We start from the raw sequence: 140,801 nt of genomic DNA, 5'->3' as shown, positions 1-140,801 counted from the left end.
CAACATGTCTTTCAATGCGGAACGTATCTATATGTTCTGGTCATGTTCATCCATTCATCTGTTTGGGAATTCTTTGGATCTTTGGGAATTTATTGGAATTTTCTATAATGTTCTAGAACTTTCCTAAAACGGAAGTGTACTATTGTAAAGTGATCAATAAAGTTCGTCTAGAAAGTTCCGAGACGAATTTTATTCCTGGTGCATAACCGACGTCACGTCGTCAGCTGAGCAACCACAGTAGCAGTTTGAACAACAACTGTAAACAAGGGATGAGAATTCCACCAGTCAGTCGAGAGCATGATATGTTAAGCACAGATAATGCAAAATATAAAATATATAAACATTCCTGGCACAGTAACACTGAACTCATTCGATATAGAAAATATGAATTCCAATACAACACTTTTCCATTATCTGCGAAGACAGTTAACTGCCTGGTGAATAGATTAATGAAAAGCCAAACGCTCAAAGACAAAGAACACCTCGAGACACGCTCCATAGACTCAATACAGTGTAATATAGCAAAGTGAACTAGCAAAAAGAATTAGACGTGATAGTGTGGATAGTAACAATAAATGAATACAATAGCAACATAATCGCATGACTAAATAATATGATTAAAAGAGGAACACTAACATTAAACGCAAATCCGGAATCAATAACATAACAAAATAAAAACACACTCACCCACACCATAACAATAGTAAAAACACAGAGTAAACAGCTACAAGAGAAGAAGCAAGATGGTATACGGTGGCATACAATCGCAAGAGACAAAGCATAGTGCGTAACAGTGCTATCAAAATCAACACTTCAAATGTGATAAGCCATATATATATATATATATATATATATATATATATATATATATATATATATATATATATATATATACTGTCTGTTAAAACACTGCGAGACATGCAGAAAGAGAGTCAATAGATTTCCGGAAGGTACAGGCAGGGATTTGGAGCCATGCCGACTCCAGTGTGGCGCTTGGTATCTCGGTTGAATATTTGTTTCGCGAACAGCCCGATCGAGGTAGGCCAATAGATTCTCGGTTGGGTTTTAATCCTATGACTTCGGTGGCAGGAGAGTACAGTTAACTCCTCCTGTGCTCTTCGAACCCCGCTCGTTCCCTACGATCTGAGTGATATTTTGGATTTTCCTGGTGGTGGACACCATCTGCCAAACAAGTAGCGTGTAAGGGAGCACATAGTCTCCAAAAAATAATGCATGCTTATGCTGATACGTTGTGTCTTGCCGTATAAAGAGATCACCCAGGGAATGCGACGATATTCCCCAGACCATAACGCTCCCTCCTCCAGGCTGTATACTCCCAACGGTTGTTGAAGGGTGCTTGCATTCAGACGTTTCCTGCGCTTCTTCTGAAAAGATTACCTATAGCTAGTCCAAAGATGTTCAGTTTCGGTATTGACGTGCAAATTCCAGCCTTCGGTGCCAATGAAAGGAAGTCAGCATAAGTGCATGAACTAGGCGCCAACTACACAGGCCCATATGCAGCAACTTTTCGTTGAAAGTTCGGTGAGGGGGCACCTTTGATAGCTCCTTTAGTTCATTTGGGTGGCCAGAAGCTCGCTAATTGCCCATCAGTTCACCCACAGACATATTCCTTGCCGTAGACTATCCATGTCATCTACGGACTATGGCGCACCACATCTGCTTTGGCGCAAGCTTTGGGTAACGCCATTTTGCCAGTCACGGTCTATTTTAGTTGAATCTTGTACGTTTGTAATAAGTGAAACATGTATTTTTGAAATATGATTAAAATTTCGTAACTGGTAGTAGTCTGAAACACAACTGTTAGAATTGGAATGGCATATAATCGTGTATTTTACCTCGTGACTTATGCGCTTTCCCCTGTACTGAACTTTTCTGACTGCGAGAATGTAAACTGTCAATAACTTTAACCCAAACCAAAACTACATGAATTTACGTTACACAAAAACTGAATCTGATGCAACACTATTGATTTGAAACTGGCCCTGGTAATGAAACAAGACTTTATCAGTTTGTAAATAACGGTCCTTGTACATAATGAATGGTATCACTGAAATAATAAAATTTCTTATTTTTATCTGTGCAATGATAACGCTCTTTGCACTGCTCTCTGTTAGCGCTTTCAATTGTGTAACTAGCAAACAACTATTGTGCAAGGCTGTTGCTTAGCATACATTTTAATTAAATCCAAAATGACTGCGTCAATAACTTCTTGAGAAAAAGAGATAATCAAAAATGACACGGATGTGGGAACTCATATTGACTTGGGGGAGTAACGATATGGCACTACTTTAAATCTTCTATTTTGCCTCTTTGAAAATTAATAATGCTCACAATTAACACACTCAATAAATTGATTATACTTTAACAATTAGTTTTACAAAATCATTGGGTGCGTGTGCTATACATTGTCTCAATCACCACTTACGAAAAGGCGCACTGCATTAGCAAGAAACACTTTCCTTACCTTAATTACTTCCAACTACTGTTGAGAATCCTTTCACAGTCAGTAAACATCATAGTATCTTGGAAATAAAATCATTACTGCCTGTAGCGAGTAAGTATTTATTGCAGCACACATCAGATACAACACATCTTTACACTTGATCATCCTCCGTACAGTTCTCGATCTAAAGTTATTCTAACACATTACCCATAACACACAGAATCAGCGACTGCTGCTGAGTAGTGACGCTATCATCTCTGGTTGAAAATAATATTTTCTTACAAAACTAGAAATAATTTACCGTGTGTATATACCGTTCATAACCCTCCTGCCTCCTTCTGAAGTATTTGGAAGGGTTGATATGGCAGATGGTACTAATAAGACAAGAAATTCATGTCGTTAGATAAGTATAGGCTGATAAAAGTGCAGGAATGTAGCATAAAAGAGATAAGTACTAAGTAAATAGGAACCTTTGTCAGCAGCTGGCTCTTCGAATAGCACAAAAGTATCATGGTTACGTTGTGATGCTTGTTCCTTAACCATCTAACATCTGTGGTTAGGAATCCTGAATGTATAAATAGTAAGTCAAGTGGTCATGTAACCTAATATCTAAGAAAAACACAATAGCATGAGCAACTCACTCTTTACAAAGTACATGGGAATTATAACAACAAGAGCTATACAACACAGAGCTATAGAAAATATAACTAAGTATTTAAAAACTTGTTAATAAATCTAGTGGTTATGTGCTCTAGTATGTGAGACCAAGTGTCCATTCAAAATGCTCATTTCCATGATTAATCATAGGCGTTGTTACCAAAAGCATAGTTAAACTATATCACAAGTAGAAATTACAAAGCAAACAGTGATAAAGTCAAGGATAAAGTCATGGTTGAGCTAAAGGTACATTGTGGACAGTCTGTAAATGGAGGATCCATAGACATTCCTTCATATTTCTTCAGCAGATGATTATGTTTTCAAGTCATGTTTTCTTGAATATTTTTTTGAACATCACTAGGTATGTCAAAGTATTGAGATTTGGCACTGAACAGACTCATTGATGGCAGCAGTAGATATGGTACCCAAGGTCAACTCAACCAATTATATATTAAGTGCTGTCTACTACAGATGCGAGCCCAATGAATGGTGTATTACAGCTCTCTCTTTTGTAGTGCATTATTTATGACGTCAGTAAGCTTGCATATATTAATATTGTTGGAGTCAAGTAAATAACTGTATGTTTCATGAGTATCTCAGTGGATAACGTAGAGAAGGACAATAGCATAAATAGGAAATGAAACTTAAAGAGGCATTAAATGCTCTTACGATTGAAAAATGTGACAGTAGAAGATATTAATGCCAAATCCTAAACTTATCCACGTGCAACTGTATTATTTCTGGCAGCACCATCAATATATAAGAGAGAAATTGTGTTCATACTTCATTATCTAACAATATTGTACGCAATGTATGTTTTACATTCATAGTCGAGGTATCCTAGTAGTAAACAAGTGAAAAATATATTTACTGGTAGTGACTGTCTGCAGAATAGGAGTACTTACATTTAGAATATTTGTGGCTGTGCAAATAGGTAGACTTGAAAAGTTAGTGTGTACAGGCAATAATTCTAGAAAATATTACATGAAGATTGACAGTAAGAAATAACAAAATACATAGTTCATAATTTATGAGTCTATATGCTGTCAGAGCTCTTAAGAAAGATCAGTATAGTTGAATGTCTCTATAGTACATGATATCTGAAAACGGTATTTGTTGCAAATATTGACTGTATATAAGTAATATACCTTGTGCAAAGAAGTGAAAATAAAATAATAAGAGCAGATGTAAAGAATGCACATGATTACTGGGAAAAGTAGGAGTAAGGCAAAGGAAAGTGCATTTTTGCTACAAAAGAAAATCATTTTGTCTGTAGTTGTCAAACTGGTCAGTCAAAATAAAGCAAGATAAAAATGTATTACCGTAAGACTATTCTAAGTAGAGACATAAAATGTTAAAGAAATCAGAATGACTTAACAAGTAGAAGCAGATGGTACAAGTATAGATTGGAAACAATGTCATTCTTTGTATTGCTGTAACACCCATGTCGAACACTGGAAAAGAATTGATTAGTGACAGCACATAAGTGACTTTGTAGTATATGTATGTTACCCTTAAGTTAATACTCCGTTGTTTCTTGTAAAACCTGCAAGAAAATAGAAATTAGCTGTTATATGGCTATGGATGACATTTGTTGCAATTGTTTCATTGATTTTCATTAATGTGTTACATATCCTCGATGCTTCAAAATGTATATATGTTTACCTCTTTTTATTGTACTTTACATGGTAACAACTCGTTCTCAAACAGTGAAAGAGCATGATAAGTAAATATTAATGATAATACACAGTAACAATTTGAAATTTTGTCTCCATCTAAAGAGCAGCTATCTGTAAAAACATAGTAGTGCATAAAATGATACTATGTTACAAGAAAAATAACAAATACATAGTACATAGTGGAAATAAAGTGTTAAAACTAGAGAAAAATGCAGAAGGAATTATTACTTCACACTGAGACAGTGTAGAATCAAATATCAACTCAACCAAGAAAAAATGGGTTTCATTCAGTAAAATGTTTTACATTACTGATATGATGGTTCCCTCTTGACTTTCCGCATACAATGCTTCTACATGAATAACATGTGGATGCTGAATGCACCTTGTGCTGTAAACTCCCTCCACAGCACCTCGATTTTGTATCACCTACTTTTGGCGTTGTTGGATAGATGATGAGTACGCACTAATAATTATTGATAATTGTTAAATTTGCGGAGATGACTTACCTGTTTCTTTTCTTTCTGTCTTTGTTCATCTGCACCCTTAATATTGTTGACTGCAATGTCGATAACTTCATGGTGACGTAGTCGTCGTGAAGCAGGAAATGATTCTAATTCTTTAATTGTATTCGGTGGTTCAACATTCTTTAATACCATGTACAGAGACAACAATGTAGAAACATTTGGAATGGAGTTATAATTTCTTGAAATGTGTAGATATATTTATCCCAGGCGGTGTGTTTCTTATGACAGTACAGATGACAAAGCTTACCAGTTTCTTTCACAATGCGTTCAGATGGAATAATGTTTAGAATTGAAACAATCGTGAGATTTAAACTGAAATTCGTAGCACCTGTAATTTTTTCAAATATTCGTGAATGCTGTAGAAAAGTGTCATGTAGTTAGTCCCGTTCGTCATCAGTTGTTGCTTGGCTTTCAGTTACCTTGTATTCCATATCATCTGGTACATTATTGCAAGGAAAATGTGTGTTAGTGTAAAAAGATGTATACAAATGCGTATTTTTGGTAACAGAAATAAGTTCAATTCTCTTGCCATTTTCTTCCTCAAATGATGAACTTTCGTGAAATTCCAATGCAACCTGGTTGTCGTTTTAATTTAATATGAGGTAGGAGTTTTTGAAATCCTAAATAGCTTTAAGTTTGACTAGAAAGTACGTACCTAACATTACATCGGTGGTGAGTAAACGAACGATCCAAAAATTAGAATAAAATGTGTGTCCATGTACAGAGAAAGGTAAATGTGAGGTTGTACGTCGACGCCTTTACTAGAAACTGCACCACATTCAATTTTGTTCCGCTCAGTGGAAAAGTCAGACAGAATTTATCGTGGTAACATTTATTAAATGCAGCATAACTTATCACAGTAACAAGAGAACCTGAATCTACCACAGCAGTAAATTTATGTGTACCTGTTTGTATTTCAATGATGGGGTGTGAGGCTGTCTTCTTAGTCTAATTCTTTTCTTATAAAAGCGTTTCTCTAATATCGTCGTTGATTACGTTTTCAGTTAGTGTTTAGTGAGGTTCTAATTTCTGACTGTCGTTGCAGGCTAAAATAACGGGGTTGTTCTCTGCTCATATAGTGTTCGGAATTTCTTACTTGTTGAAGCTTGTTGAGGCATCTCGATAATTTGTTCAGTTCTGCTATTGTGGTCATTAGGGTTTTCAGGTGGGTGTAAACGTACGTGAATTTCTTTCAGAATAAGTGGATATTGTTGTTGAAATTGGCCTTGATTCTGAAAAATAAGTTGTTGTTACCGTAATTACACTGAAAATTCTGAATATGATCTCTTTGTTTGTTGCTGTAATTAGTCTGATACGGAACATTTCGGTTGAAATGCAATGTCTGGTTTCTGTACACGAAATTATTGCCTTGTGGTGTAGTATAATTGCTATGATTTTGCATGTTCATGAAAGTTTACGGCTAACCATTAAAGTTTCGTTGATCTTGCAGAGAATATTGTTATCCGGAATTTCCAACTTCCTGGTTGTTGAGAGTTCTGGATGTTGCTACCAAACTGTTGGTACTGCTGTTGGTATTGTGAATACTGAATATTAAAATTTCTGAAAGTTGTTGCCATTGCTAATCCTCTTATTACGTCTGTCATTAACATTTACTGACGAGTTTTGATACCCATACATGTTAATACTGTTGCTGTTTTTGGAGAAATTCGTATTGATAAAGGAATGGTCAGAATGTTATAATTCCCAGAATTGTAAAATATCGGTAAATGCATTAATGCTTTCTTTGTGTTGCTCCGTTAACAGGGAGATTAGTAATGAACACGGTAATTTTGAGATGCATAGGGGTATTAATGTTGATTGACTATATGGCTCGGCAAGGTGCTGATTTTCTTGAACTATGTGCTCAAAGAATTGCGTAATGGTTAGGAAGTTATAATTTTCAAAGGAAAGTAAATTGATGAACTGCTGTTTAGTTCCTTGTTTTATAGTTTCCGAGCAATAAGGTGACAAAAAGCTGTTGATTGCCGTCGTGTGGCCATAATATCGTCGGAAACGTTTCCACATGATCACCCGAGTACAAATCAAAGCTCCGCTAATGTACTGCCCTTTTATTTCTTTTGTACGCGATATTACCGCCGTCTGTACATGTGCATATCACTACCTCATTGACTTTTATCGCCTCAGTGTAGGTTTTCACGTGCTCTTCACTGCAAGTCTGGACGCTACTCTACACGGGCCCTTAAGTAGACAATTTACGTTGTTCAATGCCGCAAGCGCAAACGATTCGCAGCGCGACCGAGGTTGCCCAACACTACTCCCGCAGTAAACTCAATTGATAAGTGCTTCATAGAGCACAGCCGTTAGCATTGATTTTTCCGCGAAGCATAATGCTGACATTTTCATAGATTAGAAGAAACACATCACGTACAAGAAGTACCGCAAAGTGAATTCCTTCCATGTAGATCTCAACAGCAGAACTTGGAAATAGACATGATTTCACAATAAAAATCTAATGGGGTACCTCATAGCAGAATCCAGTTCAGACGAAAGAGAAATCACACGAAGCGGAGCGTTAGAAGAGTAAAGCGACACTTCATATTTGACGTGGCATCAACTGTCCCCAAACAGACTACAACCACATCGTGCGCTTAGGCCAACTTCAAAGGATATCCTTCTCGTAGAAGTACGTTCGGACACTCAGAATCACAGGCGTAACCGCGAATTGTTTATGATTTACAAATTCTCAACGAAAAGGTCAAATTTCATTCAGACACTAGTGCTTCTGTTACTCCACTTACCAGGCAACATACGAATAATTAGGATGCTCAAAAGTTTCAGCAATGGAACCTGCATTTAACGAATCATAACGACAAAAGAATTTCTACTGTTAAGACGTTTACACTACGAGAGAACCACAAAAATACTAACCAATGATCTACATTATACACTCCTGGAAATGGAAAAAAGAACACATTGACACTGGTGTGTCAGACCCACCATACTTGCTCCGGACACTGCGAGAGGGCTGTACAAGCAATGATCACACGCACGGCACAGCGGACACACCAGGAACCGCGGTGTTGGCCGTCGAATGGCGCTAGCTGCGCAACATTTGTGCACCGCCGCCGTCAGTGTCAGCCAGTTTGCCGTGGCATACGGAGCTCCATCGCAGTCTTTAACACTGGTAGCATGCCGCGACAGCGTGGACGTGAACCGTATGTGCAGTTGACGGACTTTGAGCGAGGGCGTATAGTGGGCATGCGGGAGGCCGGGTGGACGTACCGCCGAATTGCTCAACACGTGGGGCGTGAGGTCTCCACAGTACATCGATGTTGTCGCCAGTCGTCGGCGGAAGGTGCACGTGCCCGTCGACCCGGGACCGGACCGCAGCGACGCACGGATGCACGCCAAGACCGTAGGATCCTACGCAGTGCCGTAGGGGACCGCACCGCCACTTCCCAGCAAATTAGGGACACTGTTGCTCCTGGGGTATCGGCGAGGACCATTCGCAACCGTCTCCATGAAGCTGGGCTACGGTCCCGCGCACCGTTAGGCCGTCTTCCGCTCACGCCCCAACATCGTGCAGCCCGCCTCCAGTGGTGTCGCGACAGGCGTGAATGGAGGGACGAATGGAGACGTGTCGTCTTCAGCGATGAGAGTCGCTTCTGCCTTGGTGCCAATGATGGTCGTACGCGTGTTTGGCGCCGTGCAGGTGAGCGCCACAGTCAGGACTGCATACGACCGAGGCACACAGGGCCAACACCCGGCATCATGGTATGGGGAGCGATCTCCTACACTGGCCATACACCACTGGTGATCGTCGAGGGGACACTGAATAGTGCACGGTACATCCAAACCGTCATCGAACCCATCGTTCTACCATTCCTAGACCGGCAAGGGAACTTGCTGTTCCAACAGGACAATGCACGTCCGCATGTATCCCGTGCCACCCAACGTGCTCTAGAAGGTGTAAGTCAACTACCCTGGCCAGCAAGATCTCCGGATCTGTCCCCCATTGAGCATGTTTGGGACTGGATGAAGCGTCGTCTCACGCGGTCTGCACGTCCAGCACGAACGCTGGTCCAACTGAGGCGCCAGGTGGAAATGGCATGGCAAGCCGTTCCACAGGACTACATCCAGCATCTCTACGACCGTCTCCATGGGAGAATAGCAGCCTGCATTGCTGCGAAGGGTGGATATACACTGTACTAGTGCCAACATTGTGCATGCTCTGTTGCCTGTGTCTATGTGCCTGTGGTTCTGTCAGTGTGATCATGTGATGTATCTGACCCCAGGAATGTGTCAATAAAGTTTCCCCTTCCTGGGACAATGAATTCACGGTGTTCTTATTTCAATTTCCAGGAGTGTAGTTTAATCCAACACCAGTCGAAACATATTTGAGACTGTCCGTCCAGCTTGGGAATTGAAGATAATGTACGTGCAATCAGTACTCAGGTTTCACAGGAGTGCATTATAAAGAACATGATATATATAAACATATGTTTGATGCCAAGCTAGTTTACGTGTGGGACTTCGCAATACAAATTACGCTTAAATATAATGCCATAATTAAATTTTACAGAGCACATTCAGTACCATAAGCTATTGGAAAGTAAGTAACAAATTGGCGTCCGCCAAACCATTTCAGATGTACTGCGATCCATTTCAGAACGCAAATGGGCGTCTTATATGGTAATCGCTGTCAAAGAAGACAGAAAATTTAGCATTTGTGTTCATTTCAAGGCCACTGTAAATGCTCAAACGGTGACCGAATCATTTCCACTACCACTCACCGAGGAAGCAATAAACAGATTAGCAAGAGGAAGAATTTTCTCGGTAATAGGTTCAGCAGATACTTACCTGCAACTTGCTCTTGACAATGAAATTTAGAAAAATCATGATGAATAAAATACAGGAATCCTCCTGCATTGTATCAGGCTCAGTGCCTTCGCCTCGGATGAATCCCAGCTTCTACGGTGCACCAACGTTTCTTAGAACAACGTGTCATCTTCTGATTATTTAGACAGCATATTTCTGTAAGGAAAGATGCCAGGTGAATATCTCAGTAATTTGGAAAGCCATTTCCAAGTCTTAACTAACGAAGAACAAAATTGGACCTGCCAATATACTTTTTCCTTAATACAGAAATTGAATGTTTGGAAAATCTCATTGATGCACAGAATGCGCATCCCACTATCAAATATTTACACTGGCGTGACGAGAATCATGGGACAGCAATATGCACATATGAAAATTGCAGTAGGATTGCGTACACAAGGTATAAAAGGGCAACGCATTGGCGGAGCAGTCATTTACACTCAGGGAATTCAAGGGAAAGGCTCCAGATGTGATCGTGGCCGCACAATGTGAATTAACTGGCCTTAAGCGCGGAATGGTAGTTGGATCTAGAAACATGTGGGATATCCATAATGAGATTTTCACTCTGCAGCGGATTGTGCGCTGATATGAAACTTCCTGGCAGATTAAAACTGTGAACCGGACCGAGACTCGAACTCGGGACCTTTGCCTTTCGCGGGCAAGTGTTCTACCAACAGAGCTACCCAAGCACGACTCACACCCCGTCCTCACAGCTTTACTTCTGCCAGTAGCTCGTCTCCCACCTTCCAAACTTAACAGAAGCTCTCCTGCGAACCATGCAGAACTAGCACTCCTGAAAGAAAGAGTTGGTAGAGCACTAGCCCGCAAAAGGCAAAGGTCCCGAGTTCGAGTCTCGGTCCGGCACACAGTTTTAATCTGCCAGGAAGTTTCATGTGGGATATCATTTCGGAAATCATTAATGAGTTCAGTGTTTCGAGATCTACAACGACAAGAGTGTGACGAGAATAGCAAAATTCATCCATTACTTCTCACCACGGATAATGCAGTGGTCGACGGCCTTCACTTAACTACAGAGAGCAGCGACCTTTGCCTAGAGTTGTCAGTGCTAACAGACAAGCAACACCGCGTGAAATAACGCGGAAATCAATGTGGGACAACGACAAATGTATCCGTTCGGACAGAGCGACTTAGCCCTCAGCTCTCCTGTGCTCGTGATCAAATCGTATGAACCCTAGATGACTGGAAAACCGTGACCTGGTCAGATGAGCCCCTAGATTCAGTTGGAAAGAGCTGATGGTAGTGTTCAAGGGTGGCGTAGACGCCACGAAACCACGGACCCAAGCTGTTAACAACAAGGCACTGTGAAAGCGAATGTTGGCTCCATAATGGTGTGGACTATCTTTACATGGCAAGGAATGGGTCCTCAGTTCAAGCTGGACCGATCCTCGACCAGAAATAGTTATGTTCAGTCACTTGGGTACCATTTGCAGTCATTCATGGCCTTCATGTTCCCAAACAACGATGCGATTTTATTGATGTCAATGCTGCATGTGATCGGGCAACAATTGTTCGCAGTTGATTTGAAGACCATTCTGGACAAAAAGAATGAATAATTTGGCCACCCAGATCTTCCGATATAAATCCTATCTAACATTCATGGGACATAATCTAGAGGTCAGGTAGTGCAGAAAATCATGCACGGGCAATAATTTCGTACTTATGGACGGTTGCAGGAACAACATAGCTCAGTATTTCTGCAGGGGACTATCAACGATTTGTTGAGTGCATTCCAGTCGAGTTGCTGCACTACACTGGGCAAAAGTACGTCCAACACGATATTAAGAGGTGCGCATGATATTTGTCACCTCAGTGTAGAAACCATTCGCGAATTACATTTTCTAGATGTTAACAATAACAATCAAATTGAGCCGTGCGTGCGTTAGAGCCGATATCTGCCCTTCATTAACGTCTCTGCTCTTCGTATCTCGACGACGGGTTTGCAGGCGTCACACGATGGGACACGCCGAGCTGGTCGCACTGCATGTACGGTCCTCCCTGGGCAGAACCTTTGCTCACTGTTCGGCCTAGTAACTAGGGATGCTCAATGATGACGTGGAATAGTGCGTGTACGATATTTTATGAAGTACTGCTTCCCCCAGCGTTTGTGATTCGCATTTTCAGAGTCGAAACGTTCCTGTTTCTACTGCTCTGGTTTGTGAATGTCAGTATTTCCTATACACCTAAGTACTGGTGTAGATAGGAAAATGTTAGCACCTCTTCGTATGTGTCATTGAACTGTTGGTTGCCTTTATCAAAAACTGTCATTCTTTGAGTGAGACTTTCCTTCAGAGAGTAAATTTGGGTTCTTACATGTAACGCTGTCTGACTTTAAGTAATGACCGACATTTTGGCCTTAATCCCACAGCGAGGATCAGCATTCTGCATTACCATTACAGAACCGAATTATTTTAAGCCTACTAAAAAAGGCAAAGCCTACTAAAAAAAGGCAAACTTCCCCCATGAACTATGGACCTTGCCGTTGGTGGGGAGGCTTGCGTGCCTCAGCGATACAGATGGCCGTACCGTAGGTGCAACCACAACGGAGGGTTATCTGTTGAGAGGCCAGACAAACATGTGGTTCCTGAAGAGGGGCAGCAGCCTTTTCAGTAGTTGCAGGGGCAACAGTCTGGATGATTGACTGATCTGGCCTTGTAACATTAACCAAAACGGCCTTGCTGTGCTGATACTGCGAACGGCTGAAAGCAAGGGGAAACTACAGCCGTAATTTTTCCCGAGGACATGCAGCTTTACTGTATCATTAAATGATGATGGCGTCCTCTTCGATAAAATATTCCGGAGGTAAAATAGTCCCCCATTCGGATCTCCGGGCGGGGACTACTCAAGAGGACGTCGTTGTCAGGAGAAAGAAAACTGGCATTCTACGGATCGGAGCGTGGAATGTCAGATCCCTTAATCGAGTTGGTAGGTTAGAAAATTTGAAAAGGGAAATGGATAGGTTTAATTTAGATATAGCAGGAATTAGTGAATTTCGGTGGCAGGAGGAACAAGACTTTTGGTCAGGTGATTACAGGGTTATAAATACAAAATGAAATAGGGGTAATGCAGGAGTAGGTTTAATAATGAATAAAAAAATAGGAGTGCGGGTTAGCTACTACAAACAGCATAGTGAACGCATTATTGTGGCCAAGATAGACACGAAGCCCATGCCTACTACAGTAGTACAAGTTTATATGGCAACTAGCTCTGCAGATGATGAAGAAATTGATGAAATGTATGACGAGATAAAAGAAATTATTCAGGTAGTGAAGGGAGACGAAAATTTAATAGTCATGGCTGACTGAAATTCGTCAGTAGGAAAAGGGAGAGAAGGAAACAGAGTAGGTGAATATGGATTGGGGGGAAGAAATGAAAGAGGAAGCCGCCTTGTAGAATTTTGCACAGAGCATAACTTAATCATAGCTAACACTTGGTTCAAGAATCATAAAAGAAGGTTGCATACCTGGAAGAATCCTGGGGATACTAAAAGGTATCAGATAGATTATACACTCCTGGAAATGGAAAAAAGAACACATTGACACCGGTGTGTCAGACCCACCATACTTGCTCCGGACACTGCGAGAGGGCTGTACAAGCAATGATCACGCGCACGGCACAGCGGACACACCAGGAACCGCGGTGTTGGCCGTCGAATGGCGCTAGCTGCGCAGCATTTGTGCTCCGCCGCCGTCAGTGTCAGCCAGTTTGCCGTGGCATACGGAGCTCCATCGCAGTCTTTAACACTGGTAGCATGCCGCGACAGCGTGGACGTGAACCGTATGTGCAGTTGACGGACTTTGAGCGAGGGCGTATAGTGGGCATGCGGGAGGCCGGGTGGACGTACCGCCGAATTGCTCAACACGTGGGGCGTGAGGTCTCCACAGTACATCGATGTTGTCGCCAGTGGTCGGCGGAAGGTGCACGTGCCCGTCGACCTGGGACCGGACCGCAGCGACGCACGGATGCACGCCAAGACCGTAGGATCCTACGCAGTGCCGTAGGGGACCGCACCGCCACTTCCCAGCAAATTAGGGACACTGTTGCTCCTGGGGTATCGGCGAGGACCATTCGCAACCTTCTCCATGAAGCTGGGCAACGGTCCCGCACACCGTTAGGCCGTCTTCCGCTCACGCCCCAACATAGTGCAGCCCGCCTCCAGTGGTGTCGCGACAGGCGTGAATGGAGGGACGAATGGAGACGTGTCGTCTTCAGCGATGAGAGTCGCTTCTGCCTTGGTGCCAATGATGCTCGTATGCGTGTTTGGCGCCGTGCAGGTGAGCGCCACAATCAGGACTGCATACGACCGAGGCACACAGGGCCAACACCCGGCATCATGGTGTGGGGAGCGATATCCTACACTGGCCGTACACCACTGGTGATCGTCGAGGGGACACTGAATAGTGCACGGTACATCCAAACCGTCATCGAACCCATCGTTCTACCATTCCTAGACCGGCAAGGGAACTTGCTGTTCCAACAGGACAATGCACGTCCGCATGTATCCCGTGCCACCCAATGTGCTCTAGAAGGTGTAAGTCAACTACCCCGGCCTGCAAGATCTCCGGATCGGTCCCCCATTGAGCATGTTTGGGACTGGATGAAGCGTCGTCTCACGTGGTCTGCACGTCCAGCACGAACGCTGGTCCAACTGAGGCGCCAGGTGGAAATGGCATGGCAAGCTGTTCCACAGGACTACATCCAGCATCTCTACGATCGTCTCCATGGGAGAATAGCAGCCTGCATTGCTGCGAAAGGTGGATATACACTGTACTAGTGCCGACATTGTGCATGCTCTGTTGCCTGTGTCTATGTGCCTGTGGTTCTGTCAGTGTGATCATGTGATGTATCTGACCCCAGGAATGTGTCAATAAAGTTTCCCCTTCCTGGGACAATGAATTCACGGTGTTCTTATTTCAATTTCCAGGAGTGTATAATGGTAAGACAGAGATTTAGGAACCAGGTTTTAAATTGTAAGACATTTCCAGGGGCAGATGTGGATTCTGACCACAATCTATTGGTTATCAACTGCAGATTGAAACTGAAGAAACTGCAAAAAGGTGGGACTTTAAGGAGATGAGACCTGGATAATCTGACTAAACCAGATGTTGTAGAGAGTTTCAGGGAGAGCATAAGGGAACAATTGACAAGAATGGGGGAAAGAAATACAGTAGAAGAAGAATGGGTAGCTCTGAGGGATGAAGTAGTGAAGGCAGCAGAGGATCAAGTAGGTAAAAAGACGAGGGCTAATAGAAATCCTTGGGTAACAGAAGAAATATTGAATTTAATTGATGAAAGGAGAAAATATAAAAATGCAGTAAATGAAGCACCCAAAAAGGAATACAAACGTCTCAAAAATGAGATCGACAGGAAGTGCAAAATGGCTAAGCAGGGATGGCTAGAGGACAAATGTAAGGATGTAGAGGCTCGTCTCACTAGGGGTAAGATAGATACTGCCTACAGGAAAATTAAAGAGACCTTTGGAGAGAAGAGATCCACTTGTATGAATATCAAGAGCTCAGAGGGCAACCCAGTTCTAAGCAAAGAAGTGAAGGCAGAAAGGTGGAAGGAGTATATAGAGGGTTTATACAAGGGCGATGTACTTGAGGACAATATTATGGAAATGGAAGAGGATGTAGATGAAGATGAAATGGGAGATAAGATACTGCGTGAAGAGTTTGACAGAGCACTGAAAGACCTGAGTCGCAACAAGGCCCCGGGAGTAGACAACATTCCATTAGAACTACTGATGGCCTTGGGAGAGCCAGTCATGACAAAACTCTACCATCTGGTGAGCAAGATGTATGAGACAGGCGAAATACCCACAGACTTCAAGAAGAATATAATAATTCCAATCCCAAAGAAAGCAGGTGTTGACAGATGTGAAAATTACCGAACTATCAGTTTAATAATTCACAGCTGCAAAAATACTAACGCGAATTCTTTACAGACGAATGGAAAAACTGGTAGAAGCGGACCTCGGGGAAGATCAGTTTGGATTCCGTAGAAATGTTGGAACACGTGAGGCAATACTAACCTTACGACTTATCTTAGAAGAAAGATTAAGAAAAGGCAAACCTACGTTTCTAGCATTTGTAGACTTAGAGAAAGCTTTTGACAACGTTAACTGGAATACTCTCTTTCACATTCTGAAGGTGGCAGGGGTAAAATACAAGGAGCGAAAGGCTATTTACAATTTGTACAGAAACCAGATGGCAGTTATAAGAGTCGAGGGGCATGAAAGGGAAGCAGTGGTTGGGAAAGGAGTGAGACAGGTTTGTAGCCTCTCCCCGATGTTATTCAATCTGTATATTGAGCAAGCAGTAAAGGAAACAAAAGAAAAATTCGGAGTCGGTATTAAAATTCATGGAGAAGAAGTAAAAACTTTGAGGTTCGCCGATGACATTGTAATTCTGTCAGAGACAGCAAAGGACTTGGAAGAGCAGTTGAACGGAATGGACAGTGTCTTGAAAGGAGGATATAAGATGAACATCAACAAAATCAAAACGAGGGTAACGGAATGTAGTCAAATTAAATCGGGTGATGCTGAGGGGATTAGATTAGGAAATGAGACATTTAAAGTAGTAAAGGAGTTTTGCTATTTAGGTAGTAAAATAACTGATGATGGTCGAAGTAGAGAGGATATAAAATGTAGACTGGCAATGGCAAGGAAATCGTTTCTGAGGATGAGAAGTTTGTTAACATCGAGTATAGATTTAAGTGTCAGGAAGTCGTTTCTGAAAGTATTTGTATGGAGTGTAGCCATATATGGAAGTGAAACATGGACGATAAATAGTTTGGACAAGAAGAGAATAGAAGCTTTCGAAACGTGGTGCTACAGAAAAGTGCTGAAGATAAGGTGGGTAGATCACGTAACTAATGAGGAAGTATTGAATAGGATTGGGGAGAAGAGAAGTTTGTGGCACAACTTCACTAGAAGAAGGGATCGGTTGGTAGGACATGTTTTGAGGCATCAAGGAATCACAAATTTAGCATTGGAGGGCAGCGTGGAGGGTAAAAATCGTAGAGGGAGACCAGAGATCAATACACTAAGCAGATTCAGAAGGATGTAGGTTGCAGTAGGTACTGGGAGATGAAGAAGCTTGCACAGGATAGAGTAGCATGGAGAGCTGCATCAAACCAGTCTCAGGACTGAAGACCACAACAACAACAAAAAAGGCAAACAGAATTTAGAATATAATGTTGATTGCTTTATGGAAATCTTATTTCTGTATTTGTTTCCTAACAACAAATTCATTTCGTAAATTGTGTGATTCTTTCAAAGGTTCGTAGGATAAAATTTGAAAAAAGAGTTGTTCTCCTTCAAACATCCATACTGAGTCAAAGTTAAAACATAAAAGGACCTTTCAATTATTTCGGTTGTTGTCATGTGGTTAAATTTTCCTCTGTGTGTCTTTCAGAGTACCCATTGTCAGAGAGAGAGAGAGTGAAAGAGAGAGAGCGATGTCTGGGTCATATTATGACGATGCCTCATTAAATATAAAAATATTTTTTCCACATGTTTGAACTGAAATTAATATTATCGATGTTTTCATTGTTGAAAGTTGGCTACAATTAATTTTCTTACGTTTATCGTGTTTAACTACACAATTTTGCTAAATATTTTAAAAAATTCCTTAAATGCGGCACTTAATAACTTTTGTTTTCGTGAGCCCCATTAGGTATTCTATTATTGGTCATTGGTGAGGTGAAGGATTGGTAAGCAGGGCACATGAACTGCTGGAGTGGAATGCTGATCCCATTTTAGAAGACAAAAATTTATTTTCAGCACGTTAATTAAAACAGCGCAATGGTAACAACACAACGGTTAATTAGCATTTGCAAATTGCGGTGATCTACACCGATTATTCAGTTGTATAAAAGTAATAAAAATAATTCAAAAAATTTTAAAAGAAAAGCAGCCCTATGGCTCCAACTTTAAATTAATAAAAAATTTCCTTATACAAATATAACATTAACATAACTGCAGATCTGAGCTCACTAGTTGTGAAGATAAATCAATTATCAGGACTTGTGAATATGAAAAATAAAAATGTGTATAAATTTTAAAAAATACTCAAATAGCAAGATCTCATAAATAGGTGAATTAACTATTATGGAAAATATTCGGCAGTATGATGTTATGATAGCCTGAAAGATCTATACAGCAATCAGCACATTATCAACCTTTAGAGTTCGCATCGGTCGCGCGGCTTAATTCCGTGCTCGAGAGCTCAAGTGACAACAACAGGCACGAGGGCCTGCTCACACCATTAACGGCTTCTAGAACACACAAACCCAGTATTAATACACAGTTCACTAAAATAATAAAACCAACAGCTAAGCCCTGGGTAGCGCCAAATGCAGGAAGAGATGTAAACGTTATAGTGTGACAACCGCTGTTATCCAAAATTTATAAAGCACAACTGACTCAAGGTGATAATGACCACACAATCCGCACACAATCTTAAATACCAAAGTACGATTTGACGGCGCAAAATTGTTACTACTATAGTTGACAAAAAGGAAGAAGTTTGCAATTCCAATTTGAATTAGCGGCTGAAGTTTCGTACAGAAACTAAACTTTGATTCACAAAATTGGCCACTTAACATATTAACAATAATAGTATGAAAAGGAATCGCCGAATATCGGCCACACTTGTAATTCAAAATAACTGCAACGGAACCAGCGCACCGCGCAGTTACATAGACTTACAGTACGAAGTATCCCGGACCCACGTCCAAGCGGTTTAAGGAATGACTAGCTAAAATCAAAGTGGCTACACTGAGCAATCACATTCAAAAGTTCCACCACAAAATGGCTCACCATCTAAAGTTACTCCAGGAGCTCGCTTTCAAACTGCACGCCAGGATAAACGCCTGCGCTCTCCTCAGGATTCGGGATAGACACGACTCTCAAACAGAGCCAATGGTGACCGAGCCACTGCTGAGCCGTGACTGCTTCCTTACTCCATTTCCGCTCGCCGCCAGACCCAGGCGCCGGAATGTCAATACCGTGCGTCCTCGCAGAACACCAAGCGCCGACTGACTGACTCGCGATGCTCCGTGCGCTGTCTTCCCTCTGTCATAGTCGCTGACCGAGTCTCCGTCACTGCCCCGACCGAGTCTCATCTCGCGAGCCGCGGCCGTCCAACCAGGACGCCGCAAAGCGCGTAACTTCAACAGAGAAACTATCCTGCCAAGAGCATCGCAGGAAGTAACAGCTCAGCCATATTTCACATTTTGTCTATGTTATAACTGAGGCAAATAAATGTTGCTAGAAGCTTTTTTATGCATGATTTAACAACTACTATTAGCTTCATGTTCCCAACCATTTCATTTGTAGAACGTAACAGATCATTAGAATCCAGGCCCGTTTAAATGATTTGCGTAAAAGTGTTCATTATTTATGGGAAGTCGGGGGACCCAATTAAGCCCCCATTATTGAACTATTGTGAGATAAAGCTAGTCAGTGTCAACTTACCGCTAGTACACTAATTTGGGAAGATATCAACAGTCAGAATAGAGTGTACCGTTTTCCTCATGAGTCTAGAATCACGGATAGAGATCGTGGGGGCAGGTGGAAACACTTTAAGAGAGAAACTAATCTGGCCGGAAACGGTGGCCGAGCGGTTCTAGGCAATTCAGTCTGGAACCGCGCGACCGCTACGGTCGCAGCTTCGGAACCTGCCTCGGGCATAGATGTGTGTGATGTCCTTAGTTTAGTTATGTTTAAGTATTTCTAAATTCTAGGGGACTGATGACTTTCGATGTCAAGTCCCATAGTGCTCAGAGCCAATTGAACCATTTAACTAATCTGCTTTTCCTGATATTACAAAACATGAATAAATTGTCGACTGAAACAAGTTGTGATATTATATACCATTTGCGCTTACATTTCGGTTTCTAAATGAGGCTAAGGTTCTTAAAATTGATCATTCAGCAATATTTTAACGTACCTACCCTTTAACCTGTGACAGATTAAGCAGAATTATATCTGAAACCCGAGTGAGACATCGGTTAAATTGCGTGAAAGGTTGCTTTATGAAAATGTATCAAGAAGAGCTAACAAGGAGTTGGCCAGTCGATATTTCTTTGTATTAAAAAACGTGAAGAGTTGCCCATCCTTTGTACTGATGATATTCGGATGGCCATATTAGAACTATGCCTTAAGGTTGCTAACTAGGAAGTTATTAATAGTACCCTAGAAGTTGTGCACTTGAAAGACTGTTCCCATATTCTATTCTCTAACAAACTTGATACTTTTGCCGAGTTACTAGCGCGTCCTGAAAATTAATGCACGCGAAGTATTTACTGTGCTCTCACAATCGATTGTGACATTACATGTCACGCATGATACAACTCTCTGCCACTAGAGTGCTCCACATGGTAGCGTGTAACATGGCCGTGTGTAACGTAAATATGTAGGTGTGTGAGAAACAGATGCTGTAATCGACCCTTCTAACAGCAGAAGATGAAGAGATGGAGAAAGCATAAGAGAATATTGAAGAAATGATTCAGTACATAAAGGGACACGAAAATCTGATAGTCATGGAGAATTCGAATGCATTTGTGGGGGCAAAAGGGGAGGAAAGGTTTACAGGATAATATCGGATTGGTACTACGAATGAGGAATAAGAAAGGCTAAACGAGTCCTACAGTAAATTTCAGCTAGTAGTAGCAAATACTCTGCCCATAAATCACAGACTTATGACCACAGCAGTTGAGTCCCATAGTGCTCAGAGCCATAAATCACAGGAGGAAGAGGTATACTTGGAAAAGCAGGGGGATACGAAAAGATTTCAGTTAGATTAAATCACGGGCAGGCAGAGATCATGAAATCATATACTGGATGCAGTGATGAGTAGGCTGAAGTTTAAGAGTGATCAGGAAGAATCTTTGCGCAAAGAAGTGTTATAAGAAAGTACTATGAAAGGAAGAGATACTCTTGAAGTTCTCTGAGACTAAAGATACGGCGAGAAACAATAGCTCAGTAGATAGTTCGGTTGAAGACAAATGGACATCTCCAAAAGAGCAATCACGGAAGTTAGAAAAGAATCACAGGTACAAAGAGGGTAACTGCAAATAAAGCATTGGTAACAGAAGGAATGGTAATTCAGTTGAAAGAAGGAAATACGAAAATGTTCAGGGAAATTCAGGAACACAGATATAAGTCACTTGAGAACAAAATAAATAGGGGTATAGGGAAGTTATGGTGAAAAGGCTGCATGAGAAGTGTAAAGAAACTGGAGAAGAAGTAATTGCTGGAAGGATTGACTCGGCGTACAGAAAATTTAAAACAGCGATCGCTGAAACTGGAAGCAAAGGTAGTAATAAGACTGCGATGGGAATTTCACTGTTAGATGCAGAGGAGAGAGTGGATAGGTGGAAAGAGTAGGCCTCTATAAGGGGGAAAAGACTTGTCTGACGACCCGATATAAGAAGAAACAGGAGTCGGTATAAAAGAGATTGGGGGATGCAGTATTACAGATTTTTCAGAGTTTTCGATGTCTTGAGATCGAATAAGGTAGAAGGGTTGGATAGTATTCCATCAGAAATTCTAGAATAACTGGGGGAAGTGGCAACAAAACTGACGTTCACGTTGGTGGGTAGGGTGTGCAAGTAGAACTACATACCATCTGACTTCCGTAGAAATATCATCTTCACAATTCCGAACTCTCAAGAGCTGACAAGTGCGAGAATTATCGTACAATCAGCTTTACAGCTCTTGCATCCAAGTTGTATACAAGAATAATGTACAGACGAATGAAGAAGGGTATGGAAGATCTGTTAGATGACGATCATATTGTCTTTAGCAAAAGGTAAAGGGACCAGAGAGGCAGCTCTGACATTGCGGTTGGTAATGGAAGCAAGAATAAAGAAATATAAAGACACGTTCATAGGATTTGTCGACCTGGAGGAAGCGTTCGACGACATCAAATGGTGCAAGATGTTCGAATTGCAGAGAAAAGTAGGGGTAAGCTATAGGGAAAGATGGGTAATACACAATAATTACAAGAACCAAAAGGGAACAATAAGACTGGAAGACCAAGAACGAAGGGCTATTATTAAAAAGGGTGTAATACAGGGATGTAGTCTTCCGCCCCTACTGTTCAATCTATACATCAATGAAAAAAACGGAAACAAAAGAAAAATTCAAGAGTGAGATTATAATTCAGTGTGAAAGAATGCCAATGAAAAGATTCGCTGATGGCATTGCTACCCTCACTGAACGTCAGGAAGAATTACAAAATCTGCTGAGTGGAATGAACGGCCTAACGAGTACAGATTACAGACTGAGAGTAAATCGAAGTAAGACTAAAGTAAAGAGAAGTAACAATAATGAGAACAGTGAGAAACTTAATCAGTATTGTTGATCACAAATAGATGAAGTTAATTATTTCTGCCACCTGAGCAGCAAAACAGCCCATTACTGACAGAGCAAGGTGAACACAAAAAGCAGGCTAACACTCGCAAAAAGGACATTCCTGGCCAAGGGAGGTCTACTTATATCAAACATCGGCATTAATTTGAGGAAGAAATTTCTCAGATCATACGTTTGCAGTACAACATTTTATGGTAATGAAAGATGGACTGTGGGAAGACCGGAACAGAAGAGAAGTGAAGCATTTGACATGTCGTGCTACAGAAGAATGTGAAAATTGGGTGGATGAAGGGATTCTCCGCGGAACGGCAAGGAATGGAGTACATGGAAAAAAGAAGGGACACGATGGTATGACATGTGTTAAAGACACGACGGAATATCTTCCATGGTAACAGGAAGGGATGTAGAGGAAGAGAGGAAATGGGAATACATCCAGCAAATAATTGAGGACGTAGATGAAGAGTTTGGCCCAGAAGACAAATCCGTGGCGGGCCGCATCTAACCAGTTAGAATACTGATACAAAAAATTAGAAATCGTGCTTCCTGTTGAAGTACGGTGATAACTACCGATATTAGTAATGTGCGACGATGGATGTTTCGTGCTCATAATGAAGGAAAAGGTGGTGCTAACCTCAACGAGCAAGACAGGGCTCGTAGTGGACGATCGCGTACGGCAACCAAAGAGACCCATCGGAATCGAGTTGATGACCTCATCAGAGAAAATCGTCGAATATCACAAACACAGCTCTCAGATAAGTGTGGCCTATCGCGAGAGCATATATGGGTCATTACTGGAGAAATGCGGTACAGAAGACTGTGTGATTGGTGGGTGCCTTGAACACTGACTCCTGACTGACACAGACGAGAGTGGACATCTGTCAACAATTACTTTTCCGTTTTGAGCGTGAGGGTGATGGGTTCTTTAAGATTATTGTGAAAGGTGATGAAAGATGAGTTCACCATTTTTACCCCAAAAACAAGAGAGCATCAATGGAGTACCACCATAAAGGATCGCTGATGCCAAAAATATTGGAGAACATTCCATCAGCAGGTAGAGTTACAGTCAGTGTTCTGGAGTCTTGAAGGTGTGATGCAGCAATTGGAATTCATGCCTATGGGCACCACAAGAAACTCTGCAAAGTACTGTGAGACCCTTGGAAAACCGATAACATGAATCTGAAGAGGTTATCCACACATGGAGCGCCCTCTCCTTCAGAACGACAACGACAGACTGCACACAAGTGCTGCGACTTCGGCAACAGTCCGACGCCTTGGGTTCATTGTCTTCGAACATACTCCCTTACAGATTTTCACCTGTTTCCAAAACTTAAAGAACACCTTCGAGAACTACACGTTGATAGCGATGAAGCGGTGCAAACAGAGGTGAAGGTGTGTCTCCGTCGTCAAACGCTCTACAGTGGCGGTATCAACAAACTCGTCGCTCGTTGGGAGAAATGTGTTCGTCGTACGGGTGACTATGTTAAGAAGTAAATATGTATACATTAGGAATAAAGATGTGCAATGTTAATAAAATTTATTTTAGTTTAAAATTTTTAACAATGTTCACATAAATATTTGGAGGTATTACTTTTCATTACGCCCTAGAGAATAATGTGGAGGCAGGTATAGAGAACAACAGGTTTAGCTACGAAAAGCGCGGCGTCCGTGAATGCAAATCTGAGCCTTGTCGGCTAAAAACACATTATCAGATAACAATGGGAAAAATTTTTCATCACAAAGCAGAGAATGTTTGCATGAATTAGGTAACGTAGTGCATGACTGTCCGGTACCGCAAGAGAAGTTAAAAGTTTTGATGCCATCGGTCGCTGGCTCGCCGTTAAGACCGCACTGGGCTACCAAAAGGCTATAATATGGGAAAGGCTAATTCGAGAGAGAATTTACACTTTCTTTGTGCAGCGGTAAACCACGAACAAACGTGAGCCTAGCTGGCCTCAGGGAGCAATACTTGTCTGCTTGTTTATCAGTGTTACCGTAAAGCCGGCCGCGGTGGTCTAGCGGTTCTAGGCGCTCAGTCAGGAACCGCGCGACTGCTACGGTCGCAGGTTCGAATCCTGCCTCGGGCATGGATGTGTGTGATGTCCTTAGGTTAGTTAGGTTTAAGTAGTTCTAGGTTCTAGGGGACTTATGACCACAGATGTTGAGTCCCATAGTGCTCAGAGCCATTTGAACCATTTTGTTACCGTAAAACGTGCGCTTGCTGGCCTCAGGCAGATATAGTTGTCTGCTTGTTTATCAGTGTTACTGTAAGCACGCTCGCATTTGTAAATTTCCTCTCTTACAATTACTTTTCAAACAGTGCCATACTGTCAGTGGCGACTTCTGTCTACAGAATTGCAAGTCTGTGTCAACACAGGTTTTCGACGGTTGTCACGGCCATCAAGTTTTACAGTTGTCAGGAACTCGTTCATTGATGTGTTTCTTGGCTGCAGCTCCATAAAGAAGAAAGGGTGGGTAAACAGTTTTCTTTTTCAATTTCCAACCCGAAAAAACATACTGTTATGTAATCACAATTGTATCCAGCGGGTTTGTAAAGTTCAAGACGAGTCGTTCATTTTAATGACTCTCAACTGAACGAATTAGGAACACACACAAATTGTTTATATTACTTCATCTATTTCTCGGTAACCTCACTGACCAATAGGTGCCGATGAACAAAAATGAGTATCAGATTCAGCTAACATATCAAATTTCTATCACTCAATCTCCTACCATCTGTCTCCCCCTAAAATGAAGGAACTACGTTAAGTCATAAGTCAACTTTTAGCTGACTGGGGGAATAGGTCTACAGTTTCACTGTACCCGTCACTTGTTTTTCTCGTGCTGAAACCGAATGGTGAGAGTTATCGGCCTCCGGGCGCTGTGGTCGAGCGGTTCTAGGCGCTTCAGTTCGGAACGATGTGGCTGCTAGGTTCGCAGGTTGGAATCCTGCCTCGGGCATGGATGTGTGTGATGTCCTTAAGTTAGTTAGGTTCACGTAGTTCTACGTCTAGGGTACTGATGACTTCAGATGTCAAGTCCCATAGTGCTTAGAGCCATTTTTGTGTTATCGGCCAGTGGTGGATTATAGGTCCGTGAAACAAAAGATGATGACAGAATCGGTTCCTCTCGCTGAGCTCCATAACTGTTTCATATTGTTCGCTGGAGCTTTGTATTTTTCCAGTCTTGGTGATAATCAGGGTTATCTTCAGTTGGCAAAAAAAAAAAAAAAATAAATAAATAAATAAAAAAAAAGTTCAAATGTGTGCGAAATCGTATGGGACTTAACTGCTAAGGTCATCAGTCCCTAAGATTACACACTACTTAACACAAATTATCCTATGGACAAACACACACACACCCATGCCCGAGGGGTCCTCTGCCGGGACCAGCCGCACAGTCCATGACTGCAGCCCCCAAGACCGCTCAGCTAATTCCGCGCGGCCATGAGTTGCCATTTCTGCCGGGGCCAGCCGCACAGTCCATGACTGCAGCGCCCAAGACCGCTCAGTTAATTCCGCGCGGCCATCAGTTGCCATTTATTGAAGAGTCCATGCCACTTACCGCATGTCGTTTGCACTGGGATTCATAGAATGGAATTAATACGAATGAATCTTGTCCCCTTCGCTTTGTCCACCTAGGTGGCTGTGATGTCGCTTTTACTACATTCTGTATCAGGAGAACTTAAGTTTAGATGTGTTTACAAGTATCTAGATTTTCTGCAGAATATAGCCTTTCTGAATACCTTGATCGTGTTGGAAAAGTTTTCACAGTTTACGGAAAGCCAGGTTAACTATAAAATCTTAGCCCGTTGGGAAATCTCCCTTTTGGAACACGTTGTCTCAGCTGATGGCACCAGGATTGGTCAGGATCGCACTAAGGCCATCGATTTCCTCTATCTAATAACAACAAAATTGTGGTTACATTAATAGAAACGATGAATTCCTTTAAGAAATTCTCATTTTGCCCAAATGGTGACAATGAAATCAATTACGTTAGAAATGGGATAAGTTCCAGTAGACTGACGCCCAACAAGCTGGCACTGATGCCTTGAAAATTAGTTTTGGTAGTGATCTTGTCATGGCTATCACGAATTTTTTAAGATTCAGATTGTCCTTCAAACTGACGCATCTAATTCTGGGATAACCGAAGAGTTGCTTCAAGAGTACAGTAGTGAACGAAAGATGGTTGCCTATCGGTCAAATGGCTTATCATCTGCAGAAATGTAATATTCGACGTTTGAGTTCGAAGCCGTCGATGTCCTGTTCGGTCTTGAGAAATTTAAATTCCATCTCAGCATAAGCAGTTCCAGATGGAAATGGGTAACAAGTCATTGAGTGGGTCTGTCTAGCTCCTGTAAAAATGGTAGGATAGCCTGCTGGACTGTCAGTTTTCAAGTAAGGCCTGTTAGAGGTATCGATAACTAAGCCTCTGATGCTTTTAGTTATATGTTTCAGTGTGAGCTGGAAATAATAGAACAGCTGCATGTGAGCCTCTATCTGCAGTGTGTTTCTACAGTCCTGAGTGAAATACCAGCGTCATTTGGTGACTTGAATAAAAGACAGAAACAAGATGCCCAGTGAAGTAACATCAAAAAGAAACTTGATGATGGTTAGCAGATTTCACAGTATTCTATGAACAATGGATCTTTTTGTTACTACACCAGCTATAATGGACACTTAAACATTTGCCTACCCATGGAACTGTCTTTAAGTACTTTCAACCAACGCTATTTGGGGGTCATTAGGGTACATACAAAAGAAATCATAAAAATTAAGGAGCATCTAACCTGGGGGAGTTTGAACTCCGATGTAAAGAAATTAATTCGTCAATATGTGGACTGTAAGAGTATAGGAACAATAGGGGTATGTACCAGTACCCTTATCCAAGATGGCGCCGATGATGTCATCCAAGTTGACGGAGATTACTTCATCCAAGATGGCGGATTTTGGCGGGAAGCTTGAATTTTGGTGGGAAAGTCCCATGCCCCCATCAACCCAGAAAAAATGGAAGTTCAATTTCTAACAGGATAATGCACCACAGCCCGGTTATCTCTACTAAGCAAAGTAAATCGTGGGAATATAGCTCACTTGGCCTACCTACACTAACCTAAGTAACCCGACCGCCACCTCTTCCTACGAACTGGTGCCAAGTTAGAATTTTGGCGGTAAACAAAGGTCACTTGGGATTTCACTGATACGGTAAGAAAATGGCGCGAAAGAAACGATACTTGTACTATCCTCAGTCGCCCGACCGCCACCTCCTCCTAAGGATTTGTGGTAAAAAAGGTCATCGAGATAAGTCTTTACTGTTTAACCAATTTCATGCAGATTTGCTCGCCACGAGGTCCAGAGCCCAACTGCCTTAGTACACATCGCCACCTGCAGAGGGTGCTCTCATCTGTGACGTACTCCAAGATGTCGGCACCCAATGTGGTCACCACGAGGTCCAGAGCCCAACTGACTTAGTAGATTTCGTCACTGCCAGAGGATGCTACCATGTTTTCAGGTGCTGATGCAAGTACCCTTCTTCAAGATGGCAGTAAACAGTGTATTCACCACATGGTGTGGGCCTAGTACCCAGTACCTGCACCACAGGCCGATGTGGTCAGTTTCATGACGTAATCCAAGATGGTGGGAAGGAAATGCCAGGAACCAATAGGAACCCTTAATAGAGTCACGTATTCGACTTCGTCCAGTAGGATGGGAATATCTGTTGACGTCATTGCAGAAGATATAGGTGAAGCTCAGCAGCTCCATGGCCTCACTCTTGTTCAGTCAGTCAGCAGAAGAAAAAGAAGAAGAACCATGAAGCATGAACAGCAGTCGCACTCCAGCACAGTCATGCAGAACAAAATTAAATGGAAAAGTAAGTATCAAATATCACATTATTCTCTCTCGTTAGCCTTATTACTATTATTATTATGCAAAGTTTTCACCTATTGGCCCTTATCTAGTGCTTTCTAGTCTGTGTTCAACAGGGTCGTGCGCCAACATGCCTAGCTCTGCTGACACGTCCGGACCTGTAGAAACGTCGCCTGCCATCTCGTCGAGTCCTACACCAACAGCCTCAAGCCCGTCTGAACCAGTAGCGGCCACGTGGGATCCTGTAGCGCACATAGCACACTTGTTGGATCAGTATAAGGAGTTGCTGCCCTCCATCCCACTCATCGATTTATGTGATGAGGAAACGTGATCTGCCCCCGATGCATCGAATGCTGTCGCCCGCATCTCGTGGTCGTGCGGTAGCGTTCTCGCTTCCCACGCCCGGGTTCCCGGGTTCGATTCCCGGCGGGGTCGGGGATTTTCTCTGCCTCGTGATGGCTGGGTGTTGTGTGCTGTCCTTAGGTTAGTTAGGTTTAAGTAGTTCTAAGTTCTAGGGGACTTATGACCACAGCAGTTGAGTCCCATAGTGCTCAGAGCCATTTTGAATGCTGTCGCTGGTGGTGTTAAACAACAGGTCAGTACTGGGCGCCAACATATGACCAATCTCAGCAGAACATCCCTATGATAGTGAACCCACAGAGTGCAGATACTGTAGATAAGAAGAAGACATCGAGTGCACCTATGCTTTTCACCTCCACATACAATTTAAGTCCCAGTGGATCGAACCATGTGAACATTGCTACAGAAGCACATCATGTCTGTGGGTAGCATGCTAGAATGGTGATTGAAAATGTATCCAAATGTGTTAAAGTGCCAATCTCCCAGTCCGACTGGGATGAAATATGTGGTGCAGAGCGCTACATCAATCAGCATATGACTACAGATATTATCCAACTCATTCTCCCCTGACATTCGCCTTACTGGTGTGACGCTTTCTATTACAACAGTGTATGATGACTGCGCATTATGTGTGAAATCGGGTGACAACTGTGTTTATCTGAGACACCCCTCAGTTATGAATTTATACGATCTGGACTCTGCCATGCGTCTTGCACTGGACAGACTGAATCGCTGGTTGCCTAGCATAGACTCTGCATAACATGATGTTGTAAACTCCCTACGTGTGCATAGTATACATGTTGACAATCTTAAGCAACACCTTTGTTCACATATGAAGCACAAACCTAAAGACAAACAGATCAAATGTGTATGTGAAAAACCTGAGTACTGTGATCCATCTATTTGCTTGAGTGAGATACCCACTGAATTTATTGCTTGCCAAAAAGCTATATTTGGTAAATACTTTACAGGTGCGAAGAAGAAGAATATACATGCAAATTGTAATGATAGTCCTGAAATACTACACCCCATGTTTGATTTTTAAATAAATAATTTATTTACACTCTGAAACCGTGTTTGTGTTTTATTTCAAACCCCCCTCTCATTATAATCAAAGTACTACAATTAGTTCTTTTTTCAATGCTATATGAGTTACTGAGATGATCATATTACTCTTAATGCGTAAAATATATAGCTATTTTCTCTGTGTATTCAATATAGCTAGTCGGTTAAGTGATCGAACTATAGTGGCTACACATACTAATCCTTTCAAGTGTATTTTTCTATATATATAGGTCATCTACAAATATGTACCAGGCGAATTTAGTATCACGGCTGGCTGGGTGAAGCACCCTCGCCAAAAGGATTTTGCTGTCGGTGATTGGTCCTGCGAAGATTCAAATGAAGAGCTGAAGAACAACAAGAACAGAATTCTCCTTCCTGATAATATATGAGCAATTATTGTAGGCCCACCAAATTGCAGGAAGAATAATGTCCTCATGACTCTGCTAAAACACGTAGAAGGGGTCCGATTTGAATATGTTTCTATATTCTCAAAAGCACTGTTTCAACCCAAGTATCAGTCACTGCAACAGATATTGCACTGTGTAGATGGTATTACGTACACGACATTCAGTGAAAGTGGTGATATCCCTCCATGTGAAAAGGCAAAGCCAAACACAGTCTTCACATTTGACGATGTTGTAGAAGAAAACCTAGACCAAATTCGAAAGTACTTCTGTTTCGGTCGCCATATGTGTGCTGATGTAAGTCAAACATATTCCAGAATCCCTAAACAGCTTGTTCGAGATAACGCAAATCTCATTACAGCTTTCAAACAAGACAATATGAATTTAAAACACATTTATCAAGCACATGTCGGAACGGACATGTCGTTCAATGATTTTGTAAAGATTTGTGCAGATCGATGGAATCATTCACATTATGGGTTTCTCGTTATTGATAAAACAAGAAACTGAGTGATGGTAGGTAAAGGCGAAACTTTCAGAATTTTTGCATATATAGCACGGTTAGGGAGGTTAGCACATCAGTCTACGCTACACAATAGACAAATTCACGTGTATGTCCAACCCTCAACCCGAGAGGATTGGTGTACACAGACAGAACATTGGCCTGTACTTGGATGCGAAAATTCAGGCTATGGCGTATAATGTTGCAGGTATGCGCAGAGAACTAAGGAGATATTACCAGACCCTACTGAGAATGGTGAATGCGTTAAATGAGCGAGTTCAAAAATGGTTCAAATGGCTCTGAGCACTATGGGACTTAACAGCTGAGTTCATCAGTCCCCTAGAACTGAGAACTATTTAAACTGAACTAACCTAAGGATATCACACACATCCATGCCCGAGGCAGGATTCGAACCTGCGACCGTAGCGGTTGCGCGGTTCCACACTGAAGCGCCTAGAACCGCTCTGCCACACCGGCCGGCAATGAGCTAGTTAATGAAGTCAGTAGGAAAGTAACAGACTTAACTGAAAAGGTCGATGTTATTCTGGGGAAAATAGATGTCGACTTCCTTGTTGTTGAGAAAGATGATCAGGATCATAGTAAGAGGAGGAACAAAATGACCAGACATTTAAAACCTCACGCCGCGGAGATGTCTGATTAGTATACAGCGAGATGTCGACGAAGTAGAAAGTGATTCAAGCGCTTATAGCAGTTCGTGAGAAATAACAGGCTGCTGAGGTTAGGGCATATGGATCGACACCAAGCGCTAAGAGAGACCTTTAAGCTGGTTACTGAATCTCTCCGATAGCTCTAAGCAAAAACAAAAACACACGATAACGAGGGTGCTGCGAGATAAATTTATTATTCGCCACACCCCAGGTCAGATAGATAGAATATTAGGCGTTAGCAGAGGAAGATCTTACATGCTGGGTGCTCATCCTATAACTGTAACTGAAGGCAAAATACAGATCGATTACAGACGGTTTGGCAGAACACCGGGCTTAATGAATCTTATTTTCCTAAGACCTACCAAAAAACCCATAAATTATTCAGTTAATGATAGGGAAACGTACCGTAAATACTGCACATGATTGGTGTACACACGATCACGAAAAGCCTGAGCAACAAGAAATATAAAAACATTATAAAGCCAATACTTGAAGGCGAAAACAACAACGGTGGCAGCAGCGGTGATGGTATTGACATTGAGCATAAAGCAGTGAACTATCGAATCTATCAGTATATATATATATATATATATATATATATATATATATATATATATATATATATATATATATATATATATATATTATGACGACCCCAACGAACTAATAGATCGACTACGGCTATTCATGGCATCAGCTGTTGCAGTTAACACACCTCATTTGAATGAGGTTGTTTCGATCATCTCGGAGCTTAGAGAGAGAGGTATCAACGAGAACAGCACAAGCCAGTACGCATAACATACCCTCGCAGGCATGTTATGATTAAAGGGTTGGATGACCTGTGGCAAGCTGATCTTGTAGAAATGAGGAAATATTCACATGAGAATAATGGATTCAAATACATTTTAATGGTTATTGATACATACTCAGCCGGCCGAAGTGGCCGTGCGGTTAAAGGCGCTGCAGTCTGGAACCGCAAGACCGCTACGGTATCAGGTTCGAATCCTGCCTCGGGCATGGATGTGTGTGATGTCCTTAGGTTAGTTAGGTTTAACTAGTTCTAAGTTCTAGGGGACTAATGACCTCAGCAGTTGAGTCCCATAGTGTTCAGAGCCATTTGAACCATTTGATACATACTCCAAATTTGCCTGGGCGTTACCTGTCAAAACAAAAACCGGTTGAAATGTCGGTGCTGTTTTTGAGCGTTTGCTACAGACAGGCACGAATCGATGCCCAGATAACCTCCAAGCCCATCATGGTGGGGAATTCTACAATATGTATTTCAAGACATTGGTACATCACTACTCAACATTCACTCACCTGCAGGCAAGTATTGTGGAGGGCCTGAACAGAACAATAAAAGGTCGAATGTGGATGAGTTTTAACCTTCTCGGCTCATGTAAATGGACAGATAGCCTCCCAGAAATAATTGATCAGTATAATCGAACCATACATAGCACAATAAAAATGAGACCAATCGATGTACGCGATAATGGACTCATGGATACCGTGCACCATCGCATTCAGATGCTGGACCAATGCAAACAGAAATTTAATGTAGGTGATTTGGTGCGTATCTCAAAACACAATACAGCATTTGAGAAATCATACCTACCGAACTGGTCAACTGATATATTTACAGTTTCAAAGGTGCAACGAACGAATCCTAGAACTTATGTATTGCAGGACAGTAAGAATGAAGAAATTGCAGGCTGCTTCTACACTGAGGAGATGCAGAAAAGCTCAGAACCGGATGTTATTCTCGTGGAGAGAGTCATAAGACGTCGGGGAAATACAGCACTAGTCAAATAGCTTGGTTTCCCTGCTACACATAACAGTTGGATTGATGGCGACCATTTGCTATATAATGGGCGTGCATTGTCCACAACCACCACAGTAGCATAACATGCGCGCTAGAAGACACATTAGAGGAGGTGGTGGTATTCTAGACAAACTACCTGCGTAATTACACATCCCTGGATATAACTACTGTGGGCCTGGGACAAAGCGTCAGAAACGCTTGGCGCGAGGTGATAATGCGTTAATCTGCTCGACGAAGCATATATGGAACACGACATTGCATACGCTGCAAATAAAGATCCATCAAGTCATCACATTGCAGACAGAATTTTAGCTGATAAATCTAAGGCGATACGGAGAAGAAAGGATATTGATGTAGGTCAACACATCGCAGCATTTGCAGTTGATAAAAACATGCGTGGAAAAATCAAGTTTGGTTTAGGAGTGACGAATTCCAAGCAAGCTATGAACGCTGCACGTTGTGCACTAAACATGAAGAACAAGAACAAGGAGGGCTGTTTGAAGTGACCGCGATGTATGCAGCTATAAACGCAATGAGCCAGAAAGATGTGGGAAGGAGAAGATCGGTTAAAGCACCTTAAGTTCTACCAATACCCTAAACATCAGGCAGTTTTATTCTTTTTCTCATCCCGTCCTTCTCCGCGCTCTCGGAGGTAAATTCCCTCACCGATGGTGCTGCAGCTATTGCTCGAACGGTCAAGAACGAGCAAAACTCCTAAGCACAGTTAGAAGAGGCGAGAAGACATAACTGCATAATGGAAGCTACAGCCCTTGGAAAAGGACTATACTTGAAACCATACAGGAAAGAGCTTGGTTCATTCATAAATAAGAAAAAAGCCCATTAGCGGTCCTACCAGATCGACCACTCACAAATACAGATCTCCTTAAGCTTGTTAGCGATAAATTCAAGATACCAAGATTCCGTGGTGTGTATAAGCGGGATACATTACGGAAGACTATGCGGAAAACGGGTGAATGCGCTATTGTGACTTTAGATGTTGCTGGAGGCCCCGGCACCCACTGGGTGTCATATGTTATGAAAGACGCAGATACCGTCGACCATTTTGACTGATCTGGTGACCTGCAGCCGCCAGAAGAATTACAACAATACTTCACTCACAGCAGACAAGTACTCTACAATTATCGACGCTCTCAGGACTTTAATACTCACCTCTGTGGACAGCTTTGCATAATGATTCCTTGACATTCACAAAGAAGAAGCAGGCTATATAAGGAGCAGGCTTAAAGGTTCATTCATCAGTTGAGGTTCACATGCAATGTCGTACACTTTGACGTTAAAAGGACGATCATCTGTATTACGTGCAAATTACTTCCCGCCAATTGGTTTGAGCGTTGGTCAATGGAGTATTGCATTGATTGGACTGGAGACGTACACCATCCCGAATATCACCGGACTAAAAATAAACTGCATCTGGATATTAATGGTGAAAGAGATATTGTGGAAACAGAACTGCGTGCATACGATATCGACGATTCAAACGAAGTCTTAAATCAGTCTGGAGAAGGTATTGAACTAAGTGCAAACATCAATAAAGTTAAATCTGAAAGAAGGATTGTAAATGCAACGACTGACTTTAACCAGAAAGGTTCAATAGGGCGCCGGCTGGGTTTCACAAAAGGACAGATTTCGAAGAAGGATCCAAGTAAATTTTACAAGTCGGATCCGACATTGGACATACCTGTAGTCCCAGTCAGCACATTCCATGCCGAGTGTAACATTGCAACAAAATCCTATCTGAACGATAGTCTGATTCATACTATTTACAGATAAGATTGTTGAGACCCCTGCCAATTCAATATACCTTCCAGTGACAGACATTGGACTATTTGGAGCTGCGTATTGTTGACCAGAATAATTATATTGTTGACTTTCGTGGCGAGGAAATCATTGTACGATTACATCTAAGTCATGATGGGCGTATGTAAAACAAGTGCACACAATCCACAGTGTGCCACTTCACCACCGAACAGCAAAGTGATAACACCTGCGAGCTACAAGTTTATAAAATCAGTTGGTCTTAAGCCGTGCAATGACGTCATCAGTCCATATAACTAGTTCAGTAGAGTATGATGAGAGAATTATACGTCAGGAATACTTCTCTCACAAACCTTATGCTTCAACCACGTTAACAAGAACGATGAAATCAGGATTGTCATCCAACACCAAGACGCACTCTCACTTCCGTGCAAGAGTTTCATATATCTAGAGGGAACATTCAAGAACACTGATGGCAGCGATACAGTGGGATCCAAGCTGACACGTAACGCCTTAGCATTCCTGCTCCATGAGATACGCAATGAACTCAATGGGGCTGAGATCGTCCGTACACGCAATGTTGGCATAACATCAGCCCTTAAAACATACATCTTGGCATCACCAGCAGATTTGTATGTTTTAGAAAATGCAGGGGGATTCATAGACGATCCAAAGGATAGAGCAGTGGAAGATTACAAACGATTTACTGCAAGCATACCTCTAAAATGCTTATGGGATACTTTGAGGACATGAGACCGATTATTGTGAAAGCTAAACAAGAAATCATTCTGGTACGGAATGCGACGGAACATAACTCATACATTCAAGGACCTGAAGAGGAGAATATGATCACAATCAGCAAGATAATATGGAAAATACCTCACAACAGCGTATCCAATGAGGAGCGTTTGAAACTTTTAAAAGTCTTGAATTCAGGTACATTTATTCACTGACATTTCGATCATGGGAGATTTTCGAGTACCCACTGTTACCAACGGCGAGCAGACAAACATGGGTTATTAAAACCTCGAGCCAACTAGAGACACCTAGATTCATCATACTTGCTTTTCAGACTGATAGAAGAGCCAATATAGCAAATGATTCCACCATGTTCAATACAAGTTAACTAATGCCATAGTCTACCTGAATTCAGAATTCTATCCACATGACAATCTAAATTTGCAGTGGAATGAAAATGTATACAGTCTAGCGTATGACATGTATGCAAGGTTTTTCCCTTCTTACTATGAAATTGCTTAAGGACAGGGAGGGGGGGTGTCTACTCGGTCAAGAGCTTTCAGCGATCATCGTAATAGACTGCTCGAAACAGTCAGGACCTATAGATGTGCAAATTGAATTTGAATCATTGACAAATTTCCCAGAACACACTGCCGTGTATGCTTTAGATCTACATAACCATGTAATCAACTACCGTCCGCTGACAGGTGTTGTGCAGTGAGCTGTATAAATGAATAGGTACTGCTCTGCACCTATAGCACTTCACGATGACGTGTCACGAAGTCAACATAATTGCGGATGCTCAGGGGTTCTATGATGATGATCGTAGACAGTTCATGTTGAAAAATGACGCATTTGTAGCGTAAACAGACGATTATGGAATAATAGAGACATTCACTGCAAACATTGCATCACCAAGACCCTTCAGCAAGTGAGGCGCTCTAAGACAAGAAAGAGTGCAAAGTGGTTAACGCATTTCTACCATGGAATTCACTGGGATGATCCTGGCATACCCTATAAAGATATGGTGACTGCGCTTAAATTATTCGAACACATGGAAACCATCGTTTACGTGAAGGGAAATGACAAGATCTCATGGATGGGTCGAATGTTTAAATTTGCTTCTATTCAAGACCTGGAATTCTACGGCTGTCCATCTATCCATCGACTCAAGAACATGTATCAAAAAAGTGCTGTTGTATCTGCCTATGAGAATGTAAAATTATTTTTAAGTTGCCTGAGAAATAAATAATTTTTTGTTCCCTGAATATGCTTGTATACTTTTTTTTTCTTTTTGACACCTACGTCCTTAGCAAGTAAGTTTATCCCATATTATGCCATAGTGAAGTTCCACCTGAAACAGAAAAGACTTTTGGGTAAAGGCGAACGTATTTCTTTTAAGCTGGCGGTTCTAAACATTTTCCACTACCGCAAGCAAGTGACCATATATTTCTGAAGTGGGTGGCTCTAAACTACCACAAACAAGTGAACATAATATATAAACAATTTAATTGTGTGGAACTCACATACTTAAAACTAGTTCTGATTGGATGGCTAGCAGCAGGTGAAACTTACACACTAAAATCTAATCTATAACCACTCACACACATACACGCACATATGAAGTGCGAAAACTTGGTTTTTCTTGACACATTAACTACTAACGACGCTGAAAAATATTTACATAGAGACTTTTTGTTGAGAGTTTTTGACTTTTTGTATTTCTTATGTTCCCCCCCCCCCTTTGGCAAATTAATTTGTACTAATGAATATATATACTTACACAGACATACACGTAACACGGGCTCCCACACTCCTTCGCACACGCAGATATACACGGAAACACGCAGACTGATACACACTACACAACACACTCATTCGTTATTTACACTACAATAAAAGAGCCGTACTATTCGCTGCATAGACCCTCCATCACCCCACTGACACGCTCACTCCCTCTCTATCTATCAACCAGAGTCCCCAACACCGACTTTTGTTTCAAGTAAATAGTGTGAGTATGGGAGGGTTTCCACCCCATCCTCACAAATGAGTCTTTTATCGTCGTGAGGAGACAATCCGACTTTAGACTGCAGCACAGTGTACACCTCTTGACATTGCGATCGAATGCTAGTTGCTGAACCATGTGTGGATGAGCGCCTTGAATGCTGCGACCATACAGGCACCGCAAATAGTCTTCAACCGTAAGAGCTCGAGATACCGCACATCTAACACCCTTTGCCCGCCCCTGTGTGCCCCTGTCTATTGTACGATATGCATACATTTTGGACCTCAATCCAACAAACTCTACAATCGGTAAACCATTCACCTCATCTTTCATGAGACCGATAACCTTCTTGTTTCGAGGAACAACACCATAAGGATTATCGGCCTCATAAGAAGACGTTTCGAATTCTTCACAGTTGCACCTAATTACTTCATATGGATCGCAGTTCTTGATCCGATAGATAAAGCTGTCTGTATGCATACAAAGCAACTTTGCTTCTACGAAACGAGGTTTCGCAAACTCATGGGGAAGTGGTACATGTAGAATTTGGAGATATCCAGTATGCACATCCCCAAATAAATAGGCTTCATAAACTCTGCTGCTGTCTTTGACATCTCCAAAGCAACAAAGTTTACATTGAAGATGGTGCACACTTAAAATTTGGCCTGGCATTACAATTTCGCACGTCATAACGCCCTTCTCATGCGGTTCTAGTCAAATTATCGCGTTCATTTCATACATTCTGCGTAGTATTCCCAAAAATGAAAATATTTATTAATTTATAAAAATCTTTTTCAAAATCATTACTCGCGATCGCCCTCTTTTCGGTATTTAGTTCAGTATAGTCCTTCAACCAGGGGGATTGCTTGAAGAAGATTGCCCAGGTGATTCTAACAAGCCTCATGCCTAACCTGAGACACTGCTGGAGGTTACGATAATGAATAATATACCTCTGCTTATCTCCAACAGTGGCCAACAGTTTAGAGATGGGGGTTTCTTGCAGTATTTGTTGCTTTTGACACAATGGCAAGTCGCTTCTTTCTCCATGCAAATTATTAGGATATGAAATGTCTGCCTCCAGCATATACCCTACATCACTATCGGTCGCAAGACCCATTATTTGGTCATATAATTCCTTCGATTCGTTTTCGGGCACCCATTGAATCCCACCAACCGGCAGTGGCTACATCATAGCGTGCCCGTTTAACTTGGTCACATCTAAATACATAGTGTAACTCGAATCAAGGGATGCCTTAAACTTGACACCCATCCATGGGTTTTTGCCTTTGCATGCCTGTGAACATATTGACAAAGACCCCCACGGATACCTCGCTCAGAAAATAGAGGCATTGCAGCATCAGTCAAAAGTTCGATGCTGCGCCCCATTATTTTGAGCATCCCTACGAGGAATTTCCGCTTATCTATCTAAGGCTAGCCCACAAACAAGACAATTAAACGCTTTTTCATACATTTCATCATCTTCCTTTGATTTGGTCATGGGATTGTTGGTACCGTAGAGCTTATCAACTTCCCATGGAAGTTTTTCAAGCTCAGTGAGGAGCCAAACGGTAGGATCGTTCCCTACATAAGACAGATAGAGGTCATATCCACGTAAGGTACGTGTTTTTATGTGAAGGTTGTATGTGAGTGTAAGGGTTTCCCTTCACAACGAGTCATAGGAGCCAACAGACATTCAAATTCGGCATACAATACAAAAGGACATCGCTGGTGGTGGTGACCATTTTGAAATTTAATGAAGTTATTTTCCTCAGTGGGCATAATCACGCGTACTGGGTCCATGGAAGCACAATGTAATAGATGTATCCCTAATAACTCTTCTGATGGAAAATAATTCAGACACCTTAAACAAATATGTTTTTTACAATTACAGCTATTCAATTGGCTGTAAACGAGTGGGGACATGCTTTTGATCCAGACATACTGATAATTATCACCTCAAGAGAAGAGCAGCATGTTTACTTGCAGCTCATGCTCGCCGGAAAATTTTGAGAAATGGAGGGAGCAGACTAATGTGTGCTTGTCATGCTCATCTGACTTGTTATTCTTCTACTTCTTCTCCAGGCCATAAACGTGAACCGGAATTCAGGTATTCTGCGCCTCAAACTTATGTATGTCCTGGAACTTTATAGGGAACTCTATACCATCAGAGTTATAATATGTTCTAATACGACGGACTTCGTAACTGCTCGGAGGCTCAGGATGATGCCTTCGATCATACTTTCTCTCACAAGACAGGACTGACCATGCAAAACAAGCTTGATCGTTTCTGTTTTCGATATTAATGCATGCACGCTTCTTCTTAACATCCTCCGGGAGTTTAATATAAGTGGATCCTCCATTTATTGGATCATAGACGTGTATAAGGATGTCGGGGTGTGGTATAGAGCTGAGCACCTTAGCAGACCCGCGCACTTTCATTGGTTCAAATGGCTGTGGGCACTATGGGACTTAACATCTGAGGTCATCAATCCCCTAGAACTTAGAACTACTTAAACCAAACTAACCTAAGGACATCACACACACCCATGCCCGAGGCAGGATTCGAACCTGCGACCGTAGCGGTCGCGCGGTTCCAGGCTGAAGCCCCTAGAACCGCTCGACCACAGCGGCCGGCCGTTCTTTCCTCTCGGAAGATCACCGCAACTTAATATTATGGGGCTTTTGTGGTCGGCTTTGGAGAGAAGGGAGCGTGATGGCTATCCAACTTCATCATCATTACCTGCTCTGCTCACTATTTTACAGGGACAATGGTATAAGATTCCTTGAAAAGCTCACAGTATCTGTATTTATCCATTCCCCGACGACTTAAAGTTGTTTTGAGTGCCATCTGTTTCTCTACATCGTATTAGGCATGTAAATGTGCTGTGTTTTTTTGATGTTTCCGTTTTTGTCCCACTCTGTACTTTTTTGTGGTTGATACATACACCTCTCTTTTTTTTTACTGGTTCCGAATAAAGCACTGACAACTGGAGTTACCGTTCATCACCCACCAAAAAATTTTCTGTATTTGGGTCACTCAAGGTTCTAGTAAACGACAATGTTCAAGAAATTTTACTTTAATAATGCAGTTTTTCTTATCACCACCACATCTTATTACCCGCAGAAATCTTTTACTGAATGAGGTAATCGTAATGTGGACTGACCGTTATTATTAATCGCGCTCTGTCTCAAGCAAAGTGAGAGTATACTGTCAAATGGATTAATATTGCCTTTATTTATTTCGCGAAACCCATTGGAGATCACGTTCATGTTTACGTTTGTTATTAATTCACCTGTATGTGATTCGTTGTAGATCAGGATCTTGACCCTTACTTTATTAAAGAAAATTGAAGAGTTAACAGATATTCGCCTTACACAACAGAAGGAGGCTGCAAAAGATATTACAGGTGAAGGCATCGAATCTCGTTAAAAGTTGGTGACATACTCTTTTTCAAAAACTTTGGGCACATGATAAGGGTAGCCAATATGCTGTCCTGCCTCCTGCTAGTTATAATGTCCACGACCGAGCCACCAAGAAAACTGTTCGGACATACACTGACAAAAATATCGCATCAGCAAAAAATAATTAATGTTGAGTAATGAATTTCCGGATATTAAGCGATTAACATTGCAAGGTCACAGGTTAATATAAGTGCGAGTTAAGCCATAGCAATTGTGAAATGTCCGTTCTGGTGTAACCGCCGGAACGTTGAACACAAGCATGCAAATATGTATGCATTGTGTTGTACACGTGCTGGATGTCAGTTTGTGGGACAGAGTTCCATGTCTGTCGCACTTTGTCGGTCAATACAGGGACGTTTAATGCTGTTTGTGGATAATACCAGAGTTGTCGTCTGATGATTCCCTTATGTGCTCCACTGGAGATACATCTAGTGTTCGAGCACGCCAAGGCAACATGCCGATGCTCTATAGAACATGTTGGGTTACTACAGTGGTAAGTGGGCGAGCATTATCAAGTTGGAAAACACTCCCTCGAATGCTGTTTATGACTGGCAGCACAACAAGCCGAATCACCAGACTGACGTACAGTTTGAAAGTCACGGTGCATGGGATAACCACGAGAGTACACCCCAGAACATAACTCCAGGTGTAGCTCCAGTGTGCCTAAACCGCAAAAAGTTGCTTGCACGTGCTCTTCTGGCCTCTTTCTAACCAATACACGACCATCACTGGCACAGAGGCAGAACCACCTTTCATCAAAAAACAGATCTCCACCTTGCCTTCCAATGAGCTCTCGCTTGACACCACTGAAGTCCCACATGGCGCTGGTTTTGGGTCAGTGCAATGCACGCTACAGAGCGTCTGACTCGGAGCTGTGATTGAAGTAACCGATTTGTAGCAGATTATTGTGTCACTGTGGTGCTAACTGCTGCTCAGATTGCTGCTGCAGATGCAGTACAACGCAACCGAGTCCAAAGATGGTCCTCCGTCTCGATAATGCCCCGCGACTGTCCAGACCCCAGTCTTCTTTCGACTGTACATTCTCACGACTAACGCTTCCAGCCGCCATGTACAGTGGCCACATTCCTGCCAAGTCTTTCTGCAGTACCGCAGAAAGAACATCAAGCTTCTAATTGTCCTACTACATGACCTCGTTCAAACTCAGTCAGGTCACGACAATGGTGTCTTGGTCGCCTTAAAGGTAGTGCGCCACTGCAGACTCCTAACTAAGGTACGAGCAAATGGGATTGGTTCCCAAGTATGTGAGTTGCTCGAAGACTTCTTAAGTAATAGAACCCAGTACGTTGTCCTCGATGGTGAGTGTTCATCGGAGGTGAGGGTATCATCTGGAGTGCCCCAAGAAAGTGTGGTAGGTCCGCTGTTGTTTTCTATCTACATAAATGATCTTTTGAATAGGGTAGATAGCAATGTGTGGCTGTTTGCTGATGATGCTGTGGTGTACGTGAAGGTGTCGACGTTGAGTGACTGTAGGAGGATACAAGATGACTTGGATAGGATTTGTGATTGGTGTAAAGAATGGCAGCTAACTCTAAATACAGATAAATGTAAATTAATGCAGATGAATAGGAAAAAGAATCCTGTAACGTTTGGATACTCCATTAGTAGTGTAGCGTTTGACACAGTCACGTCGATTAAATATTTGGGCGTAACATCGCAGAGCGATATGAAGTGGGACAAGCATGTGATGGCAGTTGTGGGGAAGGCGGATAGTCGTCTTCGGTTCATTGGTAGAATTTTGGGAAGATGTGGTTCATGTTATAAAACACTAATACGACCTGTTCTTGAATACTGCTCGAGAATTTGGGATCCCTATCAGGTCGGATTGAGGGAGGACATAGAAGCAATTCAGAGGCGGGCTGCTAGATTGGTTACTGGTAGGTCATCACGCGAGTGTTACGGAAATGTTTCAGGAACTCGGGTGGGAGTCTCTAGAGGAAAGGAGGCGTTCTTTTCGTGACTCGCTACTGAGGAAATTTAGAGAAGCAGCATTTGAGGCTGACTGCAGTACAATTTTACTGCCGCCAACTTACATTTCGTGGAAAGACCACAAAGATAAGATAAGAGAGATGGGCTCGTACAGAGGTATGTAGGCAGTCATTTTTTCCCTCGTTATGCTTGGGAGTGGAACAGGGAGAGAAGATGCTAGTTGTGGTACGAGGTACCCTCCGCCACGCACCGTATGGTGGATTGCGGAGTAGATGTAGATGTAGATGAAGAAGGCATTCTTGAATAACTTCAACTCACCGCGTCCAATCTCAAAGGCAACCAATCCTCACGACCGTTGCAGGGAGTGTTGAAAGCAAACCGTATTTGCATCGTCATAGTGGCGTAACCAGTGCCACTCCTACGCGACTTGCGTGATATCTGAGTAAACATCATCTTTGAGATGTAGCACCAAGCCTACCAACATTCGTAAATGTCTAAAAACTCCCTCCTTGTGATTTTCATTTTTCGCCACTGCATATAAGTCAGCCAAAGGTTGATAACCGAGGTGCTGAACCACGTACTAGACCTTAATTAAAGTTGTCGCCAGTTCCCACTATCGTAATGTTGATATGTTCCTTACGTGCGATTTAAGTGTTGGTTGTCACCTGCAAAACTCGTGTTCTCTTAGCGAGGCTTTGGTGTTGTTGTCGTGGTCTTCAGTTCAGAGTCTGGTTTGTTGCAGCTCTCCATGCTACTCTATCCTGTGCACGCTTTTCAACCTCCCAGTATCTACTGCAACCTACATCCTTCTGAATCTACTTAGTGGTCTCCCTCTACGATTCTTACCCTCCACACTGGCCTCCAGTACTAAATTAATGATTCCTTGATGCCTCAGAACATGTCCTACCAACCGTTCCCTTCTCCAGTCAAGGTGTGCCACAAATTTCTCTTCTCTCCAATTCCATTCAATACCTAATCATTAGTTACGTGATCTACCCATCTAATCTTCAGCTTTCTTCTGTAGCACCACATTTCGAAAGCCTCAATTCTCTTCTTGTCTAAACTGTTTATCGTCCATTTTTCACTTCCATACATGGCTACACTCCATACAAATACTTTCAGAAACGACTTCCTGACACATAAATCTATACTCGATGTTAACAAATTTCTCTTCATCAGAAAAGCTTTCCTTGCCATTGCCGGTCTACATTTTATATCCTCTCTACTTCGACCAACACCAGTTATTTTGCTCCCCAAATAGCAAAACTCATTTACAAAGTTATGTGTCTCATTTCCTAATCTAGTTCCCTCAGCGTCACCCGATTTAATTGTACTATATTCCATTATCCTTGTATTGATTTTGTTGATGTTCATCTTATATCCTCCTTTCAAGACACTATCTATTCCGTTCAACTGCTCTTCCAGGTCCTTTGCTCTCTTTGGCAGAATTACAATATCATAGGCGAAGCTAAAAAATTTTATTTTTTCTCCATAGATTTTCATTACTACTCCGAAATTTTCTTTTGTTTCCTTTACTGCTTGCTCAGTATACAGATGGGTTACAACCCTGTCTCACATCCTTCCCAACCACTGCTTCCCTTTCATGTCCTCGACTCTTAAAACTGCCATCTCGTCTTATACAAATTGTATATAGTCATTGGCTCCATGTATTTGATCCCTGCCACCTTCAGAATTTGAAAGAGAGTATTCCAATCAACATTGTCAAAAGCCTTCTTTATGTATACAAATGCTAGAAACATATGTCTGACTTCCCTTAATCTAAGATAAGGTGTAGGGTCAGTATTGCCACAAGTGTTCCAGCATTTCAATGTAATCCAAACTGATCCTCCCCGGGGTCGACTTCTACCAGCTTTTTAATTCGTCTTTAAAGAATTCGTATTAGCTTTTTGCAGCCATGGCTTTTTAAACTGATAGTTCGGTAATTTTCACACCTGTCAACACCTGCTTTCTTTCGGATTGGAATTATTATATTCTTCATGAAGTCTGGGGGTATTTCGGCTGTCTCATACATCTTGCTCACCAGATGATAGAGTTTTGTCAGGGCTGGCTCTCATCAGTAGTTCTAATGGAATGTAGTCTACTCCTGGGATCTTGTTTGGACTTTGGTCCTTCAGTGCTCTGTCAAACGCTTCACGCAGTATCATATCACCCATTTCATCTTCATCTACATTCTCTTACATTTCCATAATATTGACCTCAGGTGCATCACACTTGTATAGACCCTTTATATACTCCTTCCACCTTTCTGCTTTCCCTTCTTTGCTGAGATCTGGGTTTCCATCTGAGCTCTTGATATTCATACAAGTATATATGACGGTAGTATCTGTTCCCGAAAGAACAGTTACCGTCGATGACCATGCAGCTTTGCTAGAAATGAAATGATAATTAAATAGACACCCTAGCTGCAAGCAGGCGTTGATACACTTCATTGGGGACATGTTGAAAATGTGTGCCGGGTTCGAGTCCCGGTCGGGGCACACATTTTCAACATGTCCCCAATGAAGTGTATCAACGGCTGCTTGCAGCTAGGGTGTCTATTTAATTATCATTTCATTCATACAAGTGGTTGTATTTTCTCCAAAGGTCTCCTTAATTTTCCTGTAGGCAGCATCTATCTTACCCCTAGTGATATATGTCTCTAGATCCTTACATTTGTCCTCTAGCCATCCCTACTTAACCATTTTGCACTTACTGTCCACCTCATTTTTTCAGAAGTTTGTATGCCTTTTTGGCTGCTTCAGTTAATGCATTTTTATATTTTCTCCTTTCATCAATTCAGTTCAATTTTTCTTCTGTTACCCAAGGATTTCTACTAGCCCTCGTCTTTTTACCTACTTGATCCTCTGCTGCCTTCACTACTTCATATCTCAAAGCTACCCATTCTTCCTCTGCTGTGTTTCTTTCCCCCATTCTTGTCAATTGTTCCCTAATACTCTCCCTGAAACTCTCTACATCCTCTCGTTCGATCAGTTTATCCAGGTCCCATCTCCTTAAATTCCCACCTTTTAGCAGTTTCTTCAGTTTTAATCTATAGTTCATAACCAATTGATTGTGATCAGAGTCCACATTTGCCCCTGGAAATGTCTTACAATTTAAAACCTGGTTCCTAAATCTCTGTCTTACTATTATATAATCTATCTGAAACCTTGCAGTATATCCGTGACTCTTGCATGTAAACAACTTTATTTTATGATTCTTGAACCAAGTGTTGCTATGATTGCGTTATGCTCTGTGCAAAATTCTACCAGGTGGCTCCGTCTTTCAGTCCTTATCCCCATTCCATATTCAGCCACTAATTTTCCATCTCTTCCTTTTCCTACATACATTTCATCAATCTCTTCATCATCTGCGGAGCTATTTGCCATATAAACTTGTACTACTGTCGTAGGCGAGTGCTTCGTTTTATCTTGGCTACAATAATGCTAAACCTACTCCTGCATTATCCCTATTTGATTTTGTAATTATAACCCTGTATTGACCTGACCAGAAGTCTTCTTCCTCCTGCCACCGAAATTCACTAATTCCCACTATATGTAATTTTAATCTATCCATTTCCCTTTTTAAATTTTCTAACCTACCTGCCTGATTAAGGGATCTGACATTCCACGCTCCGATGCGCTGAACGCCAGTTTTCTTTCTCCCGATAACGGCGTCCTCCTGAGTAATCCCCGCCCGGAGATCCGAATGGGGGACTATTTTACCTCCGGAATATTCTACCCAAGAGGACGACCTCATCATTTAACCATGAATGCCCTCGGGAAAAATTACAGCTTTAGTGTCCCTTGCTTTCAGCCATTCGCAGTACCAGCACAGTAAGGCCGTTTTCGTTAATGTTACGAGGCCAGACCAGTCACTCATCCAGACTGTTGCCCCTGCAACTACTGAAAAGACTGCTGCCCCTCTTCAGGAACCACACGTTTGTCTGGCCTCTTAACAGATACTCCGTTGTGGTTACACCTATTGTATGGCTATCTGTGTCGCTGGTGTCCGCAAGCCGCCCACCAACGGCAAGGTCCATGCTTAATGGGGTGGTGGGTAGTGGGCAGGGGGGGGGGGGGAGGCTTCGGTAATGATATTAAATTAGGTTTCTCGAGTGGGACGCTGTGTGGCTTTGGGCAACGACTGTTATTCTAATTCAAGTTCAGCAATGTGCATCATGATTCCATAATACAGCTACAACACCGAAATATTTTAAGCCTATTTGCGAAAGGAAAACAAAATTAAGATTTTAATGTTGATTGCTTCTTGGAAGTCTTATTTCTGTATTTGCTTACTAACAAGAAATTCATTTGTTAAATAGTGCCCTTTTAAAGGCACTTCTGCTGAAATTGGTTAGAGGTTAACTACTGAAAAATTTGTCCTTACAAGTGGTCAATTTTAAATCTGTGTGTGTTTTAGTGTAATCTTATGTATCTGGTGATGTCTGGGGTAAGTTCAGCTGGTCGCCATATTTCAATATCTCATTAAATATCAAAGTATTTGTTCCATGTCCTTGAATTGAAATTTAATATTGTGAGTGATTTCACTGTTTAAATTTTGTTACAGTTAATTCTCTTATCGTTTATGATATTCAAAACTTATTGCGCGAAATATTAAAATTTCTTTAAATACTTAATAGCTTGCAGCATCTTCCTTATGATGGCTCATACACTGGGGTGACAAAACTCATGAGACGTCTCCTAATATCCTGTCGGAGCTACTTTCCCCAGCCTAGTGCAGCAGGCTGCATCTGCTGCCGTCCGTAAATGCAAAAGTGTTATAAATGTTTGATGGCATTCATGTCGGGCGATGTGAGTGGCCAAATCATTCACTCGAACTGTCCAGGATGTCCTTCAAACCAGTCGCGAGCAACTGTGGCCCGGTGGCACGGTGCGTAGTCATCCATAAAAGTCCCGTCCTCGTTGGGGAACATGAATTCCATGAAGTAGCCGAACGTAGCTGTTAACAGTAGTGATCGGCTAAGTTGGACCAGAGCACCCAGTCCATTGTACGAGGGCCGTTCAGAAAGTAACCTCCGGTTGATTTAAAAAAATACACCAAGTTAAATAAAAATATTTTAATATATACATCTTACAACTACATCTTTGCACTATTTTTCTACATAATCTCCATAGCGATTGAGGCACTTATCGTATCTCTTCACAAGCTTTGAAATTCCTTCTGCATAAAAATCACCCGCTTGTGCCTGGAGCCAGCCTGTGACCGCATCTTTGACCTCTTCGTCGTCATCAAACCGCTGTGACCCGAGCCATTTCTTCAAATGCATGAAGAGGTGATAATCACTTGGCGCCAGGTCTGGGCTGTAAGGTGGATGGTTGATAACGTCCCACTTGAAGGACTCAAGAAGGGCCGTTGTTCTGCGAGCAGAGTGAGGATGGGCGTTATCGTGCAAAAAAACGATACCGGAAGTCAGCATACCATGGCGTTTGTTCTGTATAGCCCGTCGTAACTTTTTTATTGTTTCACAGTACACGTCTTGATTAATGGTCGTACCACGTTCCATGAATTCAACCAACAACACCCCTTTGGCTTCCCAAAACACCGTTGCCATCAGTTTTCTGGTAGAAAAATCTTGCGAGGCTTTTCTTGGTTTGGTAGGCGAATTTGAATGTGCCCACATCTTTGATTGTTCTTTTGTCTCAGGGTTCACGTACTTAATCCAGGTTTCGTCACCGGTCACGATTCTGTTTAACAATGGTTCTCCTTCGTCCTCATAACGTGACAGAAAGTCTAATGCAGAGGCCATTCTTTGAGTTTTGTGGTGGTCGGTAAGAATTTTGGGCACCCATCGTGCACAGAACTTACGGTAACCCAATCTTGCTGTCACTATCTCGTACAAGAGAGTCTTAGAAATCTGTGGAAAACCAGTAGACAACTCTGACATTGAGAAACGTCGATTTTCATGAACTTTTGCATCAACTGTCTGAACGAGTTCGTCAGTCACCAATGATGGTCTACCACTCCTCTCTTCATCATGAACGTTTTCTCGTCCACTTTTAAATAAACGTACCCATTCACGGACAACTCCTTCACTCATAACTCTTGGTCCGTACACGGCACAAAGCTCACGATGAATAGCTGCTGCAGAATATCCTTTGGCTGTAAAAAACCTTATGACAGCACGCACTTCACATTTGGCGGGGTTTTCTATTGCAGCACACATTTCAAACTGCCACAAAAACTAAACTAGCGCAGGTACGACGTTCACTCGACCACGGCTTGATGCCGACTGACCTGTTGAGTGCGTGAACGCACAGATGGCGTCGCTACTCCCCCCACAACCCGCACTGTGACCAATCGGAGGTTACTTTCTGAACCGCCCTCGTATGTAAACACAGCTCACACCGCTATGGAGCCATCACAACCTTGCACAGCGCCTTGTTAAAAACTTTGGTCTGCGCCGCACTCGAACTGTACCAGTAGCGCTTACCAACTGAATTTGGTCCCATCTTACGAGGTGACGGTTTTCCTGTCGCCTAGGATCCAACAAATGTGGTCACGAAGCCAGGAGAGACGCTAAAGGCGATGTCGTGCTATTGGCAAAGGTGTTCACGTCGGTCGTCTACTAATATTACCCATGAACGCGAAATCTCGCTGCAATGTCCTAACAGATACTTAGATCATACGTCCCACATTGATTTCCGCGGTTATTTCACGCAATGTTGATTGTCTGTTAGCAGAAACAGCTCTACGGAAACGCCACTGCTCTCGGTCGTTAAGGTTGTCGGCAGCTGCGCTGTCCATGGTAAGCGGTATTGCCTGAAACTTGCTATTCTCGGCAAACTCTTGACGCTGTGGGTATCGGAATACAGAATTCCTTAATGATATGCGAAAGGGAATGTGTCAAGCGTCTAGCTCAAAAGTCTGTTAATTCCGCTCGTGTGGCCACACTGAAGTCGGGAATCATTTCACATGAATCATCTGAGTACAGTCCGCCCCAATAGCTACTGAGCGCATACTACTATAATCCGTTCATCGTAAGAATAAACTGGCCGTAGCACAAATTTCGGTAGCTCAGCGTGTTCGGCCGGTGGGTTAGCTGCTTTCTGTAACACACACAAAAAAAAAAAAAAGAAAAAAAAAACTGACCAACGACGAACTTAAAAGGGTGTCTTACGGCGTCCGCCACGAGCAGTTGCAACGAACGAAAGAAAAAGCCGGCACGGTAGCTCAGCGTGTTCGGCCAGGGAGCTGATTGGCCTCTGTAATAAACAAACCGAGTGGAAGGATCAACAAACGAACTTGAATGTCACGTCCGCAACGACCAAATACAACAACAACAACAAAATTCTCCCCTCAGGGATTTGGTGTTGTGCTGTCCTCATTATCCTTCCGTCCACAGTGTCGACGCGCAAGTCGCCCAATGTGGCGCCGCACTCAATAAGACCTGCACTTGGCGGCCGAACTTCCCGTCTGGGAACTCCCGGCCACTGACGGCATACGATCATTTCCATTTCCATCTTTGTACAGATGACTGCTACGTCAATGCACTGCCCTTTTATACCTCGTGTTCGCTTTTTTATCGCCATATCTATATGCCAATATCACTGTCCCGTAACTTTTCCCACCTCAGCGTATTGTTCAGTTCGTCTATTTTATAATGACGGTACGGCCAAACGTTTGGCTTTTGTTTCAGCACCTTACCGCAGCCAGTTTCATGCTTGCTACCGGTTCACAGGTCTTGTCAAAATTTGTTATTATGTATGAAGCACTCTAAAAACAGCTAAAATCACGGCACCATTGCATGGTTTCCGTCGTAGAAACATTCATTTCAGATGAACTCGGGAATGTAAACAATCTTAATTGAGGGATTTCTTGCTTGGTCAAACTTATCTTATACATTACTGTCAGAGCAAACCAGTAATACTAAGTACCAGCAATCAACGCGTCTCCATATGTTATTGCCGCATTTTTGTAATGGAAGGTTGGCACACGGAACCCTGTATTGATACCAATGGTCATCACTTCGAATACCTTCTATACATGGACGTTCATGACACCTTTGTGACCTTTTTTGACCCTCAAAGAGCTTACTGTTACACATCACTGGATTTTTCTCGATAGCCGCTATCAGAATATAAGTACCAAACTATAGCATCCCATTTAGAAAAACAAAGTTGACCTTCATATCTCTGAAGCGACCCCACCTGGCAACAAAAAACCAACGTCATAAAATGGCCCCCGTTGTCGCATGCAACTTTTGTCCCAGAGACGTTTCAGTTCCTATCATATTTTCGGAGTTCTTCTTGGTGGCAATAGTTAGTGACTCACCCTGTACATCCTAATCTCCTCTGTTCCTGCCTGTAGTCCTTTCCTCCTCCCCCCTCGCTTTGTCCATCTCCTCCTCTCCCGCTGTCGCTGTGCATCACTTTCTCCCGCTCCCTGTAGATATCTTATCCCACACTCTCTGAATAACACTCCTTGTCCATCATCTCTGTATCCATATCCTCATTCCCCTTCTTTATAACTTGTGAAACATTGGTGTTTGTTTTTGTGATGCAGTCTAAAAAGAATTTACCTTAAAAGTTGGGTTAAAACCTCGTTCTTCGATAATATTCGCCCCAAATTATGTAATCTGGAAAGAACTGTTGTACTTTTGTGTATTCAGATTGCGCAAGAAATGCTTGGATCGAAGTTCTTGAGCAGAAAGCAATGGTGCCAGTAGCTGAAATGGCGGTGTCGGTCGTAATTTGAGCGTTCAGGTCTCACAACAGAATCCTTGTGGTTCATGTTCAAACCTCAAAGTATTGCAGTGTTGACAAACATTGTTTATTGTTCCGAAGTCGACCAATGCATCCACGGCGTAACTGACTATGGAATCGTATCTGAACGCTAAACTTTCAGTTCGTACTATCACGTTTGGTCCTCTGTTTTGTCGACGTTCCTAATTATTTTTTCTATAAGCTTCATTGAGCGAGTCGAACCCGAGTGTATTTGCTGTTCCCAAGTCATATTGGATAGCGTCTGAAAAATTCTTATTCAATTCGCCTCCAAACGCTCAGTCTCATTGTTACGACGATCATGTCATTGGCTTGCGTTTCACGTTAGCCGAATAATATTGCGACGCCTCACTGGTGCATTTTTTCCAGAGAAATGAACCAGGAAATGAAATCAACTGAATTCTTGCAACACACCGAATCAACACGAAATGGGATCAATTCTATCCTCGAACACGCCAAAGACATAAGCACTAACGACAGCACACCAAAATAACGTCTTTCAGTTATACTCTTTTTCGCAAAATATTAATACTCGGTGAGGATATTGTTGTTCTTGTAAAAACACAACTGTCAAACTGAACATCAGATTTTGTCATGAAAACATGAGATAGCAGAACTATCAAACCGACCGTCACATTTCTTTCACTGAGATTTTCATATGCAAGTACCACCCAAAATCCCGACTTTTCCGGCAGACTTTCTAAAAATCTTCTTTCGTTCAAACCTCGTCCTGATATTCACACACACAGTTTAAAAAAAATCATCCAAATCTATTGACCCGTTCTCAGGTGATAAGCTTTTTACATGCGGCAATTGACTTTCATTTTGTATAAAATGCATGTTTAATCATTAGTTGCTTTTGTTTTAAACCCAAATATCAACCGGTTTCTGTCATGGACCATCTTCATGGATAAGGGTTGAAATGGTTAAAGCCACCACATTACATTTCTGATATCTGTATTTAAAATAAATGCAGCTGGTGAAGAAACATGCATTTTATACATTCCTTGATGGTTGTTGATAGTCACCTTCCAAATATGATTTTTATTTACATAGATGATATAATGTTGTTACAGACGATGAATGAATTAACTAGAGTCCTAAGGCATTACAGCATACTATTTGCGTAGATGACACAGGGGTATGGTCAAAACAAAACAACTAGCGCCCCAACATAAAACACGTAACAAGGAAGAGACAAGCATGTTGAAACGCTGACTTCGCACTGTCACGCTTGCTCGGAAAACAGACAACGCCGAGACCATAATTTTTCATTTGGACGCGACTAGGAGGCCTTTAGCAACAGAGTCGTAAAGATTTTGCTGAACCTTGTTGGAACGTACAATGGTTAACTATCGTCGACGGCTTCAGTAGACATCCTTTTGTAAGCCGAATTAATTCAACAAGCAGCGTCAGCTCTGACAGAGGATTTACGCCTGCTTTCTGTCCCGAAGGATTACCTCAAACCGTCAATGTTCCCCAGCTATCGGCAGAGAAATTTCCCAGAATCTGTCAACAAAACGGCATTTGCCTTATCAGAACTGCTCCGTTTCCTCTTCAGTCGAACGGCGAAGTCGAACAGTCTGTACGCACTTTCAGGGCTCAGATGTCCAAACGTCGTGACTTGTATGCAAGAGAAGATACTAAATTATTATTCCTTACTACTTATCTTACAATGCCTATCGGTGACAAACCGACGGCCGAACTGCTGCGTGATCATCCTTATTGTGCTTTAATGCATGTACTACATGTTCAGAATGCTACTTCAGAGACAAATTTTTCTTTTGTATTGCAAACTGTTCAATTCCGGATGGTTCCGAAAATCGAGATCAAGCTGATCACCAACGAACGGAAGGTGTTCGTCCTGAGAAAAGTGGGAGCAAGTGAGGAAAATTTCGACAACCAGTGCCGAGCCTACGAAGCTGGTTATGGACATAGCCTCATCAGCATACCAGGTGGGGCGATGACCAGGGCCGCTGTATTAACCGCATCCTCGGTAAAACTCGTTCCCGTGAGCGAGGTCACTAACTCGCAGTTACGTCCACGATGCAGTGATGTACTAGTGGTAGAACCTGTTTTCTCGTCAGAAACCCAACAGCAGTGGATATCCTGACTGCGAGACAGTGTACTGCCCCGCAAACAGCGGGCAAAAAATATCACCTGAACAATACAAATCCTCAGCCGTTGAGCAAAAATATCACTTGATCAATAGTCTTATAGTGCAGGGAAACCTTCTTTCACTACATTCAATCCGCAGGTTCAGAGTATAACGAGATAAATACACAGGTGTTTGACAATTCAAGTTACAAGTTTCTAGAGGTTGTAGAGGGCTTAGTAGATCAGGTTTTACAGAGGAACCCATATCCGGAAACGTCATCTAACGACGCTATAATGCATCAGAGGTATAGGCGCTTTCGCCTTTGAACGTATGTATATACAGGGTGAATCTCTGATGATGTTAGCCGGCCGCGGTGGTCTCGCGGTTCTAGGCGCGCAGCCCGGAACAGTGGGACTGCTACGGTCGCAGGTTCGAATCCTGCCTCGGGCATGGACGTGTGTGATGTCCTTAGGTTAGTTAGGTTTAAGTAGTTCTAAGTTCTAGGGGACTGATAACCACAGCAGTTGAGTCCCATAGTGCTCAGAGCCATTTGAACCATTTGAATCTGATGATTTACAACTTTCTAGGATGATGGAGAATGATAAATGTATCAGTTTGCAGTAAGGGTCCACGTTCCGGACACGAAGGAGTCGAAAGTTATAAACAAAAACCGTTCTGATACCTCTGATAGTGGAATACATGTACTGGAGCTGTTATTGCCAAGATTGTAGGGTAGACAACTTTCAGAGGTGGTAGTATGGACCAAACCAAGGAACAAATGTCCGGTAAAAATGGGCTCTAACATGCATACCTTAAGAGCTATGGGCACTTGTTCAACACAAGACATGTGTTTCACAGTACGAAGATGAATAACTGCTCATAGCTCCTAAGGTATGCTTTTTGGGTCCCACGTCTACGGAACATTATATCCTTACTTTGGTCCTTATTACCACTTCTGAAACTCGTGTACCACACAGTCTTATCAACTATAGTACCAGTACATTTATTCCACTGTTAGAGGTATCACAACGGTTTTCGCTTATAACTTCCGACTGTTTCGTATCAGCCGCAGGGACCCTTATCTCAAATTGATAAATTTACGGTTGTCCGTCATCTTAGAAAGTTTGTAACATCATCACTGAATGGTCCTGGATATACTACATTTACAGGCGCCGGCATCTATACCTTTGACGGTCTGTAGCATCCTTGGATTACGTCTCCGGACAAGGGTTCCTATGTAAAACTTGATCTACTAAGTCCCCTCTACAAACTCTATAAGTGTGTAACAAGAACTGTGAAACATCCTGTAGAACTGGATTGCTGATATTAGTATAGCTTTGATACGAAAGGCTTTTGATGTACGGATATTTGTTTCCATTGTAATTTTCACACCCGTTTCAAGCCATCTAGATAAAACCTTTAGCTTTTTCGTTTTCACATTTTTCGCTTCCTACAATATTCTGACTTTTGGCATTTCACGCTCCGCTCTGTAGTATGTAGTAGTGTATCACAAATGCAGAACCTGAAAAGTTCTAGAATGTTTCTTACACTTAGGATGGGAAACTGCCTTCAACATGCGGAAGATCTGATGAAAGCAACTGACGACACTACTGCATACTACGGGGCAGATGGGGAAATGCCAGAAGTCAGAATACGATAAGAAGCGAAAATATCTGAAAAGGAAAAAGAAAAAGTTCTTATTTAGTTGGAGTGAAATGGAAATAAAATTGTATGTTCGGAGTAATACAGGATAATTTCAACAACATTAAAAAATTGTAGAAAGAAAATATAATTACTAGGTACAGAATTAGTTACTGTGAACAGTTCACGGTTTTAATTAGAAATGGTTTTCTATGTGGAAGAAATAGACAGTGCAGAGTCACTTTGACAAAACGTCAGAAAATTTGCAATCAGACGAGGAAAAATGGATAAATAATATCCCTGCAGATATTAATCGGATCAGAGGTGATTACACAGGCCGCAGATGATGGCTTATTTAATGAAAATGGTTTGATCTTATGGTTGTTAGTGTGATGAGTTACAAATAAATAAATAATAAAAGCTTTTCCATCTACCATTTTTTCAGTTATTACCAAAATGCTAAAAATCTGTTTCAGTATTTTAAAATCAGACACGTGATCAAGGGATATCGCCTTTGACGAGTAATGGAAACATCCTTGGTCACTGTTTCAATCCAGGCCACTGATTAAATTTTATACAATTCATCAGAGATGACGGCCGAAGAATTCCCAGCACTGCCAACGTTCTTGTCAAAGACATAGAAGGAATAGACACAGTTTCAGGGCAGCCTCTTCTCCGTTATAATGGCGCTTGCCAGACACTATTATAAAGTCTCGTCTGCCATAAGAGGACCTGTGCCTCATTTCGAAGTGATAGTACCCAGTATGTCATGGTTAGTCCAGATATTACTACCGATGTCTGGGAAATACGGAGCCTACCAATACCAACTGAGTCCTTTGACCATTAATGTGATCAAAATGGTGCACGAAAGTCACTCTTAGAAATCTACCGTAACAAAAGTCGTGACACGAGATTGTGCTTCTTTGTATTGTTTACGAATGAAAGCTAAGTAATTATAATTTTTAGAAAATGAGATGTTATATTTTTATTAAAATAAATAGACCTACTGAAAGCAGTTTAAAAACTTCACTTCTTTATATGCTTGTGCAGGAACAAAGCAAGCTTGTCATTTGTTCTATTCCGAGAAATCAAACAAAGAATGTGTATCATTATTGCTTTATCATCATCTTGGTCTCGCGGTTACGTTCTCGCTTCCCGAGCACGGGGTCCCGGATTCGATTCCCGGCGGGGTCAGGGATTTTCATCTGAATCGATATGACTGGGTGTTGTTGTGTCTTCTTCATCATCATCATTCATCCCCATTACGGTCGGAGGAAGGCAACGGCAAACCATTTCCATTAGGACCTTGCCTAGTACGGCGATGCGGGTCTCCCGCATCGTTCCCCTACGCTCTGTAAAGGAGTATGGAACTTCATCATCATCATCAGTATCCAGTACGATAATGACACTCACCTGGCGGGAACTGGCAGCGAAAAAGATTTTAATCTGTACGTCGAACAGGCAGTATAGGAAACCAACGACAAATCTGGAGTAGGAATTAAAGTTCAGGGAGAAGAAATAAAAACTTTGAGGTTTGCCGACGACATTGTAATTCTCTCATAAACAGGAGAATACTTGAAAGAGGAACTGAATGGAATGGACAAGGTCTTGAATGGAGGATATAAGGTGACTATCTACATCTACATCTACATCTACTTGATTACTCTGCTATTCACAGTAAAGTTCCCGGCAGAGAATTCAAGGAACCACCTTCAAGCTGTCTCTCTACCGTTCCACTCTCGAACGGCGCGCGGGACAAACGAGCACAAAATTTTTTTGAGCGAGCCTTTATTTTTCTTATTTTATTGTGATTATCATTTTTTCTATGTAGGTGGGTGCCAACAGAATGTTTTCGCAATCGCAGGAGAAATTTGGTGATTGAAATTTCATGAGAATATTCCGTCGCAACGAGAAACTGCTTTGCTTTAATGACTGGCACTCCAATTCACGTACCATGTCTGTAGCACTATTTCTCCTATTTCGTGATAATACAAAACGAGCTGTGACTCTTTAAACGTTTTCGATATCATCCGTCGGTATGACCTAATGCGGATCCCACATCGTACAGCAATACTCCGGAATATGGTGGACAAACTTAATGTAACCAGTCTATTTAGTAGACCTGTTGCCCCGTAAAGTGTTCTGCCAATGGATCGCAGTCTTTGGTTTGCTCCACCCACATTATCTACGTGATCGTTCCAATTTAGGTTATTTGTAATTGTTATCCTTAAGTATTCAGTTGAATTTACAGCCTTCAGATTTGTGTGGCTTATCACGTAATCGAAATTTAGCAGATTTTTTTTAGGACTCATGTGAATAACTCCACACTTTTCTTTATTCAGGGTCAATTGTCACTATTCGCACCATACAGATACCATATATAAATCATTTTGCAATTCGTTTCCGTCATCTGATGACTTTACAAGACGGTAAATGACAGCATCATCTGAAAACAAGCCGGCCGCGGTGTTCTAGCGGTTCTAGGCGCTCAGTCCGGAACCGCGCGACTGCTACGGTCGCAGGTTCGAATCCTGCCTCGGGCATGGATATGTGTGATGTCCTTAGGTTAGTTAGGTTTAAGTAGATCTAAGTTCTAGGGGACTGATGACCATAGATGTTAAGTCCCATAGTGCTCAGAGCCAGCCATCTGAAAACAAACTAAGACGTGTACTCAGATTGTCTCGTATGTCGTTAATATAGATCAGGAACAATAGAGGACCGCTAACATTTCCTTGAGGAACAGTGGCTATTACTTCTGTTTTACTCCACGACTTTCCGTGTATCACTATGAACTGTGACCTTCTCACAGTAAATCACGAATCCAGTCGCAGAACTGAGGCGATATTCCGTAGGCACGCAGTTTGGTTAGAAGATGCTTGTGAGTAACGGTGTGGAAAGCTTTCTGGAAATCCAAAAACACGGAATCAATTTGACATTCCCTGTCGACAACACTCATTACTTCATGAGTATAAAGAGCTAGTTGTGTTTCACAAGAATGATGTTTTCTCAAGCAGTGCTCTGTGTCAATAAAAAGTTTTCTTCGCGGTAATTCATAATTTTCGGACACAGTATATGTTCCAAACCCCTACTACAAATCGACGTTATTGATATGGGCCTGTAATTTAGCGGATTACTCCTATTTCCCAATTTGGGAGTTGGTGTGACTTGAGCAACTTTTTTGTCGTTAGGTACGTATCTTTCTGTGAGTGAGTGGCTGTATGTAATTGCTAAATATGGAGCTATTGTATCAGCATACTATGAAAGGAACCTGACTGGAATACTCTCTGGACCGGAGGTCTTGCCTTTATTAAGTGATTTAAAGTCCTTTGCTGTACCGAGGATATCTACTATGTTTCTCATCTTGACAGTAGTTCTTGATTGGAATTCAGAAATATTTACTTCGTCTTCTTTGGTGAAGGAGTTTCGGAAAACCGTGTTTAATAACTGTGCTTTAGTGGCACTGTCATTAGTGACTTCATCGTTGTTATCACGCGGTGAAGGTATTGATTACGTCTTGCCACTGGTGTGCTTTATGTTTGACCAGAATATCTTTGGGTTTTCTGCCAAATTCCGAGACGGAGTTTTATTAATAGCATCTTACACTGAAGCAAACGCTATATCTCGAACTTCTGCTAAAATTTGTCAATCTTGGGACTTTAGCGTTCTTTTAAATTTGACATGCTTTGGTCGCTGTCTCTGCATAAGCGATCTGACCCGTTTTGTGTAACATGGGGAATCATTATCATAACTTATTAATTAATGTGGTGTGTATATATATCTCCAAACTGCCGTCGATGCTATCTCTCTGAATTCATTCCACACTTTTCCTATCCTTACATGATCATATCGGAAGGTGTGGAGACTGTATCTTAAAAAGGAGTTAAGGACATTTTTATCAGCTTTTTTAAGTAGATGTACTTTGCGTTTCTTATTGATCGCTGTGGGTGTTACGGTATTCAGGCTAGCAGCAACTACCTTCTTGTCAGTAATCCCTGTATTCGTCATGCTACTCCCTATTTGTCCACGATTATTTGTTGTTAAGATGTCAAGTACGATTTCGCCACCATTTACGCTCAGACTGGGCTCATGAACTAATTGTTCAATACAATTTTCTGAGAAAGAATTCAGTACAATTTCGGGTGACGTTTTATACCTGTCGCCGGCTTTAAACGTATAATTTTTCCAGCATATCGAGGGTAGATTGAAGTCACTACCGACAGTAATTGTATGAGTGGGGTTTCTGTTTGAAATGAGACCCAAGTTTTCTTTGAACTGTTCAGCAACTATATCTTCTGAGTCTGGGTCTCGGTAAAACGATCCAATTAATGGTTTAGTCCGATTGTCAGCTATTACGTCTACTCATACTATTTCGCAGCAAATATCTACTTCAATTTCACTATTTCTGACAGCAATAAATACTCCACCACCAACTGAATTTAATGTATCCTTTCTGAACACTGTTAGGTCGTTTGAAAAAATTTCGGCTGGTCTTATTTCCGGCTTTAGGCAGCTTTCTGTACCTATAAATATTTGAGCTTCAGTGCTTTCAATTAGGGCTTGGAACTCTGCTTCTTTCCCAACACAGCTACGACAATTTACACTAAAATACGGATTGTTGCTACAACTACCTTATTGTGCCAAAATGAGATTTTCACTCTGCAGTGGAGTGTGTGCTGATACGAAACTTCCTGGCAGATTAAAACTGTGTGCCGGACCGAGACTCGAAAATCTCATTCTGGAAACATTCCCCAACTACATGCAACTCATATCTACTGTGAGAGGCCCCTGAGGGGGGGCCAGGGAGCAGGATACTGAGTGAGGTGTGGTGCTACAAAAGAATAAAATCGCTTCTCGGCTTTTGGCAAGATCAGTGTGTAGCTTTTATTAATGATAATACAACATACAATCACCAACAAATTTACAATCTTCCATATTAGATGTACCACTTATTTTAGACCAAATATAAATTTTTTCATCGGAATTAACCTTACGTCTGGTCCTACAATTAAGTGACAATGGACCATAAGGTACTAAATAAGAACCTTCACCTAATACAAGAATTTCAGCCAAATGTACAGTACGAAATGCCAAAACTTCACGAGATGTAAAACTTTCCAAACCAGTCCTAGAAGCGTCATGACAAACAACAACAGCAAATGTAATCCATCTCACAGTAGATATGAGTTGCATGTAGTTACGCAATCGAACGACGCCGCTCGCCCTTAAAAAGACTAAGGTCGAGTGGCTGAGTTCTCAAGCAGCCGTTAACATTAGAGGCCTGCAGACTCCGCCACAGCGTGCTAACGAGTCTGTACAGTGCCAGCGTGCGCTTGTATCTTGAGCTATAAATAGCTGCTGATGCAACTTCGCGCATTCATCATATGAATAGCATTATTCAAGAATGGGTCGCCGTTTTGGATATCGCCGTCGCAGACGAATGCTGGTGTACAAGCAATTGGTGAATATTAATGGCACTTATGGTACTGTTCCAGCGCCAGGTACCAGTAAGAAGGTATCAAATCTCAAGAAAATTGCCAGTCTACCTATATTGTCAGGTCCTAATTACTTTTTAGGACTTAAATTGAATTTCTCTATTGCAAAAAAGTGAAGGTTCTTATTTAGTACCTTATGGTCCATTGTCACTTAATTGTAGGACCAGACGTAAGGTTAATTCCGATGAAAAAATTTATATTTGGTCTAAAATAAGTGGTACATCTAATATGGAAGATTGTAAATTTGTTGGTGATTGTATGTTGTATTATCATTAATAAAAGCTACACATTGATCTTGCCAAAAGCCGAGAAGCGATTTTATTCTTTTGTAGCACCACACCTCACTCAGTATCCTGCTCCCTGGCCCCCCCTCAGGGGCCTCTCACAGTAGATATCAGTTGCATGTAGTTACGCAATCGAACGACGCCGCTCGCCCTTAAAAAGACTAAGGTCGAGTGGCTGAGTTCTCAAGCAGCCGTTAACATTTAGTACATGTCTCCGCAATATCCTTCCTTTCAGGAGTGCTAGTTCTGCAGGTTCGCAGGAGAGCTTCTGTAAAGTTTGGAAGGTAGGAGACAAGGTACTGGTAGAAGTAAACTGTGAGGACGAGGCGTGAGTCGTGCTTAGGTAGCTCAGTTGATAGAGCACTTGGCCCCGAATGGCAAAGGTCCCGAGTTCGAGTCTCGGTCTGGCACACAGTTTTAATCTGCCAGGAAGTTTCTTACCTTATTGTGTTTTACCTGCCCCCTTTTAGACGGACGATGTTTTGTGGTTTCTGAGAACCTCTAACCTAAAAAACCACCCAGTCTCTTCCATACAGCTCACACTTCCCTTGTAGACGCTTACTGTGTGTAGCGGATTTCAGACCTATTAAGCGGAACCCGGAAACCCACCAGCCGATGGTGCAAGTCAAGGAATCTGCAACCTACGTAGTCACAGAACCGTCTGAGCCTCTGATTCAGACCCTCCACTCCGCTCTGCACCAAAGGACCACAGTCGGTTCTACCGACCATGCTGCAGATCGTGAGCTTCACCTTAATCTCGCAAGCAAGACTGGCAGTCTTTACCGTTTACGATAGGCGCCTGAAACCAGGAAGAATCTCCTATCAACAAAAAAAAATAGATAATGGACTTTTGTAAAATTAAATCAGGTAATGCTAAGGGAATTAATTAGGAAACAAGACATATAAAGCAGTAGATCAGTTTTGGTATTTGGGCAGCGAAATAACTGATGATGGCCGAAGTAGAGATGGTATGAAATGTATGGTAGCAACGGCAAGGAAGTCATGTCTGAAAAACAGAAATCTGTCAGCATCGAATATAGACCTAAGTATTAGGAAGTCATTTCTGAAGCTATTTCTCTGAATGTAGCCATGTATGGAAGTGAAACAGGGACGATAAACAGTTTAGACAAAGAATAGAAGCTTTAGAAATGTGGAGCAACAGAAGAATGCTGAAAACTGGATGTGTGGATCACGTAATTAATGTAGAGATACTGAATAGAATTAGGGAGACGAGAAATTTGTGGCACAACTTGACTAAAGGAAGGGATCTTTTGATACGACGCATTCTGAAAAATCGATGGATCATCAATTAAGTTCAGGAGGAACAGTGGGGAATTAAAATCGTTGAGGGAGACAAAGAGATGAATACAGCAAGCTGGTTCAGAAGGATGTAGATTGCAGTAGTTATTCGGAGTTGAAGAGTCTCGCACATGAAGAGTAGCATGGAGAGCTTCATCAAACGAGTTTTATGATTTCAGACCACAACAACAACGGGTTGTAATATTCTACACGTGCCGCATGTTCCTGTATCATCAAAATTAAATTTGAGCTGATTAGCGACTATGAAATTCTGTCTACCAAAGACGATCACGAAACTGCACATGGAATTTGCTTGTATACGATTTTTCAGTTATCCCTTTCTTATCTGAAATATTTCAGTGCGGAGGATAAGTAAATAATTCACACGAATATTTAATAACAGTTATGTTTCGTTTTATTCACAGCAGTTCTTACTTCAGCTTAGACTGTGTTCGTAATATCTACATCGGAAAGATAAATTAACGTTTTGTCTTGAAATAATTATCCGTATACGCATTATATAATGAATTCAGTAAACTCTGAAACACAAGTAAAGACTAAGCGAAATCTTTGCAAAAGTGAGGTTTCTAAAATGGCGGTTGTGCCTTTTGGTTTCTAATAGTCAACGAAAAAAGTTATAGCAATGCTTGAGTTACGAGTGGGAAATTCTGTGGAATCTATCTCACCTACCGTCAATGATGTGGAGAACGCTTAAAATGACTCGAAATAAGATACTATATTATACAGGCACTAATAGTAATAGACGTTATTTGCTGAATTAGCAAGTATGTTGCCATTTTTGTTCTATTCACCTTTCACCTCACTTTTCGGCAATTTTGTTAATTTCATTTCTTATACGCTCTTGATAATGCCAAATACATTGTGAATTCTTATTTTTCATTATCATTTTGGGTAGCAACTTTGTTTTTCTTTCTTTGGACGTGAATACTAATTTTGGCTAACATACGTTTACATGCTTCTCTGAACATAAACATGAAGGCAGTTTGGAGTAGGAGTAAAATCTTTACGATATTGCGTTAAAATGTGTTGTTACAAAACATCAAATAGTAGTATTTGATATTAATTTTTGTTTTTAAGTTTACAGAATACAGCATGTGAATACAGTATACGCAGTTTGGTTTTGATAATACATACACCAACGTGATCGATGATATTTTTCAGTTCTTACGTGATTGGGTTTTAATTACACCTGGGATCGAATTTACTAATTTACTAATTCCCCCCCACCCCCGTTCACCACCATTTAGACATGGTCCGAGGAAAACCCAACGAGGAGGGGGCCGTTAACCTCAAACAACATTTGTTAACCATCCAAGTTCTTGCTTCTTGACAGTTAACAGCATAGATTTCACGAAGTATGAGTTTTGCAATACAGTTGATTTTGTTATGGTCCACTGAACATCAGATATTTTCTGTATTTGTCGATGTAAAGGTTTAGCGAAGGTTTAGAGTAGACGAGTCTTCTGATTTACTTGTTTCATGAAAACCAGCTATACTTGTAGTTGTTGCAGAACAGCGTTGATTTGTTTTACGTAGACAGATTTCTTGATTTAGAAGTATGGCGAGCAGCTGTAATTGCAATAGTAGAATAATATTGATACAAAGGTTTTACGTAGATAAGTTTCTTGCTTTACAATTATAACGAGTAGCTATGCCAGTTGGTTAGTCAGTAGAACAGGTATTCACTGCCGCAGTCAGGGAGGTAGCTCTCCCCCAGAAATTGACCCTCAGTACGATCGGATAGGCTGAGTTAGACTCGCCATCCAGATGACAGGGTTGACATATGTACTTGAAACTACAAAAGTCTCAGAAATACAAATAACCCTAATAGCTTACTGAAGGAAAACGCATAAATAATCATTTAGAAAGCTGGAAACGAGATATGCCAATAATAAATGAAATATCTAATCGCAGCTGTAATCGTATGGGTTGGGGAGGAGCTGCCATGGTTAGACGTTTCTTTGTTAGCATCAACACAACTTTTCTGCTGTATGGGTTCGTCGATTACTTGTTTATCGTTAAATCCAACACATGTTCATCACAGCAGCTTTTACTGTTCATATTATCACTATCCTTGTTTATTTTCAACAAAGTCAGTGAATCATCAATTATTCATAATTTAAAGTGTCATAATTTAAAATAATGTCTTCAGATGCTTCTAGCATACAGTTCGTCGTCAGCAACACAAGTCCACAGGTTTAATAGTTGCTTACTCGGTGATTACGCAGTTTCCATAGTCACGGCTTGTGCATGGAATACAGTGTTCATGAATAGGAACACCCTTGGTCCAAGCACATAGACACACAGAGATGTTCGCGACTTGGAAATCTGGACTGCTGTGTGAAAGTAAGTGATTCAAACAGTTTGTTAATCAGCTACTCAAAGTTGTCTTGCTTTCACTTGATCACATTGTAATTTCACTTCACACACACACTCACACACATGATTCTCTTTTTTAATGTTTTGAATGTTGGTATTGTCAGTCTGCGAATGCAAATCTGTCTGACTTACATTAGATCTTTACAGTACAACACTCTTCAAGATTAGAATACCTTTGCAAATTAAGACTAATTACTTTAAAACAAAGAACTCAAATAAATCTGAAGTACAGAACTTCCAAAACCTTTATGGCAGCGCTGTTCCATTGCTACTTCTCTTCTTCCTTTTTTCCCTGTTATTTCAAGCTCAAGTGGTTGCTAAATAGCAGTTGCCCAGACAGAGTGCTGGAAGTGTCATAATTCCTTGTTCCTTACAAAAATAAAGTCACAGCAAGGCTAGACAGAAAGTACTGTCTCTACTTAGGATACCTCAAACCCAACTAGCATAACCCTAAAATTCACTATGTGAAGTACAATATGTTTCACTTGAGGCTGTTTAAGAAGTGCAATAATTCCATGGTCCCTTTTAGAGATGAATGTTAGTTATGCTGTTGTTCCTTCTGGATAGAAATCACATAATAATTTATAGTCTGTTTCACTTATGTTACTGTTTTTGACTGTCATGTGGGCTTGTATTTTCACAAGTAGGTTTTGGAAGAAGTTGTCGAAGCTACAAAAGCTATTTTTTTCTTGTTTCCCTTAGATTTTCACCTTTCTTAGGCTTATCATTACCTTTATAACTATGAGAGGTACTCTCTTCACCTTCAATCTGAATACGTAATAGACAATGCCCTTGGTGGAAAAAATATACACGGAACTTAGTACACACATCTACACTCGAATATTATATTGTGCTTTGCTTTCACTGTGTAGCACATACAGTACTGTTGTTTTTTACACCTGTGTTTTATGTGTGGTTTTGTTCACAAGTGATTTAAAGTCTTTTATATACCTTTCCTCTTCCAACATACATGCATACAACTAGTGTTTGTACTGCATTAATATCACTGGCAATAGTTCATTCAATAGACAGTTTTTCCTATCCAGTTCAGTCGACTTTTAAAGGAAGACAGTTATATACACATATATACTACTGTGTTTTCATCATGTTAACAGCATTTTTTGAGATCCTTGTAAGGACACAGTCCTCTCACGTTGTCTGATACAGCATAACCCAATAAAAATACGTTGCATTGGGCACGCTGCTTATTAAGCAAACGATAAGAAGAGGGGATTTGGGTGGTTTCTTAGTAGTTGTAAGTAGGCTGTTTATGTTTTCTTATTGGTAACGCCACGTAGCGCTCTGTATGAAAATCACTGGCTGTGCTGTGTGCAGTCTGTGGCTAGTTTGCATTGTTGTCTGCCATTGCAGTGTTGGGCAGCTGGATGTTAACAGTGCGTAGCATAGCGCAGTCGGAGGTGAGCCGCCAGCAGTGGTGGATGTGGCGAGAGAAATGGCGGAGTTTTGAAATTTGTAAGACTGGATGTCATGAACTGCTATATTTATTATGACTATTAAGGTAAATACATTGTTTGTTCTCTATTAAAATCTTTCATTTGCTAACTACGCCTATCAGTAGTTAGTGCCTTCGGTAGTTTGAATCTTTTATTTAGCTGACAGTATTGGCGCTCGCTGTATTGCTGTAGCTTGAGTAACGAAGATTTTTGTGAGGTAAGTGATTTGTGAAAGGTATAGGTTAATATTAGTCAGGGCCATTCTTTTGTAGGGATTTTTGAAAGTCAGATTGCGTTGCGCTAAAATATACTGTGTGTCAGTTTAAGCACACTCTTGTATAATTGTTCAAAGGGGACGTTTCATATGTCGACACTTAGCCGAGGATACCTCACTGGAATCTTCTGTTTTTTCTTGTAGTTCGTGTAATTAGTGTAGATTTTGTTTATTGCTAGCGCGTAATTGTAGAGAGAATCTCCATTGTAGTAGCAGTCTTTCATTGTTGTACAGTAAAACAGGTGCGGCACGCATGTAGATTTGTACCAAGTATTTCGCAGCTGCAATTAACTAGATATTATTTTCATGCTATGTTATTGTGTTCTCTTATTTTTGCTCTTCAAATTGTATTTTTCTGTGTTGTCGTGTGAAATATTGTGACAATAATGGCGTGTGAAAAACGTAATACTAGGCTCCAAAGTAAACTGAGAAATGACAGTGAAGACGAAAGCAGTGTGTTAGCGCCACCATGTAATGAATTAACTAATATTCAAAGTAGTAATTTGGTAACTGTGCATAGGGAAATGGAGCGGGCGTCAATAATGGTGTAGACAGTGAAACAAGTAGTGAACAGGGAAGCATTATCGATCGATCGGTCGGCAATAGCTCGCCTCAGGAATCCGAAATGACAGGACACAATCTCGCAAATACTGTAGATTCAGGTTTTGGGTCCTCACAGTTTTCTCAAATAAGTCAAGACACATTTTCCGCTTGTCAAAATGTGAATGTTGCAGGTGCAAATTCACTGCCGAAAAGCACTGAGGAACATGTTTCAGACACCAGTGCATTGTTATTACAATTAATGCAACAAATGCGACAAAAGCTTCAAAAATTAGACACAATGGAACAAAATCAGAGACAAACACTGCAGAAGCTTCAAAAGTTAGACACAATGGAACAAAATCTTCAAAAGTTAGACACAATGGAATAATACCAGAGACAAACACAGTAACAGTTAGACACAATGGAACAAAATCTTCGGAAGTTAGACACCACACTTGAACAAACACGTGAAGATTCAACTACTGAGTTACATAACATTGAATCGAATTGTCAAAAGTGTAATGACGTAAAAACACGAATTTGTGAGCATTTACAACCTATTTTTTCGCGTCATGAAAATGCATTACAGAATCACGAAGCAGCCATAAAAGAACTGCAAACTATTGTTCATGAAAATCACGACACCTTGCAAGCTAAAATTGACTCAGTTGCATCTACCGATTCGGTTACGCAACTTGCAAAAACTCAGGAAAACTTAAAGGACACAGTAGATATGATTTCAACACAAATGGACACTCTGAAACTTGGTTCAGAAAAACACACAGAGGAAATAATTTCACTAACGGATAAAGTAGCCGAACTTTCAGATCAGTTCACTAACTTATCTACAAAGGTATATGATGATCTGAATGACACAAGACCTGTAGCCTTCACGGACATTGAAGAGAATGAACAAATTAGAAAATTCAAACAAAATCAAAATCAAATCAATACACAGTACAAAAGAGAAATCCGGGAAGTACAAGATCAGTTGGCACAAGTAATACAAGAATTACATATTTCAGAGGACACTCGCGCTCCAGTACTGGAAGAGGGACATAGAAATACACAGGACACTTCGGAAATTATGAAATAAATTAGCAAGGCGCATTGCATTTTGAGATGTAACCGCCGAAACGAAGTAACAATGAGCGATGTGCGACTCGCCGACACGATGATTTTGACTATAAGCTGTTCATTACTACACGTAAATTCAAAACATTTAAGAATTGTGACAACGACATTCATCCACAAGCATGGCTTCATCAATTCTCTCATTACATCTTGGGTTGTCGGGTGTTCTGCCGGATATCAGCGTCGTACTTGCACGATATTTCGGTCACGTAGCTCGTAACCTTCATCAGGTGCGACCTGAGACTGCTCCTCGTGTGGACCTGGTCCAGTATTTATGCCTATGGCCTTCCCCCTCCACCAACGGCTGCAGGCGCTTCCTCTGTGGTCCGCGCCCATTCCCTGCGACCTGCTGGAGCGCGGCTGCTCCGTTTTCGGTACGCTGCGGTTCTACGTGTTCCCTCTGCGGTCCGCGCCCACCAAACCCGCTCCTGGGGGTTTCATCTACGGTCTGGGGTACCAAGCGTTCCCCCTGCGGTCCGCGCCCGCTCACCACGACCTGTTGGAGCGTTGCCGCTCCGTTTTTCGTCCGCTGCGGCTCTAGATGTCCCCTCTGCGGTCCGCGCCCACCAGTCCCACTTCTGGGCGTTCCATCTTCGGTCTGGTGCGCCTGGCAGTCCGTCAGGGGCTCGTTTTCCATCTCCATGTCTCTGGTTCTTCTGTTTGTGTAGTGTTGCAGCTGGCCCCGTTGCTCCTTTAACAATTCCAGAGCCGGATCCTATGCTCTGCTTAGTTGGTACCCTGTGTCACGGTTCATAAGATCGTCAGCCATTTTAATTTCTATCGATTCTCTTATAACACTGTCCCAAAATCTGGGTGTTTGTGCTAGAATCTTGGTATCCTCATACTTCATGGCATGATCTAGTTCTAGACAGTGTTCAGCAATGGCTGACTTAGTCACCTGTCTTAATCTAGTGTGCCTCTGATGTTCTTTGCACCTGATCCCCACAGTTCTGGTCGTCTGGCCAATGTAGGACATGCCACATTGACAAGGTATATTGTAAATCCCTGGTTTTCGTAATCCCAGGTCGTCTTTGACACTCCCCAGCAGTCCCCCGATCTTGTTGGATGGACAGAAAACACACTTGATATTGTGTTTACGGAGGATCCTACTGATTCTGGCAGAAATAGAGCCAGCATAGGGCAGATATGCCACCTTCTTTGCTTCATCTTGGTCTTCTTCAGGAACATGTGGTGTAGTGGCTGGTTGGAGTGCCCTCTCAATTTGTCTGTCCGTGTATCCATTCTTGGAGAAAACTGTTTTGAGATGTTCTATCTCTATAGGTAGATTCTCTTGGTCTGACAGGGCCCGTGCTCTGTGGACCAAAGTCTTCAGAACCCCATTCTTCTGTGCAGGGTGGTGACAGCTGCTGGCCTGCAGATATAAATCAGTGTGGCCAATTGATCCATCTGCTTTCCTCTGGACTAGTACATCCAGAAATGGCAGCTGGCCATTCTTCTCCAGTTCCATGGTGAACTCGATATTAGGGTGGCATGAGTTAAGATGTTCGAGAAACTCATGGAGCCTGTCCATCCCATGTGGCCAGATCACGAAGGTGTCATCCACATACCTAAAGAAGCATGTGGGTTTAAATGTGGCTGTCTCCAATGCCCTCTCCTCAAAACTCTCCATAAACATGTTGGCAACCACAGGGGACAGTGGGCTGCCCATGGCTACACCTTCAGTTTGCTCGTAATATTGGTTTCTGTACAGGCAATACGTGGATGTCAGTGTATGACTTAACAGGTCCAACAGAGCACCGTCAAATTTCTCTGCAATCAGTTCTAGTGAGTCCTTCAGTGGGACCCTGGTGAACAGCGATACCACATCAAAACTAACCATGATGTCCGAATCTGTGATGTGCAGTTGCTTGAGGCGTTGCAGGAAATCTTCTGAGTTGCGGATGTGGTGAATACATTTCCCCACATATGGAGACAGGAGACCTTTCAAGTACTTGGCTGTTGTGTACGTAGGTGCCCCAATATTACTGACAATTGGACGTAGGGGCACGCCCTCCTTGTGTAATTTAGGCAGACCATACAGTCTAGGTGGCACTGGCGCTTTTTCCCGTAGTTGTCTGATGATCTTATCGGGCATCCCTGTTTCCTTCAAGAGAGCACTAGTCTTCTTGGCCAACTTGTCTGTGGGGTCACACTCCAGAATTCTGAATGCAGGGTCCTCCAGAAGTTGGCGTACTTTCTCATCATAATCCACCTGCTGCAAGATGACAGTGGAGTTCCCTTTGTCTGCTGGCAGTACCACAATGCTGTTGTCTTCCCGGAGTTTCTTGAGTGCAAGCCTCTCCTCGGTTGTGATGTTCGATTTCGGCGGCCTGGCCTTGGTGAGGGCCCTGCAGGTCTCTCGGCGGACTTCCTCTGCCACATTAGGTGGAAGTGTGGCTGCAACTTGCTCTACTGCACTGACGAAACCTGAAATGAGTACGTTTCTAGGGGTCGTAGCAAAGTTGAGACCCTTGCTGAGTACCTTTAAGGTTATATCATCAAACTGTATGCCACTCAGATTCGTCACAGTGCGTGTCTCTTCCATCTGCTGTGCTTTCTTACTCATGCGGTCAAACTTTGCAGATTGGCAAGATGAGGCATTCCTTCTAGCACACTCAGCTAAAGACCAGGAGGCACGGTCTACCCAATCCCAATCTTCTCTTGTTAAGGAGGCTGCCATGTACAGATGAATGTGTAACAGCTCCCTGGCCATAACATCTAACCTGAGGCGCAAATCTCGAATCCTCTCTCTCACCAGTGCCATGCTGGCTCTGCGTTTTATCTTGTTCGCCGCTCTGGAGTTGATGTGATGTCTAATTCTGGCAAATACTGGTACCACATCTGCATCTCGACACCTCAGCAAAAAACTGAGAGAAGAAAGGGAAGATGCTGAGTTCTGTATGGTCTGCCTAAATTACACAAGGAGGGCGTGCCCCTACGTCCAATTGTCAGTAATATTGGGGCACCTACGTACACAACAGCCAAGTACTTGAAAGGTCTCCTGTCTCCATATGTGGGGAAATGTATTCACCACATCCGCAACTCAGAAGATTTCCTGCAACGCCTCAAGCAACTGCACATCACAGATTCGGACATCATGGTTAGTTTTGATGTGGTATCGCTGTTCACCAGGGTCCCACTGAAGGACTCACTAGAACTGATTGCAGAGAAATTTGACGGTGCTCTGTTGGACCTGTTAAGTCATACACTGACATCCACGTATTGCCTGTACAGAAACCAATATTACGAGCAAACTGAAGGTGTAGCCATGGGCAGCCCACTGTCCCCTGTGGTTGCCAACATGTTTATGGAGAGTTTTGAGGAGAGGGCATTGGAGACAGCCACATTTAAACCCACATGCTTCTTTAGGTATGTGGATGACACCTTCGTGATCTGGCCACATGGGATGGACAGGCTCCATGAGTTTCTCGAACATCTTAACTCATGCCACCCTAATATCGAGTTCACCATGGAACTGGAGAAGAATGGCCAGCTGCCATTTCTGGATGTACTAGTCCAGAGGAAAGCAGATGGATCAATTGGCCACACTGATTTATATCTGCAGGCCAGCAGCTGTCACCACCCTGCACAGAAGAATGGGGTTCTGAAGACTTTGGTCCACAGAGCACGGGCCCTGTCAGACCAAGAGAATCTACCTATAGAGATAGAACATCTCAAAACAGTTTTCTCCAAGAATGGATACACGGACAGACAAATTGAGAGGGCACTCCAACCAGCCACTACACCACATGTTCCTGAAGAAGACCAAGATGAAGCAAAGAAGGTGGCATATCTGCCCTATGCTGGCTCTATTTCTGCCAGAATCAGTAGGATCCTCCGTAAACACAATATCAAGTGTGTTTTCTGTCCATCCAACAAGATCGGGGGACTGCTGGGGAGTGTCAAAGACGACCTGGGATTACGAAAACCAGGGATTTACAATATACCTTGTCAATGTGGCATGTCCTACATTGGCCAGACGACCAGAACTGTGGGGATCAGGTGCAAAGAACATCAGAGGCACACTAGATTAAGACAGGTGACTAAGTCAGCCATTGCTGAACACTGTCTAGAACTAGATCATGCCATGAAGTATGAGGATACCAAGATTCTAGCACAAACACCCAGATTTTGGGACAGTGTTATAAGAGAATCGATAGAAATTAAAATGGCTGACGATCTTATGAACCGTGACACAGGGTACCAACTAAGCAGAGCATAGGATCCGGCTCTGGAATTGTTAAAGGAGCAACGGGGCCAGCTGCAACACTACACAAACAGAAGAACCAGAGACATGGAGATGGAAAACGAGCCCCTGACGGACTGCCAGGCGCACCAGACCGAAGATGGAACGCCCAGAAGTGGGACTGGTGGGCGCGGACCGCAGAGGGGACATCTAGAGCCGCAGCGGACGAAAAACGGAGCGGCAACGCTCCAACAGGTCGTGGTGAGCGGGCGCGGACCGCAGGGGGAACGCTTGGTACCCCAGACCGTAGATGAAACCCCCAGGAGCGGGTTTGGTGGGCGCGGACCGCAGAGGGAACACGTAGAACCGCAGCGTACCGAAAACGGAGCAGCCGCGCTCCAGCAGGTCGCAGGGAATGGGCGCGAACCACAGAGGAAGCGCCTGCAGCCGTTGGTGGAGGGGGAAGGCCATAGGCATAAATACTGGACCAGGTCCACACGAGGAGAGAAATGGCGGAATTTTGAAATTTGTAAGACTGGATGTCATGAACTGCTATATATATTATGACTTTTGATGACTATTAAGGTAAATACATTGTTTGTTCTCTATTAAAATCTTTCATTTGCTAACTATGCCTATCAGTAGTTAGTGCCTTCCGTAGTTTGAATCTTTTATTTAGCTGGCAGTAGTGGCGCTCGCTGTATTGCAGTAGTTCGAGTAACCAAGATTTTTGTGAGGTAAGTGATTTGTGAAACGTATAGGTTAATGTTGGTCAGGGCCATTCTTTTGTAGGGATTTTTGAAAGTCAGATTGCGTTGCGCTAAAAAAATATTGTGTGTCAGTTTAAGCACAGTCATGTATAATTGTTCAAAGGGGACGTTTCATAGTACCTTCTCTCCTACCCCGTTGCTTTGTGGCTTTCCTGGTCTCCTTTCAAAGCATATCTTCATTTCAGCAACTTTGCCCACCTTTTCTTCCCATGGAATGCTAAGTTTGGGTATTGTGGGTAAAGAGCCGATCTATTCCTTTCCTCTAACTCTATAAACATTAATTCACTGGTTGTACACCCTATAGATTTTTGTGGTAAATTATTGACAAGAACTGCTACTTTTGGATAAAGGCTTTCACTCACAAAACTTTGCAAGAAGCTAATAGCTTTATTTACTTCTTTATCCTCTACATCTTTAGCGTAAGTATAAAACTCTGTGTCAGTGATGTACAGCTAATGAATGTCGAAACTGTAAAACTATAAATGACGCTTGCTGATATTTGGCTAGGATAGGTTCTTTGAAAGTCCACTTATATTGCTTCATTTTCTGCTATCTATTCACTTTCTTGCCTCGGTTTTAGCTTTCGTGAATAAAATCTAACAGCCCCTACTTTGTGAACCTGGTCTTCCGTACTAAGTACTTTAATTTTGTTTGTAATTACTAATCCTTCTTTTTCATAGATTTTTTCCGAAAACTTTGCATTCAGACATTTTAATTCAGCTCGAAGTATACCATTTGTTGAGCAGGTATCAGTACGTGGGTATCCTCTTGATAAACTGAATTTGCTATTAAATATTTTCAGGTAGGTCTCATATGCAACAGGTAGTTCAGGATGTTTTTCTTTATACAACTCATGGCACGTTTTTTACTGATAGGTCGTCTGGAAGATAATTTCTATCTGTATTTACCTTGCCACAATAGCTGTTTCTTCCCTTAACTGCACCTATGTGGTTTATAACTGCTGACTTCTTTTCTTTGGATAGTTTCCAAGGTCGGTTAGCATGCATGCCTATTTCTTTGGAGGATAATCCTGTATCCTTCATATAGGACTGTATAGTCTGCAGTGTGCCCTTTGTTATTCCATGCAATGCAATGAAGGTCTTTTGGCAAACAGGAATTTCACTCCTGATACCATTTCGTTTGATTCTGACAATGAATCAGAAAGAGTAATTTCTGACATTGGCATCGTAGTACCTATGCCGTCTTCGAGCAAATAATGCTACAGAAATTAACCTGGTTAAATAGGAATTTTGATCATTCCAGCTACCTAACATATTAAAATTTTTTAACAGCTGTTACCTTTCGAGCGGTTTGATTTGTTTGAAACTCTCAAACAATGAACATTCGTCGTCACTACCTAATTCATGAAACATCGCCCTGAGTTCTTTACAAACAGTACTTGTTCTGCCACAATTTTTTTCTCTTTTTAGCTGATCGATTAACTGATGGCTTCTTACCTTCATCTTGTGTTGATCCACAAATTTTAAAGATCGTATGACGACCGGACTACTATCACAAAGCTAAACATTATGACTATAAGAAAGCGACACAGAAGAAGATACTCAACCGATCACGTCTGCAGTCGGAACTCAACTAACCTAATTCTGTGATGTAAACTGAAGAAGCAGAGCCTGAACTTGCCCCATTCTTTCCGTGGGAAAATCGACTTAGAACTTTATTTGCGTCACCACTAAAAGTAAGACTCTTTGTATCTCGGTAATTCACGATGTTACTTGTAAGTCATTTTAATTGCGTTGTAGTACCGACGGCTGACAGTGAGAATTTGCGATAAATTTACTTTTATGTTAAAATGACTTTCCTGTTTCTTTTCCCTATGGTCTTCAAATAATACTTGAGGAGTAGAAGCCGTTTTAAATTAACAATGACCTCTAAGTCTTTGGTAACAATCGTTTGTGTGAAAATATCTCATCAGCTCCGGCAATTATCATGGGAACCCACGGAAAGAATAGAATTAAGCAAACGTGTTCAGGTCTGTATGATAAGCATCTTGCCTCGACACGCAAGCACAGGAGGTCGTTTGATTGGGGAGATAACGATAGCTACGTTATGCCCTAAGAATCCTATCATTAGCGTGTAACTTGCAGTGTCTTTTAGTTATATACTATTCATATATACACTCAAATCTTAGGTATGGCATTCTTTTTTGGGGAAGAAATGCACAAAATACGAACACAGTTTTTAAACTCCAGGAATGAGCCATAAGAATCAAAACCAAAAATGGTAGTCCAGCTCATTGGAAAGATCTGTTCAAAACACTGGGGATTTTAACTGTTCCTTGTGAATACATTTGCCAGTCACTTGTACACATCAAAAATAACATTGGCAATTTCTGCACAAACAGATCTGTCCACGTCCCTGGAACAGGAGCTAGACTCAACTTACATTTCCCAAGAAAAAATAAACATAAAACTCAAAACAGCGTTTTCTACCAAGGAATAAAACTGTACAATAAATTACCAAAAGAGATAAGAAATGGCAAAAATACACTTATTCATAAAGGTAGCTGAAAAGCACAAGTTACGCAATACATTTTACGCATTGAAGGATTACTTAGACAAAACAGGATAGGGGTTTGGTTAAAACAATGTTATACAAATACATAATAATAATGATTAAAAAATATCCAACGTTCCACATAACACCTTCACACTATATTTTTTCCTTCCTTTTCTTTTTCTAGATAAACTTACCCCCAAGCTATGCATTGCACGATACTGACACCTCTTCCTCTTTCTGAGCTGAACATCTCACTCACTATAGAGGGATGGTGACTCAGTTTCTCAGGATAGCAAGTGGGGAACTGTGGTGCAGAAAATGGCCCAGAGATCACCAGTGTGTGTGTGTTGGTGTGTGTAGAGAGTGAAGTGATATGAAACGATGTGTGTATAATGTGTGCAGTGACTGATAGGAGCTATGAGTGGACAGTGTGGCATTACATTATTGGTAAGTTATTTGTAAAAAAATATTGTATAACAGGAATAAATCTATCGCTTGTCTCTAACTAGGAATCTGTAAATCTATGTGTATACGAATTAGCTTATTTTAAATTGGTCTGAACTTGTAAATACTTTGACATGTCCTATTTCCTTGTAAAAAGCGATCTGCTGGTGAATAAAGCTGCTGCTGCTACTGGAGCAACGGTGCAGCAGGTACTGTGGACGTCCTTGACTGCTCCCAGGCTTAGGACCAGTCAGCCGTCTCTTGGGCTGTCAGTAGCAGTGCATTTGCCCCAGAATCAAGACGCGCGGAGGAAGGAGCTCTCGTTGCACAGGTACTACCGATAAGCAGTTATTCACTGTTTCAGATGTCTATACGCTATTTTGTCCGGCAGAAATATAACGTAGAATATTTCCCTGATAACATGAATCCATTTCCGGAGTTCCGCTGGATTCCGTAGCACTCCGTAGGTGACATGTTAAAAGCCGATAGCATTACGAAATATGCTTCTGTGGAGTTTCGGGATTTTCTGTGTAGAACAGATATTTATGCTCTGAGCCGCAATCAGTACTTCCTAAGCTACGCATTCATATAATTTACCCGGCCAGAGTGGCCGAGCGGTTCTAGGCGCTTCAGTCTGGAATCGCGCGACCGCTACTGTCGCAGGTTCGAATGCTGCCTCGGGCATAGATGTGTGTGATGTTCTTAGGTTAGTTAGGTTTAAGTAGTTCTAAGTTTTAGGGGACTGACGGCCTCTGATGTTAAGTCCAATAGTGCTCAGAGATATTTGAACCATTTTGAACCATGTAATTTAGTCTTTTGGATGAATGCTACGTATAGAAATATCGTAATTACCTTCCCTCTACCATTTAATTTCGATATGAGTGTTAAATGGATTCATGAGAAACGACGATTGAACGGAGATGACTTAAGTGCCTGGAACTATTCAGAATTTTATGAGCTCGTGATTATCTTGCACAGTAGGAGCATTCAGTTTGTTACTTCAAGGATGTAAAACAGTAGGGGGTGTTAATACGTAGATTTTCTTTAACAGAGATCATAATTGCCGGCGTCGCAGTTACAATTCATGAGAGCGTCCTGTTATTAAGTAAGTGCAGTTTCACTTCGAGCGGGAAGGTTACTGTTATTCTCACTTGCCGCAGCGTCACTTGAGTGAAATATTCCTCATTAGTGTTGTTCTGTCTGCCGAGTGAGTCGTAGCACCTCCGCTCCGCCTTACTCTCTGTTTGTGTCCGTCTACTTGCAGCGGCGTCGAGGTCTCCGCTACGTCTACCATGGTTTCCACGTGTATTCCACGAAAAGGTACTGTCAGCTTTACTTTCGATAAAACAACGCCACACTTGTAGCCAGGGTCTCAAATCCACGACTGGCTTGTCGATACAATTCATGTGAACTCCGATAAGGTCCGCACCGCTTATTTTGAAGCAGACGAGTACGCATTTTACATGAAATTTATGGATCCCCGTCACGTTGAAATATTTGTTTCGCGACATGGTCCTCAAGTCCCGTTCAAGCATCATGATAATTCCGTTAGTATGGTGTCAGTCGCACATGCTGAAATTGATGATAACAATGCACGAGTGTTCAACTTCTCCGCCGTTGGTAGATGGCAACTTTCTAAAGGACATATTGATTCTTTATAGCAAGGTGAAAAATGTCTTTCTTAACCGCTGATCTACTTGACATAGATTACAGTGCTATAGTGTATTTCGTTGCGTAGAAAAGCATGTCAAACGCCATATTCCATCACATTTACAAATGTGATGTTACCGCGTTCGTGTCATGTATACTGGTCAAGAAGGAACCTGCTTCCTATGTAATGAAAGTGGACACGTTCGGTCTAATTACCCACCAGGTATTGTCCACCATGTGCTTGAGACGAATGTGCCTAGCAAAAGTATGGGGGAGGGAAAGGATCCATCTTGGTACAACAAATATATTAGGAAGTTGTTGAGAAAGCAGAGAATTTTGCACAGTCGTTTTAAACGTAGTCACTGCCCCGCTGACAAACAGAAATTATGCGAAATGAAAGCAGCTGTCAAAACTACGAGTACAATGAAAGATTTTTTAATGAATTTGAAAGCAATATTTTATCTGCAGATTCTAAAAATAACACCAAAAAATTTTGGTTGTACGTAAAATCTATGAACGCTACAAATAGTTCAACACCTTCTCTTGTAGACAGTACGGGTAATGTAACTGATGATAAACAGAAGGAAGAAATACTAAACCTAGCTTTCAAAAACTCGTTTACGGTAGAGGACTGCAGCACCATTCCCCCTTTCAATTACTGAACAAACGAAAGGATGGCTGACATAGTGTTTAGTGTATCTGGGATTGTAAAACAGTTAAGATCGTTAGACGCCAGGAAGGCATCTGGCCCAGACAGTAACCCCATAACATTTTATGTTGACTATGTTACTAATATAGCACCACTCTTATCCATCAGAGATCATTGGAACACAGGAAAGTTCCACTGGACTGGAAGAAGCTCCAGGTTATAGCAATCTATAAAAAAGATAGAAAATTGAATGCACATAATTACCGGCCAATTTCACTGACATCGATTTGTTTTAGAATCATGGAACATATTTTGTGTTCAGACATAGTGACCTTTCTAGACTCTGAGAAGCTCATCTGCAGAAACAGCGGTCATGCGAGACACAGCTGGCCCTCTTTGTGCATGATATACAACAGGATCTAGATACCGGGTCCCGGGTTGATGGCATATTTCTCGACTTTCACAAGGCGTTCGACTCAGTTCCGCACTGTCGCTTGCTACAAAAAGTGCGCGCTTACGGTCTATCCAATGACATTTGCGGTTGGATAGAAAGTTTTCTAACAGACAGGGAGCAGTATGTCGCCCTGAACGGGATGAGTTCAACAGAGACAAGAGTAACTTCAGGTGTGCCCCAGGGAAGCGTAATAGGCCCTCTGCTTTTTACGATTTGCATAAACGATCTGGTTGATGGTATTGACAGCGGCCTGAGGCTGTTTGCCGATGATGCTGTGGTCTGCTGGAAAGTATTATCATACAAAAGTTGTGAACAAATCAATGAGGATTTGCAGAAAATAAATGCGTGGTGTAATGACTGGCAGTTATCTCACAATATTAGTAAGTGTAACCTACTGCGTATAACTAGGTGAAAATCCCCATTGTACGAGTACAAAATAAATGCCCAGTCTTTGGAAGGACTAACGTCCGTCCAGTATCTGGGTGTGACTTTTCGAAATGATCTCAAATGGAATGATCAGATTACACAAGTAACGGGTAAGGCGAACTCTAGATTGCGGTTTATTGGTAGAATTCTAAGCGATTCAGTCCTTCGACAAAGGAAATAGCTTGCAATACGTAAGTTCGTCCACTCTTGGAGTATTGTTCGTCGGTATGGGACCGTTACCAGTTGGGCCTGATTCAAGAGATAGAGAAGGTCCAAAGAAGAGCGGCAAGATTTGTGACTGGTTCATTTAGCCATCGCGAGAGCGTTACAAATGTCATTGAAAGTTGGAAGTGGGACACACTTTCAGATAGACGGCACGCTAAACAGAAGGGGCTGCTCACTAAATTCCGAAATCCGATCTTCACCGAGGATGTAGAGCATATATTATTACCACCAACTTTTTTAATCGAGCAATGATCATCATTCAAAGACCAGGGAAATAAGAGCTCGTGCTCAGGCGTTCAGACAGTCGTTTTTCCCTCGAGCGATCCGCGAGTGGAACAGTGGGGGGGATATGACTTTGGCGCGAATTGTGTCCTCCACCACACACCGATTGGTAACTAGCGGAATATATATGTAGATGTAGAGGGTGATCGTATTAAGGCCGTCATTAGTGTAGTGTGGCAAATTAAGGTTTGCGATCTTTTTCGATCCACTCCCAAAGTCGTACTTACTTCTGTTTCGGATCACAGGAAAGAAAACACAGATCTGATAATTGGGTAAATTTAACTAACGTTGGGTATTTACTTATCCAGACGGTTAGGTTAGGTAACTCCGCAATATGATCAGAATCCCATTGCCCCCAATATAGAGCCTGCAACAATGACAAACAATGGACGTCCTACTCACAATGGTAAGGGTGAAGATTTGGCTCTGCCTTCTTCTACCCCAACCTCCTCCGCACCGATTTTGTCCACTACTCCTCTCGGTGATACGAGATCTCCCGTCCGTGGTACGATGAATGGCGAAAAATTTATCTCTGCATCCCTCCTGCTCGCAAAGTGGCTCCTTCTGAGTTGCATGTGTTTGGAGAGGGAGCTGGGTTCCACCCTTCCTCTTTGTGTCTGAGAGACGTGACAGTGTTTTCCTGCTACTTCGTCTTCAAACGTTTTCCTGAATTTGACACCTACAGAAACTCCAGAGGAGAATAAAATTAGTGACAAAGCATTACCTGTTACAGTGGTGGTTCCACAGACTGCTTCCACCTTGGTGACTGGACCTGCATTACATGACACTTCTTCTGAGGGGCAGGAGGCTGCGACTCCCTCACCTCCGGATGCAGTTGCCGCCGTACTACGTAGCCGACAGAAACAGTGTGTAGAACCTGACCGTGCGGTGGCACATAAGAAATTTAAGAAGAAAGGTTGCGATGGCTGGGGTTTTGGCTCCCGATGTCTGATTCATCTGTGGATTCCTCAATGGACCTTGACGCTCAGCTGTCTACCTAACTCTGCGGTTCGTTCCGTACGCCCCTGTACAGCTGTGGTCAATGACCCAAGCCCACATGTTCCTTTCCTTAAATGTTAATCGTGTGGATTCATAACTGCGACTGGCTTCGCTGCGTCAGTTCATTTGTGATTCATGTGCAGACATTGTATTCTTACAGGAGGTGTTATTTAGCCATTTCTCCTTACCTGGTTTTCGTATGATCTTTAATGTAGCACCCTAATATTCTGCGAGGACTGCCTTATTGTTTTGCGAAGGCATTCCTATTGCTGAAGAGGTAATGTTGGCTTCTGGCAAGGGCATAGGTTGTCAGCTTTTTAATCTTACCTTGGTTCTTTTATATGCGCCATCTGGCACTATTCGCGTTTTTATAAAGTGGAAATTGTTTATCTGTTCCCAGGGTATTCTGTTGGATGGTGATTTTAACTGTGCGTTGCGTCCTGCAGGTCAATCTCCTAATTTTACTTTCTCTCGTGAATTACATGAATTGGTCCGCAACTTACGTCTGGAAGAGGTCTGGACATGTACATACCCGGCGTTAGTTAAATTTACCCACTTTAATGCAACTTATAGAAGCAGATTAGACGGGTTTTACTTATCAGACTGCCTGCTCGATAGTATTCTTCATGTTGAAGTCATCCCTTTACGGATCACTACCCCGTTACTACAGCTTTCAACCTTGAAAGGCAACCAGTCAAATGGTTCCGCCCTCCATGGATGATAAGCGCCGCTCACCTAGCTGACTCCTCTCTCGATGACGTGATGCGAACCGTGTGGAAATTTACTCTACGGTCCATTGGGAACTACTCTTGCTTCGTTGCCTGTTGGACACAGCTGGCAAAATCGGGCTCAGGAAAGATTTGACACGAAACCTCCTGGCAGATAAAAACTGTGTGCCTGACCGCGACGCGAACTCAGGACCCTTGCCTTTCGTGGGCAATTGCACTTAGACTGAGCTACCCTAGCATGACTCACCCCCCGTCCTCACAGCTTTACTTCTGCCAGTACCTCGTCTCCTACCTTCCAAACTTTACAAAAGCTCTCCTGCGAACCTTGCAGAGCTAGCACTCCTGAAAGAAGGGATACTGTGGAGACATGGCTTAGTCACAGCCTGGGGCATGTTTCCAGAATGAGATATTCACTCTGCAGCGGAGTGTGCGCTCGACCTCCGGGCAGATTAAAATTGCAAAGTTCGCAGGAGAGCTTCAGTAAGGTTTGGAAGGTAGGAGACGAGGTACTGGCAGAAGTAAAGCTGTAAGGAGGGGGCGTGAATTGTGCTTGGGTAGCTCAGTCGATAGAGCACTTGCCCGCGAAAGGCAAATGTCCTGAGTTCGAGTCTCGGTCCGGCACACAGTTTTAATCTGCCAGTAAGTATCATACCAGCGCACACTCCGCTGCAGAGTGAATATCTCATTCTGGAATCTTTGATACTTTTCTGTGCTACAAAGTGCGAGACTTCCGGCGAACTTACGAATGTTACTATTCCATTCTGAGTGAACTTTATGATGCTGCGGATCACGCCGCTCTGCGAATTGCGGATGTTACGCGTGTACAGCAGAATTGTTGACCTTGTAGAGAATACAAATGGAAGGTTTAAAAATGCGATTCAAGCCACGTTCATTAGTGCCGGATGAACTTATTTCCTTATACCATTTGCTTCGGCATCAGACCCGTCGCCGGTGCCCTCGTATTTATTCTCCCACGTTTCGTAATGACACAACCTGATACAGTGCGTGTCTTACACCAATACTATGTAGACATCTACGAAATCGGTGAGTCTAGTGAAACCTTTTACGACCCACTAGTAATCACATTGGATGTGACAATTACACCTAAACATAATAAAACGCTCTTAGCTGCCTTTCAGCCTGAGGAAGTTTACAAACTCATCATGGGATCGCCTTCTCAAAAGTCCCCGGGCCTGGATGGAGTTCCGTAGCAGCCGCGTGGTTCCGGACTGACGTGCCTAGAACCGCTCGGCTACCGCGGCCGGCCGAATACTTGTATCGTTTGCTATCTTTGTCACTAATAAATGTGAAAAGTCAAACCAAGTCGCATCTAGTGTGACTTTATTGCCATTTAAATGCGGCGCGTTCGCTGTTTTCCGGTCTTCTCCCTCCTCGCGTTCAGACAGCGTGGCATGGCGCTAGGGGAAATGTGAAGCGAACCTGAGGGCTTGAGCACTGGTGCCTGGGCAGGGCCAGCGAGCCGAAATCTTAGCCACCCCCGGCTTCTGTAATATTAGTTTTTTGGTGTTCTAGTTCTCATTACTTATTTGCCGCTAGTTTATACTACACAATGGTAAGAGACGCATCACACAATAAATATTTACACCAGATGGTTCACATCGAAAAATATTTGTCTCTAAAATCACATAGATATACAATGAGAGGACAAAAGTCATCCCATAGCGATATGCATACCGTTTTCGTTCTACGGTGGTTTCACTTCACTTAAGGGGCTCCGGAACGCCCTATACCTGCAATGTTAAAATAACGCTTATAAATTACATCTTTTCTCACAAAGTATTTGAGGTAGGAAGTTGAACTTTTTACAGATTATTTATTGGAATATGGGCTACAACTTAACACAGGGATTTTACAAAATTTTAGTTCAGTTATTAAAGATGATTTTTTTTCAATTGTAATGAAAATTCACAACATTTTTTTTGCAATTTTTTATTTATATATTCAAAAATATACAGTTTTTTGGAAAAAGGCTGTGTTAAATTATGCAGAAGGTACTGTGTAACATTTACTGAAAGTTTGAAACAAATATGTTTGGAAGATCCTTAGAAAACATGTAATTAGTATGAGAAAATAAAAGTTTTGGGAATCGAGCGACAAAGATTGAATTAACTTTTTAGTGCATTCCAGGTCCATAGGATGGATTATCTTCATCCTCTGCAAACTCCTCCTCCAGCTTCCTCTTGTTCCTCCTCCTGTTTACTCTTGCTTGTATTTCTAGACTCTTTACAGCCCTGTCTGCAGCCCGAAGGCGTTCCTTGTCTAAAGCAAGCATCGCTCGTACCATGTTAGTACCTATCTTCATTCCCATATTTCTAAATACCTTTGGCTTTCCAACATTTCTCCTTCTCTTAAAAGCCTTCAGAGGATTTCTAATAACTTTACTTTTACTCATTATTATACTTCAACAAAACAGAGACTCAAGAAACAGAATTAATTACGAATATTTTCGAGATAACGACAGAGTAAATAAACATGAAACAATCGACAATCACACCAGCGATATATATTGGACCATCACAGGTTAGCCACAACACATACTTTATCTCACATCACTAAAATGTACCTGATGAACACGGACGTTAATAATAACACCATTTGACAGCAGTTTAACAGCGCCACAGTGGGTCACGCCCATGTAGAACACATTTCAAAAAAAAATTTAAAAATAGTTGTAGTCTTCGGAATTGAATAAATTATATATCTATTAAAAGGTAATAGTCTGCACATTCAGAAAACGCAAAAAAGTAAAAATTGAACTTTTCATGATTTTCAGCCTTTCCGGAGCCCCCTAACGCATCCACTTCCGCTTGAGGAAATGAATTAGGAGTGAAGCAGTACAATTATCAGGTCACAATTCGAAAGGAAACACATTTGTTTAGTACAAACACTTAAACATAACATGTTTACATTATCCAACACAAAAAAGTACAGAGTATATTGCAGGTAGAGAACAGTACTCATGCAATATAACATCAGGTGTCTCACGTAGTACACATTATCCTGTCTGTGCTATTGCATACCAGGACAAGCAACTCTGACACTTTTCTCTTTCGCTCAGCAGACGTGGGCGCATTATACATCTGACTTGAAACCGTCGTAGAACGGAAACGGTACGTTTCCGGACATGAGTTCCTGTTCACAATATTATATACTCACTTCACTCTAAAATTCCTAGAAGTCCGTAATGGGAATTTGCGAACACGCTGTATGCAGTATCGCGTCCACAGAGTATAAAAGGGCAATGCATTGGTAAAGCTATCATTTGTATTCACTTGATTCATGTGAAAACGGTTGCCGATATGATAACGGCCGTATGTCGGGTGTTAAGACTTCAAACGCGGAATGGTAATTGGAGCTACATGCATGATACGTTCTGTTTCGGAAATCGTTAGAGAATTCAGAATTCCAAGTTACGCAGTGTCAAGAGTGTGCCGAAAATACTACATTTCAGGCATTACGCACTGGCAGAGGGCATTCGCTTACCGACTGAGAACAGTAGCGTTTGTTTACAGTTGTCAGTGCTAAAATACACGCAACTCTGGGTGAAATAACCGTAGAAGTCAATGTGGGACGTAATATGAACGTATATATTAGGAAACTGCGACGAATTTTGGCGTTGATAGGCTATGGAATCAGACGACCAAAATGAGTGCCTTCGCTAATAGTACAACATCGCATGCAGCACCCTTCCTGGGCTCGTTACCATGTCGGTTCTACCGTAGACGCCCGGAAAACCGTGAACAGATCAGATGAGCCCTGTTTAAGTTGGTAAGTGTTGATAGCAGTGTTCGGATATGACCCAGACACCACGGAGCCCTGGACGTAAGTTGTCATTAAGGGGCTATGCAGGCTGGAAGTGAAACCTCCCCACATCCACCACTGCTGGCGGCTCACCTCCAACTAAGCAACGCTGCGTGATGTTCACATCCAACAGCCCGACACCACAATAGCAAATATTCCAACAATGCAAACCAGCCACAGACTTCACACAGCACAGTCAGTGATTTTCATACAGAGCGCCACGTGACGTTACCAACATATAAAACCTAAACAGCCTACTTACAGTAGTGGCTCCGTAATGGAGTGGGCTGCGATACAAGAAAACTGACTAGGTCTTCTGGATCAACTGAACTGATCATTATCTTTAAGTAGTAATGTTCGGCTAATATGAGATTATTTGCAGCCATTTGTAGACTTGACGTTCGCAAACAATGATGAGATTGAATCTTCCTTGCAGATTAAAGCTGTATGCCGGACCGAGACTAAACTCGGGACCTTTGCCTGTCGCGGGCAAGTGCTTTACCGACTGAGCTACCTAAGCACGACTCACGACCCGTCCTCACGGCTTCAAATCTGCCATACCTCGTCTCCTGCCTTCCAAACTTCACAGAAGCTCTTCTGCGAACCTTGCAGAACTAGCACTTCTGGAAGAAAGGATATTGTATGGCTTAGACACATCCTGGGGGATGTTTCCAGAATGAGATCTTCACTGTACAGCGGAGTGTGCGCTGATATGAAACTTACTGGCAGATTAAAGCTGTGTGCCGGACTGAGACTCGAACTCGAGACCTTTGCCTTTAATGTGACTAGAACTGCTTGTCTTCTTTCCACTTCACGTCACTGACCCCTACTATATCTAGATTGAGCCTTTGCATTTCCCATTTCAGATGTTCCTACCACGTTCAAGCTTCTGACATTCCACGCCCCGACTCCTAGAACGTTATCCTTTCGTTGATTATTCAATCTTTTTCTCATGGTAACCCCCTCCCTCAGATTCGAATGGGAGACTATTCCGGAATCTTCTTCCAATGGAGGGATCATCATGACACTTCTTCAATTACAGGGTACACGTTCTATGGATACACATTACGTGAATGTAATGCAGTGGTTTCCATTGCCTTCTGACTTCTAATGGCTATAATTATAAGACTTAACGTGAAGACTGATGTAATATTGTGCAGTACAACTCCTTAATCGCCAAAAGAAATATTTGCACTTATGCGCATTACACTCCGCATATTTAAAAACTTGTTCCTAGGAGATACCTTCATGCAGTATATACTATATGACGTTATTAATCAAATGTATCTATGATCTTGAGGCTCATATTACGTTGATAGTATCGATCAAAAAGTATTAAAATTATCGGAACTCCTTATCCAAATATTCATTTTATACGGAATACATTTACATAAATCCATATGAACTATCAACATAAAGATAATGTTATGGTTCTCCTCTCTGTGGCAGGTATGGCGTTCGAGTTCCCAACAGAAGAGCAGAAGGCGCTTGTGCGACAGCAGCTGGGGACGAGCGAGGAAGATATCCGGCAGGCACTCGCCAACATTCGTAACTGGCTGCAAGTACAGCCACATCTGCCTGATGTCATAGGTCAGCATGTCACCACCATCTCGCTGTATTCTTCCGTTCTGCTACTGATTAGCTCTCCACGAAGCTACAGACATGTGCTACTGAAGAGTTAACTTATCACACCAATTCTACCATTACATACAAAAAATTCTCTTTACCTTGCTGATATTTACTAGAGGCTGGAATTTGAAAAAGGAAATAATGTTTTATATCCCCAAAAGACTGTTTTCTAACCAGCATGGGGACTGTTGTGCGCCGGCTGGGGTGGCCGAGCGGTTCTAGGCACTACAGCCTGGAACCGCGCGACGGCTACGGTCGCAGGTTCGAATCCTGCCTCGGGCATGGATGTGTGTGATGTCCTTGGGTTAGTTAGGTTTAAGTAGTTCTAAGTTCTAGGGGACTGAAGGCCTCAGAAGTTAAGTCCATAGTGCTCAGAGCCATTTGAACCATTTCTTTGACTGTTGTGCACCATTTGTCGAAATTTTCGGGACTACATTATCCCATTATCAAGTTTTAGTGCAGAAATGTAACAAACCACATGTTTTCTGTAAACTAGAGCGTACCAATCTCCCTACTGACTCTTGATAGCTTTGTACTCGTAGGATGGCTTCAGAAATATAAAGCTCGATAACTAATGAATGGAGACTAGAAAGCGATAGGCAGTCGTAGTTTTGTTTCGTTGTCATTTGACCTTTGTAAATAAGTGAAAATATGGCTCGGTTAGAAATCCCAAACTATTTGTGACTAACCACCCTTACACCAGCTATAACTGAAATTGTGGCGCGTTTTGAATATCCCTTCGGCCATTATTGGAATTTGTACCTCATGTCTGTTTCGAATCTTTCTCTTCATTTTTGTGAGATTGTGAGTTGAAACTTCACGTTTGTTGCACGTTAAATATTAGAAACTTTGCTAAATATTAGAAATTTTGCTAAGGAAAGCAAAGAAAACTGCAGTTTTTCGCAGTATTTACATAGCAAATGCAATGTAACACGGAAATGCAGAAAGATCCTCTGCTAATCAATGTTTTCCGCTAATCACAGAAAAAACATTTTTCATTTTGTTGATCAGTTTTTGACTTAAGGAATGATAAGTTAGAAATTATCTACAAAACGGGAAAAATTTAAACTTTTTCCGTAACCGCGAAACGAAACCCAACTGGTTTAAAGAAACTGAGAAAGACCTAGGAGAATTAAAGGTTTCTGAAAATTCACTTATCGATCGAACAGCTTAATTAATTATTAAAGATGAAAACATAAGGTTCCAAGACAAATCTGCCCAAAATTCCAAACCCTTCAACTCGGAAGAAGAGAGGAAAAACAGATCAGAAAGAATAAAGAAACCCTGCGCCCTAAGAAAAGAACAATGCACAAAGAAATGACTGATCCAGAATATCCCAAAGAGGGTGAAACGAAAGAAGAACAATCAGAAAATTAAGAATAGATCTTTCAGCTGATTTGGGGAATTGTAGTGGCCTAAACCGTTGAATTTTGTAGGAAATTAATTTAAACCTACACTCCTGGAAATTGAAATAAGAACACCGTGAATTCATTGTCCCAGGAAGGGGAAACTTTATTGACACATTTCTGGGGTCAGATACATCACATGATCACACTGACAGAACCACAGGCACATAGACACAGGCAACAGAGCATGCACAATGTCGGCACTAGTACAGTGTATATCCACCTTTCGCAGCAATGCAGGCTGCTATTCTCCCATGGAGACGATCGTAGAGATGCTGGATGTAGTCCTGTGGAACGGCTTGCCATGCCATTTCCACCTGGCGCCTCAGTTGGACCAGCGTTCGTGCTGGACGTGCATACCGCGTGAGACGACGCTTCATCCAGTCCCAAACATGCTCAATGGGGGACAGATCCGGAGATCTTGCTGGCCAGGGTAGTTGACTTACACCTTCTAGAGCACGTTGGGTGGCACGGGATACATGCGGACGTGCATTGTCCTGTTGGAACAGCAAGTTCCCTTGCCGGTCTAGGAATGGTAGAACGATGGGTTCGATGACGGTTTGGATGTACCGTGCACTATTCAGTGTCCCCTCGACGATCACCAGTGGTGTACGGCCAGTGTAGGAGATCGCTCCCCACACCATGATGCCGGGTGTTGGCCCTGTGTGCCTCGGTCGTATGCAGTCCTGATTGTGGCGCTCACCTGCACGGCGCCAAACACGCATACGACCATCATTGGCACCAAGGCAGAAGCGACTCTCATCGCTGAAGACGACACGTCTCCATTCGTCCCTCCATTCACGCCTGTCGCGACACCACTGGAAGCGGGCTGCACGATGTTGGGGCGTGAGCGGAAGACGGCCTAACGGTGTGCGGGACCGTAGCCCAGCTTCATGGAGACGGTTGCGAATGGTCCTCGCCGATACCCCAGGAGCAACAGTGTCCCTAATTTGCTGGGAAGTGGCGGTGCGGTCCCCTACGGCACTGCGTAGGATCCTACGGTCTTGGCGTGCATCCGTGCGTCGCTGCGGTCCGGTCCCAGGTCGACGGGCACGTGCACCTTCCGCCGACCACTGGCGACAACATCGATGTACTGTGGAGACCTCACGCCCCACGTGTTGAGCAATTCGGCGGTACGTCCACCCGGCCTCCCGCATGCCCACTATACGCCCTCGCTCAAAGTCCGTCAACTGCACATACGGTTCACGTCCACGCTGTTGCGGCATGCTACCAGTGTTAAAGACTGCGATGGAGCTCCGTATGCCACGGCAAACTGGCTGACACTGACGGCGGCGGTGCACAAATGCTGCGCAGCTAGCGCCATTCGACGGCCAACACCGCGGTTCCTGGTGTGTCCGCTGTGCCGTGCGTGTGATCATTGCTTGTACAGCCCTCTCGCAGTGTCTGGAGCAAATATGGTGGGTCTGACACACCGGTGTCAATGTGTTCTTTTTTCCATTTCCAGGAGTGTATTTTATAACGCAATGGGAAGCTAGCTCTGCAGGTAGGACTTGCAGCAATCGCGTTGTAACTCCTGATTTTCGACGCTCCATGTCATTTTCAATAAATTATGCTATAGACTTGACTGGAATACTCTCAAATCGTGAAGGTGGCAGGGGTGAAATACAGGGAGAGAAAGGCTATTTACAATTTGTACAGAAGGCAGATGGCAGTTATAAGAGTCGAGGGTAGCAGTGGTTGGGAAGGGAGTGAGACAGGGTTGTAGCCTCTCCCCGATGCTATTCAATCTGTATATTGAGCAAGCAGTAAAGGAAACAAAAGAAAAGTTCGGAGTAGGTATCAAAATCCATGGGGAAGAAATAAAAACTCTGAGTTTCGCCGATGACATTGTAATTCTGTCAGAGACAGCAAAGGATTTGGAAGAGAAGTTGAACGGAATGGACAGTGTCTTGAAAGGAGGGTATAAGATGAACATCAACAAAATCAAAACAAGGATAATGGAATGTAGTCGAATTAAGTCGGGTGATGCTGAGGGAATTAAATTAGGAAATGAGACACTTAAAACAGTAAAGGAATTTTGCTATTTGGGGAGCAAGATAACTGATGATGGTCGAAGTAGAGAGGGTATAAAATGTAGATTGGCAACGGCAAGGAAAGCGTTTCTGAAGAAGAGAAATTTGTTTACATCGAGTATTGATTTAAGTGTCAGGAAGTCGTTTCTGAAAGTATTTGCATGACCAAGAGATGAATACACTGAGCAGATTCAGAAGGATTTAGGCTGCAGTAGGTACTGGGAGATGAAGATGCTTTCACAGGATAGAGTAGCATGGAGAACTGCATCAAAAGAGTCTCAGGACTGAAGACCACAACAACAACAACATGCTATAGACAACATTATTTTTCACTGTTTTCTGTGTAAACAAAATTCAGGTACCATCTCAGTTATGTGATTGGTCCTTAGCTTTCAGTAGTAATTCTGACAGCAAATATAATCAAACGCTCGATAACATACCAACTGTGTTGCCAATATTTACGGTTGCGCTGTGGCTTCCCTTCAAGAAGATGCACTATTAATAATTTGGAATACTTTTTCTCAAGTTTCCCACCTCTCGTTGTTACTCCTTGCCCACTTCAATGAACCACTGCCTGGGGTGCAGCTTTACATCACGTCTGATATTTTTCCACAGTTAATTTGTTCATTCATAACGTGGGGTAACAGTAGATGTGTCGGAACTGTTGTAGTGATCCATTCTCTGTGGAACCGCATTACTGCTTGAGTCTCACCATATTTTTCTCGTTTCGCAACAGATGACGAGCGGCTGGAACGCCTGTACATCAGCTGTAACTGCAGGACAGAGAGAGTCAAGCAGATACTGGACGCCACCTACACGCTGAAGAACAAGTTCCCCGAATTCATGCTGAACAGAGATCCGCTAGGGGAAGACATTATCACAGCTCTGAAATGCGGGTAAGTAGAACTCACGAGTCGTATCATCCACGCTTTTATTGTTAAAACTTCTGAATGCCAAATGTTTTCGCAGAGATCTACCTTCACTGTATGGTTTATTGAGAAAATTATTAGCTTCACACAGAAATCTCACGTTCACACAAGTAAATTTTATTGTTGATAATCATGTTGTTTGCCACACCTAGAAAGGTCTTTATGTGTGATAGAACGAATGGTCGAGTCCGCAGACCACACAGTTTTATTTTACGTCATGCATAGTTGGTTACTGACGGTGGAAATCTAAAACTGGGTTAAATGCCTTTCTACACTTCAGAATTAAGGGCCATGTTTTCCTTACGTCTGTGGTAATTGCAAAGTTATAGTATGTATTTCATCCAGACTTTGAGGGCATTAACACGGTAACGCTTTCTCGTTTTCAAAGATTCATTAGTATATATTTCAAGCGTTTTTCAAATTACACTGTATTTTTTAACTGTACAACCATCACAAAAGGGTACAGAGGAGGTCTGAAGAATAGAACTTACCATGTGTGTACAAAAGTACTATCAAAAATAGTTTCCACTCTGCTAGACTGCTAGTGCCTTCAGCTACCGATGGTTGGCACATGAGAATCTTAGTTGGTCAGCCTTAGATTCTAATATAGATAGGAAAACCTGTGGTTGAACAGGGTACTTGCTTGACCTTCACCTGGGATTTTGAGGTGCAACAAAATTTTACTAAGCCGTTATATTGGTTCAGATCATTATATTATAATATCAGCTTTCAAAACATTACACCATATCTATATTTAATCACCTAACTTCGTATTTTTATTGAAAAATTTGAGAAATGTTTGTTTTTTCCGATTAGCCACATTGGTGGGGCTAAATTGGGAGTAGTATTTCACATACAAAAAATGGACGGTAATGAAAATCCTAGTAAATTATACATATTTCACATTCATAAATTAGTTACAAATGGAATATAAATTACAAACGTTTACGCTTCAAATAAAGTGCATTCGTGGATAGCCCCTTCGACACTGTCGACCCCCACAAACAAACATACGGACTGACAGGTATTGAACTATATGACAAAAAGTAAATTAGTTACAAACTACGTCGTGCACACAGTATTCAACATGTGAACGTCACTACAGAGATATGGATTTAGGTTATGACATTTTCGATATATCTGTCAGCAATGTCGTTGATATGGCGCAGACGAATGACGAAACTCTACATGACCCGTTAAAGTGTCGGAGCTTCGATGCCGTCGATGACCCGTGAATGGCTGTTTTTAGCTCAGCAATGGTTTTTGGGGTTATTGCTGTACGCCTTGTCTTTAATGCAGACCCATAAAAAGGAGTCGCATGTGTTCAGATCCGGAGAATATGGCGGCCAATCGAGGCCCATGCCAGTGGCCTCTGGGTGCCCCAGAGCCAGATTGCTGTCTCCAGAGTGATCCTCCAGGACATAAATACTTCCTGGGATCGAGCTCCGTCTTGCATGAACTTCATCGTGCCGAAGTCAGGGTCACTTTGGATAATAGGGATGAAATCATCTTCCAAAACATTCAGGTACCGTTCGGCAGTCACCGTGAAATCAAAGGAACATCGCACCGATTATTCTGTCACTGCATACTGCACACCACACAGTCACCCGTTGAGAGTGACGAGATTTCTGGACCGCAAACTGCGGGTTCTAAGTCCCCGAAATTTTTCTTATTCACGGGCTTCGTCCGCTAAAGCAAACCGTACAGCGCATAGTAATTCCAATCATGTTTGAACGCTCTTACGCAAACTGTAGTAGTAGTAGTAGTAGAAGTTTTATTCATCCGTAGATTTCCTCTTACAAGGATATAGGGTATGTGAAAGTATTTGCAAGTTTAGACCAATTTAAAATAAGTTAATTCGTATACACATATATTTACAAACTTCTAGTTACAGACAATCATTAGATTTACTCCTGATACACAATATTTTTTTACAAATAACTTATTAATTAATGTAATGCCACACTGTTAACTCGTATCTCACTATTAGTCACTGCACACACTATACACACATTGTTTCATAACACTTCACTCTCTACACACACACACACACACACACACACACACACACACACACACACACACACACACTGGTTATCTCTGGGCCATTTTCTGTACCACAACTTCCCATTTGCTATCCTGAAAAACTGAGTCTTCATTCCTCTACAATGAGTAAGATGTTGAGCTCAGAAAGTGGTATAAGTACTGTTCAATGGATAGCTTGGGGTAAGTCTTTCTAGAAAAGGAAAAAAAAGAAGGAAAAAACATATTCTAAATGATGGATGTTTTATAATCATTATTTATTTGTATAACATTTTTTTTTTTTGCGAAACACCTACTCCATTTTGTCTAAGTAACCATTCAATGTGTAAAATGTATTGCACTACAGGCACATTTTTTTAAATAAGTGTAGTTTTGGAATATCTTTAATCTCTTTTCATAATTTAGTGTACAGTTTTATTCCTTGGTAGAAAATGCTGTTTCGAGTTTTATATTTATTTTTTCTTGGCAAATGTAAGTTGAGTCTACTTCTTCTGTCCATAGTCATGGCCAGAATTGTTTGTACAGTAATTATCAATGTTATTTTTGATGTGTACAGTTGACCAGTAAATGTATTCACGTGGCGCAGTTAAAATCCCCAGTGTTTTGAACAGATCTTTACAATGAGCTTGACTACAAGTTTTGATTATGATTCTTATGGCTTTTTTCTGGAGTTTGAAAACTGAGTTCATATTTTGTGCGTTTGTTCCCCCAAAAAGAATGCCATAGCTAAGAAGTGAGTGTACATATGAATAGTATGTAACTAACAGACACTGCATGTTACATACTCATGATAGGATTCGAAGGGCACAACATACTGATGACATGACTGACAGTGGTAGAAACCTGTTTTTGGTGTTGATGATAAAACTGTCAGATCGCGCTCTCTTTCTCCCTATCGTACTACCAACTGCCATTTCCCAACCACCCTCCTTCCTCTTATCTCCTGTGATCCTTATCAGTTCCTTCCTTGCTTCCTCCAACTGTGCCTGGAGGGCACAGATTTCCTTCCCCAGTCAAAATGTTCCAACTGCATACTCTGCAGTTCCAGGAGAGAGCCTCTTCTGTTCTCCCAACATTCTCCCCACTGCATCCCCCCAGTGAAAATAAATCCTACAAGATTGGCAACAAATCCCTCCGCTCACTACCCTATAACAGCTCCCACATTTCTCTCTCATGGTCAGTTTCGGTAGAATAATTAAGTTTAAAGAATGTTCTAAATTTGTCAAGGAAGTAAGTAAACAAAAAACGGCACAAGGGTTTTATGTGCGGTTGTTGTTTTTGTACTGATCTGGAGATACAATGACAGAAGAACGAATTAATAATTGCTTTCAGAGAATTTACGTATCAAGCGTGTTTGGTCACTTAAATAAGTTCTTTTAGCGGACGAAGAGAATACCTGCGATTTTACTCGACGACCATCTGTTCGGAAGTTATGACGATTTTATTTCATACAGTTCAATAACTGTCAGCCTGTATGTTTGCTTACTTGTGAGAGACATGACTATTGCAGAAACATTGCAGAAACGTGTAGGAAAAAATCAGTGCCTGAACAAGAAATAACTCAGCACGTTATGACGTTGATGCGTTTTTAAATACTGCGCCTCTACCTCTTGTAATAGTTACGATAATATCCGAGAGATGGAGGCACAGAAAAGGCAAAGAACACAGTTACGCCGTTATGCCTTAGTACCTTGTTCTTCTACATGTTTCCCTGTCAAAGACATAATACGCCAGGGCAAATTGTACGTAGCTCAATGGGTTTCGATCATTTAAAGGATTTACACTTGTTCTTTTTTATATATTATTGTAATATCTAGTTTTAGACTTCGTTGGCCACCATCTGAAAGAAAAAATTAACATTTTAATTAATTGATTTCAGCGTATAACGTATATAATTAAAAGCAAGTCTTGTCCAGACGAAGACACTACGATAGAATGTAGAAAAATGGAATTGTTTTCGGACGTCAAACATTTCGAAAGATGAACTTTGAAACAGAATTTTACTTTATTTAAAAAAGTCTAATATGTTGATGATCATGTGCATGCAATCGTAAATTTCACCATTGTTCATCACATCACATGAAGGTGGTATTTTGTTGCCTCAAAAAGACAAAACACTTTATCGCCTATAAATTTTGGACGAGTTAGCTTTTCTTCGGTGTCGGTATGTTACATCTAAAATATTTATCGCTGATCCTTACTGACATGTATAGCCACTATGCTATATTTTCAGCGTTTTTGGGAAAATTTTTAATGTCAGTATCTTTCCATCTGACTCACAAGAAGTGCAGAACTCAGATAATAACGTTTTTATGTAATTCAGCGGACATAAAAAGTAGCAAATCTACTGCATCATCAGAGTAGATACGACGTAGAAGTGGGTTTTTGTTGCCCATTATTGAACTTAAGAAATTTTATTCCTTTGTCGAGATCATCGTCATGATCGGTGCATTCGTGTAAATTTGTTCCAGAGTGGCATTCCTTCCTGCTGCGGTACTCTGACTGCAAGAATCCACAATGCTTTGATGTTGCTGAACTTTCGCAGATTGCACAACACCTTGGTGTTGCTGAACTCTTGAAAATGATATGCGGAAGTCTTATATGTACTGCCGTGAGGTCACCTCACACAAACTCTTCTGCAGCATAGCCGTGATCCGCGTCGCTGATTCCCATCTCTGACTATTATAGTATATTTCTTGTTGAGATTTTGGTTCCAGATTTAGGTTCTGCCAACTGACACGAAGCTATTGGTGTAGGTCACAAACAGGAAACTAAGACATTTCAGCATAAATATATTAGATTGTGAATATTGAAAAACACAGTTTTAATTAATCGTTTCAGCTGCCTTCACTAGTCGTACGATTGATATGAGGCAGCATCCGGTCAACATGTTAGCTGTTCTATACCATTTTATGCATGCATGAACAGTTTCTTACGTGTGATTTCCTTCCACTTCCAGTAAAGTTCCGACGATGCCTCGTCTCACACCGCAATTTCACCGCGTTGGAGTCCTCGGTGGCATCGATCCTGACCCTTCGAATTTGAATCCTGTGCACGTAGCAAAGGCGTGTCTCATGATCATTAACTTCATTCTGTCATTTGACTATTCCATTGGTTACATCCTCTTAATCGATCTGCAGAACATGACTGCTGGACACTTGAGCAAGCTGACGATTCGCGACCTTCGGGCTCTGGAATTGATTACCAGGGTAGGTATTTAATTAGCAACATTTTAGGATGTTTTAAATGCCAAAAAACAGTAAGAAAATTTATATTTTAATATTTTTTTTTGTTACATCTTGTCCGTACCGTATACATCGATCACTGTTTTCTTTTGCAGACAGCTTACGCTAAGAGGATCAAAGCCTTACATTTTCTAAACGCGCCGAAGATACTGAACACAGTGTTGTCCATAGTGAAACTAGCTCTTCCCGAGAAACTGCAGAAGAGGGTGAGCTGATCGGCCACTTGATAGTTCGCAGTTAAGAGTCCGCAGCAGATTTAAGTCATAGTGTCTACATAAAACATCCACTAACATCTTCCATTTTCATTTCATAAATTACATTCCATAAAAATTTTGTATATTTTGCTTGATAGAGCCACTGCTATTACGAACTACCCTCATTACTGTTACAATTTTCGACTTTTCATCCTACATTAACTGTCGTAGACACAGTAAGTGATGAAATTATCCAATCCTTTACACGCTCACACTTACTATTTCAAAGGAGGTCAGGTTGTACATCGCTTCAAACTTCAATGTATCACACATGTTGCATTCCTCATCCGTCTCTGATACTCAGTAAGAATTTTCGAACTGTGGTTGTTGTATTCAAGAGCCTTAACCCATTTAGTGTTAGCCGGCCGGAGTGGCCGAGCGGTTCTAGGCGCTACATTTTGGAACCGCGCGACCGGTACGGTCGCAGGTCCGAATCCTGCCTCGGGCATGGATGCGTGTGATGTCGTTAGGTTAGTTAGGTTCAAGTAGTTCTAAGTTCTAGGGGACTGATGACCTCAGAAGTTAAGTCTCATAGTGCTCAGAGCCATTTTTGCCATTTAGCGTTACTGAGGTGTTCCGAACGGCATCTACGGAACGATATGTAGTGTAAATGGGTGAAAATTATGCAAAGTTTGAGGGAATGCACCTGAGCCATGTAACGGACTATTAGGAATTCAAGTGATGTTTTACACATAAGATATTATAAAGATAGCCTCCAGTTAAAACCAAATGGAGTCTTGCTGCCAGCATCCATCATTTGTTAGTCGATGTTTAAACTATTCCTTTAGACATTTTTAAGACAGCTACAGTTTTTAAACAAACTGTAACACGTGTTATAACGAAAACGATGTAGTCTGCAGTCTATCCTCCGCAGGGATATATCCTGCTGAGCAATCGCCCATGCACCACTACTCTGACATCGTGTCGTGCGCCTATTCTAATATTAGTAGACCACAATCGAGCAAAGGCCTCTGCTGTTTGTGTTGCGGTCGGTAGACTCACGCTGAAACTACCCTTTGCTAAAATGATGAATTTTCCATGTCCTTAGCGTGGTTGAGCAGAAGTTAACAACTACTTTAAAATAACTAAAAACCATAAACTGCACAGACGTATGAGTGGATATAACATGCGAACAGGTTCTTCACAAAAGCACTCTTCGAATTACGTTTAAAGCCTTTTCCCATGACATTTGTAGTAACACAAATGAGATTAATCCTATACTCGAGATCTTTTACGCAGTAGGTGTAATCGAGTCACTAGGGAGTAGTTCGCAGATCATGGTCTGGTGGCTACCGTTGCTGCCTCTGGACCACCGGATGTCGGGTTCGATTACTGTTCGGGTCGGGGATTTTCTCCGCCCGGGGACTGGACGTTGCCCTAACCATTTCATTCGGGAAACGTCGCGAGACTAGACAGTACAAATGTCGGAAATTTGCACGGGGGCTGATATCCACGCAGTTGAGCGCCAGAAAATCAATTATCGTCATCATTATCACTAGGAGTAAGAAACTATTACGATGGCTATATCGCTGTTACAAGCAACTATTGCGATGCATGTATCACTGTTACAAGCAACTATTACGATGCATATTTCGCTGTTACTTTTGCAAATATTTTTCTTTTGTTAGAGAAGAACAGAAATGAATGTCCAGTGTGCTACTTTTGATCTTGTCAGTCCACTCGCATGGCGTGTCAGGTGTAACACAATTATATTCCTAATATAAAGATGCAAGTGCAGAATATCTTTACTATAGCATTGTGATCCCATCAAGCGAAAAAAAGAAATTAGGGCTAAATATTGTGGACGTCAATTTTGTCTTTTTAAATTATTACACTAAATAGCCCGCCCCCGGTAGCTGAGTGGTAAGTCTGCTTTCGGCTACGGGGGGGGGGCGAGGACGTCCGCTGCGCCCCGCCGTGCGCGACCGTGAGCGCTTGCTTGTGTTTACCTTCTCGCGGCGCGAGTTGTATTTGTTCCAAGTTCAGTGCGACTATGGCACACACATGGCGTCACGATACGATCAAAATTACTTTCCAACCAGATCACGCGCGTCCACGAGCCTATGAAATAGAACAGTTCATAAGCGACTATCTACGTTTAGATCCGGCGACAGTCGCCAGAATACATTTTTCTATAACGGGGAGTGTGGTTTACGTTAAAATGACCAGTGCAGAGGTCTGCGCGACAGTGGTGTCTAAATACGCGAACTCACTCAGATTCAAACATTCTGACGGGCATATCGGTGCAGTGACAGTGGATCATGCAGGCATGGGCCTTAGGACTAAAAGGGTTTTTCAGCTCCCCTTCGAGGTCCCAGAGGAAGTTGTCAAGGACGCCTTCCGACCATATGGCAATGTCATCAGCCACGTCGCAGAAAAGTGGCAAACTTTTTCGACATATAAGGTCTACAATGGTGTGCGCCAAATTAAACTTGAGCTCTAGAAACATGTGCCGTCCTATTTGAACATCGGTGGCTGTCGTACAATCATAATGGCCGCGTACATGTTCCGGATGTGGGCAGGAAGGCCATGTTCGATCGAGCTGCTTACAACGTAGAATTACGCAGACACCAGTGGGAGACTCCGTTTCCCCGGCGGGGACGACGTTGCGCACCATAGATGAGGACGAAACGGGCTATCGGGCACATCCATCGATGTCAGAAGGACCAAGGGAGGTCGAGGAAGGACCCCCGATGCCAACCCATATGTCGCCCCCTCCACAGTAACAACAGCAGCAACAGTGCCACTGAATCCAGACGCAACGTAACATTCAGTACGAGATGGACGTGGACGCGAACATTGTCCCGACCTCGGTTTTCCTAGCGGAAGGTGATACGACGGTGGATTGCCTCCCACATTCGGATACGGATGTCCACGTTCAAAAGCAACGTTCGTGACGTCGGCGGACCCCTTCTGACGATTGCCTCCTACACACGGCTGGTCAAGAAGGTGACATCTCGTCAGACGGCATGGATGCTGCGCCTGCTGAGGATCTAAGTGGTGTAGACGGTTCACTTGCCATACTACGAGTGCCCAGTTACTTCATGCACCACAGATGCAGCAGCTCGCGTTGATGGATGGCGCTCTGTCTACCTCTACCGAAGACGACGTGCGTGAGAGAGATTTAGGTGCCGATCAGCTACACAGCATCGTGTTGCACCCACTGTGGTCGGACGATGTTGAAGAACTTCCTGGAGAGGGCACACGTGACAGGGGAGGGGGTGGCTTTGGGGATGCCACTCCTAGCGTGAAAGACTCATGATGTGTAACGGGTCCGGTGGGTCCAGCTTCTCGTGTGGTTATCTTCGGTTGCCATGGCGTCTACCCTAGGTGCAGAGGCTAAGCAGCACACCTTTCGCCTTGCCACAATCAATATCAACGCGATAAGGGCACCACACAAACTGACAATGCTACAACGCATGCTCGATGCGGCGGATATCGACGTGGCCCTCTTACAGGAAGTATGTGTCGCTAGTTTCCCTGACTTCTATGGATATACCGCCCACACTTCCCACGCCTCTTGTACCGATTGTGGTGTGGCTGTCCTGCTACGGTAAGGCTTGGCGACTACGGACGTACTGTACTTACCGAGTGCAAGAGCCATGGCCGTAACTGTCAACGGTGTACGACTCATCAGGATCAGGGAGACGGAGAGATTTTTTCGGAAGATATTACACGTTTATTTGTGGGCCGCATAGGCGATATGGTGATCGGAGGAGATTTTAACTGTACATTATCTCCGTCGGATCAGCAGCCACATCACGTCCCGTGTGCGGAATTGGAAATGCTAGTGCGTGACCTCCACCTGATCGACACGTGGCGCCACATCCATGGCCCAGCTCCTGGTTACACCCATCGGGTTGGATAGGATTTGCGTCACAAACACCCTTTCGACGGCGACGAGTGGAGCAGATCTCTGGCCCATTGCATTCACCGACCACACAGCCTACATTTGCACCGTTGCCCTCCAACCTGCACGTGTGTGACGCAGTAGGCCTCTCTGGAAACTGAACGTCGCCCATGTGGACAAGCCGGCATGTAAAAGTGCTATCGAAGAGTCGTGGAACGAGTCCTTACAGCATCGTGGTCGTTACCGATCTACCCTCAGTTGGTGGATTGAATGTGCGAAGCCTGCTCTTAGGCGCACCTTCATGGCTTACGGCCGGGAAGCGGCGGCATAGAGGAGGAGCACGGAAAAGTTTTATTACACCGTCCTACGGGAATGTCTTGCGATGGAGCCTTCACCTGCCCGACAGATAATGGTCAATCGCGCGAAAGCGCAGCTCCTCTCCTTAGCACGCCATCATTTACAGGGCGCTGTTATATGGTCGCGTGCTCCAGACATGATAAAATCAGAAAGGCCATCTATGCACCATGTGCTCCTAGAGCGCAGGAGGCGCCGTAGGGCACTGGTAACCGACATAATAACGGACGACGGTCGACACGTGGTAGAACAAGCAGATATAGCGGAAGCCTTCTATGGGTATTACGCTCACCTTTATTCAGCAGTGCTCCTTGATATGGCGACGGTAGACACCGTTTCAGCATGTGTCCACGGTACAGTTCCACCAGACATGGTACCAACTTTACTGGGAGAAGTGACAGAAGAGGAAGTGCTCCACGCCATTGGTAAAGATGCTCCCCATAAATCACCAGGAATCGACGGATTACCATTAGAGTTCTATCGAGCCTTTAAACAACTGTTGGTACCGTGCTGGGTTGAAATTTGTCAGGAATTGATGTCCCCAGGGATACCGTTGCCTGCTCCATTCTTGGAAGGACTGATTGTCCCTATCCATAAGCCGAAGGGGCGTAATCATGTCCGCGATTATCGTCCCTTAACGTTATTGAACAGCGACTTCAAGGTCTTTTCGAGGCTGCTATCAGAACGTATTCGCGGCACACTATTGCACGTCCTGTCCAGCGATCAGATATCCTTGGGGGAACCCAACAACATCAGAACTGCGTTATGTCGTTACAGAGATCTCATCTCCCTTGCACGGGTGAGACGTTTGCCGGCAGCCCTGGCGTCTATCGACTTTAGCCAGGCTTTTGACCGTGTGGACCACACTTTCCCCATGGCCGTGCTACAGCGCATGGAATACCCTGACCCCTTTATCACAGTGTTGACACGCCTTCTGCATGGTGCTGCTTCTCGAGTTCCTGTTTAATGGAAGACTGACGGCACCCATGCCGATCCGCCGATCAGTACGACAGGGATGTCCATTATCAACATTGTTATTTGCATTGGCCTTAGAACCTTTGCTGTGTAGTCTCAGAGACAGGCTCACTGGGATACAGTTCGGCGGCTCCGTGTATCGCTGCTCCGCATATGCGGATGATTTGATGATCGTCATACGTGGAGCTGACGATATGGCGGCGGCTTTGGACTGGATTGCAATTTATGGTACAGCTTCTGGTAGTCAAATCAACGTTGACAAGTCCGGCGCCATGAGCATCGGGACTGGGCTACCGCAGGAACACAATGCCCCCTAACGCTTCAGTGATAGTGTCCGCTGCTTGGGCTTAGATTTCATGAACGACATGCGACGCGCAACGACGCTCAATTATCGACGCCTTCTTAACAAAATTCGGGCCGGAATTGCAAATCAGCGCTTGCGATCCCTCAACATCGTTCAGCGGGCGTATTATACCAATGTATACCTTGCGTCCCGCATACCGCATGTCGCTCAAACGCTACCCATTCCGAACCCCTTGGCGCGTAGCATTATGGCAGCGCTGGGATACTTCGTCACCGTTGATATGTTACTGAAGATCAGATACGTATCTCTTACCCTCCCGAAGGAAAAAGGCGGTCTCGGCCTAGTTAACGTCCATGATAGGGCCATTGCCCTCTATGTTAGCTCACATTTATGTCTGCTGCGCCGTTGTCCTACAAGCCTCACGAGTTTGCTTCTCACGGCGCTACGACCTGCTTCACTAAGAGCGCCGGTACCACTACAGGACATCCCAGGGCCCCTCTTTTATATAGGACGTTTCTATTTAGAATAAAGTTATTCCAGTGTAGCGCTCACGACACCACGAATGGCCACAACTCGACGTCTATATCACGACATGCTGCAACGCCGCCCCCTAAATGTGGTCGAACTGAAATATCCTGACGTACGGTGGCGCGTGGTATGGAAGACTGTACACCATGCCACGCTTGATTCCGATGTTGTTTCCCAATGGTACGTAGTCGCTAATGGGAAGCTGGTGACACAAGAACGTCTCTACCATATCCACATGGCAGAATCTCCGAATTGTGTGGGTTGTAATACAGTAGATTCTGACGAGCACCGCCTCAGCTGTGGAGAGGCGGAACCGGTTTGGCACCTAGTGCGGCAGATGCTGGCTTATCTCTTGCGAGTTAGGCCGGAGCACATATCTGCACGCAAGTTATTGTTTCCAGATGAGACATTTTACCCCAAGACTCGAACCAACTCCGTCACTTGGATACGTGGACATGCGGTCCATTACCTCTATCGTGACGGACACAAGAATTTATTTGACTTCTGGCTCTATTTGCAAGAAAGACATCATGCTATTTCCGGACATACCAGATATCGACAATGCTTCGCAAACTACCTATGGAGTGCCTTTCACAGCCCGCCGTGTAGCTGGAATGTTCCAGGCAGTGGTAAATGAGGTCAGAACGAACTGCAAACATTTATATATTGAACTATCTTTATCAGTGGGTGCAGTCGCTGGGAAGCCTAACTACGAAGTGGTTGCTTTATTTTCATGTTATTTATGTTTACTATGTTCGATGGTGTCTTAGTCTGTTTCAGTTTTCCAGGCTTGATTAACTATGACTGTCCTCACATTGATATCTATAAAAAAAAATAAAAAAATAAAAAAAAATAAAAAAAGCTTCCTTCAGCACCCTACTAGAAATACCCTTCCCCCTTTCCTCTCATCGTATTTTGTGGGTTGACGCACACACGTTAGTCCCGTGTAGTGTAGTTTCTTCACATTTTAGATGGTGGGTGGTTACGTATAGTTAGGAAGGCAAAAAAGAAAAAAAAAGTGGCCAGCGCGACATACTGTCAATCCTAAGGGCCCGGGTTCGATTCCCGGCTGGGTCGGAGATTTTCTCCTCTCATGGATTGGGTGTTGTGTTGCCCTAGTCATCATCATTTCATCCCCATAGACGCGCAAGTCGCCGAAGTGGTGTCAAATCGAAAGACTTGCACCAGGCGATCGGTCTACCCGACGGGAGGCCCTAGTCACGACATTTTTATTAGACTAAATTGTGGTTTGATTCTGATCTCTATCTTTCCTTACCGTGTACCCATTTTTCATCTCCGCTAGACACAAGTTTCTTGTATTTTCTTCTGTCATCCATGATTTCTAGTACATCTTGAGTCAGCAATGAATTTGCTGCAGCTACCGTTATCTATCTTATCTGAATAACTTCCTTTTTAAATATGTTTCACTCGTCTTCTAATGAACTATTTTCGATGCTTTTGCTTATGCAATTCGTAACTGTCTCAGAGAATATCCACTTCATCCTTCTTCCATTAATGTCTTCAGTTGTAGGCATTCCACTTTGTCATAAATTCCTTTGTCTTTGTATTTTGAATTTCAACCTACTGGTAATCACTACAATGCCATGGGGTGATCCTTTACTTCTAAATGTATTTGTCTTGCGGTTGAGGGGTTTCTCCACCTTCCTCGTCGTCTGTTTACTTTCCATAGGGATGAGGACTCTCCTTCTGGCACCAGATCTGTAAAGTTTATTCTTTACGAGACTACTTAAGAGCTCAAGTATACATAAACAAACTACGTGCGTTTGAAGCTATTGCGTATAACGCACGAAGTTCCGTGGGTTACACGTGCATTGTTTCAAAAGAGTAGGGACTACTTCGCCTATCGTTTACATATAAAGGGCGGCAAAAACTTATTCGTTCGAGAGCTGTACAGTTCAGAATCGGTATGCAATAAGGTAAAATCTCCGTGAGTACTGATGCAAACGTTCCTCAGCTACCCAGGTTAAAGATAGCCGTCTGGTAAAACGCTTTGTCCTGCTGCGTGAAGAATTCCGTAACTTTCTGCTTCACATCCTCTTCCGATAGGAATCGTCGACTCTTCAATGTCTTTTTTAAGCGACCGGAGGTGTGATAATTGCATGAAGAGAGATCACGGCAATAGGGCGGATACTCTTGTGCCTCTCACAAGAGTTGGCGTAACTTCTGAGCTAGGACATTTGCGTTATGGGGTCGTGCGTTATAATGAAGCAGCACGGAAATTGGTGCACCATTCCACAGAGGTGGCTTTAAAAATACGTTTCGCTTCATACATATTCTTCATTTTCCAGTGGATATATACTCGTATTTGTTCTATGGCAGCCAAGAGAAAAGTATAAGCACGTTGGTTCTGCTTGTTACATTTGTTCATAACGTGGCCAGATTTCACGTTTCCGCATCTACCGCACTCACGTCGGAAAGGCACGAATGCCACACTAATCCCTTGTTTGTATGTCGGTGCTTATGTACCCGCATAGGAATCGCACTACGTTGTATATATGCTGCAGCCACTGCCTCAAGCTGATCGCCCTCTCAAAAGAATGCGTCGACGAACTCTTTTCTTTTCTTCGTTGAACAGTTCAGTATATACTTTCAAATAGCAGTGTAACTTTAATGCATAAAAATGTGATGAAACATATTTGCAGTCTCACACAGCGCCTCCTTGTCGGTCCGTGTATATATGTATACACCAGTCACAAGAGTGCGAAGTGAAAGAACAAAATCCAAATCTTTACTTTCTGTTTACTTTAAGATCATGACCAACGAAAGACAAGCCTGGAATAGAGAGGATGAGCAGTAAATCTGTCGAGACCTCACGTGATTAACCAAACAATAACCTCATTAATTTAGTGGAAGCTACACTTGGACGAATGGATACATAATTGACCCCGTCTCCTTACAAATACGAGTCGCTCGTCGGTTAGCTGCGCAACCACGCCCGAAAGTTCAGTAAATCATACGTATCTCATCCGGTTACCTTCCATTCGGAAAGTGGATCCACTCAGCGACTGAATGTCACTTATAAATTATAGATTGCAGCAATCAGTCGTCCTTTTTACATTTTTTTTATGCAAATCCAGATTTCGGTTAGTAGCTAGCCATTCTCAATGCGCTATTTTCAATGCATGTAAGTCCCTGTTGCTCGGGCGTGTCACAGTTGAATATTCAAAGAACTGTGGCACACCCGAACAACAGGAACTTACATGCATTGAAAATAGCGCCACTAGCCGGAATCTGGATTTGCATAATAACATCTAAAAAGAACGACTCATTGCTGCAATCTATAATTTATGAGTAATATGTATCTGTTAATCGGGATCATCAGCTCCTAGAACAATAGTTCACAGTAATTATCTCTTCTTCTTAGCGTTTATCCCACAATAGCAAGTTCCACTTGTTCACACATCTGCCTCCATTTGATTCTGTCAAGGGTATCTTCGTATGTCGCACTGATGAATTTCGAATCCTTGACACGGTCCATACATCGTGTCTTCGATCTGCCACGAGGTGGTGGCCTATTTACGTCCAGGTGCATAACTGTTCTTGCTACCGAGTCTGCTTTACTGCACTTGACGTGTCAGTAACATCTTAACCTGCTTTCCCGTGGTTTCTCTGAGATGGATGCAGCTCAAAGTCACCGTCGGACGTTGACGTTTATTGCATAGTCAAATCAGGTAAGCCCAAACCAGCATCGCATTTTCATCACGTGGAGAGTCTGCTCATGCTTCATTGTCGTTGACCAACATTTCGACCCATAAAGTGCGACTGGGAGAACTACAGTCCTACCCTTTGACGTAAGACGTGAAGGCATACGGTGATAACACAGGATTCTGGTCACCTGGCAGTGTTAACGTGGGCATGGACATCCGTTAGACTTTCACCATTACTGTGTATGACTGAGCCAAGATACTTGAATTGTTCCACTTTCTTCAGATTTTCTCCACCGATTTTTATGGTCCCGTCAGTTTGAATATCACACACCACACTTTCTGTCTACTTGGTATTCAGTCGGGGGCCAAATCTGCTAAGTCGTTGATTCTATGGCTGCGTCTGTTCCTGGAGATCTCCACTATGTTCGCTTGCCAGTAAAACACCGTCAGCATATAGGAATGATCAAGGATGTGGTGACTGTAGGTCGTATGTCACAGTGTTCATACAGAGGATAAAAAAACAGAGGTGACAATGCTGAACCTTGATGTACTCCACATTGATAGTAAAAGTGGATGGTGTTCCCATTGCGCATCATACGTTGCTGGATACATTTCGATATAGCAGTTACGCCAATCGACCTAGGCTTCAGGGACATTGTGAGATGGTAATGCGTGCCAAATAAACTGATGTCGACACGGTCGAAGGCCTTTCCAGATCTAGGAATGACATTAAAATACCCTTGTTCTTCTCAAGAAGTTTCTCAATACGTAATCGAGCGTCATTGAAACGTCCCCTTAGAACAATTGTACAAGACTGAGCTTAAACTGACACACTATATTTTTAGCGCAACGCAATCTGACTTTCAAAAATCCCTACAAAAGAATGGCCCTGACTAACATTAACCTATACCTTTCACAAATCACTTACCTCACCAAAAATCTTCGTTACTCGAACTACTGCAATACAGCAAGTGCCACTACTGCCAGCTAAATAAAAGATTCAAACTACGGAAGGCACTAACTACTGATAGGCATAATTAGCAAATGAAAGATTTTAATAGAGAACAAACAATGTATTTACCTTAATAGTCATCATAATGTATATTGCAGTTCATGACATCCAGTCTTACAAATTTCAGGTGAGCCGCCAGCAGTGGTGGATGTGGGGAGAGAAATGGCGGAGTTTTGAAATTTGTAAGACTGGATGTCATGAACTGCTATATATATTATAACCTTTGATCACTATTAAGGTAAATACATTGTTTGTTCTCTATCAAAATCTTTCATTTGCTAACTATGCCTATCAGTAGTTAGTGCCTTCCGTAGTTTGAATCTTTTATTTAGCTGGCAGTAGTGGCGCTCGCTGTTTTGCAGTAGTTCGAGTAACGAAGATTTTTGTGAGGTAAGTGATTTGTGAAACGTATAGGTTAATGTTAGTCAGGGCCATTCTTTTGTAGGGATTACTGAAAGTCAGATTGCGTTGCGCCAAAAATATTGTGTGTCAGTTTAAGCACAGTCCTGTATAATTTTTCTAAGGGGACGTTTCATCATGAATGGCACCTGTGATTCCACCTTCTTTGATAACCCCGTACTCATTTCTGGTGACAGAAACAATTACACGGAACTTGGAATGTATAACACTGTCACATGACTTTTCTCATGCAGATTGGCAGATGCCACTAGCTGTTCAGACTGCTGGGGCTATATCTACATTAATGATTCTGTTGAAGAGGGTAGTAAAAATTTTAGCACTTTCGTGGCCAATGATCATTCACACTTCAGCTGGGATATCGTCACGGCCGCTAGCCTTCCCATTCTCCATCTTCCTGACCGCTTCCTTGACCTCCTGGATGGTAATCGGTAGTACAGGTTCACCAATCGGATAAGCGCTCAGTATCGGGGGATGCTCAAATTCCTCATTGCTAATTTTGGAGAAGTAATCTCTTCATCTGTGGAGAATGTTGAGAGGGTCTCGAAGGAGTCGTTGGTCCTCGTCCTATATGGGCTAGACATGACCAATTTTACTTACTTCTTCAGGTGTGTCTAGTTCATCATATACACGGTCGTAGTACGAAGATGTCACTTTTGTCACTCTTAATTTCACACAGGATTCGCTGAACCCTTTACGTGAAGATTGACTGGCCCAGGAGTTCACCGGCGGCCAGTGCTACTGGAAATGTTGCGATTAAGCTATATCAGGTGCAGTCGACTGCTGAACGATAGTATATTGCAACATTTCGTCAGTCTTTCTGTTTCTTATTCACTCGTTTCTATAATTAAGCAACTATATCAGGGACAAAGTCTAACTTCGCTCTACTAGTACGCCCTTCAGATTCGTTAATTGTCCGGCAGGGTCGACTGCCCGCACTGCAAAACAGCCCCCGTATAGCCTGCAGCTGATCAAGTGCTGCCCTTCACCTTGCACCGTTGACCACGCGGGCTCGGATGCCACTGAACTTGCCTTTCCAAGGCTCTCACTCAATACGGCGCCGCAGGCTTTATGTGGAACACTAGATTCACGTAGCTTCAATGAGTAATGTGGTAATTAGTGAGATGGGAAGGTGGAGAATCCCTCGATATCTGTTAGAGACCGCTCCCCAGTCTACCGGCATGCGTTGAGTAGTGACTGTACGACTAATTCCACATTTACCTCTATTAACCTCCCATCTAGTTTGTTCTCCATCTCTTCGTCAGAAACGAAGTACAGAAACTATTAAAACATGAAAAGACTGAGGAAAAAATTACGCTACTGACAGTCACCAATATTAGTGTAAATGACGATATGAAGGAGCGCCCGACACACAGAATAAATTACAGTTCCAGGAATGGCGATTTCTCATGATTTGCGTGTTCCAAATGCCAGATTAGTGTCAGGAAACAGAGCCTTATAAACGGATTCTCTGACAATGTCAAATGGAGTACCTAGTTTGACACTGACGCTATGATCCTGAGCAATAATTGCTGGGCCGTTTTTCTAAACTAGAATTAGCTCTCTTGTACAAGTTTCCTGTCGCATGAGGAATGTAAGAGTTAGGATGTGCCCGATATTTGCGAGAATGATCGGTCTGTGTGTTGAAAAAGTCACAGTAACAACTGATAAAGGGTGTTACAAAAACGTACGGCCAAACTTTCAGGAAACATTCCTCACACACGAATAAAGAAAAGCTGTTACGTAGACATGTGTCCGGAAACGCTTAATTTCCATGTTAGAGCTCATTTTAGTTTCTTCCACCTACTCTCAATGGAGCACGTTATCATGATTTCATACGGGATACTCTACCTGTGCTGCTAGAACATGTGCCATTACAAGTACGACACAACATGTGGTTCATGCACGATGGAGCTCCTGCACATTTCAGTCGAAGTGTTCGTACGCTTCTCAGCAACAGATTCGGTGACCGATGGATTGGTAGAGGCGGACCAATTCCATGGCCTCCACGCTCTCCTGACCTCAACCCCCTTGACTTTCATTAAGGGGGCATTTGAAAGCTCTTGTCTACGCAACCCCGGTACCAAATGTAGAGACTCTTCGTGCTCGTATTGTGGACGGCTGTGATACAATACGCCATTCTCCAGGGCTGCATCAGCGCATCAGGGATTCCATGCGACGGAGGGTGGATGCATGTATCCTCGCTAACGGAGGACATTTTGAACATTTCCTGTAACCAAGTGTTTGAAGGCACTCTGGTACGTTCTGTTGCTGTGTGTTTCCATTCCATGCTGAACACTGCTAACGATGGGCCTCAGCAGTCGATGTGCCAATGTTAACACAACGACATCCTCAGCTACGATTTAAATGGGCACTTGACCATCGGCACAAGACGTTGGCGCACTGGCAGAGAGTTGCATGTTCTGATGAAACCCGATACCTTCTTCATCATGCCGATGGGAGAGCGCGAATCCGTCGTCCTCCCGGGGGACAGCTCCTTGATCTCCGTACTGCGGGAAGGAGAAAAGCTGGCGATGGCTCTATTATGATCTGGGGAACATTCACGTGGACCTCCATGGGTCCAGTGGAACTCGTGCAAGGCACCATGACGGCCAAGGACTATCGTACTCTGGTTGCAGACCACGTACACACGCTTACGACACCCATGTATCCCAACGGCAGTCGCGTTGTTCAACAAGATAACGTGCCACGTCACAAGGCCAGGAGTTGGATGGAGTGGTTCGACAAACACAGTCAAATGTTCCAGTTGATATTCTGGCCCCACAACTCTCCAGATCAGAACCCGATCGAACATACCTGGGATGTGATTGTACATGGGGTCAGAGCTCATCGCTGCCCTCCCGGGGATTTACGGGAATTAGGTCACTTGTGCAGCTAGACCTACCGAGGCCTCGTTGCTTCCATCCTAAGACAGGCAGTCGCTGTTATCAGTGGCAATGACAGAGATAGAGGCTGTTAGGTGGTCGTAATGTTCTGGCTGATCAGTGCTTAAGCTCTGATATGCCGGCCTGGAATTAGTGTGGCACTCGTGTCTTTCAGACGTCCGTGCAGTAAATGCGGAAACGTCAACTATAGCGACGTTATTACTAAAGGCGTCCAAAGACGACCAACGAGCTGTTATTCTTTCCTTGACTGCCGAAGGACAAACACCAGTAGACATCCATCGTAGAATAAGAATATGCCTGGGGTAGCATGTCTGTCGAAAACATTCGTTGCGGGATGGTGTGCAAGATCTGTGCTGCTTCATGATAACGCAGCTTACACACCTCAGACGTCATAAAGCAGAAATAACACCAACTCAAGTGGGAGACAGTCCAGTACTCACCCTATACTCCTGATCTCTACCTCAGGGATTAACAAGACTGCAGTCCCTTAAAAAAGGATAAATGTCCTCGATTCCTGTCGGATGAGGACGTTCAGCGGCCAAATGCGGACTTCCTTAGACAGCAGCTTGGTTGGTTGGATGATTTGGGGGAAGGGATCAAACAGAGAGGTAATTGGTACCATCGGACTAGAAACGATAGGGTAGGAAATCGGCCGAGCCTTTTCAAAGCAACTATCCCGGTATTTTGCCTGAAGCGATTTAGGGAAATCACGGAAAACCTACGTCAGGATGGCCAGACTCGGATTTGACCCGTCGTCCTCCCGAACGCCAGTCTATTCACACAGCAGGACACTGTATTTTACCGAACGGGTCTTTTCAACAAGTTGTGTCCGTAGGATAATTGCCTCAAAGCTCACGGTGATTTTGCCTGACTGGCATTCCAAAGAATATGGCTCCGAGCACTATGGGACTTAACATCTGAGGTCACCAGTCCCCTAGAACTTAGAACTACTTAAACCTAACTAACCTAAGAACATCACAAACATCCATGCCCGAGGCAGGATTCGAACCTGCAACCGTAGCGGTCGCGCGGTTCCGGACTACTGACATTCCAAATTTGAACTGCAAAGCCTTCGAGCGGAAACATTTTGATCGCGTCTCGTATTTTATTTTTCCAAATGCAACTGGTTTTAGTCAACACTTCTACTTACTTTGATCTCACTTACCGGTTATTGGTGTGCAGCAGAGTAATAACATAACAGGTAGGCTATTACGTCCAGTAGTATCAAGAATTTCTTGATTGGAGTACTTTTAAATTTCAGTGAAATATTTATCCCTGGGTACGTAACCATGTTGTACCTTGGAACACGTTTTCCAATTTGAGAAACTCTTACTTTTAAAAACAATTTATGTAATTTCAGAAAAAGATTACAGCACACTTAAAGTGAATGTCGTCATTTTAAAATGATAGAAAGAATAGGCATCAAACTTCTATTACAGAAATAAGTAGTGGCAAATGTCTGAAAAAGTATTCCAAAGTAGAGCACTCTTTTCTATACAAAATACACATGTACTACGTATGTTATAAAGTGTCAAACCTCGGTTTTCAGATAATGGTCCACGAACGTGGGTCACAGACATTATTCGAGCATTTACCTAAATACGTGGTTCCCGACGAAATGGGTGGTACTGCTGGTCCAGTGGCAGATATAATGGGTAAGTAGTGGTTCACTAAGTCGTTTTCATTAGGCGCAATTACTCTGAGTTTAAATAATAGGCTGTAAATGTAAACTTATCAACAACTGCAAAATTACTCACAGGCACTAGTGTTTTCTTTCCAAACTACTAAAATTCTGCAGTGAATACCAAATTCCACAAATAACGCTGTAGCTACTTAACCGAATATTATTTCTGATTTCATGCAGTTCTCAAAAGGAGTTCATATATATCGTGTGTCCCAGAAGTATTAAATTGCTTACGTTCATAAGGCCTAAAATACGACATATACATCAATACTTTTTATCTTGAATTGCAAGTGATATATCAAGTTTTTGTGTAGAAACACATAGTTACTGTTACTATGTTACAGCGCCCAGCGACGTAACAACGGCGGACCCGGGCACCATTGGGAAACGACACTCACTTAAACCAGGAGAAAGCCCAAGGTGTAGCGAGTTACAGTCACCAATCCAGAGAAAATTCCACACTGCACATCATAGAGAGTCATCTCCTGTTAAAAGCATCAAGATGTGGTATATGAATTTTAATGGAACAGGCAGGCCTCGACCTGGTGCGCACAGAATTCACACGGTGAGAGACGCCTTCATGAGAAGTGCCAACAAGTCAGTCCGCAGAGCCTCACGTGACCTGCAGATTCCGAAGACATCACTGCACCGCACCCTACATGAACAACATCTTTTCAGTGCAGACAAAGTCCAGGTCATGCAGTCCCTCTGACCAACGGATTACAGTATTCGTTATGACTTTGTTGTTACCATGCCGGCTGAGGTTGGGGACCGTGACGACTTTATGAAACGTGTCCTTTTCTCCGATGAGGACAGTTTTTGGTGACTGTGTCCCTTAATACCAGAGGATAAATTGTGCTTTCTCCTGGTTTGAGTATATGTTGATAGCAAATTGTGTCCGATTCCGCTGTTGTTACGTCACTGGGCCCTGTAAGAAACAAAGTAGCGGTAAGTACATGTGCACGGAAACCTAATATTGTAACATGCCATTGAAGACAAAATCAGATTGCCTATGTGTCATATTACATGTACACTCCTGGAAATTGAAATAAGAACACCGTGAATTCATTGTCCCAGGAAGGGGAAACTTTATTGACACATTCCTGGGGTCAGATACATCACATGATCACACTGACAGAACCACAGGCACATAGACACAGGCAACAGAGCATGCACAATGTCGGCACTAGTACAGTGTATATCCACCTTTCGCAGCAATGCAGGCTGCTATTCTCCCATGGAGACGATCGTAGAGATGCTGGATGTAGTCCTGTGGAACGGCTTGCCATGCCATTTCCACCTGGCGCCTCAGTTGGACCAGCGTTCGTGCTGGACGTGCAGACCGCGTGAGACGACGCTTCATCCAGTCCCAAACATGCTCAATGGGGGACAGATCCGGAGATCTTGCTGGCCAGGGTAGTTGACTTACACCTTCTAGAGCACGTTGGGTGGCACGGGATACATGCGGACGTGCTTTGTCCTGTTGGAACAGCAAGTTCCCTTGCCGGTCTAGGAATGGTAGAACGATGGGTTCGATGACGGTTTGGATGTACCGTGTACTATTCAGTGTCCCCTCGAAGATCACCAGTGGTGTACGGCCAGTGTAGGAGATCGCTCCCCACACCATGATGCCGGGTGTTGGCCCTGTGTGCCTCGGTCGTATGCAGTCCTGATTGTGGCGCTCACCTGCACGGCGCCAAACACGCATACGACCATCATTGGCACCAAGGCAGAAGCGACTCTCATCGCTGAAGACGACACGTCTCCATTCGTCCCTCCATTCACGCCTGTCGCGACACCACTGGAGGCGGGCTGCACGATGTTGGGGCGTGAGCGGAAGACGGCCTAACGGTGTGCGGGACCGTAGCCCAGCTTCATGGAGACGGTTGAGAATGGTCCTCGCCGATACCCCAGGAGCAACAGTGTCCCTAATTTGCTGGGAAGTGGCGGTGCGGTCCCCTACGGCACTGCGTAGGATCCTACGGTCTTGGCGTGCATCCGTGCGTCGCTGCGGTCCGGTCCCAGGTCGACGGGCACGTGCACCCTCCGCCGACCACTGGCGACAACATCGATGTACTGTGGAGACCTCACGCCCCACGTGTTGAGCAATTCGGCGGTACGTCCACCCGGCCTCCCGCATACCCACTATACGCCCTCGCTCAAAGTCCGTCAACTGCACATACGGTTCACGTCCACGCTGTCGCGGCATGCTACCAGTGTTAAAGACTGCGATGGAGCTCCGTATGCCACGGCAAACTGGCTGACACTGACGGCGGCGGTGCACAAATGCTGCGCAGCTAGCGCCATTCGACGGCCAACACCGCGGTTCCTGGTGTGTATGCTGTGCCGTGCGTGTGATCATTGCTTGTACAGCCCTCTCGCAGTGTCCGGAGCAAGTATGGTGGGTCTGACACACCGGTGTCAATGTGTTCTTTTTTCCATTTCCAGGAGTGTATTATGAATATTTGTAATCGGGGAAAGACTTCCGGGATACTCAACTACTTTCTGCATTGTTACTGGAAGTTTAAAACTAATACGATTCGTAACTGCATTACAAGCAACAGGGAATTGATATATGGGCCGAATCCGACAATGAGCGAAGTATAACCACTGATAAAGCATTTAAGGAAACTAGCGTTCTTTTTTTACGCTGTTTGCGCGGCTCTTGAGTATATGTTCCAACAATGCAGTACATAATTTACGAATGGCACTTACAGATGTACAATGTGTCCACATAAAATCTTTCTGATATCGAAACGTAATAAAACACTGTGAGTCATAGATACCGTTTGGATCCTCTTCGGAGGTGTAGTCATTACTGGTCAAAATTTAGCATTTGAAACAAAGCAAAGTAAATCATTTCGGAAAAAATCTCAGAAGCTTTTCTACAAAAAATTAGAACACTTCTACATTGGGCCGGCCGTCTGGCCGAGCGGTTCTGGGCGCTACAGTCTGGAACCGCGCGACCGCTACTGTCGCCGGTTCGAATCATGCCTCGGGCATGGATGTGTGTGATGTCCTTAGGTTATTTAGGTTTAAGTAGTTCTAAGTTCTAGGGGACTGATGACCTCAGAAGTTAAGTCCCATAGTGCTCGGAGCCATTCTGAACTTCCACATTGGTATCTTCTGTAACCCATAAAATGCCTAGACGAGACTCTGTCTCATCCAATTTACACACTAGCAGTCCGAGGTGGCGGTTCTATTACGTCCACCAATTCATTTGTGGAGATCGCCAACGTCTCGTACAGGTGAAGCATACACAGTGCCTTTCACAGAACCCCACACGGAGAAAACCAGACGGTTCTATGTTCGAATATCGCCGTTGACACTTGGATACTTCCACTCGTTCTATCCACGGCAGTGGAAATATCGGTCCAGGAAGCTACGAACGTGTTAACTCCATTGAGTTGGTTCACCATCGTGCTGGATGATCACATTTGGCTGTAGGGGAAGAAGCTGAGGGACGCAAATTCCTCGAGCATGCCCAGAGAAAAGATTCCTGTTAGAGTTTCCTCGTTAAAGAAAATTCATTTTATGCGGTCTTTCAGTAGTAGTCACCACACTTTCACTTTTTCGCTGTCACTGACACATTTTCGGAAACTGTGGGTGTTGCCGAACCTAATTGCGAAAGTTGTGACGATTAACCTCCCCGCAATTGTGGATGGTTTCTTCGTTAGAGATAATGACAGTGCCTAGGTAGTAGCGGCTTTGCCCTGTCGGGTCCAACATCTCAATACCAAGCACGTGGCGGAGCTTTCGGTTGTTGCGGTTCAGTTCTTGCACAGTCTGAGGTTCGTAAGCGCGTTGCCGAAGTCGTTCAAACAGCATCTTATGAACTCTTGAGCAGCGGATATTTAGCTCTCGTTATACTTGGTGAAAGGACTTGGATGGGCTTCTTTGGAAGGTCTCTGTTCTCCTCCACCATTTCATCAGATCTGCGTTTTATTCAAGAAACTAACTGTCCGTTTACATTACCAGTGGCTTCTCATATCAAGCCATAATCCTCTTAACGTCTGATGGCCACTTTTCTTAAATCAAGTCGGAAATTTCTTGTGCCAGCAATGTGTGATATCGTTTTGCCGTAACACACCACGTATCGGTCTTCAGGTGTGATCATTTCTCGCAATTAATTAGGAGCTGAAGCAAAACAAAGGAAACGTCTAGAAAAAATGTACAAAATTCTTGCAAACCGGAAATGCCTACTTTTCATCAATTCTTTAAAAGTACATTGGAAATCAGTGAGGTCTCAGTGGACGCCCTGTCTATTGTCAAAGGAGTAAGGAATTATTCTTCTCCCCTGTTGACTCAGGTGGATCGATAGAGTTCTAATTTCGAATTCTTTCAGAATAAAGCACAAGAAGACAGTAATAACCGGCACAATGGGCAATAGTACCCTCTACCATGCACTTCACATTGGTTTGCAGGGTATCACATTAATGTGGATCGGCAAAGCCACGTGACAGTATGAAAACGGAAAGGAAATTTTTCTACTGCAATAAAAAAATGAGTGCTACAAAAACAAAATAAATGTTATAATGTCCGAAATAGTAATGGAAAAACAATAGTCCCACATCGAGAATATAGCTCTTCGGTTCAGCTGATGCACACATTTCACCAAGGAAATATTGAATGAAAGCCGTTAAATGTTTGTACTGAATGCTACGCAATGTTTCCTATGCTTCAAACGGGAAAGAGTGAGAAAGATATTATAAGCAACTTTAACGCACAGATGGAAAATGTATAACTTGATGTGTCACCTAAGCATGCATGTGGAATTTAACGACCTGCAAAGGAATAATGAAGTCCAGAAGCAATTCGTGAAATATGCAGTACGAGAAATTACTTTGAATTAACATTAGACTTGATACACGACTGAATATCATGGTGAACGTGTGTAGTGGGCAGCAGTCATACCCAACTGTAGCGAAAAGCTTGCTGAAGCATCGAAACGCAACTATCTTCGTGTAGAATATCTAAATTGCACGAATGCAAGCCCCAGAACCACCTGCGTAACTTCCTCCCTTCACAGGACGTTGGTCCAACCTGGTATGGCAACCTACAATCTCGCTGGCTCGTGTCGGTCAAAGGTCCTGAACTAGCAGAGATATGACATACAAAGTGATGCAGAGACCTTTAACCGTGCTGTGACGCTTATCAAAGCATGTTATACTTTGAAAACAAGGGATTTGCAGCGAATTTCCTTGCATAGAGGATATGAGATATATTCCCTTTGCATCCTTCTCCAGAAAGCGGCAAACAATGTTCCTTCTTCATTTTCTAGTATGATATATTCCTGCCATTATTTCATGATCTCTGCTCTAAATTATCAAACTTTAGCTTTCTTTGACACTATAAAATTAGCTACATGAATACACACGAATGAAATACCCACATAAAATCGTGAAAATTGTATGACGTAAACAAATACGTACAGGAGTATGTATCATAATAATTTTTATATCTGAAAAGTTTTGACGCAGCAAAATAAAATGAAATCTTATTCTTAAAACTATTTTCAAGCCAAAAATAATATTTTAGAATAAAAACAGGTATAACTACATCTGTCATGTTTAAATGAATTACAATAATAATAGTACGTTGCCTGATGTTTTTACTGTAAATAACACGACATTTATGTTTGTTTGGAAATTTTTTCCCACAGAAGGAGAGGTACACGCTCATTAGTAGAACTCTTGGGTGTGAGTTATAGGAGTTTCTCAAAATCTTCTACTGGACGAAAAACAGTGACATTTGGGTGAGCTGCTCATAGATTGATCCATAAAACTCGGCAAGTTGGGGCAGATGTTAGCTGACAGGGATGAGATAATCCCCAACACATTAAGGATAGCAGACAACCTCCTGAATATATCACAGAGGCACTGGAGTTCTCTGATTTCCATCATTCGCTGAACTCCATTTGACACATCATACTGTGATCACTGATGACCCACCTCCCTATGCCGCACCTCCACCGTGAGTGATATTGGCATCGGGCGAGCCAGTACGTCATCTTGTGTAGACTACCAGATTCCTCTATCAGTCACAGAAGCGTTGCCGTGCCACGAGAACATGTCAGGTGTCACGTGTTGACTGTTGCCGATTTATGCCCCAAATTTGTACGTCAGCCTCCCGAAAGCCAGTAGATTAAAATATATTTTGACCCTTCTGTAGTATGTTGCTAACGTATACCTTTTTCTCAGCGTTCGCTAATGCCCAACTAATTACAAACCTTTCATACCTCACAGATGAAAACTGTGAGCCAGACCAAGACTCGAACTTGGGGCCTTTGTCTTTCACATGCAAGTGCTCTACCGACTGAGCTATCAAAGCATGACTCATGAAATCCCCAAAAATTCTACTTCTGCCAGTACCTCATGTCCGGCCTTCGAAACTTCACGGAAGCTTTCCAGCGAAAGTTGCAAGCCTAGCACTACTGGAAGAAAGGGTATTGCGGTGGTTTAGCTGGAGCCTGGGGGACATTTCCAGAATAAAATTTTCACTCTGTAGCAGAGCGTGCGATGGTATGAAAGTTTCTGGAAGATTAAAACTGTGTGCTGGACCCAGCAATGTAGGAGATGTACTGGCGGAAGTAAAGCTACGGGGTGAGTCGTGAGTGGCGTTTGGGTAGCCCATTACATTCCTGCTTAGCGCATCAGGTGAGTATGTTCTGCCTGTTTCCACTACTACCGCAGGTCTGCGAGTGCTTCCGAGTGTTTGTCTTCAATTACGTTAGAGTCCTTATGTTTGTCATATAGTTATTTCTCTCTCAGCGTCTCGTGTTTATGACTCACTTTTGCCGCGGCGTTGTCTTGCGCCGTGACATTCTCCATGTGTCCCAGCAACATTTCACGTACAGGTAACGTCAGTTATATTTTTGACAAGTCCACGTGGCATGTACAGCCAAGTTCGTTAGATATTCGTGATTGGCTAGCAGATACTATCAACGTAACTTCAGAACAGTTTCACACGGCTTACTTCGATTCTGAATCGTATATGTCTCATGTCAAGTTTCCACGCCTTCTTCTGTCTGCGGCTTGGATAAGAAGTCTCTTTCAGTCATCGCAATGCTTCAAATAGTGTGGTTATTCTGGTGAACACGGAGGTGCAATATACGAATGTTAATTTTTACGACAGTTTTCTCAACACGAAACTCTGGTCTGCCCTACACTGTTTACAAATTTGTAGTGGTGTTCTGTCCGTGGACATGGTGGTCAAACGGAGACAAGACGGAAACCAGAACGGAGTATCCCAGTGTGTGGAAATCGGGTATATACAATATACATAGGGCAAGAAGGGACCTGTTCTATATGTAATGCGAGTGTGCATATCCACACAAACTACCCACGTCGCGTGACGGTCATAAAATAAACTTATGAACATCGTGAAAGTCTCACTTCAGCGGACTAGTTCCGCAAGTGGAAGTCATTGCACTTAACCTAGGTTCTGAGGGCAACCGATCCATTGCTTAATCTAGCTAGCGCATTTCTACCGCTAACCGCGCGTTGGGTCTTTGCCACTGTAGCTTCAGCGCCGCCGCCACCTCCGTTCTAGGCAAACGTAGACGGACGTTAGATGGTGAGGAGTCCGACGATTCCTCTTCCTTACTCCACTCTACTGAAAATATTCCATTGGAGGAGACTTCCAGAGTTCAGATCGGATGATAACAAGTCAGCTGCTGTTCAAGTTTCGAAAACGTCCAATGAGACCTGGTGGTAGTCAAGAGAAGGCAGGATTTGGTTACGATTGTGGACGGGGCTGTAATCAGTTGCTATTGGTTGCCTTTTAAAATTGCACACAATTTATTTTAAACCAGTAATTCTAGACTAAACAATAAATAAAAAAACTGCACTTATTTAATGAAGGAATAAAGGCAGTGTAAACAATAGTGCTTTTAGTGAGTTACAATTTAGCAAATCACCATTAAATACAGACACAACAGAAAATGTTTTGAAAGCAAGACGTCCATAGACGTAAGAGATACCTAACTCCTCGAAACTTTTGTTATTACCTCGTCCATATTTGGCGATGTTCGCTCTCTCTTATTACAATTTCATTTAGCCAGCGCGCATCCAGTGCTAATCTAAAGCCTTCGTCACGCTTAGGCGCAACAATAAGAGGATTGTTACATTCACTAGCTGCTTTTTCGCTGATACCCCATACCAAAATATGCAGAATTCCTTTTTTAACCGCTTGCTTTCTTGAAACATGTATCTGATAAGGTTTCTTGAAAAATACCTGCCCAGGCTTCACATTCAAACGGTATTCATACCTCCTAATTTCACCAGAAGTATTCGTAAATACATTATGATGAGTGGTTAATACTTCCCTTAATTACGCTCTTTATCAGAAATTTGATTTGTTGATTGCACCTTTGCCTCTATCTCTTCTAGGATATAGTTTTCCTCCGGATTAACACGTTGCACATTATTACTGAATTAAGTATCTTTCTGCAAGTATCCTTTATTCCTCATTAGCCTAATAGGTAGTTCCTTGGCTTCATAATTACTGCCTAAAAATTTCCTATTAAAGGCTCTTTTATTACCTGAGAATCAGGTAAGGTTTAAACTCATTTGTTCTGATCAAAATCAATCCTCCCTTTACGTTTTGTTAAGAAATCTGTGCCTATATTACCTCAACACTTAAACTCAGCACGATTAAACAAGGCTGATCTATTATCATGTCACCTATATCAATTGGTATCAGAGCTTCGTGCTGTACTGGTCTAGATACTTTCCCAGTGGTACCTATTGCTTTCAAACCACTCATTTTCATGACACATAATTAACTCTTATTTGGAATAGAATCAAAAAATGCTTGGGACAAAGTCCTCACTTCACCGCCACTGTCAGGAAGATAACGCACTATTAATCCTGAGACATTAGTTTTTATACTTGGGTAAGTTATTCTCGTCTGAACAGGCTCCTCATAAACATTTTCTAATAAATACTTTTCAATCTGTATCCAGTTAAAGTAGTATTGTTCAGTTCCAAATATATTCACACTTAGATTCATGGGGTCATCAATCTCTACATTCTTAACTGACTTTTGCAACCCGTCCAGCAACTCTAAATCAAAGCACTTGATGACTTCCTCTACTTCCGTTTGCTACCTATCAGCTAAACTATTCTCTATCTCTGAGCAACTGCGTCCTTGCAGAACGTGATATCTAGAACACTGCCTTCGGCTTTTACCGTTTGTGGCAAGTCAATACAGCTAACAGGTTCCTTGACCTCATTATTATTGCTACCCCATCATCCATCAATTACTCCGCTTCAAAACCTTGCCAAACTGACTCTACTTCTATACCGCAACTTTAGCCGTCAGACTTCCATTATCGTTGAAGATGTGAGCCTTCATTTCATCTTCGTCCCTATTAGATTCAAACCCGTTAATTTCTTCTTCCTATTACCTATAGCACTTTCTTTCTCTTGCTTGACCAGATTTTCTGAAGTGTCCAAAATGCTGTCAACTATATTATCAAAATGGTTTAGCACATCACTGGTAAAGTCAGTTCCTATTCTATCATCCATGTTATCTGTTTGCGCGCTTTGACTGACTGTCGTCTGTGTTTTTGTTGCTGGCTGTGTTACTGTTTCCGCCTTGTAAGCCCCAATTTCCTCATAGACGGGACTTAGTTTCCCACACGCGGCCTGTTGTGTTCATTTAATGTAGAATCAGATTGGGTAGCGGTCTGGTTTCCGTCTTGTCTAAAGGACACCTTATTTACATTTTCTGCTTTCGTCATAATAATAGTTGTGTCTGCCCACTCTTCCTCTACCATGGCCTTCATTACGATAATTAGACCTTGTATTCTGAACCTCCATATTTCCAACATTCACGTTCCCATTGTCATTATTTCTGTTGTTTACACGATCGTGAGAAGAACTCTTATTCTTTAACACCTGCTCCTCAGCAGCAGCTACTCTTTATACTTGCTCTAGACATTCAGTGAACATAGCCACACTATCCCCAGGTGCAGAAATGATTGTCTTCTGCCAATACAAAGCCAGCTTACCTTCAAGTCCCGTTATTAACCCTTTCCGGGTTTATATTTTCAGTCAGATGTGACAGCCGTGAAATCCAATGTCTAGAGAATTCTTTTACTGACTCACGTCGTGAAGCAAACTTTTTACCACTCCAAAACTCTCTCAAAACATCGTTTTGTTTGTTGAGTGGCCAATACTCGTAAAGAAATGCAGGTTTAAATTCAGAAAGAGTTTTGCGTCTTATCATTATGTCATCTAACTACCGTAAAGCATATCCTGGCAAATAATTTCTTATGAAAGAAATTTTCTCTCACTCTGACCATACATTAGGCAAAACACGCTCAAAATCGTTCCAGAACTCTAATGGGTGAATTTGCTTGTCTGGATCAAAACGTAAAAATTGACGACAGGCAATGAAAGTGTTGTCAACTGACCCAAAATGCTGAACAGTAGTATTACAGGAACTGCGAGAGGTTACTCAATTTTTGGTGTTAGTAATACTAGTATTTAATTCTTCAACTTGTAATTTTACTGCTTCCACGTTATTAGAAAATCTTTTTGCTCAACATCTTCACAAAATTTCACAGCCGGACTTTACTTTATTAATATCTTTCTGACAAGAATTTGCTATAATAGTTACTCCTTCAACTCGATGAGAGTAATGTTTGGATTCGTTGCCTACTCTTTCTGAAAACCTCCCTTCCAAATGTTCATCTGCGTCTTTGAATGGTTTGCGAATTTCGCCAATTTCAGTTTTGAAAGTACTATGAAATTTATTTAGTTGTTGCCCTACTTTGACTTGCAGATCGCGGTGGTTAGCATCAATTTTATGATTTGAACTATTCAGTTTTGAGGTCGATTAATCCTTTAATGCTTTATTACTAGATTCTATCTTACTACTTACCTGCTTGCTGTGGGATTCCACCTTACTTTTAAGTTCTTTATTGCTATCCCTGAGTTCTTTATGATGCGATTCAAGTTTAGTAAACAGCAATTGCATCTAATGTGATGCCTCTATATAGCCACTGATGATTTCCACTGTTTTAAAGGAGTTTCTAGCATTCGCAGACTTGCTTCAATTTCAGACATATTGAGCTCAATTTCATGATCTGATAACTTTATTAATTCTACCTTTTCCTTTTTGACCTCAACTGCAATTACCTCGTCATCACAAAATGCTACTGACTTTGCAGCACCATTGAAATTCAATTTACATTCTACTTTTGACAAATCACACTCCGATTTTCAGTTTATTACGTCGACGGAACCATCGTAATTAATTTCAGACTTTGATTCTGAGGATACGTCGTCAGAGACTGATTCCAGCTTAATTTTACATTTTTCTCATCAATATTTTCCACTTTTAGTAGCCTATTAGCAGCAACTAACAACTTATATCGAACTTAATTGCTGGACCTTGACGAATGATGAATGGTGTACCAGGAACCGTGAAGCGACGCGTTGCAGCGGCAGCAGCTGTGCCGTCGAGGATAGCATCGAGTGTCACCTACTGTGGTAGCTTCTGGGGGGCTGGGCACCAATGAGCGAGCGCAGTAACAGGTGGTTCACAGATCCTCGCAGCTCCGTGATGATGGACCGTCCTCTTGCAACCTCAGCGCCGGTGGTAGCCCCGATCTAGTGTCTTGTTCTCGCTTCCTTCCGTCACGATCAAGTTTACTGTGGCTAACATTCACAGCTTAGTTTCCCCACTTGCGGGCAAATCTTAGCACTGTTGTCGCACTGGTTTCTGTCCATTTCACTTCGGCATCCTGTTAGTGCCTACCGAGTTCGACGTTTTATACCGACCAGTTTCACTGTTTAATTTTCCGGTCGATGAACCATATGTGGGGCGGCGGCGCCGTCTGTTTACGAGAGCCTAAAAACTATTTTTGTGGTCAGCCAGAAAGCGATGGAGAAATTAATGACAATAGTTTCCAGTGTGAAAGTCCACATTCTTCGACCACGCGGGGTACCCAAGCGGTCTCAGGCGACTTGTCATGGTCCGCACGGTTCCCCTGTCGGAGATTCGAGTGTTCCCTCCGGCTTAGGTGTGTGTTCTTAGCGTAAGTTAGTTTAAGTTAAATTAAGCTGTGTGTAAGCTCAGCGACCAATGACCTCAGCAGTTAGGTCCCATAAAACCTCAACACGAATATCCAGTTTTCCACATTCTTCTTTTGTTCACTGAAAGAAATGTTTCTACTCTCTATATACTTAACAGAATCAGGAACTGTGGATATAAACGAATCTTTTGAATTCTAATTGATCGATATATTTGATAAACTTTCACACACACATCATAGTGGTATTCCTGATAATAATAACAATGATGTCACTATCAGAAACAGCACTATGAGCAATTCAGAGGCGACCTTTGCGGTAAGTCCCCATTAAATGGTCCTTCGTCCTGACTTCTGATACTCAAAGTTCATTGCTCGCCACAAAAGTGGAAAATAATGTCACCACATGCCACGCGGTTTTGTTACCAGTTACTTCTGTGAAATCTAAGCGATCCAGGATGGTGTACAGTCCTCGCGAATTCACTTCCTATTTCTACCGAAAACAAGCATTAAGTTGCAGCCAGGCTGTGATGTCACCGGAGGCAGCACGTAAGGCGGCGTTTCAATGACACGGACCGTATGTTAGCTGGGTGCGAAGTGAAGTCCGTTCACTGCCTCATCTTCTTCTTTTGCTTGTACCCTTGTCCCACAATTTTCGCAGGGTCGGCATTGTTGGATCAGGCATGGTTAATTGAAAGGGGTGCCTGGATGCCCTCCCTGCCACTGTCCTGTACCCCTTGGGATGGAATCAGTTTACCCTAGTTGTCTGCGTCTAGTATAACCATGGAATAGTGCGAACGTGTTTTACACGTCTGCAAGTTGTGTAAGTGAGGCGGGATGTGGGGACCAGCCAGGTATTCACCTAGCAACATGTGGAAAACCGCCTAAAAACCACATCCAGGCTGGCTGGCACACCGGCCCACGTCGTTAATCCGCTGGGCGGATTCGATCCGATGCCAGCGTGCCTACCCAAGTCCAGGAATCAGCGCAATAGCGCTCTCGGCTTACCTGTGGGTAAGTCCATTCACTGCATCTAAGGCGGTATTTATACATGTGCTCATCAGACGACCGAAGGGAACACCTACTGTCATCCACTCTATCCCCAACTAGCTGCATGTAAATGGCCGCTTTCTCGGACGCACATAATTTTATAACACATTTGTATCTTCGTAATTTATGTATGAATTATGTTGGATTTAATCACAGAGAAAGTTTTAACTCGCCTGCATTTAAACATTGTTCGCTAGAATTTTTAGAATGGAACCGACACAGTAGAACATGGCGTCTGAACTACCTCTTCAAGAGAGTTTGTACAGATTGTTATTTAAATAAAAGTCTTGAAACTTGTTATACCTTCATTATTTGGTAGATGTAATCAAGCGCATTCGTCAGAACTGTCTATCATTAATATAAATGATACTTAATCTACTATAAATTATGACGTCGTTGTTCCAAATTTAGTTTTCAGGAAATTTCTTCAAAACTATCAGAGGTAGCTCAATGGCGTCATGTAGTTAAGATTTCCATATGAAATTGAGCTTCATACCAATTTTCATTTTCCTAAGTCTAATATTTAGCTCCTTCAGTTTTTCTTAAAAAACTTGCTCTCATGAAGCTAAGACTTCTATTAGTTAATTTTGACACACATTTGCACATTCTGATCGATTTTTAGCTGTATAGCTTTATTATTTAGCGACACTTATTTTTTTCTTAAAACGATGAATTTAGGGGAAGTTATTCATCTGATGCCTCTGAGATTTGACGATTTAAACATTAACATACTGAAGCATATGCTGACAAAGCTTAGTAAAGCTTCTTCAATTTTTTATTTCATTCTTAAATTATGGCGGAATTCTTCGTATGTTACGCACAGGCGAGTTATGATGACGTGGTGTTAGTAGCAGTGAACTGGGGTAAGTCCCGGCACACCCGCTTGTCTCTGTATCTCTCACAATGATACAGCGCTTGTTTCGCCACAGGGTGTTTAATAGCCTTTTGTCGATATTCCGAGAGCACATTCTATCTGTTCATCAACGTTGTGTGCTTTGGCTCACGATCGTGATTTCTGTACCTAGTCGAATGCCGGAACATCTTCTGGGTGGCTGCAGCGACTTGTTTCTGGAGCCGTACTTTTTATTAAATAAGGCATTTGACCGGGTCAGACACAGATTCTTGATGCTGGTGATAAAGGCATCAGGTCTCAATCACACTGCTTATCAGGTACTGTCCACCCTATTCACTGGTATTCAAGCATGTGTTGCCGTGAATGGACTTCTCATTTCCCAGATCCCCAACCCACAAGGAGGAGGAGGAGGAGATTAGTGTTTAACGTCCCGTCGACAACGAGGTCATTAGAGACGGAGCGCAAGCTCGGGTGAGGGAAGGATGGGGAAGGAAATCGGCCATGCCCTTTCAAAGGAACCATCCCGGCATTTGCCTGTAGCGATTTAGGGAAATCACGGAAAACCTAAATCAGGATGGCCGGAGACGTGATTGAACCAACCCACAAGGCTTACCGCAAGGGAACCCCCTCTCCATGTCGTTTCTTGTCCTGTCAGTAGAACTTATAACTTATGCTTCGCGTTACTGTTGACCAGTTATGTGGCTGGAAAATATTAGGAGAAATCTTCTTGGTACGAGCGTACACGGATGAGGTTTGGTGTTGCTACGTCATATCGATGACATATTCTTGCTCAAGGTCTTATTGGATTCCTTTTGTTCTCTCGCTAGAGCCCGCACAAATGAACGGAAATGAACCCTGCTACCATTGCGGGCTTTCATTAAGTTGTAATTCCCTGTGTAACGGTGGTTGCTCGCCACAAATCTTTGTGGTTTACCGTGGATCGCTACGCAATGAAAATGGCTTCACTTAATTAGTAGGATTAGCAGGAGATGACGAATCGAATTCAAGGGGCAGTTGGTGAACACGAAAACCGTTCCCTCAGACTGCTTCACAAGTACGGATCTTACATCCCTAAACTTTCAGTAAAGTGTAGTATGTTGCACAAATATTCCCACTCCGCGCTATGATAGCACGCAAATTGGTGCAATTACCCGATCTTTTCCTTTGGAAAAGTCATATTTTTCCACTTCGGTATGAAGTGGTAGCGAGGCCCCGTGCGCCTAGAGAGTTGGAACTTCCCAGTATCAAAGTGCAGCCTACAATATTGATTATACGGAGTGATGTTTTCACTTCTACTCGTCAAGGGAAGGCAGGATTCAGTTACTATTGTCGACGGGGCCACAATGAGTTACTATTGGTTACCTTTTACAATTACATTTTATTTTAAACCAGTAATTCCAGACGAAACAGTAAGTAAAAATACCACACGTTATGTATAAAGGAGAACTCCAGTGTAAATAATAGTGTTTTCAGTGAGTTACAATTTAGCAAATCACCATTAAATACAGATACTACAGATAATGTTTTAAAAGCAAGCCACAGTGATCTGGGCAGAAGGCCTTACACGCCAGGAATGCCAATTAATTAACAATTGTTTAAAACTCGCTGCAACGTACAAATTACAGGTACTGAAATATTAAAGGCTATTCGCCACAAACACAGCAGACGGCGTCAGACGCGAGGAATGGCAGTAAATGAGGTTCTAAAGGCGTACTGCGTAAATACCGATACCAAATTAGAATTTGAAGGCAAGCGACCACGATAACAGCTTGTAACCTCCCCCTCACTTATCGACCTTAATGACAGTGAAATATTAAACCGCGTGTACCTAATGGGAATTTGGGAAAAACAATCGTCACCGAAGTTAATCTGTCGGTAAAGAGGGAGGAAAAGGTTTCATCTAAATGAAAGGAAAAATGCAAATGAAATTGGTGGAAATTAATTTTGAGAAAAGGGTAAAACTAATAAAGAAAGTAAATGTGCGGTCGTCACGTTAACAATTAATTGGCGTTAATTAGATATTTGACATTTGGGGGAAATTACTGTCGCCAGTCCTATGGACAATTAGTATAGTAACTGAAAAAGAAAGGTTATTACACATATAATTAGCACTAGATGCGTGGCAACTGAAGGTTGACACGTGTAGTGTGAAAACTGAAAGTTTGTCAGAAGTAATAAATTTCGCTACACTATGACTTAATTTAGCAAAGGAATTAATAAAACCGGAAAATTGAAAGTTAATTTAGTGACTGAAATTAATAATGAGCTTTGTTTCTGAAGCACATCGAAATTCAGTAAAATACGGTTAGTCTTGGGCTACCTCAACAATCATTTCAAAAGCTACTTGAATCTACGCAATTTAGAAATAAGAGATTTAACTTTGAACTTGAATTATATGATTCTGAATAATTAACAATAGTAAAATTTAGTACGTACCATGCTGAGCTGCAGTCACAGGTAAGCTAAAATATGGTAACAAAACTCGCACTCTTAATTTGTGCTTGTGTAATCTAAATATTGTAGCCAGCTATGAATACTTTAACTGAACATTGAAATTAAAGCAGTGAAATGGAATTATATCACTTTAATGCTCGCGTTTGAATTTCAATGACACTCGGGTTCATTTCGGAAAAGGAAGGGACCCTGCTTGGTAATGCAATTGGGACAATGAGCAACAAAGGTTCATTCTAAGTTGCTGTAATTTGGTGAGACGAATTGGACAGTTTGAAAAGCTGAGGTCTGCCATACAGTTCTAAAACTTTACGTGCTACCAGTCTTCCTTGTTGGCTGATTGAAGGTTTGAAGTCGTCGATCGAGGAGGTGGCGACAGTCACTCATTGTCGGCCGTCGCCGTTGCAGAAGCTGGATGTTGGCGCGCCTTCTTCTCGACACGGTCTCCAGCCGAAACGGGCTCTTGATGTGTGCCAGCTAACGCTTCCCGTCCGCGAAACCATGTCAGAAACTAAGATAGCAAGTCGAGCGCAATTACATGCTGCCAAACCCCGAAAGCGCGGCAACTCGCGGGAGGGTCACACAACACACCTGCTCCACTGCACTACTCCAGCCAGACACTCTCTGCTCTGCCCGCGCTCCACGCGGCAGAGTTAACACTACCAAAGATCCTAAACACTTTGGTTCTCCACATGACCTATCGATGTATTCGTTCGACAGCATAGTTTTCCCTAGGCAAGACCCAGCGTAAAATACAAATAATATTTACAAAACAAACCAATTATACATCGACATAGATGCATAAATATATATACAAATAGTAAAAAATTACAATATATAAAGGCACAGAAAAGTCATATATTAAGGTAACAAAATAAGAAAAAAATTTATAGTACAATGGATGGAAATAGGAGGATATGCATTTCCGGCATTACACGTGCCCCACATTGTCTGTGGATGTTCGTGTAACCTAAACAGACTCAGAAAATGTCCCAAAAAGGAAAAAAACAGCGGAAATGCATATGCTCAAAACATCTAGAAAATGTAGCATTAGGCTAATTAACCATAAACCAATTTCTAGACCAAAATAATTGAGTGGAGACACTCCTAATCTTATTCCACTCTGTCATCTTACACAAAAGAAAACATGTTGACAATATATTAAAATTCATAGAAAACATAGAAAATGGTTTAGCTATTCTAAAATCAATAAAATTCCTAACAGTATCAAGAAATGGAATACATGGTCATAAAAACAGGTAGATCAAAATACGCAAATTAATAATTAATTACATAGAATACACATTTTTATACAACCTTTTCACAATTAATACTCTCGTCTTGAGAGTCCACTTAACGCTAAACAAGACAATAATATACAGCAGATCGAAAAAAGAAAACATAAATATTGAAAGCAGAATTCCTTCACATCAGCTGTCCGGGAAGAAAAACAACTCCGCCTTCCGTACCCGCAAGTACAAAGAATGGCGACAGCGGCAGAAGAGGCGACAGCGACTCCGCCTCGCCAGTATTGTTGCGCCCGCCTGTGCGGCACGCTTGATCTCACTCGCCCTTGTAACGGCACTTCCAGAACGTCCGTTTCACTGATTTCTTTCGGAAAAACTCACTCCCGAGTAATCTCAAGGAGTCCATTAACACTATCACAGTGGATAACTCAACACTGTCCATCATCATACGCATGTACTAGCCTGAAACTTAAAACAGCGTCTAAGTACATCGGCAATGACTAGTAAATCACATATTTATGAAATCTTACAGCTAGTTACAATATCATTTTTACATTCCTTAGTCTACTGTGACTCAGCTGAAAACTTAAAATAGCAGCTTGGATTTTTCAATTGATTAAGAATCAGTTACTCATAAATCATTTAATCAAAATTAATTACATATTAATTACAACTTCTTTAATGTCCTCTTGGTCAGGCAAAAGCATGGCAATCTAGCAAATCGTTAAATATTACACTCTATATTTATATACTGTACAAATTACCTACTTTGTGGTATTAATCAAACCAATTATACATCGACAAACCAATTCTACATCGACATAGATGCATAAATATATATACAAGTAGTAAAACAATTACAATATATAAAGGCACAGAAATGTCATATATTCAGGTATCAAAATAAGAAAAAAATTTATAGTACAATAGATGGAAATAGGAGGATATGCATTTCCGGCGTTACAAGCTGAAGGCCTTATACAACAAGAATGGCAATAAATTAAGAATTGTTTAATGACTCGCGGCAATTTACAGCTTACAGGTATTCAAATAGCAAGGTAAGTCGCCACAAACGCAGCAGAAGGCATCGGGCGCCAGGAATGGCACTAAATAAGGTTTCAAGGGTTACTGGTAAAATAGAAATTCCAAATTAAAATTTCAAGGCAAATGACCACAATCAGCAACGGCAATAATATAGAAATATCGAAAATTGATGTGAAACAGCAAATACAAAAGCAAAAGTTAATTTAAAAAAACAAGCAACTGACCCAGATGGTGCTCCAGGAATCGCTCTCTGAGAACGTCCGGCAGCAAACACTTTCGTGAGCTATGAGATAGGCATCCAAGAGTTGCATTTACCTCACAAGACGGAAAGTCAGACTAGTGGCAACGAATGACTAATGATAATCTTGCTGGAGCTACCTGACGTCTGGCAAACCAAATGCAACGATGGAACAATATTCCAAAGCCGGAACCGATGGTCATGCTCTACGTCCAGAATACTGTGTTTAGAACCACTGAACTAGAAAGGAATCATTATCACGAGAGTAGAGGAATCTCCAACCGGCCTACAATAAAGAAACCTGTCAAAACTACACGCCTTACCGGACAGCAGCACCAAGGCGAGGAAATGTAGATTTCCGTTACATACACTAAACCCCAGGGCAGGGATACCACAATGGTGGAGGTTTCACTACTTAGATAGATATGCGCTCATCTTAAAGACTGCGGGATCCGGTTTACCCTCGTGACCACAGCCCTTCCATCCGGCAGTCCATGTGTGCTACCAGCGTTCCCAGCCGTCCTGGCTTGTGCTCCGTGCCCAACCGAACTCTGCACTCACACGACCCGGTTAAACAACGACGTCGCCCCAAACATACGGCAACATATACTACATATCGATACCCGCCGCTGCTGCCATTAGTGGCCAGGCAATGCTTGCGAGACCGAGTAGCGCCAGTCAACATGAGAAGAAGACAAAGTACTGCAACCAAGCCAACTAAACGATACTGTCTGGGCTCCGAGAGAGGGCGGAAACCTACAAACAGCACCAAGGTGAGACGCAGTGCGGTTCAACTCGAGCTACTTATTCCATTACATCTCTCTTATCTACACTCCTGGAAATGGAAAAAAGAACACATTGACACCGGTGCCTCAGACCCACCATACTTGCTCCGGACACTGCGAGAGGGCTGTACAAGCAATGATCACACGCACGGCACAGCGGACACACCAGGAACCGCGGTGTTGGCCGTCGAATGGCGCTAGCTGCGCAGCATTTGTGCACCGCCGCCGTCAGTGTCAGCCAGTTTGCCGTGGCATACGGAGCTCCATCGCAGTCTTTAACACTGGTACCATGCCGCGACAGCGTGGACGTGAACCGTATGTGCAGTTGACGGACTTTGAGCGAGGGCGTATAGTGGGCATGCGGGAGGCCGGGTGGACGTACCGCCGAATTGCTCAACACGTGGCGCGTGAGGTCTCCACAGTACATCGATGTTGTCGCCAGTGGTCGGCGGAAGGTGCACGTGCCCGTCGACCTGGGACCGGACCGCAGCGACGCACGGATGCACGCCAAGACCGTAGGATCCTACGCAGTGCCGTAGGGGACCGCACCGCCACTTCCCAGCAAATTAGGGACACTGTTGCTCCTGGGGTATCGGCGAGGACCATTCGCAACCGTCTGCATGAAGCTGGGCTACGGTCCCGCACACCGTTAGGCCGTCTTCCGCTCACGCCCCAACATCGTGCAGCCCGCCTCCAGTGGTGTCGCGACAGGCGTGAATGGAGGGACGAATGGAGACGTGTCGTCTTCAGCGACGAGAGTCGCTTCTGCCTTGGTGCCAATGATGGTCGTATGCGTGTTTGGCGCCGTGCAGGTGAGCGCCACAATCAGGACTGCATACGACCGAGGCACACAGGGCCAACACCCGGCATCATGGTGTGGGGAGCGATCTCCTACACTGGCCGTACACCACTGGTGATCGTCGAGGGGACACTGAATAGTGCACGGTACATCCAAACCGTCATCGAACCCATCGTTCTACCATTCCTAGACCGGCAAGGGAACTTGCTGTTCCAATAGGACAATGCACGTTCGCATGTATCCCGTGCCACCCAACGTGCTCTAGAAGGTGTAAGTCAACTACCCTGGCCAGCAAGATCTCCGGATCTGTCCCCCATTGAGCATGTTTGGGACTGGATGAAGCGTCGTCTCACGCGGTCTGCACGTCCAGCACGAACGCTGGTCCAACTGAGGCGCCAGGTGGAAATGGCATGGCAAGCCGTTCCACAGGACTACATCCAGCATCTCTACGATCGTCTCCATGGGAGAATAGCAGCCTGCATTGCTGCGAAAAGTGGATATACACTGTACTAGTGCCGACATTGTGCATGCTCTGTTGCCTGTGTCTATGTGCCTGTGGTTCTGTCAGTGTGATCATGTGATGTATCTGACCCCAGGAATGTGTCAATAAAGTTTCCCCTTCCTGGGACAATGAATTCACGGTGTTCTTATTTCAATTTCCAGGAGTGTATGTGTCTTCAACCAGCCAGTCTAACTCCTCATGCCGATGATGGCCGATTAACTCTAAATTACGGTACATAGATGAATTTTTGGTTATAGTAATACTTCTGGGAAGCGTAATTTTGTCAGTGACACACCTTACCACTGATCTTTGCTTTCTCGTTGGAGAGTTCTGTCATCACTCTTCCAGTTGAAATTGCCGCTCCCGTTATGTCCTGGAAAGAGAGTGGTTTCGATTTATTTATCCTAGACTCCTGATGGAAGTCACTTCATCGTGGTATTGGGACATTCTGGGATTTATGTGTATCAAGTTTCATTTTCATAAAAAATAAGAAATTAATAAAAATAAAAATATAAAAAATTAAAAGTGGAAATAAATAAACAACCTGGTACCATATCCATTTGATGAACCAGCTCTTTCCTGCGAAAGACAAAGTTCCTCGGTTCCATTCTCGGTCCAATAGACAGTTCAAAAACAAAAAATAAGACGGTAGAGCCCTTACCATGAAAGGCTAAGTCCCCATTTCTAGTCTCGGTCCGGCACATAGTTTCAATCTGCCAGGAAGTTTTATATCAGCTGAAGAGTGAAAATTTCATTCGGTATACATCTCAATCCTCTTCGGTCACATGCGTCTTCCTGTTGTACCCTTTCTGTGAAACATCCTTCACTCGTTACTCTCCTACCAGTGATTAATACAAAATAAAATAAGTAGGTGGTTCAACTTATCCAACTAACACTCCAACAGAAGAGTATACGGATATAAGATGGTAGACAGCACACAGCTGTACATAATACAACTATTGAGTAAGATTCCCAACATTAAATCTGACCTTACAATAAAACAAGAACGATATCATTTTGTGCCACGTACTTTTTTTTTGGATGATCACCAAATTGTTGCTCTCGAAGAACAGGTACTTCCCTCTATGATACAGTCTCATGACTGCTGTGTAATAAACTCTTCTATGACTGGTTGCGGATAATGTGGTTTTCTCTACTATATGTGATAAACAGGCAGTTCATCTTCAGATAAGATTCCGTGCTTCGTCAGTATGGTCACCAACAAAAACCCATGAGAATCAAACAGAGCCTCAAGCTCTAGTAACATCATCTGCATTGCTAACTTTTCTATTAATTCCAACTATTTTACATGCTTCTGTAATACAGCTAAACAGATAGAGCTTAGGACAGGAACTTCAACACCATGATCCTGTAAAACCACCAGCCTGTGATATGGAGTGTCTGTGTGGGTAAATGCTAGTGAGGCTGGAGTGAATGAGTGAGCGAGTTAGTGTGACAACGTTTTTAGCTCTTTTTCTCACATTCTTTTCTTTAAATATTTGTAAAGGCGCTGATGACCTCGACGTTGAGTATCCGCACAGCCTCGGAAACAAAAGATCTAAAATCTCCAAGTGAGTGATTGTCGACCTCTTAGACATATCTCTGTTCTCAGTCTGAAAGTTATCCATTTCAGTGCGTATTACAAGCTCACTCTTCTGATACCTGTCGGCTGGCTTCTGCAGACAGTTCGTCTGCAAGCCCCTCAACAAGTTGCGAAGTGTGAACTGCGGTTCATGCTCTAAATACTCTGTCGAGCAGAAAAGATACGATTACGTCCTTAACAGTGTGGTTGGCCCAACAAAGCAAAACCTGTACTGTGAGGCGGGGGTTCAGTAAGTCTTTAGTAGGTTTCTGCAGGTGTGGTACACTAGATATTTACATACAGATGACGCATTCCACGAATTACGGGGTTGATGGTTTGTGTGCTCGTGTGTGTCCCCGATTAGTTCCATCAGGTGCAAAGGAGGTAAATTTTGTGACCATGAAATCAACGTGAGTTCACTATCATATTTCTCAAAGCACTACAGCACTATTTTGGTACTGTGATACAGACAGTAGTCCGTCTGGAAGATACCATTGCCGTAGTGTAGGACGTGAGACATGACGGGATGGAGAATTCCCTTCTCTTCAGCGCGCACCGTTCTCCTTTATAGGTAACAAAATCTTCCCACTACACTTGTCTACAACGAAATACCAAATTTTTAATTTGTTGCCAACAGAAAATTAAATGAAATAAATTAAAAGTTTCCAAGAAAAACGTCATAACATCAAGCTAAAACACATCCACGTAAGACACTTCGGTGTTCAACTTCCATCCAGGTCCGATGCAAAATGTCCGTATAAATGCAGCCGATCACTTCCACAGTTCGAATGCGGAGGTTCTGAAGGTCGTGCATTGCAATGGCGAATGCCCAGTCCTCCAAAGATCTCCATAGAAGAATGGTGTGGTGTCAGGAGGATGAGGAGACCAGCATCCTGAAAATGTTCAATTTAGAGCTATCCGAACGTTTAACGACGACTAAGGTGTGGCAGCATCTCGCTGAAACCAAAGGTTTGCTTCCAGGTCTTCAGTCTAGGGAAAAACAAACATCTCCGCCATGTCTAGGTACGTCGTCTCTCTGATAATATCCTGAGCAAAGAAATACGGTCCATTTACCTTGTCGCACGTGAAACCACACCAAACGTTCACTTTCGAAACATCTCGCACATTTTCCGAGATACTGTAAGGATTCTGTGAGTCCCAAAGGCGAACATTATGCCCGTACACGATTCCAGAGACATGGAAACTGGTTCCATCAGAAAACATCACACTTGACAGCAAAGTAGGATTCCGGGTGATTCGGTTAAGTATTTCACATGCAACTCGATATCACTCTTGCTTGTGATAGGGCTTTATGGGCTGCAGAATCTGCAACTAGTATGAATACAAACGCAACAGCTTTTTGAGGATCTTATAGTTGCACGTGGCATCTGAAGCTGCCATGGGAAATGACGGATTAATTTGTGTGGTCTTCGTTTTAATGCTTGTTGACATTCTCCCTTTGTTATTATTCCAGATACTGATTATGGCATCCCTTTGTTCTTTTGGGGTCTCGTGCTGCTTTCTCGTAAAGTAAACTGCCTTTGAACCATATGAATGAATTTAAACTCTGCGTACAAAAGCATAGTCCGTGCGTACTACTGCACTAACGAGATTTCCGCTTAGATGGACTACAATTAAACAATGAAAATGTGTTAAACCTTGACAAAACTTAGGCAGCTACTTTAGGTCCTTTTGCACCCAACGGTCAAGTCAGACCTAAAAAAAAAAGTTTTATTTTCAATCCACCTCAAGAGATAGCCCATTTAGTTGTTGATAGCCTGTGTTTTGTGGTAAGTGTAACCATTGTATCCCACAGACTGCAATATGTGTGCGATTCACGTAGACGACATGCAAAGTTCAATTTCATAAGACCTCTCTTCCTATGTACTATTTAAGAAATTACCTAAATGTGATCGGCAGGACGGTGTTTCCAACCGCTGTCCTTTAGAAAGGATTCCGTTATGTTGACAACAGCACAAATTTGCATCTTAATGTAATATGCTGTGGTAATTATGGTTTCCACACAAGTTCTAAGCTATTAGTGCTTCAAGAAACGTCATACTCTTCCTAGAATAAGAATGATTTCGGATATTGGCATATTAAAGCGTGTGTCTCTTGCGAGCCCTTTACAACCTTTACGAAGTGCTTGTATTTCAACTGCACTTTTCCAATTTCGAGGCATAAAACTAATAAAAATAATGAAACAGCATTACTCTCTCAAGTCACTTATTTGTGAACACCATACTCCCTCTCAAGAGAGGAGAAAAAATATGTCCAAACAGTAAAGTTTTATCGAAAGAGAAGTTTGCGACGCAATAAAGTAGCAAGTTGAACCGTATGATATTACTGCTCGTACTTGTCGATTGGAACCTGGAGATCAATGGATGCCGACCGGCCGCCGTGTCATCTTTTTCCAAGTGGCGTCAGGTGGATTTAGTAAGAAAGGTCGTGCGTTCAACACACCCTCTCCCTGCCGTTGTCCATTTTCCAGACTTCGGGACCGATATTTTTCATTCAAGTGGCTCCTCAAATGCCATCAGGAGGCTAAGAGTACCCCGTCGCACTCTTCCCACCGAGGAAAAACCCTTATCAGTACCGCGATTCTTACCCAGCTTCTCCGCATGAGATTCGTCAACACTGACAACTCTGCTGAGGACGCCGACATTGCTGATTAAATTTGCTCACAAAAGGAAACTTATGTAATCACATATATCTGAGTCTAATGTACGTTATTATCTAGCATTTGAGCATAAGTTACTAAAAGAATGCAGAAATAAAAATTATTTCTTTATTTTCAGACTCTGTCTATGCTGAGTTGGTTAAGCACAGAGAATGGTTTCTGGAAGAGGACAAATACGTCGCGGACGAGAGCAAGAGACCTAAGGACAATGGCTACAGCTACGAACTCTTTGGTGTGGACGGATCCTTCAAAAAGCTGCAATTGGACTGACCACATCAAAGGCAGAAAGCGTAGTACCACTATGATGTGCATGTCGTATCTTGTTTTCAAGCACTGTTGGGATTTCTTCTCCACATCAGATGGGCGTTTTTCATTGTTGTAATAACGTAGCTGATGGTTCAAAATTTCCGCTCAGGCAATACAAAATTGAAATATAGAACCACAATGAATCTGCAACAGAAAAAGAGTAATGTTTATTGATGGGGAACTAGACTTATTAGGTTGAAGGATAAATCTTTTGGGTGATTAGGCGGCGCCATGTTCCTCTTCAAACAGTTCCGTCAGATCCGAGGATATCTCCTTGGTTATTCGTCACACACATTGTTTATATTTTCATACATGGGTTAAGTAGATCTTTCGTTATGCAGTACCCTGATATTCCAGCTACAACGTGGTTACAGACGGTTAAGGTAATTAAAATCGTTATCAATAGTTACCGAAGAGTGAATTTAATAATTCTGACTTGCTGGAAACCTCACAGTCTCATGTGAAAAAGCGGATCACAGCGCGACTAGTAATTCAAAAATCGCTATACTGTTCTAAGTTATACCAAAACCTTAGATCAATTTGGAAGCAAGATATTTTGGTATTACCACACAAAATATTAAACAACACACATCTTACGAATTACTAAATATTTATTACCTTACAAAAACGTCAATTTCTCGCAGCTCACCACAAGCTGATATAGCCAAGATGCAGCAAATATTTCAGAATCCCACTTAACTGGCACTCAGTCGTAAATCTACAAAGCAATTTTTAAAAAGAAAACTCTTTTATCAAAAATAATCTGGTACTGTAATATTGTAGCCAGACTGATTTACTATATAGTGAGATCCTGAAACCGGTGTTTAAGATTAGATTTTATATAGTTCTCTTGTGTATGTGTGTATGTGTGTGTGTCTGTTAGTGTGTGCACGGTACTGATAGCAAGACACCTCTGAAAATACTGCCACAACACCAAAAGGACTTTGTAAGAAGGGAATAGACTGGGGGCGAACCCTATATATATAGAAACTTTGTTTAAAACCTGCAATATTAAATAAAAGTAATCCTAAATGCCACTTTGTGTCACTTTGCACTCGCAACCACCCACTGTCACCCTCCTGTGTTTGTGTTGTGCGTGTGTGCGTGTACAGTGTATTTTAAGGTAACTTCGTATCTTTCACTGTGGAAAAGCAAGTTCTGGTGGGATAGGTTAGAAAATGGCGGAAGTCACGCGAGGTCATAAGCGGCTGAAGTCGCAGCTACCTGTTCTTCTCCTACAGAACTGAAGTAGTAGGAATATGTTTTACACTGGGGAATGAACTGAAATGATCAGGTTATGTTTATATAAATTCCGTTCTGGAATTCCTTAGATGTTTTTGAATGTATTTAAACTTTCTGCAATGTTCCAGAGCTTTCCGTAAGCGCGAATTTGATAAATCATAATTCACAGGAATTGGGTACAACTAATCTATCTACACCAAGCTCTACTAGCAACAGAACTATGAAGTCCACATTGCAGAGTAGTGTCAATATCCACCTTTAGTTTTGTTTGATTAATTTCAAATACTGTCCGGAAAACCATATTAAAAAGGTGTATTTATAGTAGCCGTGAACAAAGAAATTCGTAGAGCAGCAAAATTTTGATCAACATCAACAAACTCGAGTATGAGCTCATTGAAACAACAACGAATTGTAGTGCACATAATTGTTTTATTAAGCACTGTTCATGTTAGAAGCTGTATCGTCAGACAATTGTATTCGAGCTGTTGAAAGTAAGTTGTTGATGCAAGGTTCAATATTTAAAATCGTAACCTCAGGAAACTTGGATTTTTCGCTCATATTATTGATCCACCTATGACGTTGTATCTTTCAATTTTGCTTATGTAACTATGAAAGCAGGAGAAATAATCTCGGAAAATATTACTTTCCTTTCTATTTGTTGTTTAGCTTTTGGATCCCTATCTAATAGTGTTGGCCAATGGCCTTGCCGCAGTGGTTAACACCGGTTCCCGTCATATCACCGAAGTTAAGCGCTGTCCGGCTGGGCTAGCACTTGAATAGGTGACCATCCGATATGCCGAGCGCTGTTGGCAGACTGGCTGCCCTCAGCACTTGTGAGGTAAACTGAGGAGCTACTTGATTGAGAAATAGCAGCTTCGGTCTCATAAACTCACACACGGCCGGGAGAGCGGTGTGCAGACCACATGCCCCTCCATATCCGCATCCAGTGACGCCTGTGGGCTGGGGACGACACGGCGGCCGGTCGGTTCTGTTGGGCGTTCCAAGGCCTTTGTAGAGGCAGAGAGGAGAGTTTTGGATACAATAGTGTTAAATGATC

General features: G+C 42.6%; 1 protein-coding gene across 1 annotated transcript; it reads left to right on the top strand.

Annotated features, from left to right (window-relative positions):
* Positions 1-76,710: 76,710 nt before the first annotated feature.
* On the top strand, positions 76,711-139,539 carry LOC126259456 (alpha-tocopherol transfer protein-like). Its single transcript, XM_049956282.1, has 7 exons — positions 76,711-76,781; positions 87,135-87,275; positions 91,490-91,649; positions 96,685-96,934; positions 97,066-97,176; positions 112,788-112,893; positions 138,315-139,539. Exons 2-7 carry the CDS (start codon positions 87,137-87,139, stop codon positions 138,464-138,466), a joined length of 918 nt encoding a protein of 305 aa, XP_049812239.1. The 5' UTR covers positions 76,711-76,781; positions 87,135-87,136; the 3' UTR covers positions 138,467-139,539.
* The last annotated feature ends 1,262 nt before the right edge of the window (positions 139,540-140,801 follow it).

Source organism: Schistocerca nitens, chromosome 5 (assembly GCF_023898315.1).
Source record: "Schistocerca nitens isolate TAMUIC-IGC-003100 chromosome 5, iqSchNite1.1, whole genome shotgun sequence".
Taxonomy (NCBI): Eukaryota; Metazoa; Arthropoda; class Insecta; order Orthoptera; family Acrididae; genus Schistocerca; species Schistocerca nitens.
Note: the sequence above shows the minus strand (reverse complement) of the source record. Positions and strands in the feature narration are given on the sequence as shown.

Excerpts from the sequence above, each read along its gene's own strand:
- LOC126259456 (XM_049956282.1), top strand. The coding sequence starts at position 87,137 with ATGGCGTTCGAGTTCCCAACAGAAGAGCAGAAGGCGCTTGTGCGACAG. Across the intron at positions 87,276-91,489 it reads ACATCTGCCTGATGTCATAG|ATGACGAGCGGCTGGAACGC; the intron begins GTCAGCATGTCA and ends GTTTCGCAACAG. Across the intron at positions 112,894-138,314 it reads TCCAGTGGCAGATATAATGG|ACTCTGTCTATGCTGAGTTG; the intron begins GTAAGTAGTGGT and ends CTTTATTTTCAG.